Source organism: Schistocerca serialis, chromosome 2 (genome assembly GCF_023864345.2).
Source record: "Schistocerca serialis cubense isolate TAMUIC-IGC-003099 chromosome 2, iqSchSeri2.2, whole genome shotgun sequence".
Taxonomy (NCBI): domain Eukaryota; kingdom Metazoa; phylum Arthropoda; class Insecta; order Orthoptera; family Acrididae; genus Schistocerca; species Schistocerca serialis.
Genome location: NC_064639.1, coordinates 657533920 through 657678098, shown reverse-complemented (window position 1 = coordinate 657678098; position 144179 = coordinate 657533920). Strand labels below are relative to the sequence as shown.

General features: G+C 42.4%; 1 protein-coding gene across 1 annotated transcript; it reads right to left on the bottom strand.

The window, feature by feature from the left end:
* Positions 1-73603: 73603 nt before the first annotated feature.
* On the bottom strand, positions 73604-142021 carry LOC126456310 (neuropeptide CCHamide-1 receptor-like). The gene is made up of 5 exons (XM_050092061.1): positions 141695-142021; positions 117585-117863; positions 101190-101479; positions 93805-94041; positions 73604-74165 (listed from the first exon to the last, which is right to left on the bottom strand). Exons 1-5 carry the CDS (start codon positions 142019-142021, stop codon positions 73892-73894), a joined length of 1407 nt encoding a protein of 468 aa, XP_049948018.1. The 3' UTR covers positions 73604-73891.
* Positions 142022-144179: the final 2158 nt, after the last annotated feature.

Below are 144179 nucleotides of genomic sequence, written 5' to 3'. Positions count from 1 at the left end.
TGATTCCGGTAACGAAAAGAATAAATCATAATTATCTTATTACTCTGCAACGAGCCAGGAACTGTGGGTCCGTCACGCCGAATTACTCTAAAAGTTGGTCGGTGGAGTTTAGATTCATCTACTATATCCCACCTAAAAAGTCCATTTCTTACGCTAATGGTTGACATCCAGGATATATTGCAAGAAACACACAGAAAAGAAACTTTCATAAAACCATCTAGCAACAGCATCTACTATAAGTGCTAAGTCGAGCTGTATGTTTCTAAAAGCGAAAAGTCTGAATAATACTACTATTGTTTTAGTATCCTCACTTCTGACTGTCTTACTCCCTTTCTACTAGTTCTGCCCCCCTCCCCTCCCCGCCTGCCACCCGTAGATGTCACTGGCACATGACCTGCGCCCTATGAACCCATCTGCCGCTGCTATATTTTCGTCCCAACTTCCCTCTGCTTATGGAACTTCGAAATCTTCGTATTTAATGAATTTGTCTACGTTGTGTGGACCAATATATGATAAAATAGATTCAAAGCGGAGTTCAATTATAATAAGTTCCTCTGTCATACATTTAATCTTCTTTTCTGCTCTTAAAGTGCGCCACCACTTGTTTCTGCCTTTTCGACAAAGAAAAAAATATCTACACCATTTTGTACGTTCTTTCGCAGATTTGTACAGTTCTGTATGACATTAACCCTCAAATCCCTACGTACACGGTGGTTATTATCAAAGTTACGCTAGCTGAGTTAGTGTAGAAGGAAAACTATTTACCATGTCGATACCCAACATGTAGGAATGATGTCCAGACGGCGTGGTGCAGGGTCTGCGTTGTTAGTAGTGTCAATGTTAACTTAGTGTTTGGCACCAGTACTGGTACGAGGATGTAGGGTCGGAACAAAAGCATCAGAGTGCATTACATTTGCAAACAGTGAAAATGGGTCTGCATAAGGTGAGCAGGACTCTACTCGTAAAACTGTCTAACAAAACAGGAGCAATACTGCTGCTGCTCTTCGTGTGTATCAGTACATAAAAAAAATTACGGAGATGTACCCTGAACGCATGAGAGTTGAATAACATGATTCGGGAGCTCGAGTTAACAGGCGATGTGGGAATTGCTGCTGCAAGCGGCCGACGGCTAATTGCGCTACAAATTGTTGAAGAAATTGCTGTTGCGATGACAGAGAATGCTGGACGCAACGTGCAATCCAAAAGTACTGCACGAGGTGCGTCACGATAGCTGAAAATTCCACGGTGCACCATGCGAAAAACGCTGCGAACAGTGGCGAAATTGTGTCTCTGTAGCGGATCCTGGCTTTCGTGTATGCAAATAGTAGTCACATTGGGCAACGTTTGTAGCCTGAAAAGTACGCGCGGCTCGCAATTAAGAAGTGTTACCCTCTCTTGTGGAAATTAAAACGTGTTCCTTTCAATGGCTTATTCCTTGTTTCTCTCTTACAAATGTTTTTAAAAGTTTCATTGTCCTACTATCACTAGTTTTTAGTGGGAGCCATTTCAAGTAGTGAAACTTTATTTATAATCCCCCTGTGTTTAGATGCATTTCCTTATTCGTAAAGAAAACATCAACTCTGCGTTGTCGCGCGACCCTCGCTCCCCGGCTTTGTGAGACCTACGGATGCGGTGTGACGAACGGCGTCTCACTTTTAATAGTCGCCGTTAGGTTCCGTTAACTCCGAGCGCTGAATTGCGTCTCGATCTGTAGATGGAATAAGGCTTTGTTGAAGACACACGTGCTTATTGTTACATAACTGCGCTGCGGCTGAGAAAGGAAACATGTAAAGCCGCTGTTTACTTCTGTTGATACTACTCAATTACGACCTAGAAGAAACAAAAATACCCAACGTATAGGATTTCCCAAGAGGAATGGTCAATATTCAGATATATGACAGGAACACTCGTTTGAAAAGAAAACTTCATGTGGACAAATCATCTCTTCTCGAAAGGTTTCCGAGATAAAACACATTTAATATACATTTGTTGATGGGGTAGTGGCTTGCAGGTATGTATCTTACCCGTCCAGCCACTCTGACATTTTATTGTAGTACAACCCACATTATTGTTCCAAAGCTCATTGCTCGGGAAGTCTTTCTGCCGTTAAAGTAATCAGTTGAAGGTGGAGTTGACCATGGTTTATTGTGAGTGAAGTTGTGCAACAGATTGAGATTGTATCAGACAAAAGCATCAGATACTTGTGTTGGTATACGCGTACGGTAAAATGCCACACATCTACTCTAGTTAAGAATATGCACATATTATATATGTTTACTTCTTCTCCTGCCGTATAAAAGTCCCGTCGGCCCTCTCCGTTACGTCAGACCTGATTGTAGAGTCATTAACAGACTTTTCAGCATACTGATACATACTAAAACTCATGTTGCATTGTTTACGAACTGTTATGTAAAATGTACGTGTTTATAACTGACAATTTATTGAATAATACAGAAACTAAATAACAATGTACATGAAATTTGTTCTGCCTCAGAAACCATGTGGAATAGAAGATGTACCCGTATAAAGATTCTTGCTTCAAATGATAGTTCCTATCATATTGGTGAATAATGACCATTCCTCCTGGAACACACAGCGAGTTGTTGGCCTGCGGGATCATCGGTAACAGTAGAATAAAGGCGCCAGTGGAAGGTACCTGAGGACAAGAAAATTTTGGGCTCAACAGCAGTCATACATCTGCACATTTCGGCGAACTATTCTTTACTTGAGATTACACAGGAATGATTTTGGCAAAGAATATATTTGGCAACTGTAAGATAGAAGGCGACAACACAAAAGAAGCAAATGTTGCTAACAAGTGAATGGTCAGTCGAGGACTCTTAGATGCAGAATCATATGTAAGGAAATGCTGAAGTAAATTTTGCAAGTATACTAATGACTGATCCCCGTTATGCGTGGAACACCTTGTTACTTGATCCAAAGTAAGGCAGTTTGCTGTCTACTATGAAAGGTGTGTATGATTGTGTTTGTGTGCAGGCAATATCCTCCAACCAAAGACATTGCTGACAAATGCAGAACCCAGCCCGGCCATCACCTTTATCCTTGACAGTCAGAAGTGCTGCCGACCCATACGTCCAGAACACCGCTTTCTCATTGCCCACACTGTGGAGGAGGAGGAGGAGATTAGTGTTTAACGTCCCGTCGACAACGAGGACATTAGAGACGGAGCTCAAGCTCGGGTGAGGGAAGGATGGGGAAGGAAATCGGCCGTGCCCTTTCAAAGGAACCATCCTGGCATTTGCCTGAAGCGATTTAGGGAAATCACGGAAAACCTAAATTAGGATGGCCGGAGACGGGATTGAACCGTCGTCCTCCCGAATGCGAGTCCAGTGTGCTAACCACTGCGCCACCTCGCTCAGTGCCCACACTGTGCTCCACCGCACATCACTCGTGAAGTTTACCTGCTTCTCCGAATCATATTTGAAAACGACCAAATTATCAGCCGATAGTTTCCAAATGCTTTGCCGGTACGATCACCTGATCCCACTCACTGTGGTTTCTGGCTGTAGGGCTACCTCAAAGACAGGGTTTTCTATGGGAACATTCACACATGAGCTGATCTGTAGCGCAGCATATCAAAAAGGTAGCCAGAATACCTACGGACATTCTTAGTTGTGCTGTGCAGAATGAAATCCTGCGCTTTCAGACCCTTCTGGACACTGATGGGCGCCATATGAGCCCCTTTTGTAGTAGTAATGGTACCGGTATGTAATGGTATGATGTGCCATAGCAGCACATTAAAAGTGTTTCAGTTCAATTGACTCTGCTTTATGTCTCTTCCCCATGTCTTTGACGTTAATGCTACCAAGTCTGGTCCTAGCACGGTAATTAATTTCCGTGTTTTAACATGTTAAATAGGGAAATTTTAACCATACCACACGACGTAGGAACAATGTGAAGAGTTTGATATAGCTTTATTTCTTCCGGTAAAATCACAAGGTGTTTAACGCCATGAACAAAGTACCTGTTTCGCAGACCACACAATATGGAATTTCATGTGAACAAACACTACCTGTTCTTGGAGTTTAACTAAGTGTGGAAGGCTGCAGGATCGGTGTATGGTATCTGAACGCGGCTTAATAAAACGTAGCAATGAAAGCATGGATTGTGTATGTTGAACCTTGAATCTTTTTATCGCTACAGTAGAGCGTACATGAATTCAAAATCGTTCTTTTACTGTTTGTAGAGATTTTGTGATAGACAAGCAGCAATCAACCACAATAGAGTCGGCAGGCGCATTGCCTCTGCTGTTTCGGCAGATATTTGCAATTTCGTTTCTGCACTGTGTAGCTGGAGTAGGCCTAAACAAACACTGCTCATGAAGTCTTTCATGCGGCGCACAGTGTCTCCTGCCCTGCAGAATGGGCACATAAAATTCCGCTTCAGAAATAACTTTGTTTGCAAAGGGAGACAAACCGACGCTTTTCGTCGACACTGGGCGACGTATGAAAAACGTGATGAGCAGTATTTGGTCTGGGTTGATTCCAGCTACACATCGTAAAATGCAAATTGCTGATATCTGCCAAAACACCACAGAAAATGCGCCCGACGACTCTGAGGAGAGACTACGCACATAAATAATTTTTATTGTTCTAAATTAATTGCTTTTTGGTTTTTTTTAAGTTTAGGCTGTAGGACATATTAATTTCAGTTATTGCATTCGTATGTGTGTGAAATGTAGGTGGTAACTGACGAGAAAGTTTTCCTTTTTTTTTTCAATATACTTTTTAACATTTGATGCCTTTGTAATCTTTACCTCGCTTCTCAAAAGGGGGGCCGTAAATTCTACGTAAGTAATTTCATTTATGTAGCCGGGCTGTGGCTGACAATGATTTCACAATGTACTTTCTGCTAAGAGTGCTAGTGCTGCAATCTGTACAGGGGAACTTCTGCTAAGTTTAGAAAGTAGGAGATGAGATACCGGTAGAAGTAAAGCTGAGAGCTGGCCATGCGTTGTGACTAGACGGCTAACAAGGGAATATTCCCAAGTGTAAATAAGCAATCCTGGTGAGACATTATAGGTATGTACAGGGAGCGCAATAATGAAATACGTATTTTTCCATATTTTCTCAGTTTTACTTTTGAGGAATACAACACACCACTAAAGGTAATTTGGCATATGACGTTTAGAGACAATTTTTCCGAAACTGCGATATAAAAAAAAGTTATTCATATAAAAATTCTCCAAAAATATGAATTACAGTTTTGTAATAATTTGAAATTTTATAAAATATTCCACCAACATTAATTAATTTTGAAAAATGAAAGCTGGCCGGGGTGGCTGAGCGGTTCTAGGCGCTACAGTCTGGAACTGCGCGACCGCTACGGACGCAGGTTCGAATCCTGACATGGGCATGGATGTGTATGATGTCCTTAGGTTAGTTAGGTTTAAGTAGTTCTAAGTTCTAGGGGACTGATGACCTCAGATTTTAAGTCCCGTAGTGCTCACAGCCATTTGAACCATTTTTGAAAAATGAAAACTTTTCTGACAACATACATTAAAGAGCCTTTCGCGCCACATATATCCGTGCATAATAAAGCTGATTTCTGAAATAACGTTTTCTGAAAATGAGCTCTACGCAATGTGCTGTTGAAGTATTTTTAATATACCTAATTAAAATATCTACACGATGATTATTATTTATTTATTTATTTATTTATGCATTTATTTTACCTGGCAAGATTAGGGCCTTCAGGCCCTCTCTTACACCTAACCAGGCATACTCAGATTCAACAAATTTCAGTGTCTACAGAAAATTAGGACATATAACATGTTATACAGTATTAATGTTAAAGAAAAAAATAGAGATTATAAAAGTAGTACAATGATAATTATAACAATCAAAAAATAATTATAACAATCAAGACTAATAAAAATAATAATAATAATGATAATAATAATAATAATAATAATAATGACTATGTATATGAAAGTAAACATATTTTTCTTTTATGAGTGTCAGTCCTATTGCTAGTTGGGAATTTTCTCGTTATATTCTTGCAGCTTGTGAGTTATTCTCATCAAGCAGAGACATAAGACTATGGAATGGGGTGAAAGAGATATAGAAGAGGTAGATAGGTTAGAGGAAGAGAAATAGAATGGTAAAATTCGAAGCTATGATGGAGAGGAGAAAGAAAAAGATGAGGGGGGGCACAACAATGGTGGCTATACCGTCCCTAATATGTAAGTCTTAAGTTCCCTCTTGAATGTTGAGTGGTTTTGGATAAGACGCAGATCACAGGGGAGCGCGTTCCATAGTCGTATGGCTGAGATGGAGAATGACACGGAGAAAGATTTTGTGTTATGTAAAGGTACAGCCAAGATGCTAGACGTATCCGATCTGGTATTGCGGTTGTGGAATGATGATAGGTGTTTAATGTGAGAAGATAAGTATTGGGGGCACCAGTGGCTAAGAAATCGATGAAGTAAGCACATCGTGTGGAGATCGCGTGCCTTATGTGGGCGTATCCAACCTAGCTGGGAGTATGAAGGACTGATATGATCATACAACCGTATGTTGCATACGTATCTAACACAAGCATTCATCACTAGTTCGAGGCATCTCGAATTTTCATTATTTGTGCCATGTTGAACTACATCACAGTAGTAAAGATTAGGCAAGACTAGTGTTTGGACTAATTTTTGTTTAACATGGGTTGGAAATATTTTTCTAAATTTTTGAATTGCATGTAGGGAGGAGAGCGATTTCCGGCAAGCTGTGACTGTTTGTTCTTCCCAGTTTAGGTGTTCATCCAAGATTATTCCAAGGTCTTTTACTGTTTTTTGGTATGGTAGTTGGGTACCATTGAGGAGTATTTGAGGGACTGTTTCGCGAAAGTATCGACTGATTAACTTTGGATGAGATATAAGTATGACCTGGGATTTCTTGGGGTTTAGTTTCAGACCTAGGTTCTGTGCCCATCGAGAAACAGAGCAAATATCTGCGTTCATACTCGCTACTGCGTCAGCAATGTTCTTGGGGCTTGCACTTATGTACAGTTGGATGTCGTCGGCATATAGATGGTAGTTGCAGGAGTGAATCACTGAAGAAATATCATTAATGTACAGTGAGAAGAGTAATGGACCAAGGACGGAGCCTTGGGGAACTCCAGAGCGCACGTTTTTCCATGATGACTTTTCCGACCCACAAATGACTTGTTGACTTCTGTTTTTGAGGTAGCTGTCGAACCAGTGTATTGCGCTGTTTGAGAAATTCAGCTGCTTCATTTTAATTAGTAATATATCAAAGTCAACAGTATCAAAAGCCTTGCTAAAGTCAAGCAGTGTTAGGATGGTAGCTTCACGTCTGTCCATAGCATGTTTAATGTCATCAGTTACTTTGATTAATGCAGTTGCTGTACTATGGTGCTTTCGAAAGCCTGACTGATATTTGTCGTGGATGTTATGAGTTTTGAGGTAATCCGTCAGCTGTTCATGGACGATGTGTTCTAGGGCTTTAGATATTGCAGGAAGTATGCTGATCGGCCTGTAGTCACCTGGCGACTTAGGGTTGTCAGTCTTGGGTATAGGTTGAATTAAGCTTTGCTTCCACTCAGTTGGATATGTGCTACTGACAAGAGACAGGTTGAAGATGTCTGTGATAACTGGAGTAATAGTGTTTACGACGTTCTTAATCATGCCAATGCTCACTCCATCATTTCCTACTGCCTCGGAAGAGATTCTCATAATTGCCTTGTGTACTGTGCCGGTAGTGACATGTTTTAGGAAAAACTTGTCTCTCGAGAGATTGATATCTTGGGGCTGGTAATTTGTCGCTGCGTGGCAGTTTACGGCTGTTGAGAAGAAATTGTTTAATTCCTCTGCAGACGCTTGATAAACAGCGTCAGATCTTCGCTTCCCTATACCGAAACTGCGCAGCTTTTTCCACAGTGCAGCAGGTTTTGATATGCCGCATACGACAGAGCGGGCATGTCTGATTTTGGCATTCCTCACGCTTTGCTTGGTTCTATTACGGAGTTTCCTATAAGCTTCGTACGCCTCGGGAGTTGGGTTACGCTTGAAGGCCCTATGTGCAGCATCACGTTCATTCATTAACTGGCGTAATGCAGTGGTGAGCCACGGAGCGGGAGCTCTCTTTACCTTGACAGTGCGTTGAGGAGCATGTTTATCATACAGTGCAATAATTTTGCGACATAGTTCCCGAATTTTTCCGTCTAAAGTCGGTTCATTGCTTATATCATGCCAAGGGATGTCTGAGCAATCCTTTTGAAGAGCGTCATGGTTAACATTTTTTAGGTTTCTGTAGGTTACCAGGTGAGATTTTTCTTTGGTAGTATGTACTGAGTAATTTAAGAAAATCACGTCATGAGCAGAGAGTCCTGGAGCGGATGTCTGATTGGCGCGAATTATTTTATCTGGTCGCTTTGTTGCTATTATATCTATGAGTGTATGGCTGTGTGGCGTGTGATGAGTTGGGTCCAGCGGTGTTAAACTCATATCATTGGAGTGGAACAGTCTCCTAAGTTTTTCTGCAGAGGGAGATTTTAACTGTAAGTCGATGTTTGTGTCGCCCATAATGATTATGTGTTCATACAGTGTCACGAGCGAGGACAGGGCAGACTGAAAGGAGGACATAGCACCGACGTTTGGAGGTTTATAGATTACTCCAATTAGCAGTTTCTGATTTGATGTATTTATTTCGAAAAACAAGAACTCTGCTTCTCCTTCGCCCTTTGCATCCGATGTGCATAGTATAGTAGGTCTCAGATCAGAGCGAATATAGGCACCCACACCACCCCCGCGTCGTGTTTCACGATCTGCCCTTAGGAGAGATTAACCAGTGATTCGGATAGCGTCGGAAGAAATGTTTGGTTTCAACCAAGTTTCAGAGACGAGGATAATATGGAACAGCGATTCTAATTATTAATTTTACTTAGTTTTGTGTTTTGTCTTAAACTGTTATTTTATGTCTTACATTCATGTTTTTCTTTTCTTTTCTAGTTTACCATTTCATGCACATGTAATTTGTTGATTAAAAATTATAAGTAACTCATTCTTATTATTCAAATCCATCAGTACAGAAATGCTTATAAAATAATGTTCTTTTGTACACTATGCACATACAATGAGCGAAATTCCTTCATATAATACACATGATGGACAACACATAAAACAAAATTCTGCAGGATTCTCAAATTGCGACGGGTGATCCTCTGTACATGCTAATTTGTGCAAGGCATATTTCAGCACATTGGTAAAACTTGGTGAAGTGAACTGGTTATGTACTTCGGCCTGTAGCTTGAATATAATGTTCCTCAAGTGCAGATTGACGTAATCATGAAATAATAATTCGTCACAAGTAGATCAGAATATCTTCGCACAGACTTCTTTTAGCACCGTAAACTATATGAGTACAACGGCTGTGACCGTGCCATCGAGCGTTTTGTTATCACCAGATGAAGAAGTTTCTTGCCCTCAGGTATCGGTACGGCGCTCAAAACGGTTTTTTCAGACCGACCACCCCCATTTTTAGAGTTTTAAAAGAAACTGAAGGAGTGTTTAGACCGAGAATTCGAGATTCTCTTTTTGAAGCCACCAGTGTTTCTTGTTACACCATCGAAATCTGGCAGACTTACGCCTGACAGTGTCAAATCATATGTAAAAGAAGTTTTCTTTCCTAGTGAGAGAGAAGAATCTGTGTTATCAGGAGGCACTTTGGTGAGAGTGGGGGGAGGGGGGGGGGTGGAGCCCCAGTTTGAAAGAACCATTTTGAGTATCGTACCTGAGGAAGAAAGAACATGTTCATCTGGTGACCGTAGACAACAGTTTGAAAGATTAATGTTAAACTTCTGAAGTCGTGTTTGTATTTGTTAAAACTCGTATCTGTATGTGTCTGGTTGGTATTTGAAAAATGTATAAAATTTATTTTGATATCGAAATAGGAAAATTTCAGCGCAGGGCAACAGAGCTGCGTGAAGCTTAAGCTTTGAACGTAACTGTGTGAAGCTCAGGCTGTTCGATGCGAAATCAAAACTAGCCAGTACGTTAAGCGATTCGCCTGCGAGAAAGCAATTCGTTTTCAATGATATTTATATACGGTATTTGATAGCAAAACAAATTACTGTGATCAAAAAGTTGGCCCTGAATATTATTAATCTTTATTTTAGTCTTGTAAACAATCACTGTATCGTAACTGTTTTTGTAATCACAGAACAAATGAACATAAAATTTAACACGTATGTCTTTCTGATAAAACTTCAAAATGGTTCAAATGGCTCTGAGCACTATGGGACTTAACTTCTTTGGTCATCAGTCCCCTAGAACTTAGAACTACTTAAACCTAACTAACCTACGACATCACACACATCCATGCCCGAGGCAGGATTCGAACCTACGACCGTAGCGGTCGCGCGGTTCCAGACTGTAGCGCCTAGAACCACTCGGCCACTTCGGCCGGCGATAAAACTTCAGGAAAACTCACAACATATCACTTTACTGTTATGAAACCTCTGAAATGATATGGTATTACTTTCACAAGTACACTCTGACAATCACTGTACCTTGCAGTGGGCATGAATTTTGAAGATAATGAAACTGATTGGCTTACCTGTGCGAGCGGAAAGCTCGTCTGTTCTGCAACCTGTTACTATTAAGATAATGATGAGACTGTTAAAAATCAAATTTCATTTACCGTATTTACGATGTGCAATGCAAGACGGTATCTTATCTTAGCCAGGATCGTTGTTCGGATTGCTTGTATGAAGTGTTTACTATGAAATGCCACGGGAACGAAAACCGGAATAACTTCATGGTCGTTATTTAATGCCTGTGAATATTCAGTTTGCAAATTCTAGGTCTCTCGCTACTTTAAGCGACGGTTTTATTGTGGAGCTCAACATGTGTGTTATAATTTCATGAATATTCCGCTAAGCGAACGACTAGATTGTGTGAAGGGTGGAAAGCATATTATATAGTTTTTGAGATTAAAAAAATCATAAAAGACCTCGCCCAAAGTAACTTATTGTTATTCATGTTTTCGCAGAAAACTGTCTCTTGCATGTTAAACACTTAGCATGTGATGAACTGTGCTGTATTTGGCTGCTTCAAACCATGTCTCTTTGGATCGTTACAGACATATTTTGTACATGAAATTCTTCTGGTGGCACACGATATTCATTGAGAGTATTCAATTGTGCGTAGGAAGAATGTCCTGCCAGTGTGTTGCGTTGAGCCTGCTACTTATAGTACGGCTAAGGTATGAAGTTTTGCCACGCCGTCGATCGACCCATGCGTGTCATCATTGATGCACCTGCAACGATACAAAATTATCTATTACTTTTGCCTTACAAGTCTTTGTTTTTGTGATATGTGTAGGAAATTTTACAATATATTATTTCTAATTAGGCTACTGTCAATTAATCTTCCTGTCGTTTTTCATCGGGTAACCTCATCCTGATTTTCCCGTTTGCAACGCCGGCGTACACAAGAGGTTCAGGTAATACTCATAGAAGACAAAATACCTAGGAAGGGGTATCTACTAATGTCGGAGGTGGATGGCTGATCACCTAATGTCTCAAGAACCTAATGTAAGTGATAGAAGCTCGTTGAAACCACGAGTACGAAGCAAGGCGTGGGACGTCCACGCCTCATTACAGAACGCGGTGATTAGAGGCTTGTCCGCTCTGTAGAGCATAACCGATGGCTGTCTGTGCCAGAACTGAGGACACCGTTCAATGCTCAGTCTTGCAAGTGGGACTGTGCAGCAGACGATTTCCTACGCGCTCTCTTGGTGGCTGACAAGATTGTCGATCACGATTCTATCGAAATGGGACCATCGAGACGGGACTATGGGATAATAGAAAATTTTCACTCAATCGGATGAATCTTGTTTCTGTCCATCAATTCGATTGCAGCCTTTGTCTACCAGAGATTGTATCATTAGCAGAGCGCTAGTGAGTGACTTGGCTGCAGAGAGAGAGAGAGGGACAGAGAGAGAGAGAAACTTGAGATGCCGCTGAGTGACGAACTTTGATGGCGGACGAGGCGTACAGAGAATAAATTTCATTTGAGAAGCTGGCTGCTGTGATTTCTGAGATGTCTTCACAGCGATAAGACACTTTTGGAAAAAAAAAGTTATAAGCACTGAGTTTAATTTGCTGGTAGCGGTAACCGATTAATTATTGTAGAGCAAATATTACACTGTGTTTAACACTGTCTGTGTTTCGGTAGCCAGGGAGAATGATCAGTTATGTATTCAGAATCTTTATTATTACTCATCACCCTCCAGTTAAAAGTGTTTCATTATAAAGGGAAAGAATAAATTTTGCATAATTTAAGTATTATTTGTATGAATTAGTTTTTATGGCTTACGACAATGTTCAGAAAAAATCATATTTCACGTTATGCGAGTCACGTCTGTGATATTTGATATGGTTTCAAAGTATTCTATTTTAATTTGCAAATATTTCACTGAAGTTTATCCTCACAGTTTAGATGCAACAGGACTGAAATTTCACGCCTCGTACTATTGCTTCGTGGACAGCTTGCTGTTTTTTAGAAAGATAAAATTCTCATTTGTGAGCCTAGAGCACAGTGATTTATTTGAGGGGTCTGCAGGTCAGTAATGCGTATTCCTGCAGTATGCAGACAGAGGAGAGCTGAGTTAGGCGTTGTACGTAAGAAGCAATTGTAGCTCCTAAACGAACTTTTTTCATTTGAAAAATTTTCGCATAATTCAATAGATGCGTTTTCTAGCAGAGCACAGTTTTAACACTGAACAGTTAGCCACTATCTGTGATTCTTTGCTGAGGAAACCATTCTGCGTTTATTGATATTCTTTGCATTTAATTTCATTTACAAACTCTCAGATTTAGTTTAGATTAATTACAATCACACACATCAAAAATACTGTACGTAATTAATGTTCATGTTCAAAAGCAGGGCAGGTAAGCCTCCTAAGATCAGAATACAAAGGAGACTCTCTAGTCGAAATTTAAAAGAACTGGTCCTCGCACTGGTAGCAAGTGGTATTGTCAAATACGGTTTTCAGTTACCCAGTTAAGCGTAAAAGTTTGACATTAACCAAGTCACGTATAAGGCCAGTTTTGTGTTATTGGCGAAAATCACTTGGACTTTCATGGGACCTGTGGTAGTTTAGAAGGCACTATTGCAGCTGTGTACTATATGATTATTTTTTCGAACCGCCTGCGTGCTTAGTATCTTACCAAACTGCGCTGGGTTCTTTCAATTATGGTAAGTGTATGTGTTATAAAACCAGTATCGTGATTTGAGCAGCTTAATGGTGAAACAACTTTGACGTTTTAGGTGACAAATTTGCCTAATCTGAACCTGCTGCACCACACTTTCGCGGGCCACAAACCTCCGGCACTCTATTAAGGGATATTACGTGACCTGTACGTATACAACTTGTGCCAGATACTTCAAGTAATCTACCAACCACTTTCCGAATCCATGTGACACACAGTCGCAGATCTGTTGCATCCCAAAGGTGCACCAACAAGCAGTTAACCTGCTGGTCACAATGTTTTGGCTCATCAGTGTACAGGGTGGTCGGAAATTCCCGTTAAAAACTTCTACGACTTGGAGAGGGGTGTGAGTACGTGATATTTTGAACAGCATCACATGTCCGAAAACGTACCGTTTTCGTGCTACAGCCATTTGAGAACATGTTTTCTAGGTAGTTTTCCAACAGAATGGTCAGAGTGATGGGTGCTTTCGTCAGATAGGCTAATGTCATTGGCATCCTATCCTTGGTCAGGTGAATACAGGGTTATAAATACAAAATCAAATAGGGGTACTGCAGGAGTAAGTCTAATAGTGAATAAAAAAATGGGAGTGTGGGTAAGCTACTACAAACAGCATAGTGAACGCATTATTGTGGCCAAGATAGACACGAAGACCACGCCTACTACAGTAGTACAAGCTCTGCAGATGATGAAGAAATTGATTAAATGTATGATGAGATAAAAGAAATTATTCAGGTAGTGAAGGGAGACGAAAATTTAATAGTCATGGGTGACTGGAATTCGAGAGTAGGAAAAGGGAGAGAAGGAAACATAGTAGGTCAATATGGATTGGGGGAGAGAAATGAAAGGGGAAGCCCCCTGGTAGAATTTTGTGCAGAGCATAACTTAATCATAGCTAACACTTGGTTCAAGAATCATGAAAGAAGGTTTTATACGTGGAAGAACCCTGGAGATACTAAAAGGTATCAGATAGATTATATTTTGGTAAGACAGAGATTTCGGAACTAGGTTTTAAATTGTAAGACATTTCCAGGGGCAGATGTGGACTTTGACCACAATCTATTGGTTATGAACTGTACATTAAAACTGAAGAAACTACGAAAAGGTGGGAATTTAAGGAGATGGGGCCTGGATAAACTGAAAGAACTAGAGGTTGTACAGAGTTTCAGGGAGAGCATAAGGGAACAATTGACAGGAATGGGGGAAAGAAATACAGTAGAAGAGGAATGGGTAGCTTTGAGGGATGAAATAGAGAAGCCAGCGGAGAATCAAATGGGTAAAAAGACGAGGGTTGGTAGAAAACCTTGGGTAACAAAAAAAATATTGAATTTAATTGATGAAAGGAGAAATTATAAAAATGCAGAAAATGAAGCAGGCAAAAAGGAATACAAACGTCTCCAAAATGAGATCGACAGGGAGTGCAAAATGGCTAAGCAGGCATGGCTAGAGGACAAATATAAGGATGTAGAGGCTTATTTCACTAGGGGTAAGATAGATATTGCCTACAGGAAAATTAAAGAGACCTTTGGAGAAAGGAGAACCACTTACATGAATATCAAGAGCTTTGATAGATACCCAGTTCTAAGCAAAGAAGGGAAAGCAGAAAGGTGGAAATAGCATATAGAGGGTCTATACAAGGGCGATGTACTTGAGAACAATATTATGGAAATGGAAGGGGAGGTAGATGATGATGAAATGGGAGATATGACACTGCATGAAGAGTTTGACAGAGCACTGAAAGACCTGAGTCGAAACAAGGCCCTCGGAGTAGACAACATTCCATTAGAACTGCAGACAGCCTTGGGAGAGCCAGTCCTGACAAAACTCTACCATCTGGTGAGAAAGATGTATGAGTCAGAAGAAATACCCTCAGACTTCAAGAAGAATATAATAATTCCAATCCTAAAGAAAGCAGGTGTTGACAGATGTGAAAATTACCCAAAGAAAAGTTCGGAGCAGATATTAAAATCCATGGAGAAGAAATAAAAACTTTGAGGTTCGCCGATGACATTGTAATTCTGTCAGAGACAGCAAAGGATTTGGAAGAGCAGTTGAAGGGAATGGATAGTGTCTTGAAAAGAGGTTATAAGATGAACATCAACAAAAGCAAAACGAGGATAATGGAATGTAGTCGAATTAAGTCAGGTGATGCGGAGGGAATTAGATTAGGAAATGAGACACTTAAAGTAGTAAAGGAGTTTAGGATTTTTGCTATTTGGAGAGCAAAATAACTGATGATGGTCGAAGTAGAGAGGATATAAAATGTAGACTCGCAATGGCAAGGAAAGCGTTTCTGAAGAAGAGAAATTTGTTAACATCGATTATAGATTTAAGTGTCAGGAAGGCGTTTCTGAAAGTATTTGTATGGAGTGTAGCCATGTATGGAAGTGAAACGTGGACGATAAATAGTTTAGACAAGAAGAGAATAGAAGCTTTCGAAATGTGGTGCTACAGAAGAATGCTGAAGATTAGATGGGTAGATCACATAACTAATGAGGAGGTATTGAATAGAATTGGGGAGAAGAGGAGCTTGTGGAACAAGTTGACTAGAAGAAGGGATCGGTTGGTAGGACATGTTCTGAGACATCAATGGATCACCAATTTAGTATTGGAGGGCAGCGTGGAGGGTAAAAATCGTAGAGGAAGACCAAGAGATGAATACACTAAGCAGATTCAGAAGGATGGAGGCTGCAGTCGGTACTGGTAGATGAAGAAGATTGCACAGGATAGAGTAGCATGGAGAGCTGCATCAAACTAGTCTCAGGACTGAAGACCACAACAACATCCTACCTCACTGACCTGGCTGAGCCTCATTCACGCGTCTGTCAATGTTGGAGCAACATGGTTGAGTACACGTTTGCAGAAAACACCGACATGATCTTCCTGAATGGCGAAGGTCACGGAAATGGAACAGCCGCTCGTCGCCTTTATTAAAATAGTTCTCCACAACTTCAGACTACATCGTGCACCCTTTTCGCCATAAATCATGTAGCGGTTTCGAGAAAGGGTATTTTCACCAGCAGCAGGCCTGACTCTGGCGCTCCAGGGAGGCTCCACAGGGTCGAACTGGAAGAGGTGTTAGTGCATCACGATGATGGGACCCCGTCAACAAGTACACGAACAGTCTCATTGTCTATTAATGAGTGGAACTGTAAAACAAGTGATTTACTGGATCACGCCCAGTCAACTACTTGTAAAAATAGTCGTATTAGCAACACGTTTTCAAATGGTTGTAGCACGGAAACGGTACGTTTCTCAATATGGGTTCCCATTCAAAGTATTATGCACTCCCTCCCCACTACAAGTCCTAGAAGTTCGTAACGGCAATTTCCCAACACACTGTATATCCATAAGTTCTGTTACAATTTTACTTCGTAAACAACAATTCTCAAACAGTGTTTCCTTCTCATACACCACTATTACTAGAAAAGATTGGTGGGTGTGTATCCCTTACTAAGGGGCGGGCAAACATTGCACGTAGCTCACGAGCACACAGCGCTGCACGTGTGCTCTTCGCGTGCAATCGTCGAATGGGACAGTGGTGACAGCCGGCAGGTTGGGGGATATAGTACCTGGCTAAGCTGTGGACGTTGAAGCGAAGCGACCACTACGTAGTGAACGTTGTAGTTCAAGAACCGGAAAATGCAGAGTGAATCAAGGAAACGGAGAAGTGGAGATTTGCTATCTTTTAAAAAGGAATGGGAGAATCATTTTTTCTTTGTGAAAAAACGTGAAAATTCGGAATGTATAATATGTGATAGTATTCTCCCTGGTCACCGGAAGTTTAATATTGAACGCCATTATAATAAATTTCAATATGTTCCCGTACTAAGTGCAATAAAAGAGGAATTTCTCAAACGATTTGGGGACATATCATACTTATCCCAAGGTTTTGAATAGTTCTCGAGACAATTTGCTGTTTCTGTAGATGATATTCATCCAAGTGTGCAAATGGAATTAACAGATATACACTGTAGATTCTACAGCGTAATTCTCGTATGAGAGACAAGTTACTTGTGGCAAGACGTGTAATAGATTTTTATCAGAACTCTCCACAGCAAGAGTTTCCTCGTCTCCATCGTGAAGCCGCGAAGATAATATGTTTGGTTCAACGTACGTTTGTGAGAGATTTTTTTCTGTTATGAAAGTTAATAAATCTCAGTTAAGAGCAAACATCAGTAATGACAATTTACTTAACTGTTTGTCTGTATGTAGAAATTTTGTTCCAGACACTAAACGTACTGTAAAGTCCACCAGTGATAATTAAATAAAACGTATCGTAGTTAATAGGTACTCTTTCAAGCACTCCTGATTTCTTTCAAGCACTCCTGCTAACCTTATTCCTTCATTCAATAAAGCAGGCCAGCAAACAAAACGCATTACAGAGGAAGCAGCGGAGAGACGGTATGGTGGGGAGGGGAGAGAAGCGGGTGGCCAGCTTGCCCCTGTGTGCACGCAGAACACCTGTTTATTGCACACATGCAAGTGCACCGTACACTTGCAGTATCCTGCCCGCCCCTCCTCACAAATTTATTTATGAGTTGTATATGCTGGTTCTCTTAGTAGACGAAGACATCTTTTATTACTTTCACACTGAGTAATACTGAGAGAGGAAGGAGGCGGTGGAAATTAGAACAATTATGTAGAGTAAAACTGTTGCATAACTTTACATACTGAGTGAACTTATGCGACATGATTATCTGATTCTGCGTTACTTAAGAAATAAAGAACTAAAACAGTCGTTCGCAGACGGTGGTGCGCGTACCATTGGTGGCACGCAAGGACATTTCACTTGAAAACAGATGGGTGCTACCTTAGAAGACTTATATATTCTAATATGTGCGTGCATTGTTTAGTAGAATTTTTCAAAGATACCCAAAAACGATTCTGGAACAATCGACAGTGGCTACGAAACGTCCTACCAGTAACAGTAAAAGAAAATGTGTAGGTTTGGACGTGAAAAATACAGAGAAGCCACTGGACGAACGCCCTGTATGCGTCACAGTTCATGCAGTACCGTGTTTGACGAAGTTAAATGTAGAACCGATTAATGCGACATTTCGTGTGGTATGGCAGCATGTCTCAGAGACCTCATTTGAGTGCTTACGGTCAGGGACAAGCAATTGGACGGCTAGAATCCGGTAAAAGTGTCACGATTGTGATCACAGTACAGAGTTTGAACAAGAGTGTCATGTTGCGATTAAAAAAAGGCCGCTGAATGTATAAACGCTATGCGAATGTGTGCCGGTAGTCTTGGATGGAGCCGACCGGTGTGGCCGAGCGGTTCTAGGCGCTTCAGTCTGGAGTCGCGCAAACGCTGCGATCGCAAGTTCAAATCCTGCCTCGTGCTTGGATGTGTGTGATGTCCTTAGGTTAGTTAGGTTTAAGTAGTTCTAAGTTCTAGGGGACTGATGACCTCAGATTTTAAGTCCCATAGTGCTCAGAGCCATTTGAACCATCTTGGATGGACCACCATACCGCAAGTGGTGAAAAGGAACAGACATCTCACTCCAAGGCAGATCGCTGCAGATCTTACAACCACTGCCGGTACTCAGACCCATTTCGTGGCGACTAAATTAGGCTGGTTTGTATGCTAGGAAACATGTTAAATGCATCCCACTCCAACCACACGGTCGCCGAGAAAGAGTTCGTTGGTGTTTGGAGAGCGTTGTTTGAGATCAACAACAGTGGCTCAGAGTGATGTTCTCCGACGAATCCGATTCACAGTGTCAAGTGATTCTGCCCATCATTCAGTGTGGAGAGAAAAGGGGAACACGTTACCCACGTCAGAATGTTCATGAACGACGTCGGTATAGCCTGGGAGTTATGGTATGGGCAGGCATTATGGACAATGACCGAACACGGCTGAGTATCTTGGCCCGAGGTACTGTGACAGCACGGTGGTACAGCAGGGAGACTATTCTGCAACATGCCCATCTGCTTTGCGGTTCGGTAGGTCTCGACTTTCTATTTATGGACGACCATGCATCCACACACAGCACCACTGAGGTGTCGAGCACACTTGAAAGTTAAGATATTGAATTATGAAATGGCCTGCATACTTCCCCAAGTTAAACCCTATACTCATGCCTGGGATTCTTTCGGGAGACGTTTCTCACACAAAAGCCCATACCCGACTATTGCAAGAACTGAAAACTGCCTTGAGAGAACAGTGGGCCAATTTCCCACAGTGACTCCTCAACAGTTTGGTAGCCAGCAGGAATTAGAAGTTCAAAATGTGCATTAGAGTCTAATGTCAATCTTTTTTGAGAGTATGACCTGTGTCAAACAGGAACATTATTTATGACTGTTATTCAGCTTTCCCTAGTGTTGTAATCTGTGCCATATTTCATTATAAATATACCTTTCCACCTTTGTTACATATGTACAGTCTGTCAAATCGTTCACAGTGACTGTCAATCAGCGTATATGCCTGTATTCAGGAAGCTATGGATTAAGTTGGTGAATTACCGTGGTGGGATCAAAATTAATTGGCATGGGACACACATACATACAAGTTGCGTTACGCACATTACATAGCAGTGATTACGGAGACGAAGGGTCTTCAGCGCAATGGACAGGATTGTCTGTAATCTGAATGGTAAGAGAATAAACAAGCGAAAGACCAAAATAATAGCATGCAGTGATGATGAAGAGTATAAACTTTTAAGAATAAAAGCTGCATGAGAGGACATAGGAACGAAAAAGAAATTTATGTATTTGGAAGCAGATCCACAAGAGATGGTAGAAGCCGGAAAGAAATTGAGCTGAATACAGCAGGACAATATTACATTTAATCTGAGAAATAACTTACTCACCAGCAAGAATATCACTCTGGAAGTGATGAAACTGACCATGAAAGCATTTCTTTAGATTGTGGCACTATACAGGTGTGAAACTTGGGCAATAGGAAAACTAGGCGGAAGACGGCTGCAAGTCGTAGAGATTTAGTGCTACAGAAGAATCAGCTGGGGAAACAGAATTGCCAATGAAGAGCTGCTGAGTAGAGTACAGGAAACCGGGTGTCTGTGAAGAAACTTTCAAAAAAAAAAAAAAGAGAAAAACGCCTAGGAACCAAATTCAGCCAAAAAACATCATTGGCGCAAACGCAGAAGGAGCTATTCAGTAGGGGCGACCCAGGATGCCATACTTGCAGCAGATCAAGAATAACGTGGGGTGCATTACAGACATTGGAGTGAGGAGGAAGACAGACAGAAGAGAGAAGAGGGAAATGGCGTACTGATACAAACCAACCTCAGTGTTGAACACTAAAGAGAGATATGCTACACGCTGCATCCATGACAGTTGTTGCTGTGGTCTTCAGTCCGAAGACTGGTTTGATGCAGCTCTCCATGCCACTCTGTCCTGTACGAACCTCTTCAGCTCCGAATGACTATGGCAACCTACATCTTTCTGAATCTGCTTACGCCTCTTTGTCCCTCTCCACGATTTTTACCTCCCACACTTCCCTCCAGTACTAAACTGGCGATCCCCTGATTTCTCAGAATGTGTCTTCTCAACCGATCCCTTCTTTTGGTATAGTTCTGAAAGAAATTCTTTGTATCTCCAATTCTTTTCAGTACTTCCTCGTTAGCTACGTGATCGACCCACCTAATCTTCAGCATTGTTCTGTAGCACCACATTCCGAAAGCTTCTACTCTCTTTTTATCTAAACTGTTTACCGTCCATGTTTCACTTCCATACATGGATACACTCCAAACGAATAAATTCAGAAAAGACTTCCTAACAATTAAGTCTATATTTGATGTTAACAAATTTCCCTACTTCAGAAATGCTTCTCTTTCCATTGCCTGTCTACTTTTATATCCTCTCTACTTCGACCATCATCAGTTATTTTGCTCCCCAAATAGCAAAATTCATTTACTACTTTAACTGTCTCATTTCCTAATCTAATTCCCTAATCTAATTCCTCCTGTAAAGACTTCGTACCAGTATTTTGCTACCATGACTTATTAAGCTAGTTGTCCGGTAATTTTCACACCTGTCAGAAACTACTTTCATTGGCATTGGAACTGCTGCATTCTCAAAGTCAAAGAGTATTGTATTTTGCCTGTCTCATTCATCTTGCGCACCAGATGGATCAGTCATGGTTGGCTGTCCCAAGGCTATCAGTAGTTCTGACGAGATATCGTCTACCCTTGGGGCCCTAGATCTTTCAGAGCTCTGTCAGATTCTTCACGCAGTATCATACCACGCATCGCATCGTCATCGACGCTCGCTTCCCTTTCTATAATACTGCTTTCAATTTCATCTGCCGTCCATAGGCACTCTAAATATTCCTTCCTCCTTTCAGCTTTCCTTTCTTCGCTCAGGACTCGTTTATCATCTGAGCTCTTGGTATTCATACAGCTGCTTCAATTTTTCCCAAAGCCCTCTTCAATTTTCCTGTAGGCTGTATCTGCCTTTCTCTTAGTGAGATGTGCTTCTAAATCCTTGCATTAGTCCTCTAGAAATTCCTGCTTAGCATTTCTGCTCTTCCTGTCAGTCTCATTTTTTAAACGTTTGTTTTCGGTTCCGCCTGCTTCATTCGTCGCATTTTTAAATTTCCTCTTCTGATCAATTAAATTCAGTATCTGTTGTGTTAGCCAAGTATTTCTTCTAGGCTTTGTCTTTTCAGCTATTTCATCCTCTGCTATTCGGCTTTTGAAGCTACCCATTCGTCTGCTACTGTATTCCTTTCCCCTGCTCTAGTCAACCGTTGCTTAACGCTCCCGCTGAAATTGTCAGCAACGTCTGGTACTTTCAACTTATCCATCTCCTTAATTTCCTACCTTTTTCGAGATTCTTCAGCCTTAAGCACAAACAGATGGAAAGATAATTGTGGATCGAGCGTTGATACTGAGACCTTCGTTATATTCATCTACGAATAAGCTTCCCATTTGGTGCCATGGCAACTACTCGCCGAAATACTCAGTTTCGTGACAGTAAATTGCTGCTCTGTGGCCTTACACATCACTTTCGCAATAAAAGAAACAGAGTGAGTAACAGAAAAGTGTACACGTGTATTAAAGTTAGATGTAGAGACAAAATGTGGTTTCGCCGGCCGGAGTGGCCGAGCGGTTCTACGCGCTACAGTCTGGAACCGCGCGACCGCTACGGTCGCAGGTTCTAATCCTGCCTTGGGCATTGTGTGTGATGTCCTTAGGTTAGTTAGGTTTAAGCAGTTCTAGGTTCTATGGGACTGATGACCTGAGAACTTAAGTCCCATAGTGCTTAGAGCCATTTGAACCATTTTGAAAAACGTGGTTACACCATATTGTACGCCAGCAACGTTGCACTCGTGGTCTAAGCGTTGGGCACTAGCCCCTTGCTTAAGAGGTAGAGTCTTTGATTAATAATCCAAAAACGTCGTCGGTCCTAGGTTGGAATGCCGCCGCCGTCGAAATTTAATTGACTCCTCCCACACCACCGTCTGCAGAGGCCGCCATGCAACGTAGTCGACAGAAAGAGCGTAGACAGCCTGACAATGCGGTGACGTGTAAGAAATCTAAGAAAAGAGGATACGATGACAGGGCTTCCTGTCCCCGGATGTTGATTCGTGGACCTTGAGTCTCAACTGTCTACGTACTCCTGCTCGAGTACTTTCCGTACAACCCTGAATAGCTGTTATCAATGACCCAAGCCTACACATACCTTTTCTTACATTTTGATCACGTGGAATCAGAGGTAGGGTCTTTCATTGGTAGTCAAAACGTCCTCGGTCCTGGGTTCAAAACCCCACACTGCTTGAATTTTGAGTAATAATCAGCATAGGCACCCGAAGACTTCCGGCATTAGAAGTCACTCTCATTCTGCCCACAGCCTTGTCAAATAGGGCGGAGGAGAAGGACAAATGGTTCAAATGGCTCTGAGCACTATGGGACTTAACATCTGAGGTCATCAGTCCCCTAGAACTTAGAACTACTTAAACCTAACTAACCTAAGGACATCACACACATTCATGCCCGAGGCAGGATTCGAACCTGCGACCGTAGTGGTCGCGCGGTACAAGACTGAAGCGCCTAGAACCGCTCGGCCACAACGGCCGGCAGTAGCGGACAGAGCTTCAGGGCACCCTCTTGTCCTAAGAGTGGGAAACTGCCCCTAAAGGCGCAAGAATCAGCAATGATCAACGGCAAGAGGACGCAGAAGGCAATGGAAACCACTTCATTAAGGCACGTAACATGTATTCACAGAACACGTGGCCTGTAATTGAAAAGAAAAGTATCATAATGAGATCTCCATTGGCAAAACATTTCAGAATAGTCCCCTATTCGGATGCAGAAGTCGCAAGATAAAGACGAAGATGTATGGAAAGTATGTGAGGATACTGAAAGGATAATTCAATATGTAAAGGGAATGAACATCTAGTATTCATGGGGGAGGAATGCACTTGTATGGGAAAGAATAGAAGAAAAGATTACAGGAGGATATGGGCTTAGGACAAGGAATGAGGAGAAAGATTAACTGAGTTCTGTGATAAATTTCAACTAGTAATAGCGAATACTCTGTTCAATAATCACAAGACGAGGAGGTATACTGGGAAAGGCCAGGTGATACGGGAATATTTCAGTTAGATTACATCATGGTTAGGCAGAGATTACGAAATCAAATACTATTTTGTAAGGCATATCCAAGAGCAGACGTTTACTCAGGTCACATTAGTTAGGTAGAATCAATACGCGAAGAACTGGGATACGGAATTACTAAGGAATGACGAGATTTGCTTGAAGTTCTCTAAGGCTATAGACACAGCAATAAGGAATAGCTCATTTGGCAGTACAGTTGAAGAGGAATGGACATCTCGGGGAATGGACATCTCTAAAAAGCACCATGACAGAAGTTGGAAAGAAAAACGTAGGTACAGGGAAGCTAACTGCAGAGAAGCAATGGGGAACCGAAGAAATAATTCACTTGATTGATTAAAGAAGGAAGTACGAAAATGTTCCGGGAACCTCAGGAATAAAGATATACAAGTCGGTGAGGAATGAAATAAACAGGAAGTGCAGGGAAACTGAGACGAAATGGCTGCATGAAAAATGCGATGAAATCGAAAATGAAACGGTTGTAGAAAGGACAGCCTCTGCATACAGGGAAGTCAAAGAAATCTTCGGCGACATTAAAAGCAAGGGTGGTAATATTAAGAGCGCTACGGTAATTCCACAGTTGAATGCGGAGGAGGGAGTGGATAGTTGGAAAGAAAACATCTAAAGCCTCTATGAGGAGGAAGATTTCTCTGATGTGATAGAAGAAGAAAAAGGAGTCGATTTAGAAGAGACAGGGGATCCAGTATTAGAATCAGAATTTATAGAGCATTGGAGGACTTAAGATCAAATTAGGCTGAAGTGATAGATAACATTCCATCACAATTTCTAAAATCATTGGGGTGGGGGGAAGTTGCAAGAAACCGACTATTCACGTTGGTGTATAAAATGTATGAGTCTGGTGACATACCATCTGACTTTTGGAAAAATATCATCCACACAACTGCCAAGAGTGCAAGGGCTAATAAGTTCGAAAATTATTGCACAGTCAGCTTAACAGCTCTTGCATCCAATTTGTTGACAAGAATAATATATAGAAGAATGGAAAAGATAATTGAGGAGATGACGATCAGCTTGGCTTCAGAAAAGTAAAGGCACGTGGAAAGCAATTGTGACGTTGCGGTTGATAATGGGAGCCAGATTAATGGAAAATTAAGACACGTTCACAGAATTTGTCGACCTGGAAAAGCGTTTGACTATGTAAAATGGTGCAAGATGTTCGAAATTCAGAGAAAAATAGGGGCAAGCTGTAGAGAGAGAGACGGGTAATATACAATACGTGGAATAGCCAAGAGGGAATGATAAGAGTGGACGATCAAGAACGAAGTGCCCGGACTATAAAGGGTGTACGACAGGGATGTAGCCTTTCGCCCCTACTGTTCAATATGTACATGGAAACAGCAAAGATGGAAATAAAAGTTAGGTTCAGTAGTGGAGTCAAAATTCGGCGTGAAAGGGTGTCAATGGTTCTATTCACTGAAGACATTGCTATCCTGAACGAAAGTGAAGAAGAATTACGTGATCTGCTGAATGGAATGAACAATCTAATGAGTAGAGAATATGGACTGAGAGTAAACCGAAGAACGACGAAAGTAATGAGTAGCAGCAGAAAGGAAAAAACTGAGAAACTAGTAGATTAAGTTAGAGGATTCTGCTACCTAGACAGTAAATTAACGAATGATGGACGGAGCAAGGAGGACATCAAATGGGGACTAGTACTGGCTAAATGGCATTCCTGGCCAAGAGAAGTCTACTAGTATCAATCACAGGCCTTAATTTGAGGAAAGAAATTCTGAGAATGTGCGTTTGGAGCACAACTTTCTATCGTCGTGAAACAAGTACTTTTGGAAAACCGGAACAGAAGAGAATCGAAGCATTTGAGACGTGGTGCTACAGACGAATGTTGAAAATTAGGTGAACTGATAAAGTAAGGAATGAGAAGGTTCTGCGCAGAATCGGAGAGGAAAGGAATACGTGGAAAACACTGATAAGGAGAAGGGACAGGATGAGACGACATCTGTTAAGACATGAGGGAATGACTTCTGTGGCACTAGAGGGAGTTGTAGAGGTCGCGAACTGTAGAGGAAGACAGAAATTGGAATACATTCAGCAAATAACTGAGGACGTATGCTGCAAGTGTTACTCTGAGATGTAGAGGTTGGCACAGGAAAGGAAGTCGTGGCGGCCGCATCAAACTAGTCTGAAGACTGATGACCCCCCCCCCCCCCACCCAAAAAAAGAAAAGAAGAAAAGAATCATTGATTATGACATGCAATGTGCTGAAACACACTGTTTGACAAAAAAGTGAATCACAGATGGGGACATGATCGGATGTCGTACACACAGATAGGCGTGTTGAAATAATCATATACCATTGTCAGTGGCCTGCCACTGTGACCGAGCGGTTCAAGGCGCTTCAATCCGGAACCGCACTGCGCAGGTTCGAATCCTGCTTCGGGCATGGATGTGTGTGATGTAGCAAATAATCACGCTTCTTTACTACTCCAGATGGCAACTGTTGACGAGTAAGCGGATCTGATTGTTCCACTCTTTTGTAGAGGTACAGCAGGGTTATTCCTGGCATCATGGTGTGAGGAGCCATCAGTTATGACAATGAGTCACGGCTAGTAGTGACTCAGGGAAATCTGATGGTCCAACAGTACGTCAGAAAGTCGTGCGCCCTCATGTGTTTGCTCTTATAAGACGTTATCGTGGTGCCAATTTCCAACTCGACAGTGCTTGTCCACACAAGTCAGTTGTGTGTCTGAGCTGTATGCGTGATGCTGAGGTGCTCCCACGCCAGCAACGTCGGCAGATGAGCACCAGTATCCAGGGCACTCCAATCAAATCAGTTCGTGCATCCATCAGAGAGCAGGCCATTCTCGTGAATGATCTCATACTGCCAAATTGTAAAGTTGAAACCATTTTGTAGTCAATGAAATAACGTCACATAACGTCTCAATTCGTGAACTTTCATATCATTTACTCCTCCCCTTCTGAGTGCGTCCACGTGATAGTATTTTTCTTCTTTTGCTAGCGCCTTTGTCCGCTTCTTTGCACAGGGTCGGCACGGTTACATCGGATTTGGCATAGTTAATTTTAAGGAGTGGCCGGCCGTCTTTCCTGAAATGATCAACCAGTATTGCTTAGATTTTGGGATGATGTGAGTTTGTACCCTAGATGCCGCTCGGATTGCGATACTGCACACAAGTCGGTCTCGAGATTCTCGATAGCCGTAGCCGTCTTCAGGTACATTGGTTTTGCACTTGGATACAACTGGAGGTCATCATCGTACATGTGGTATTTGCAGTGGGACAATATTGATTACACATCTAATTACGTAGGCTTCCGCGGCCAGAGTCAGTCGACATAAAAATTTCTGGGTATGGTACGGCGTCATAGTGTATAAAACTACTGCTGCTGGAGATAAACCAACGTTTCGGCCACGGTTGCAGCGGCCTTCTCGTGGGTGACCAAGAAAACTTTTATTTCGACTCATTGCACTTCATTTAAGTACAATGAAAAGAGTATAGGACCTAATATGGGACCCTGGGGCACATCTGATACTACCTGCCTTCACTGTGATTTTACGGTGCCGGGCATGACGCATTGCAGGCGAGACGTCGGGTATGATCGAAAGCAATGCACCGCACGTGGTGAGAAATTTAGGTTGCTAAGTTTGGCAAGTAAAATGTCGAAGTAGACAGTGTCCGACAGTGTCAAAGGCTTCGCCGAAGTCTTAAACGAACATGATAGTTTCCTCTTGTGCTTCCATGCCACCTTCAGATCATCTGTTATATTTATGAAAGCAGGTGATGTGCGCGATGTTTACGGAACATTTTATTATTTAATTTCCGAAAGTTTTTACAGTGAGGCACTAATAGAAATTTGGATACGATAGTGGCATTAAAGGTACAACATTTGGAATAATAATGGTCTCTAGCAATAACTCTGTCGTGTAAAGGCAATGACAGACAATGAAAGCAGTTTTAAAGAAAGGTATATTATTTTAGTTTTTAAACACATTCTGTTCCACAAATGACCCAGCTGCTATAATGAAATGTGTATCCAAATTAAGGGAGAAGCGTACCTTGTAATGGCCAAATGCAACCACTTTTTAATTAAAACAACGTATCGTATTTCACAAAAAAGAGCAAAAAATTATAATCTATGAAACATGTATATAATGAAATTGACCTAAACGAAACTTCGACATTCATGCAAAATTTATGATGCAAAAATTAATTTCTGCTTCTGGTGCAAGGTAAACGTGTGTAAACATTTTCCGATTTTCGATTGTGTCCACTTGATTCGGTGTGAAACACACATTCCTTACATTTATTCCCAAAATTATTCATCCATTTAACTACTCAAGTCATTAATAGATTATACATCGCCAGTTTCGCTGTACTTGCAAACTTTCACTGTTCTTATTAACATTCAAGTGATCCTTACTGTACATTTAATTACTGACTTGGTAAATAATGTTGGTAGTAGCACGAATTCTGGATGAAACAGATTCGATATGAAAGATGGTAAAACTACAAAATTAAGTTTGTACCAATGTTGACCTAAGAAGAGAATTTTATTTTAACACACTTATAGACACATAAATAAATGTCGTGTGACTAGGGCCTCCTGTCGGTTAGAGTGTTCAGACTGTTCACCGGGTGCAAGCCCAGCCCCTGGGCCAAGATATATCTCCGACCCAGCCAGGAATGGAACCCGGGCCCTTAGGATTGACATTCTGTCGCGTTGACCACTTTTTTTGTGGTCGTTGTGTTTGGTCGTTGCCGACGTCATATGATATCCGTTGAAGTTCGTTTGTTGATCCTTCCATTCAGTTTTTTATTACAGAAGACAACCAGCTCTCTGACCGAACACGCTGAGCTACTGTGCCGGCTGATGAAGTGACAATATAGGCTCTAATGCTTGCTTTTGATGATTGCTTTCAATGTGGCTGGCGGTTGGAAATGGCGGTTTTTTTCAGGAATAGAGGAAGTAGTTGATCAACTACCTACACACAGAATCAGGAACTCTGTGTTACCGAAATTAATAGAGAAAGGTGCTTGTTCCGGATGAGTGGCGAATTCACCACACTTTGTCGAAACGTTATAACGTGATTCTCCGTGAGTGGAATGTGCAGTTTAAATTGGTATGCACTATCGTATCAAATATGTCCCGACATCTATGAGTGGACGTTAATATGGGATGTGTTCACTCTCCGCCTTCATGACGATTTGATTTCTGTTGCAGAACTTTCAATGAGCTCTCTGGCTGTCTATGGATGTACGGAATCAGAGAAGTTAATGATGTTGAAAGCTGAGGTCTGGAACGAAGGATTCCCAAGAAGTTCAGGTTAGAACTGAGCGCAGATCAGTCTGGTTCAGGTTCACAAACCGTTGCCTCACAGATGCTGCTTGATGACAGGGTGCAGTGACCTGCCGATACAAACAGACATCGCCTCAAAACTGTTCCTCTACTGAATGCAGTGCACAATGCCGTAACACGTGTTCATACCCACCTAACCACGGAAACCATTCCCCTAACGTAATACCATCTCCTTCGTACGCCGTTGTCACTACACAATGACTTATAGCGTTCGCCAACCATTCGCCAAAATCTAATCCCTTCGATCGTATTGACAGAAGGTACAGCATGATTCGTCACCCTGAATCACTCTTTTCCAGACATCCTCTGGCCAGCAGCGTCACTGTTTCTACCATCCCTAGGGTCACTCACCATTAACATCAGAAATATGAGTCTCAGGAAGAGCTGCTCCACCATTGTATAGTATTCTTTTTAAGTCGGCTGATCCATTTAACCCAGGTGGCACTATTACAAGTCTTAAAAGATTGTCCTCAGTTTCAACCCATGTGTTTAAGTAGCGCCTACTTTCGTGCGATCTAAGAGCAACCGTATGCAAGTTCTCATAATCCCAGATGTACCTGTACACGTCTGGTGTAAAAAGCAGCTCATCTGAAAATAAAAAACTTGTTTGGAAGTCAACATCAATTACCCTTTGGTGTACGAACCACTGCAAAAACTGCGTACGATGTGATTAATCAGCTGCTCCTAATCATTACAACCTTTGTAGATAGTGAGCGTATAGGATGTACCCATGCAATAATCTTCTAAAGGACACATGACCCGTTCCCATAATATGAGCTATATAGCGCACTTGTTGCTTGAAGATTCGCTGTATCTACGGATCATTTCGAGCTTTAAATACACTGTTCTCAATTCGTCCCTATTACCACCAACATGCTGAGGATGCAAATTACCTGTTTCTCCTAAATGTCCGTGAATTGCAGCAAAGGTGAAAACAGCCGCTCTTCAATTCCCTCTCGCCTCAAGGTAACATATAATCATGTTAGTGAGCTCATCAAATCCATACACTACGTTTCACTGAGTACTAACAAGGAAATAAATGAAACTTCCTGGCAGATTAAAACTGCATACCGCACTGAGACTCGAATTCGGGTCCTTTGTCTTTCGCGGGCAAGTGCTCTACCATCTTTTTTATTAGTTTTTATTAGTTTTTTATTTTTATTTTTTGCTTTTTTTATTTTATTTCTTTTTCTTTTTTTCCCACAAAATAGAACTTAAAATTGTACAGTCTAGGTGAGATTTGAACTCACGACCCTTCTTTTTACTTCTTTTATTTTTTTAGAAATTTTTCAGGCCGAGACTCGAACTCGGGACCATTGCCTTCCGCGGGCAAGTGCTCTACTAATTTTTTTATTTTTAATTTTTTTATTTTTTAAGCCCCTTAGGAAAATGGAACTAAAAAAAGAAACTAAGTGCCACCGCCACTTTTCATCCTATAACAAAAAAATCTGGTCCACTTAAGGCGTTGGTTCCTGACTAAACCTACCCCAGAGAGCTGCCTACATACCAGGGGAAATATGGGAATTCAAGTTTAGGACTATCCTTACAGAGAAAACAAAATCTTACTTTTTCTAAATTTTATTTTTATTTTTTTATTTTTTTGTGTAATTGATTAAAGGCTTTCTGCGTCCCGCTGGTAATATGTTGAGTCACGTCTTCTCGAAATTGATGAGTTCCGATCAGTTGTTCAGAAATGTTCATTGGTTCAAACAGGAAGCCTTCTTCTCTCTAGGCTTAACACATTCCTGCTGCGAGGCGGGTCGTGGAAAGCACTCCCAAGGAGTTCGAGAAAAATTGTCTGTATTATGGGTGACGGGCGACATAATGACGGTCATTGAGGTATGTCCAAAAATCGAGTACAGAGTCTACAGTTTGTCCAAATAGGTAGTGAATGGCATGTCCGCGAATCCAATTCACAGCATTGGTCTTTGTAGCCATCTGAGCTACCCACGCACGACTCACGACCCGTCCTCACAGCTTTACTTCCGCCAGCAACTCGTGTCCTACCTTCCTAAACTTGAGTGTCAGTCCGACACACAGATTTAATCTGCCAGGGAGTTTCATATCAGCGCACACTCCACTGCAGAGTGAAAATCTCATTCTGGAAACATGGAAATATTACAAACTTCCAGCATACTGGAGTAGCTTGTGTCAGCAACTTCTGTTAACAATACAGTGAAAAACCAGTCCTAATTGTAAATATTTTACGATTGATTCGATGACTTGTTTCGGGCTAAGACCCATTTTCAAATCAACAAAACAAAATCAAAAACGGCCATTCCGAAGATTTCAAAAACGTGTAATATATATCCATAGTGCATACAGATATTAATTCAGGACTATTAAGATAGAGCATTCCAACACAAGCTGAGCGACAGAGCTGGCACGACTCCACAGATTAACGATGTCACGAGGAGCTGCGCAGCAGGTCGCTAGATGGCGATGTGAATAATGGCTGGTTCAAATGGCTCTGAGCACTATGGGACTCAACTGCTGTGGTCATCAGTCCCCTAGAACTTAGAACTACTTAAACCTAACTAACCTAAGGACATCACACACACCCATGCCCGAAGCAGGATTCGAACCTGCAACCGTAGCAGCAGCGCGGCTCCGGACTGGAGCGCCTAGAACCGCACAGCCACCGCGGCCGGCTTGTGAATAATGACCATGCGCATAACTCATAATTGACGGCCCAAAACGCTTTTTTTGTTTTTCTTGTGAGTCAACAGTCTTCTGATTGGTATAACGATGCCCGCCATGAATTCCTCCCCCGTGATAATCTCTACATCTCAGAGTAACATCGGCCGGCTGTGGTGGCCGAGCGGTTCTAGACGCTTCAGTCCGGAACCGCGCGACTGCTACGGTCGCAGGTTCGAATCCTGCCTCGGGTATGGATGTGTGTGATGTCCTTAGGTTAGTTAGGTTTAAGTAGTTCTAAGTTCTAGGGGATTGATGACCTCTGATGTTAAGTCCCATAGTGCTCAGAGCCATTTGCACCATCAGAGAAACATCAGCAACCTACGTTCTCCATAATATTCTGAATGTATTCAAATTTCTGTCTTCCTCTACGGTCTATAGCATCTACAGCTCCCTCTAGAACAAAGGAAGGTATTCTCTTAATGTCTTAAGAGTTGTTCTATCACCCTGTCCCTTCTCCTTGTCAGTGTTTTCCGTATGTTCTTTTCGTTGCCGATTCTGCGGAGAACCTGCTCATTCCTTACCTTGTCAGTCCAAGAATTTTCAACACTCGTCTCTAAAATCACACCTCAAATGCTTCGATACTCTTTTGTTCCTGTTTCCCCACAATCCATGTTTCACTACCATGCTATACTTTGCTCCATACGTACATTCTCAGATTGTTTCAAATTAAGGCCTAAGTTTGTTACTAGTAGACTGGTCTTGGCCAGGAATATCATTTTTGCGGATGCTAGTCTGCTCCTTAAATCCTCCTTGCTCCCTCCGTCAAGAGCTATTTCGCTACCTAGTTAGCAGATTTCCTTAACTTCATCTACTTCGTGATCACCACTGCAGATGTTAAATTTTTCGATGCTCTCGTTTGTGCTATAACTCACTACTTTCCTGTTTCTTCGATTTACTCTCAATCCATTCTGTACTCATTAGGCTGTTCATTCCATCCAACTGATCCTGTAAGTGCTGACAACCTTGTAGGTAGAGCAACCACAGCTATGAGTATCCCGCCTAGGTATTAATAACCGCTTCAGCTATATTTAGTGCTTTATTACTGGATCACTACCGTCTTCGTAGCACTAAAAGCCAAATCTTTAGGTGAACAAATGACTGAAACATTAGAGCGGAAAAGCTCGGACCTTTTTACCCAGCATATGTTATCCGTCAGAACAAAACACAGCCTAAAGTCGTAGAATAAAATAGCCGGATCCCAATATAGTGGATGGGAGCGCTTCTTCGATCTGTACGGAATCGCGAAAAGGGACCGCGGCCGCTTGAGTTCAAAAATGGTTCAAGTGGCTCTGAGCACTATGCGACTTAACTGCTGAGGTCATCAGTCGCCTAGAACTTAGAACTAATTAAACCTATGGACATCACACACATCCATGCCCGAGGCAGGATTCGAACCTGCGACCGTAGTGGTCGCTCGGCTCCAGACTGTAGCGTCTAGAACCGCACGGCCACGCCGCTTGAGTCACTCCGTATGAACGTGTCTTGATTAATCTTCAGTCTTGCTTCCAATACCGACTGCAACATCAGAACTGTCACTCTTGTATCTTTACCTTTCCAAATTCCAAAGTGATCGTCATCTAATAGATGCTCATTTTTCTTTTCCATTCTTCTTTATACTTATCTCGTCAGCACATGCATTAGCTTTTAACCAGATTGTGCGATAATTCTCGCACGTGTAGACCTTGATATCTTTGGAATTCTGTGGATGACGTCTTTCCGAAAGTCTGATAGTATGTCGCCATTCTGATACACTCTACACACCAACGTGAATTGTTGTCTTGTTGCCACTTCCCTCAAAGATTTTAGAAATTTTGATGGAATGATATCCATCCCTTCTGCCGTATTTGATTTTGAGGTCTCAAAAGCTTTCTTAAATATCGATTCCAGTACTGAATACCCTATCTATTTCCTATCAACTCCTATTTATTCTTCTATAACGTCATCAGAGAAGTCCTCCCGCTCCACAGAGGCTTCCAATGTACTCTTTCCATCTATTCGCTCTCTCGTACACATTTAACAGTTGAATTCTAATTGCGCTCCTGCTGGTACCGCCCATGCTTTTAATTTCACCGAAACTTGTCTTGACTTTCCTATATGCTTTACATTTTTCATGAAGCTATTTGTCTTAGCTTCCCTGCACTTCCTATTTATTTCGTTTCTCAGCGACTTGTATTTCTGTATTCCTGAATTTCCCTGAACGTTTTTGTATTTCCTTCTTTCATCGATCATCTGAAGTATTTCATCTGCTACCCATGATTTCTTCACAGTTACCTTCTTTGTACCAGTTTTTTTTTTCCTTTCCAACTTCTGTGAATGCCGTTTTCCTCGTCAACTGTAATGTCTACTGAGCTATTCCTTATTGCTATATCTATAGCCTTAGAGAACTTCAAGCTCCATCTCGTCATTCCTTAGCACTTTTGTATCCCACTTCTTTGCGTGTTGATTCTTTCTGACTAATCTCTCAAACTTTAGTCTATCTTCATCACTACTACGTTGTGATCACAGTCTATATCTGGTCCTGGATACAGCTTACAATCGAGTACCTGATTTATAAATCTCTCTCTGACCTAACTGAAATCTTCCCGTGCCAACAGACCTTTTCCAAATATACATCTTCTCGCCTTGAACAGAGCACTCAGTATTACTAGCTACAATTTATTACAGAACTCAATTAATCTTGCCCCTCTCTCGTTCCTTGTCCCAAACCCACATTCTCCTGCAATCTTTTCTTCTACTACTTCACTACAGTTGCATTCCACTCCCCCATGACTATTAGATTATATTCTCCCTTTTCGTACTGTATTACAATTTCAATATCGTCATAACTTTTTGTATCTCTTCATCCATAGCTTGCGACGTTGGCATGTATACTTCAACTATCGTAGCCGATGTTGGTTTGCTGTCGATTCTGATAAGAAAAATCCAATAACTGAACTGTTCACAGTAACACACTCTGTGCCCTGCCTTCGTGTTCATAACGAATATACTTGTTGTTGTTGTGGTCCTCAGTCCTAAGATTAGTTTGATGCAGCTCTCCATGCTACCCTATCCTGTGCAAGCTTCTACATCTCCCAGTACTTATTGCAAGCTACATCCTTCTGAATCTGCTTAGTGTATTCATCTCTTGGTCGCCCTCTACGATTTTTACCCTCCACGCTGCCCTCCAATCCTAAATTTGTGATCCCTTGATGTCTCAGAACATGTCGTACCATCCGGTCCCTTCTTCTTGTCAAGTTATGCTAGAAACTCCTCTTCTCCCCAATTCTATTCAATACAATCTCATTAGTTATGTGATCTACCCATCTAATCTTCAGCATTCTTCTGTAGCACCACATTTCGAAAGCTTCTATTCTCTTCTTGCCCAAACTATTTATCGTCCATGTTTCACTTCCATACATGGCTACACTCCATTCAAATACTTTCACAAACGACTTCCTGACACTTAAATCTATACTCGATGTTAACAAATTTCTCTTCTTCAGAAACTCTTTCTTTACCATTGCCAGTCTACATTTTATATCTTCTCTACTTCATCCATCATCAGTTATTTTGCTCTTCAAATAGCAAAACCACTTTACTACTTTAAGTGTCTCATTTCCTAATCTAATTCCCTCAGCATCACCCGACTTAATTCGACTACATTCCAATATCCTCGTTTTGCTTTTGTTTATGTTCAGCTTATGTCCTTCTTTCAAGACACGGCCCATTCCGTTCAACTGCTCTTCCAAATCCTTTGCTGCCTCTGACAGAATTACAATGTCATCGGCGAACCTCAAAGTTTTCTATTCCTTCTCCATGGATTTTAATACCTACTCCGAATTTTTCTTTTTTTTCCTTTACTGCTTCCTCAACATACAGCTTGAATAACATCGGGGAGAGGGTACAATCCTCTCTTACTCACTTAACAACCACAGCTTCCCTTTGATGCACCTCAACTCTTATAACTGCCATATGGTTTCTGTACAGATTGTACGTAGCCTTTTGCTCCCTATATTTTACGCCTGCCACCTTCAGAATTTGAATGAGAGTATTCCAGTCAACATTGTCAAAAGCTTTCTCTAAGTCTACAAATGCTAGAAACGTAGGTTTGCCTTTCCTTAATCTATTTACTAAGATAAGTCATAGGGTCAGTATTGCCTCACGTGTTCCAACATTTCTGCGGAATCCTAACTGATCTTCGCCGAGGACGGCTTCTACCAGTTTTTCCATTCGTCTGTAAAGAATTCGCGTTAGTATTTTGCAGCTGTGACTTATTAAACTGATAGTTGGGTAATTTTCACATCTGTTAACACCTGCTTTCTTTGGGATTGGAATTATTATATTCTTCTTGAAGCCTGAGGGTATTTCGCCTGTCTCATACATCTTGCTCACCAGATGGTAGAGTTTTGTTAGGACTGGCTCTCCCAAGGCTGTCAGTAGTTCTAATGGAATGTTGTATTCTCTGGGGGCCTTGTTTCGACTCAGGTCTTTCAGTGCTCTGTCAAACTCTTAATGCAGTATCATATCTTCCATTTCATCTTCATCTACCTCCTCTTCCACTTCCATAATATTGTCCTCAAGTACATCGCCCTTGTATAGACCCTCTATATACTCCTTCCACCTTCCTGCTTTCCCTTCTTTGCTTAGAACTGGGTTTCCATCTGAGCTCTTGATATTCATGCAAGTGGGCCTCTTTAATTTTCCTGTAGGCAGTATCTATTTTACCCCTAATGAGATAAGTCTCTACTTCCTTACATTTGTCCTCTAGCCATTCCTGCTTAGCCATTTTGCACTTCCTGTCGATCTCATTTTTGAGACGTTTGTATTCCTTTTTGCCTGCTTCATTTACTGCATTTTTATATTTTCTCCTTTCATCAATTAAATTCAATATTCCTTCTGTTACCCAAGGATTTCTACTAGCCCTCGTCTTTTTACCTACTTGATCCTCTGCTGCCTTCACTACTTCATCCCTCAGAGCTACCGATTCTTCTTCTACTGTACTTCTTTCCCCCATTCCTGTCAATTGTTCCCCTATGCTCTCCCTGACACTCTGTACAACCTCTGGTTTAGTCAGTTTATCCAGGTCTCACCTTTTTCCAGTTTCTTCAGTTTTAATCTACAGTTCATATTCAATAGATTGTGGTCTGAGTCGATATCTGCCACTGGAAATGTCTTACAATTTAGAACCTGGTTCCTAAATCTCTGTCTTACCATTATATAATCTATCTGATACCTTCTAGTATCACCTGGATTCTTCCATGTATACAACCTTCATTTATGATCCTTGAACCAAGTGTTAGCTATGATTAAGTTATGGTCTGTGCAAAATTCTACCAGACGATTTCCTGTTTCATTTCTTACCCCCAATCCATATTCACCTACTATGTTTCCTTCCCTCTCTTTTCCTACTCTCGAATTCCAGTCACCCATGACTATTAAATTTTCGTATCCGTTCACTACCTGAATAATTCCTATATCTCATCATACATTTCTTCAGTTTCTTCATCATTTGCAGAGCTAGTTGGCATATAAACTTGTACTACTGTAGTAGGCGTGGACTTCGTGTCTATCTTGGCCACAATAATGCGTTCACTATGCTGTTTGTAGTAGCTTACCAACATTCTTATTTTCCTGTTCATTATTAAACCTTCTCCTGCATTACCCCTATTTCAGTTTGTATTTATAACCCTGTATTCACTTGCCACCGAACTTCACTAATTCCCGCTATATCTAACTTTAACCTATCCTTTTCCATTTTTAAATTTTCTAACCTACCTGTCCGATTAAGGGATCCGACATTACACGCTCCGATCCGTATAACGCCAGTTTTCGTTCTCCTGATAATGATGTCCTCTTCAGTAGTCGCCGCCCGGAGATCCGAATGGAGGACCGTTTTACCTCAGCAATATTTTACCGAAGAGGACGCCATCATCATTTAACCACACAGTAAAGCTGCCCTGGGGAAAAATTACGGCTGTAGTTTCCCCTTGCCTTCAGCCGTTCGCAATACCAACACAGCAAGGCCGTTTTGATTTATGTTACAAGGCCAGTTCAGTCAATCATCCGGACTGTTGCCCCTGCAACTACTGAAAAGGCTGCTGCCCCTCTTCAGGAACCACACGTTTGTCTGGCCTCTCAACATATACCCCTCCGTTGTGGTTGGACCTGAGGTACGGCCATCTGTATCGCTGAGGAACGCAATCCTCCCCACCAACGGCAAGGTCCATGGTTCATGGGGGGAGGGCCCTATACTTATCTGACCAATAATCCTTGTCTTCTTTCCGTTTCACTTCACTGAGTCCTGTATGTAGATTGAGCCTTTGCATGTCGCTTTTCTGATTTTCTAGCTTCCCTATCATTTTCAAGCTTGTTACATTCCATGCCCCTGCCTCATAGAACGTTATCCTTTCGTTGATTATTCAATCTTTTTCTCACAGTCACCTGCCTCTTTGCAGTCCCCTCCCGGAGATCCGATTGCGGGACTATTCCAGAATCTTTTGCCAATGGAGAGATCATCATGACACTTTTGCAGTGACATGCCGCATGTCCTGTGGATACACATTATGTGTCTTTAAGGCCATAATTTCCATTGCCTTCTGCATCCTCATACCGTCACAAATTGCTGATTCCCGCCCCAAGGACAAGAGAGTGCCCCGAACGTCTTTCCGCTCCTCCGCCATTTTCACAAGGCCGTTCGCAGGACGAATGTGATTGTTAATCTGCAAGTTTTTTTGTAGTGCATTTTGCTTATTCTTTATTTGTAAACAATAAATTAGCGAATTTAATCAGGAAATACACAGCTGCAATGTCAATAGTAATTTTGTTGAAACAAACAATAATACTACAGCGGCATACACCGATGAATCAAGGCATTCTGTTCATTGCCTACAACGAGATTTTATGTCGCCTTATGGTCTCGAGAACACCTGGTGGGGCAGCAGAAAAACACTCCAATACGAAAAGGAAAAAAGAAAATAGAAGCACGACGAAGTAAATACTCAACTGGAACGGAAATCTGTTGATATGATGTACGTGAACAGAAAAGCAAATGGTCACAATTTAAGATAATTGGGTGATTTAATCAAGAGTAAGAACTCCAGAAATTCAGCGTTACTCCATTTCTAGCCCTTACGCAAACAGTTATTCGGCTTGGCATTGAGTGATGGAGTTGTTGGGAGCCCTTCTGGGTGATATCGTGCCAAATCTAGCCAACTGTCGCGTTAGATCGCCAAAATCGGGAGATTATTGGAGGGCCCTGCCCACAATGCTCCACAAGTTGTCAGTTGGGAAGGGATCCGGCGACCTTCCTGGCCAAGAAATGGTTTAGTGTACAAGACGACATCTCGCCGTGTATGGGAAGGCATTATCTCGCTGGAGCATAAGCCATGGAAGGCAACAAAACGGAATGCAGAATGTCGTCGACGGTTATCATTTGTGGTTGTCGCGGCGCTATCCGGGACGTTTCCAGATACGTCTTAAGGCCTGTGCTCTTGACTGGAGTAGAACTGTCTTCAGTGACGAGTCCTCTAGATCTGTACCCCAACAGGGAAACAAATGAAGACATATACAGAAATATTGCACGCAAGCACACTTAAGCAACTAGCGTCACCAGACATGAAGATAACCGATATGATATGCCATTGATAGACAAAATACTAACAAAGTGCGATTGTGAAAGTAGCACTAACTGTCCCCATGTTTCTTGACCAGAGAAAGAGAGAGGGAGGAAAGGGGAGAGATAGAGAAAGTGAAAGAGAGAGAGAGAGAGAGAGAGAGAGAGAGCAGGATTCCAATAAGAATATAGCAAAACCAGATACGGAAGATTGTGCTTAAATTCTGCTTGGTTCTGCTCTCTCTCTGCTCAAAAACTACAGACCATAATCTGCTTACCCGTTGTTAATTAATATTTCACTAACGAAAATGTCTGACTTAAGAATGCCCCAATGAACACCAATTTTTTTTTTTTTTTTTTTCAGCGCTCACGCATGTCTTCTAGAGCTCATAATCCAAGAACCAGCAGGGATAGGTTGACTAATTCGGTTCTAGTAATATTATTATTGGAATAGAATTTATTTCAGTGATCCTATTAATTCGTGTACAGCGTCGTCTTGATTTATTACACACTGCTAAGCGATATCCTGGAGTTTTCCAGTCAAGGGTATTGTCCATTTTCCATTCGAATAGTCAGCGAACGGTAAAGAATTGTGCAATTGCGAGTAGGACAAGCGCACTGAGTGTCCCATACGAACTAGATTATGTATACAGACATCTAAAATCTCGAAGATGTTTTCCTGTTGTCAATACCGATGCTTGCAAGATGTTGGTCCCCGGAATTCCAAGACCGTACCAACATCTCTACAGTAGTTCTTCATAGCCTGCCGGACGTACAAACAGAAGCGAGCAGTTGACTTCAGATTATATACGGCAAGATATATATGGCAAGATTATATATGGACGATAAATAGTTTGGACAAGAAGAAAATAGAAGCTTTCAATATGTGGTGCTATGTGGTGCCACAGAAGAATACTGAAGATTAGATGGGTAGATCACATAACTAATGAGGAGGTACTGAATAGAATTGGGGAGGAGTTTGTGGCACAACTTGACAAGAAGAAGGGATCGGTTGGTAGTACATATTCTGAGGCATCAAGGGATCACCAATTTAGCATTGGACGGCAGCGTGGAGCGTAAAAACCGTAGAGGGAGACCAAGATATGAATACACTAAGCAGATTCAGAAATATATAGGTTGCAGTAAGTACTGGGAGATGAAGAAGCTTGCACAGGATAGAGTAGCATGGAGAGCATCATCAAACCAGTCTCAGGACTGAAGACCACAATAACAACAACATGGCAAAAAGATATTTTCATGTGATATAATTTGAGTTTAATACTTTTCGGATTTTTCCCTTTACCTGTGCTCTGAAACCTTGCTTCTAGCAAATATTTTATGAATGTAGGTCAACGAGCAATACCCTACGGGTTTCGATGTCTGTGTTTCCGAGATTAAATATTTGTGACATAAATTCCGTATCTTTTGATTGCACTGAGTAATGGCCTTAAGTTTTTCACTGCCAAGGGACTGTAGTCCTTAGGACGTGACATAAATTTCAGTTTGATACTTCTACCCGTTCCTGAGAGAAAGGATTCTCAACAGACAAACCGTCAGACTGACAAACGGACAACAAAGCGTTTCTATTCGGTTTTAGTTTTAGCGCATTTAGCCAGGAAACCCTAAAGACATCGGAAGGAGCGGCGCCACGTGTGAATTGTTGTGAAACAATTTTTTATCAGTATTCTGGATAAGTATTCTTCACATACACTTTCTTGATTCCTTTAGAAGAATTGACGATGTGAACCACGTAAACTCAGACGCACATATTCTGATGGTCGACAAGTTATGCAGAGGGAAGAAAGTACTTCTCTCTCATAATAAATTGCCATTGTATACTCAGCCTGACAAACGAAATGAGACAAGGAGAGGAGCAGACGGAAACGAAATGAAAATTTACTGGTTGATGGCATGCGTGATGATTTTTCAATGCTTATTGTATCGAGTCAAATTTACAATTAACAATGGGGTGTTGTCACATCCAACTGCCGCTCATATATGGATACTGCACGATTCTACCAGCCAAACAGACACCCAAATAAGTCCCCTTCCGAACTCTATCAGGAGCTGATAGCGGGGTCTTATACGTGTACACAGCGTCCCCGCAATCTCCGTTATTGTCCTACTCTGACACTGTTCCAGTGTTCGCGTCCGTTATTTACCATACGAAGCCTGTTGATAAACCAAACAGAACAAAACTAGTGCACTTTGGCAGCCATTCTTCCTGTCACAGAGAACTGTAATCATCCGACCATGTCTTCTGGCTGGTCCACTTTTTTTCTGAGGTAGAGTATATGGGACTAATGCTTTGTGTTTCGTGCCAGTTATGTACTATGATATGTAATAAACAGTTACAAAGTGATAATGAACAAATTGACGTTTCATATAAAAATTCATGGCGTCATCACTATGACGCGTACAGAGATGGCAAACATTACTGTAGTATAAATACCACTTCTACTGCAGTGTAGCATTCTTTTGGGGCAATGGTTGATACCCGCCATAAAAAAATATATTTATGGCACTAATTCGTCCAGCTTGTAGCAAGTGTAGACTAGAATCCCAAGGAAGGAAAAAAAGGGAGTAACATAAAAGAGTAATTCCACTCTACAACGTAACGTCCTCTGGCGATACAGAGTGCCGAGTTCCCACTCATATATGTTGTGGAGGGTAAACCATCCTTGTATGTCACAGACTGGAAAACCATTTATTATATTTTTCAGCCTCGGGTCACACACTGTGTTCCTCGTAGGTGGTATGTCTAGTCGAAATAAGTAGATGATTTCCGTTAGACATTCAGACTAGAGTAAATCTCCTCTAAACAGGACACACAGAATACCTGATAGTCTCTCAGAACTACCGACGTCGCTATTTTCGAACCATTGCTCTAATACTTCCGCTAGATTTTGTTCAATTTCATTTCATCATTCTTTCGCTTTAAATCATAGAGACGCATATTTACCAGAATTGTGCAATGGGCAAGAATGCCACTGGGATATGTGTGACGTTATGATAAATGATCTCCGTGTAGAGTCTGTGTATAAAAATATATAGAAATCACTTTTATCTGTTGGTTACTTATGGTAAATAGCATTAACATGGTGGATCTTATTAGACAGTTATTTTTTTAATAATTTTTTGTACTGCCTCCCGATTTGATCCCCTACCATGTGAAAAGGTGTATTTCTGATTTAGGCTCTGTAGAACACACGTCATGGGTGCCCCAGGGCCTTCAGAACTCGGAAATTCAGAAAGATGTATGAAAGTATTACATCTTCATCACAAATTCATTCATTACCAATGCACAAAGTTTGTTTACCTGTCCCATTACCTGACTTGTCCTCATTTCACAGATCGCACTCACAGGGTGACGCGACGATACAATGACTCAAAGACATATGGAGAGAGCGCAGTGCAAGCTGAATTATTCCCTCTGACGATGCGGCTCGGATACCCCCAGTATATTCTTTTTTCTTCCCTTTTTTAGATAGGAGCTGTAACAAGTAGAGAGGCTTCATCTTCATCTTCACATTCAGTTCGTACGCGGGACAAACTTCATTTACTCATGTATTACTCCCATTACATACGTGTAAGAAAACTGTCGTCTCGAATTTAAATTTCTTTTAATAAATCATATGCGTGTAAATTTACTGTGCTGTGTGGTGAGAGATGATTTATTGGGAAATAGCTGGAAAGCCGATACAGGGACTGAGAAACTGCATGGCAAAAGTAGAAGCCTTGTATTAGAAGTGGGAAAAATTACAAAATAAGGCAAAGGATCGTTAATGTTCATAAGTGATAAGAGATTTAGTTAAAAAAATTGTTGAAATTTGTGATGTGTCACGATATGGTGTTTGACATACCATTACTATTGAAGAATATGTTTTGATCAATTAATATTTGAAAGAGCGACCAGAGATTGTGTATGAAATTCATACCTGTTTATCTGAGAAAGAGAGAAAAGTATGTGAGCAAGTAGATGTAGCTAAGGAGGACGCCAGAGCAAAGTGAAAGTAAAATTCAGCAATGCGGTATGCCATTTATTTGCCAGTTTCTAACATACAGTTTTCTTACATAAACCACACAACACAATTGAAGGATCACTTTTCCGAAACCCTTTCATAGTGCACCATTGCGATGCACGTGAAATTTGGCTCGAAGTTGCCTTACAACCTTTCTCTGTAACGGTGCCAACGCGTGTTACTGAACTACATTTATCATCGACAATGGGAAGTTTGTGAAACATTACTACCTAACGCCATGACTATTTTATTTTACTTTTTTGTTTTTGTGACGGTGAGGTTTCAGAGACACTGTTATCAGTCGATGTTCCCGGAGCTTCGTCGAAATCAAATAACTCTGATTCAACACTGCTTGAACTTAACGTCAACATTTCGGAAACTTGGACTGAGTAAAAATTACAAGAAAGATGTGAATAATAGGAAGTTGAAATATATAAATATGAGTAAAATTATCTGAAATAATATAAGAAGTGGAATTTTGTTTTACTTTATTTTCAAAGGTATATTCACTGCGCAACAAAATTAAAGTATTATTTTTATCGGGACCTAGTAACTGTCCCCCACTGCGACGCATAAATTTGAAATTTGTCTATAAGATTGTTGAGATATTCCTCTGTAATGAAGCAAAAGCGTGGTGCATTGTGACGCCACCCTGAGGCTGAGAGACGCTTCAAATAATAAGATGTCAACACATGCGAAAAAAAAGGCCACAGCTCAGAATTTATTCTGAGATGTAAGATGTGTTAATGATATCATATAGGCACCAGATTCCACCACTACTCTCCTCGACGACAACGTGGAAACGTCTCAGGGGTGGCATAAAGAGCATCTTGAAACCACCCCTTCCTTTGAGGATTTGACTCCCACACATTTCGCCGTCCAAAACGATAGTTTACAGTGTGGCGAGCAACAGGAGGATATTCTTGACGACGTCCGACTATGCTGCCACCTTCTGGGTGGACATCGTGGAGCTGGAGCCACACTGAACGTGATCTGACCAATTTGCAGTGTCGTGCAGCCACCCTTTTTGCTTTGGTTTGCAGGAAGAACCACTAGAGACCGTTGACAACTAGTCGACGAAATCTGAGCTTGATCTGAAGCAGCAAAGTGTGTTTATAATTATTCATCCCTTTCGTTTTCCACCCACCTCATGAGGGGAGGGGGAAGAGGTTGCAACATCGACAGGCGCGTAAATAAAACGACAAGAGTCCCTCTAAGACATCCCAGTTCGGAAATACCCTCTATGCCATCCATACACTGTTGTTGGCCACGTTAAAGATTTGTGTGTCAGAGATTTCAACACCAATTCAGTTTCGTTGCTGCTGCAGCGCCTGAGAGTAAGGCAACCACACCTAAGGAGTGTCGATGGGGCTGCCTCCGGTTCGCATAGCCAGTAACTTTGGTAGCAGTCGTTACATATCTGAGTTAATGGTGGTGGTTGTGCCCTACCCTGGAGGCCTCTTTCAACAAAATAACATAGCAGTACATGTTACCTGTGCTTTCCTGGCCTATCACGATGCGCAGGATGTTCGAAGTTCGGCCTGTCCAGCAATTTCTCCAGAGTTCTCACACACTAACTCATCTACTCATGGGTTGCCGACAGATTGGAACGCTGCCACCCACCATCGTTGATGGCCTTTGTCACTGAGTATCCTCACCCGTTATTTAATTTCGTCTCGATGCCCAGAAGGGTTACAGCCGCCGTTGTTACCATACATGGCACCCCCAAGTGTTAAATATCTCAGCCTGTACACTCCCACATTTAACCAAGTGTTCTTCATACTAAATTCCATTAAGTCCAATGTACATATTTTCCTTAATTGCTATTCTTCGTGGAATGCAACTTTAATGATCCGTAGTGTAGATGACATTGCTAGCGCTTTTGCATGCAGCTCGGTCAAGTGCCCCATCTACTCGACGTACAGCAACACTGTGTGAAGTTCCAGTGTAAAGCTGCTCCTACACTGGTAATTATTCGGTGACTGCGTTGGCAACATCGTAGTAGCAGGAGGACGTCTTGAGGCTCCTGGCCTGTCCGTCTCTGGCCAGCTGTAACTTGGTCTGCCCGTTATGAGGTAGCTCTCACGCGCCGTGCACCAGAGCCCATTGATCCCCCTTAATGGCTCCCCATCAATTAGTTCACTAATTACCTGTCCGTAGCAGTAAGAAGACGCCCACCGCCCAGGAGGGCGCGGCTAAAATCACCAAACTCAGAGCGGTGACGCAGACGATCGCCTTCTGTTGCTTCAGATGGACACCAGTTGCTGGTCGCCGGATGTAAACAGCCAGGACGAACGTTTTGCAAGGAAATCCGCTAAGGTAAGTGTGACTTCTAGCGTAGCCTGTATTGTCTGTTTTCATGTAGCCTGGAAAAACTCTCAGAGAATCACAGGTAGAAGTTTCTTAATGAGTGTGACAGAGAATGACAATCTCGCAGCAATGTAGAGGAAAATTGCTACGAGCAATTAACGCCACTAACACCAACTAGGCCTTGACGTCACATACTCAAGTGTACACAGAAAATTATGGCGTTCAAGAGTAGCCATTAGCGTTTTGCAGAGCATAAACGTAGCACCATCTATGCTTTGTGGCTGTGGAGAAGTGAAAGACGAAGGCCTTTTATCCTTTGGAAACAGCAGCATGTGAGACACGACGTTAAAGGTGCTAAGGAATATCGTGAGCATGAAGTATCAGTTATTAACATCCAAACATACTCATCAACATCCAACCGCAAACACACAGACGACGTACAGTGGCAGCGTGTGTAACAGGCTCTCACAAATCTGTTTGTCCTATATGATAATCTTGTCCGCAAATATTTATCAGAAACTTTGAGGTTAATGCCGTCCGGCCCTAACTTGCGTATCGACTCCACGAATTTTCAATATGTCCATCATTCTCTTTCCTTTGTGCTGTTTCTTTTTGTAACATATTTTAATTACATTTCATTACCTAAATATAGATGCGCCCCGCCAAGAATTTCTCTCCTGTCCCAAACTCTTCATTTCAGAGTAGCACTTGCAACCTACATCCTCAACTAATTACTAGATTTATCCCGATCTCTGGCTTCCTCTTCAGTTTCTGCCGTCTGCAGTTCCCTCTAGTACCATGGAATTCATTCCCTGATACTTTAACAGATGTCCTATCATCCTGTCCCTTCTCCTTGTCAGTGTTTCCCACATATTATTTTCCTCTCCGATTCTGCTTAGAACCTCCTGATTTCTTGTCTTATCAGTCCACCTAATTTTTCAACATTCATCTGTAGCACTACATTTCAAATGCTTGGATTTTCTTCTCTTCCGGTTTTTCCGCAATCCATGTTTAACTACCAAACAATACTGTGCTCCAAACGTACATTAGCAGTAATTTCTTCCTCGTATTAAGATCTGTATTTGATATTACAAGACTTCTCTTGGCCAGGAATGAACTTTATGGCAGTGCTAGTCTGTTTCTGAAGTCCTCCTTGCTCCGTCCGTCCCTGTTTATTTTGCTGTCTAGGTAGCAGAATTCATTAATTTACTTCATGACCATCAATCTTGATGTTAAATTTCTCGCTGTTCTCGTTTCTGCTACATCTCATTGCTTTCGTCTTTATTCGAATTACTCTTAGTTCATATTCTGTACCCATTAGACTCTTCATTCTAAGCAGCACATCATTTAGTTCTTCTTCACTTTCACTCAGGATAGCAGTGTCATCAGCGAATTGTATCGTTGATATACTTTAACTTTGAATTTTAATTCCATTACACAAGCTTTCTTTTACATCCATCATTACTTCTTCGATGTAATGATTGAGCTGTAGGAGCGAAAGACTACGTCCTTGTCTTAGATCCTTTTTAATCAGAGCCCTTCGTTCTTGGTCGTCCACTCTTATCATGCCCCATTGGCTCTTGTATATAGTGTATACGACACGTCTCTCCCTATAGATTACCCCCATTTCCTCAGAATTTCGAACCTCTTCCACGATTTTACATTGACGAACCCTTTTTTGAGGTCGACAGATCCTAGAAACGTATCTTGATGTTTCTTTAGTCTTGCTTCCATTATCAACCACAATGTCAGAATTGTCTCTCTCGTACCTTTTCCTCTCCTAAAGTCAAACTGATCGGCATCCAACACCTCCTCAGTTTTCTTTTCCATTGCTTGTATACTATTCGTGTCAGCTATTGGGATGCATAAGCAGATAAACTGATTGTGCGATAATTGTCGCACTTATCAGCCCTTAAAGTCTTCGCAATTGTGTGTATGATATTTCGCCGAAAGTCAGATAGTATGTCACCAGATTTATATGTTCTACACACCAACGTGAATAGTCGTTTTGAAGCGACTTCCCCCAATGATTTGAGCAATTGTGATTGAATGTTATCAGTCCCTTCTGCCTTACTTGATCATAAGTCCTCCAAAGATCTCTTAAATTCAGGTTCTAATACTCTAAATCAATTCCGGTTTCTTTTTCTATCACATTACAGAAATCTTCCCCCTCACCAAGCCTTCAGCTCCCTCCTCTGCATTTAACAGTGGAATTCCTGTTGCACTCTTAATGTTAAAATCCTTGCTTTAATTTTGCCGAAAGTTGCTTTGACTTTCCTAAATGCTGAGTCAGTCCATCTGACAATCATTTCTTTTTAGATTTCTTCACATTTTTCATGCACCCATTTCATTTTAGCTTCCTGGACTTCCTATTTATTTCATTCCTCAGCTGCTTGTATTTCTGTATTCCTGAATTTCCCTGAACATTTTTATACTTGATTCACTCAACTGAAATTTTTGTTCTTTCACCCATGGTTTCTTCACAGGTACCTTCTTCGTACCTATGTTTTTCGTTCCAACCTCTGTGACTGCCCTTTTTAGAGATGTCCTTTCTTCTTCAACTGAGCAGTCTATCGAGCTATTCTTTATTGTTATAGCCTTAGAAAACTTCGGCCTATCTTGTCATTCCTTAGTACTTCTGTATCACATTTCTATGGGTACTGATACATTCTCACTAATGTCTTAAACTTCATCACTACTACATTGTGATCTGAGTCTTACAGTACAGTATCTGATTTCGAAATGTCTGTCTGACCACGATGTAATCTAACTGAAATCTTCCCGTATCGCCAGGCTTTTTTCAAATATACCTTCTCCTCTTGTGATTCTTGAACAGAGTGTTCCCTGTTACTAACTGAAATTTATTGCAGAACTCAGTGTTTTCTCAAGCCCATATTCTCCTGTAATCTTTTCTTCTACTTATTCCCCTACAATGGCATTCCAATCATGTACGACGATTATATTTTCATCTCCCTTTACGTACTGTATTACCCTTTAAACATCCTTATATACTTTCTCTATCTCTTCATCCTTACCTAGCAACGTCAGCACGTATACCTGAATTATCGTCGTCTGTGTTGGTTTGCTGTCGATTCTGATACGATCAACCCTATCACTGAACTGTTCACAGTAACACACTCCCTGCCCTACCTTCCTGTCCATAACGAATTCTACTCCCGTTATACCATTTTCTGCTACTGTTGACATTACCCTGTATCTGATCAGAAATCCATGTATTCTTTCCATTTTACTTCCTACTGTGTTTAGATTGGGCCCATGCGTTTCTGTTTTCCGATCTTCTAGCTTCCCTATTACATTCAAGCTTCTGACTTTCCACACCCCAACTCGTAGAACGTTATCCTTTCGTTGGGTATTTAATCTTTCTGTCGTGGTCGCGTGCCCGTTCGGATCTCTGGGAGATCCGAACGGGGGACTGTTCCTCAATATTTGGCAATGGTAAGGTCATCATTAAAATAGCCGTTCTGGACGAGCGGTTCTAGGCCTTCAGTCCGGAACCGAGCTCCTGCTACGGTCACAGGCTCGAATCCGTCCTCGGGCATGGATGTGTGTGATGTCCTTAGGTTAGTTAGGTTTAAGTAGTTCTAAGTCTAGGAGAAAAAATGGTTCAAATGGCTCTGAGCACTAAGGGACTTAACATCTGAGGTCAGCAATCCCCTAGAACTAAGAACTACTTAAACTAACTAAGCTAAGCACATCACACACATCCACGCCCGAGGCAGGACTCGAATCCGCGACCGTAGAGGTCGCGCAGTTCAAGACTGAAGCGCTTAGAACCGCTCGGCCACAACGGCCGGCTAAGTCTAGGAGACTGATGACCTTAGATGTTAAGCCCCATAGTGCTTAGAACCATTTGAAGTTCATCATGACACTTTTTCCATTACAGGCCACATTTTCTGTAGCTACACCTAGTGTGTCTTTAGTGCAGTGGTTTCTGTTGCCTTCGGCATCCTCATGCCGCTGATCATCGCTGATTCTTCCGCCTTTAGGGACATTTTTGCACCCCAAGGAAAAGAGAGTCCCCTGAACCTTTGTCCGTTCCACGCCGTCTTTTACAAGGCCCTTGGCAGAATTAGGCTGACTTCTTATGTCGGAAGTCTTTGGACGCCAGTGCTGATTATTAATCGAAAATTAAGCTGTAGCTGATTTTGAAACCGGCACCGAGTACGTTTTGTTTACTAATCGAAGACGCTACACCGAGACCACACACGTGCATTCCTCTAATCATACAAAATGTCAACAGATGTCATTAGGATCGTGTTCTGCAGGAAAGACGGTATTCCGATCAACGTACAACCACGCCAACAATGATGTCAGGGCGCCTAGCAATCGGGGTTGTGATTGCAGCGTAGTTCCACATCCACAGTCGTTTCGTACACAGTCACAGGCGGTGCAGTATGGCAAGAGAAGACGGCCACAGAATCTTTGGTGTGGAGGGGCACAGGAAGAATGGAAGCAGGCGAGTCGCAAGCTGATTTGTCCCGATAGCATAATGTGAATCGTTCTGTTGTTCCTCGGATGATGCAACAGTTTATAGAAACTGAAACTGTATCCTGGAGACCAGAATAGGGTCGACCACGTGTGACATCTGAAAGAGTGGATAGTAATTAGGCTGTAAGGGCACGATGGTACCACAGTAGTATTACACTCCAATTGGCATCTGACATCGCTGCATCCCCTGGAAGTGTTGTATCGAGGCAACCGGTGTACAGGAGGCTTCACCAGAGTCGCTTTTGTTGTTGGAGACCTCCTTTCTGCTTACCCCTAGCGTGTCTTCACAGAAGGGAACTTCTAGATTGCAGCCGTCAATATGCCACCTGGACACTCCAACAGTGGGCCAATGATCTTTTCACAGGTGAGTCCCAATTGATCTGGAAAGTGATTCTCTACGGATTCGCATCTGTAGGCATGGGGGGGGGGGGGGGGGCAGGGGGGGGGCATGCGGAACACGATTTTGGGACCCAAAAATTGTAGAAAGAGACCGACATCGAGGACGATCCTAATGGTATGGGCAGGGATAATGTTGATCACCCGAACGCCTGTTCATGAAACTGTACGGGTGAATCAGCAAAGTTTAATTGCAGTCAGGTACCGTGAGGAGATCTCGGGGTCTCATACGCAGTTGTTGCGAGGAGCTGTAGGCCCAGACTTGGTATTGATGGACGGCAATGCTCGACCTCATTGAGCACGGGTGGTTGAAGTTTTCTCTTTTTTGGAAACGGAAGATATTGTACATATAGAGTGGCTTGCTCGATTTCCCGATTTACATCCCACAGAGCAAGTCTGGGATGCACTAGGGAGACGGGATGCATCACGTCAGAATCCACCAACCACTTTCCAAACCATTTTAGCAGTTCTACACGAAGAATGCGCCTGTTAGCTCAACATGAGATTGATGACGTGATTCACAGCATGTCCCATTGTTGTCAGGCCTGTAGTGGTGCCAGAGTGGTCACACCCCATAATGAACACATTAATCAGTTTGTCAGAATGTGTGTGCAAATGTGTAAAGTTGGGAAAAAATGAAGAACATATTTGTACGATGTTATGCATTTTGCAGTTGATTACGGTCTGTATTCTTTACATTGTTTTTACTTCACTATAAAACATGTTTATACTGTTTAGTGAAGAAAGAAACGAACCTTCCAGAATTTCCGTTTGTTGCTTTCTTTTGGACGTCAGTGTACTTTCCTCTTGTATGTCCTTGCTCCGACACTAGGTAAGTAAAGGATGTCTCCGAGCGAGGTGGCGCAGCCTTTAGCGCAATGGACTCGCATTCGGGAGGACGATGGTTCAGACCCGCGTCCGGTCATCCAGATTTAGGTTTGCCGTAATTTGCCTAAATCGCTCCAGGCAAAAGCCAGTACGGCTCCTTTAAAATGGCATGGCCAATTTCCTTCCCCACCCTTGACACAATCAAACGTTGTGTTGCGACATTCTGTATATTCTGGACAACTTCATTATTTACGCCTTTTGTACCTCACACAAGTCTTGCAGTGCTTATGAGCCTGACGGCGTGCCTGTCTGTGGAGGCGTATCTGGAGACAAACTTAAATTTCGTTAAAGTAGTTACTAACGGACATCTTATGCTCTTAACCAAAATCCGTGTAAATCCAAAGCATCCTCACCCACTGTAGCGCTCGTTTCCGTGGCTGTTGCCACAGCGTTTTGAGGAGTGAAATTTTGTTCCTGTAGAAGTAGTCACTGTAGCCGTAAGCTGGCCTTTAGAAGTGTGGCACTTTGTTCCTTAATGAAATGTAAAATTTAGTTACTTGAAAAGGCTTCCCCGTGGTAGATATTTATCATTGGGCTCTAAGATGATTGTGCATTTGCCAAGTGTAGTTATTTGTTTGATCAATTGTTTTCTTTAATTATCACCTTGCACTCTTCTATTTTGTGAGTTATGGTTCAAATGGCTCTACGCACTATGGGACATAACATCTGAGATCATCGGTCCCCTAGAACTTAGAACTAGTTAAAACTAACTAACCTAAGGACCATCTGGTGAGCAAGATGTATGAAACAGGCGAAATACCCTCAGACTTCAAGAAGAATATAATAATTCCAATCGCAAAGAAAGCAGGTGTTGACAGATGTGAAAATTACCGAACTATCAGTTTAATAAGTCACAGCTGCAAAATACTAACACGAATTCTTTACAGACGAATGGAAAAACTAGTAGAAGCCAACCTCGGGGAAGATCAGTTTGGATTCCGTAGAAACACTGGAGCACGTGAGGCAATACTGACCTTACGACTTATCTTAGAAGAAAGATTAAGGAAAGGTAAACCTACGTTTCTAGCATTTGTACACTTAGAGAAAGCTTTTGACAATGTTGACTGGAACACTCTCTTTCAAATTCTAAAGGTGGCAGGGGTAAAATACAGGGAGCGAAAGGCTATTTACAATTTGTACAGAAACCAGATGGCAGTTATAAGAGTTGAGGGACATGAAAGGGAAGCAGTGGTTGGGAAGGGAGTAAGACAGGGTTGTAGCCTCTCCCCGATGTTGTTCAATCTGTATATTGAGCAAGCAGTAAAGGAAATAAAAGAAAAATTCGGAGTAGGTATTAAAATTCATGGAGAAGAAATAAAAACTTTGAGGTTCGCCGACGACATTGTAATTCTGTCAGAGACAGCAAAGGACTTGGAAGAGCAGTTGAATGGAATGGACAGTGTCTTGAAAGGAGGATATAAGATGAACATCAACAAAAGCAAAACAAGGATAATGGAATGTAGTCTAATTAAGTCGGGTGATGCTGAGGGGATTAGATTAGGAAATGAGACACTTAAAGTAGTAAAGGAGTTTTGCTATTTAGGGAGTAAAATAACTGATGATGGTCGAAGTAGAGGGGATATAAAATGTAGACTGGCAATGGTAAAGAAAGAGTTTCTGAAGAAGAGAAATTTGTTAACATCGAGTATAGATTTAAGTGTCAGGAAGTCGTTTCTGAAAGTATTCGTATGGAGTGTAGCCATGTATGGAAGTGAAGCATGGACGATAAATATTTTGGACAAGAAGAGAATAGAAGCTTTCGAAATGTGGTGCTACAGAAGAATGCTGAAGATTAGATGGGTAGTTCACATAACTAATAAGGAAGTATTGAATAGGATTGGGGAGAAGAGGAGTTTGTGGCACAACTTGACCAGAAGAAGGGATCGGTTGGTAGGACATGTTCTGAGGCATCAAGGGATCACCAATTTAGTATTGGAGGGCAGCGTGGAGGGTAAAAATCGTAGAGGGAGACCAAGAGATGAATACACTAAGCAGATTCAGAAGAATGTAGGTTGCAGTAGGTACTGGGAGATGAAAAAGCTTGCACAGGATAGAGTAGCATGGAGAGCTGCATCAAACCAGTCTCAGGACTGAAGACCACAACAACAACAACAACAACCTAAGGACATCACACACATCCATGCCCGAGGCAGGATTCGAACCTGTGACCGTAGCAGCGGCGCGGTTCCAGACTGGAGCGCCTAGAACCGCTCTGTCACAGCGGCCGGCTTATGAGCTATATTCTTGGATGTGGTGATCCGTCGGTTTAATTTCCTATTCACTATCCATCGTTGCTCCCACTATTAATTTGTGTATTTATTGATAAGAAAGAGCTTAAGTGTTTTAATAATAAAATACTGTTTAAGTATATAGAGTTTTGTTAAAGAGAACTTAACTACTCCTCAACAAGATTCGTACCGCCCCATAAATAATACTCTACTTTTTGTTTCGTGCCTTATACTACACTATGTTTCTTTACGTTAAGAACCAGTTATCTCTGTTTGTACCAAGCTAATATCATAGTTTCTTGTACGTTTATTTTATTAGAATCATTGAAGTCCTCATGTGCAAGCAGAATTTTTGTGCTGCCGTATACCTTTTCCAGTTTTCATTTACATTTTTTCTATGTCATGATGATGACAGTCAACTGGTGTTTATAAAAAGTCACGAAACTGTTCGATTGCCTCTACCCATGAAACGTGTAATATTGCGTGTGAAGAGTGGTAATGGGGTTTCAAATGACAAATGTTGGCAGTATACAAGCATGTTGTCTCGACGGCCATTTTTTTCCAAAATGTTCCAGGGATACACCTGTCCTCAGATAATTTCGTCTGCATGTACGTGAGAGTTTCAATATTTCACAAATGACATACTGTCATGCTATCGGTCCTGCTTTGTATTAAGTTGTTAACATTTAATTTCTCATCAGAGTGCCCATTGAGCTTTTCAGCCACGTCAGGCAAGGAAAAAGGCAATGAGTCACGCAGTCGTTTATGATTGCTCAAGTGAAACACGATAAAATCTCGTTTCTGATTTCCAGCAGGAAATTCTTCTGATGTATCCCGAAAATAACTGACATATTCGCAAAAACAGTTACTGACGTTGTGACTATGTGATAAGTGGTTGAAATAGAAAAGGCTAACGATCTCCTCTTATCTCGTCTCGGCCTTACTTTCGATCTTAGCAGAAACTGTGTATAAGATTCACTATAGCCAGTGATTCTGTGTGATCCCAACTCAGCATCCCGTAGATTAATCTCAGTGGCTTCTGACTGTTCGTCTTTCCTCTTGCAGCTGTAATATATTTAAACTGTGAAACTATGCTGCTGTTGGTGTGGTTATAAATTAAGAGACAGTGACGAGAGATGCGAGACTCCTGGACCCTGGAAACCCCGATGTCACTGCGTCTTCCAATGCGCAACATCTCACTGTATCGTCCTGACTGATGGGTGGGTCTTGTACAATGGTGGGGTCGCGTATCTCCGGACAGCAGGTGAATATGGGAACGGCACTCTTGATTGTTTCCTGACGCCATAGCAACAGGCATGAGAAGCTGCTCGTTGTTGAAACTCCTGAGCTCAGACAAGAACACAACGTGGTAATGAGGTTGTCAGGGAAACAGCATCACGTCAGGAGAAAGAGGCAGTGATCAGTCGGTATGTTTCCCGGGAGGTATCGTCCGAGACATTCACTGGGTGCAATTACCTGGAAGCAGCAGGTAACGCTGGCACGAAATACGGTAGCCTCTTGAGTTCTGACCCATCCTCAGTCCCTTTAGACGGCTGGTAAGTTGAAGGCAGCTTGTAAGCCACGTACTTTATTTCTGTAACATTCTCAGTACGTGAAAACACGTTCAGAAAATATGTCCAGAAGGTATGCCCCTCTCTATGTAAGGTTTTGACACAAAAAATAATTTATAGTGTGTATGTGGTGTCCGTTCTTTTGGACAGGTTTGAAAGAACAGATACCATTGTGAACCTCAGCCATTATCAATCGAGGCACAAAGGAATTGTGACATGCAGCTGCTAGTGGGAATTGATATATATCGAAGGGGGAAGTTGAAAATTGGTTCCGTACTGGGATTCGAACCTGGGTCTCCTGCCTACTAGGCAGATGCTATGACCACTTTTTTATCTTTGCCTTTTGAAGGCAAGTGCTCTGCCGACTTCTTTTTTGTCCTTTCCTTATAGTATAATTAGTGTTAAATTAGAGAAAAAAGAAACGAGTAGCACTCGATCCAGCGATAAACTGATTTTTTCCTTATGATCTCTACCCCCAGTTGGCACCTACCAAAAAATATAAACGAAGTATCCCTCTTCAGGCGTTGCCACTTACGATCCTCAGAAATTCTCCCAAGGCGATAGGTTTGCTAGTCTATAATTTGTTTTATGTTAGCCGACTTTTTTTTTACAACTGTCACAGTCTTCGCATTTTCATATTTTAGAAACAAACAAACAAAAATTAAACTCTAAGAGACGTTACACAGAGAGTATGATCTTGCTTTATTTAGCATGATTACCAAATGGCTACAGTAGCAGATCACATGAAAAATAAAAGAAGACTAAGAGAAAAAGGAAGGTAAAGAAATTACGACGCACCACATTCCACATTGCCGCGCCGTCAGAACAACGTCGGTGCCGTCGTTGACCGGGGACGTGAGGTCGTCCTGTCTTGGTTGGCACGTTTCGTCGAGATTCCAGCACCTGCACGGGCTCGTGAAATTACCCTGTAAATAGTTCGCGAAAATGACCCGCTAGTGTCTATGTCGGTGCAGGGTGTGGTGTGTTACTTGGAGACGTGTCCAGAAGTTGGCGTGTCGACGATGTCGTCCCGGAAGTGGTAGCTGGTAGCAATGCCACTGATTCACGTGATGGCGTGTGACTTGGCAAGTACGTCGCGTCTTACTGACACTTTTAATCACTGACATCTGGTCTTTGTCTAATACCGTTTATGGTCACTTTTTTCCTTTTATTCAGATTTGCACCTGATGATGTAACTTTATTTGCGAAACCGGTTGTGCCTGTAATAAAGGATTTACAAGAGCTGCAGCGGTTTCCATTCAACATGGAAAACAAGGGTAATTTAATGTAGTCGAATTAAATCAGTCGATGCTGAGGGATTGTATTACGAAACTAGACACTGAAGGTAGTAGACTATTTATTATTTGGGCAACAAAGTAACTGAATATGACTGAAGTAGAAAGGATGTAAAATGTAGACTGACAATGGCAAGAAAAGCATTTATGAAGAAAAGAAATTTGTTAACATCGATTATAGATTTAAGTGTTAGGAAATCTTTTTGAAGGTATTCGTCCGGAGTATAGAGTTTTATCAAAGAGAAACGCAGACAGTAATCATTAGGAAGTCTGATGTGAATTTTAAAATTTTCCCGGCAAATTGACTGTTCAAACAAATTACGGGCTTGCAGCCAGTCGTAGTTCAATACTTTGCACGATATTTCAACTGGGCACCTGCCAGTCATCTTCAGGTGAGCCGTCGCAGACTGGCGAAAACGTCCTCCGTTCCGCAATATATAGCGTGCTGTAACTATTCTGCGCATGCGTCGAACACTTGATAGATGAACCACACTGCTCACACGGCTCACTTGAAGATGACTGGCAGGTGCCCACTTGAAATATCGTGCGAAGTATTGAACGACGACCGACTGCAAGCCCGAAATTTGTTTGAACATTAGGAAGTCTTTTTGAAGATATTTGTCTGGAGTACAGAGTTTTATCAAAGAGAAACGCAATCAGCTCAGACAGTAAGAAAATTCACGCTTTTTAAATCAGGTGCTACAGAATGCTTGAGATAGGATGTGTAGGTTATGTAACCAATGACGAGGTACGGAACATAACTGGGGACAAAACAAAATTTGTAACACAATTTTAACAAAAGAAGGGATCGGCTGATAGGACACGTTCTGAGACATCAGTGGATCACAAATTTAGTACCGTGTGGAAGCGAGGGTGGAGAAGGGGGGGGGGGCGAAGGGGGAGGGGAAACTGTAGATCCAATCAGTCGCCGACCGAAATCCACAACACAACAACAACAAGCTAGAAGTTCTAAGAGTAAAACAGGTATGTGCAAATGGTTTCAGTAATTGTTAGGGATTATGATAATTATTAGTTCTTGACATATGGCCACAGTAAAGAAATAAAATCCATTCGACACAAGGAAAATTGGTACAAACCTTGAAAAATGTCGTGGCAAAAGAGAAAATAAAACCTAGTAGACATATGACGTAGCGCCACGTTATTTTATGGAAGCAATCTTGATCGTTAAAAAGTGGCACAAATGTGAACTACCATTATTATTATACAAAAAATATTTAGCATAACTCGTAGCAGATGCTAATAGAAACGACAGTATTTCGCTGGGTAAATAACGAAGTCGGGTTCAGAAGGAAATAAGTAAGATAATTAGTAATTTGCACAGTTTCAGTGGAAGGAAGTGGGGAATAATCCACACTTACAAAACAAGCCGATAATGTCATGTAGTTGTGACGAATAGATGTAAGGTGAAATAAATTGGTAGTAAAATTAGCTTATCATCATTTGGAAAGTTAGATGTAATAATCAAAAATAATTTTTACAATTTGTGTACTGCAAATTGAGGCTTTTGACAATAAGAGCAACTACTGCAATACGCAATCCTGTCTTGAGAAAATTCCAGAGAAACGTTTGTCGAGTGATTAGGAGGTATAGGAGAATAATTAGTTGGAGAACAGAAAGGAAATAAAATGTCAATGCCAAACTGTTATGTAAATATAGACGCGGCATGTAGTTTTACGAGCCAGAGTCAAATGGACAAAGGAAATTCGTTGTACCAAATTGCAAGCATAAAGCAGACAATCATTATTTGTAGGAAATCCATGAAAAGCAGTTGGTCAAAAATAGCTGGTGAAGATAAGGAGTTAAAAACATCCAACAAGGGACTTGCTAGAGTCTCGAATTCTTAGATTCAAAGAACTTTTAATTGCAGAAGTTTATCTTGCTATTATTTTTCGTGCTAAATGCTGTAGATGTGTCAGTAGAGGCAGAGTAGGCAGTAACGAAACCCCATCATTTGGTGACAGTCACGCGAGTCAGTTGTTTCGACCACGGAAGTTCTATAGGAAAATTACTTTCTGCTCCGATCGGAAATTGAATCGAGGTGCCTCAAAGAGACTAAAAATTTGTATCGATCCCCAGTGCAGGATATAGTTTTAACCGATTATTGCAGATGTGACAAAGTAATTAGAATTATTTGATAGTTGATTCGGGACTCCGCCGTTTATTTGGTCCTAAACCTATTTTGTATGCGGTCCACCATCCGAAACCATATCACAATGAGAAAATTAGTTATTGTCTTGTTTTCCCCTAACTGTAGTCACTTCAAGGTCGCCCGTATTTTTTTATTTAGCTCGACGATTGTAGCCACATTTTGTGACTCACAGCGTCCACTCCGGATGTACTTAGAGCCCAGGCTACACAATGCTGCTCGTCAAGTGCTCATTCTCTGCCATATTGTCTCGTTAGACAGAATGAGGGAGCGAGTGACAAATAAAAAATAAATTGTCACAGGCAGTTGCTTTCATTTATTAAAGACAAAGCCAGCGCTGCATTTGCTGTGGACTTGTCCCCTTAACGATCTCATGGCACTGAAGCCGCCCATTCCAACAGCGATGTGCACTTGTTTGCACATAAAAGGGACGCTCCAGCGCCATTACTCTGAGATGTGAGCACTCTGAAGTTGACGTTTACAAAGTTGAGCGTGAGAGCGACAAATTTATTGAAGCAGGCTATGACAGCGCAGTGCACTACATGCCACAAGCTATTTGTTGTACAGGAGAGCTGACCTGAAGCAACGCCAGCAGCTATAACGTGGACGAGTTGAAACAAGGGCACCGACGTTATCCCTAGTGCTGTGCTTTCCACCCACAATTTTTCCTTTAAAATTACGAATAACTTTGGAGAACACTCTGAAGAACTAATCATACAATGATAGTTGAGTCTTCCTAACCGTACCGTTCACAGTGTTATGAATGTGAGGGTAAAATTGTAGAGTAAAATTCTAACAAATATAAATGAGAATTTACGTTAGACACGTGTTAAATAAACAGTGCAACGAAGGTTCGTTCAAAATTTGGAATAAACTATTAATAAATTTACTATAACACTTGATGAAGACGATGTTTCTGCTGTGTTTTATGCCGTAAAAGTTATGTGACAAATAATATTCCGACGTATGAACGTTTATCAACGTAGACTCAGTACTTTACTCTGACGGAAGTTCACAGAATATTTGTAAGTCTTAAAACGAATGAGGGATAGTAAAGATTTAATGTCAATAGAAACGGGACAGAAGCTCTATTACGTCAGGGATAAAATGTGGTCGACTGTGTCTTCTAGTAAAGAATCGTCACGTTACCCACATTAATCGCTACTGTGAACCACAGAACTCCTAAATGTGAGTGGCCTGAGGAATATTTTGAACTCCATTCTTTCAGAATGCGACTTCAGTGATTTAACTACTGTGAAACTTTGCTTGAATTTATTAGTAGTGCGAATCTGGAACAGTACCTCAGTGCGCCGGCCGGGGTGGCCGAGCGGTTCTAGGCGCTTCAGTCAGGAACCGCGCGACCGCTACGGCCGCAGGTTCGAATCCTGACTCGGGCATGGATGTGTGTGATGTCCTTAGGTTAGTTAGGTTTAAGTAGTTTTAAGTTCTAGGGGACTGATGACCTTTGTAGTTAAGTCCCATAGTGCTCAGAGCCATTTGAACCATATGAAGTACCTCAGTGGTATTTTGAATGTTCAGTTTTTCTACTAGCGACGATGGAATTGTAGCAATGTATCGCTTGGGTTAAAAATGACTCAAATGGCTCTGAGCACTATGGGACTTAACATCTGAGATCATCAGTCCCCTATAACTTAGAACTACTTAAACCTAACTAACCTAAGGACATCACACACATATCCATGCTCGAGGCAGGATTCGAACCTGCGACCGTAGCGGTCGAGCGGTTCCACACTGAAGCGCCTAGATCCTCTCGGTCACATCGGCTGGCTATCGCTTAGGAGTTTAAGGTTCATATGGAAGCAAAGTATTAAAAATCACTCAGAGGAGCACACTTGCCGCGTTTTATCGCTGCTGGTGGTATAGAAGTTTTTCGAGACGGTCGTGTGGTTACCCGCTGCTGACGTCCACTGTCTGACCAAAGAATCCGGACATCTAGTAGTCGACAGTAATACGACGTGCGTGTGTCTACTACTCACCTTTATGGCAGCTTGAATTCTGCTGGGAACACCTCCAATGAACTGTCCGAGTGTGTATAGAGGAACGGCACCCCATTCTTGCTTAAGAGCTGGAACCAGAGAAGGTAATGATGTGGGACATTGGGGTCTGGATCGAAGTCGACGTTCTGACTTATGGCAGACGTTCAGGTCGAGACTCTCGGCAGGTCAATCCATATAATTATCCACAAACCATCGTTTCATAGATGCTGATGTATGGCAGGTTACATTGTCATTCCGATACCAGCAGTCAACGCTTCCTAATTACTCCCATACTGTACAACGTACCAAATGCTGTGAAGTCTTTTCACATCCTCCCGCATTTAGCGTTTACTTCAGCAAATTAAGGGGACAATTTCCTAATTGCGGAAAACAGCCCGATAACGTAACACTACCCACTCCGTACTTCATTGTTGGCACAATACGTGTTACTGGTAACGTTTTACAGGCATTCGCCAAACCCAAACTCTTCTATTGCATTGCTGCAGTACACAGCGTGATTCATCATTCCCAGCCAATTGTTTCCAATCATCCAGTGTCTCTCTTTACATCCCCTCAAGCGTCGCGTAGCACTGATTACAGAAATATGTAGCTTAAGAGGAGCTGCACGACCATTCTGCCCGATTGTTTTTAACTTCCTACGCACAGTCATTGAGCTAACTGGAGTAGTATCAGCATTTGTAACACTTTGGAGCTGACAATTACTTCCGCTGATTCCACGCGACTTTTGACAATAACTCTTGGTCTCTGTCAGTTTGTTCATGGTCTTGCTTTAACTGTGGCTTTTCCTTCGCGTTTCCATTTAACAGTCACATCACCAGCTGTTGACATGGACAGAAACAGAAGAACTGAAATGACCCTGTGTTCCACCCTTAGGGATGTTTATTGAAGTGAAGACCTTTTCGACATTTTCTCAGTTTTACCTCTCTCCTTCAACGTAGAAAATGATATTTTTTTTATTCGAATTGATGCATTTTCGTCCATAGATAAGGTGAAGACCATGACGTCCAGTATCGCTCTCTGATTGTATAACTGATTTTGGTTTCGGCAAGTGACGATGGATCTTCCTTGACACATGGTGAATAACAGTTGTGAATAAATTATGCAGTAGGAGAAGGTATCACCTTCGTGGGAATTGGTAGCGAATTTTGGGCACATAGATTGTAACGATACTGATTTTGTGCAGAGAATAGGCGCCGGAGTTCACACTCCAGAATGTTGCAGTGGTGTCTCTCTGGAGCCTGACGAACAGTTTGGGGCTATTTTGACATTTTCTACAAATTTCCACTACAACCTTGAGTGCAGGACAACGCGGAAACCATTGCTGCGCCGAAGTATAGGCATCGTTTCCCGTCAACGGTCTGTTTGAGAATTCTGTACCCCGAATTCCAGGAAGGGGCAAGTACCCACTCGTGGCACCATCCCTGACCCCCCCTTGCGGACACCTATACATGCAATGGAGATTTGGAGCCGTATACCATCCAAAACTCAAGTGCTCACGGCAGCACATGAAGCTGCATTTCTTGAGTCGAACAATACGTTGAAACTGTGTAGCAGCTGACTGGAGGTGTGTACTATGAATCGAGTTCCAATTATGTCTCTTTTGTAATGGTACAAGATTTCGAATACATAGACGTCCCAGATAGACGTTTAACACGTAGTTTTTGTAGGGATCAGTCCAGGCCGAAAGAGGTAATGTGCTGTTTTGATCCTGTTTTCGAACCATGAGTAGGTCCCACGTAATCAAGATATTCTGAACATGAATTAGAAAGCTTATTTCGACATTCTAGTTCACTAAGTGTCACCCTGTCGTCGCTATCTCCATGATGTGTAGATTGTTAATGGGATAACAAGATTCACGATCTGAAGAAGCAGCACATCACTTGCGTTAAAAAAAATAACGCAACTAGAGTGCTTTTCTTACAAAGCACTTGCTGCAGATAATGAACAAAAACTTGCGAGTAAATGACAAGGTTGTTCTCTGCTGTGGGCTGAGGCGTGTGAGGCGGAATGCTGATCTAATCGGCACTCGACGGTACCAACAGAACTGCAACGTTTAGCTTCACCACGCAAATTTGGCACTACAACTGCCAGGTTGCTTGCGTTGGAAGAAACGAAAAAAAAAAAAAAACACGCAAGTGTTCCGAACAAATCTGATATGTGACGAAAGCAAACGAGGGACACCTTTCATTGCGCCACTTACATGCAGTTACCATTGTCAACAAAGTGATTACCGCCAAGTGTGAACGTGCATCCATTTTCTTTCAATTCTTGCTCTAAGAGGGATAGACAAATGGTTCTGAGCACTATGGGACTTAACTGCTGTGGTCATCAGTCCCCTAGAACTTAGAACTACTTAAACCTAACTAACCTAAGGACATCACACACATCCATGCCCGAGGCAGGATTCGAACCTGCGACCGTAGCGGTCGCACGGTTCCAGACTGTAGCGCCTAGAACCGCTCGGCCACCACGGCCGGCAGGGATAGACAGGCTGCTAGCTTGTTGATGTACAGAACATCTAATAATAAATCAATACTTAAATATACAGAACTAAAGCAGGCATTACATTTACAGTGTGCATCCGATATTTTTATAGGCCTCTACATCGATATTTTTTCTTCGATATATCATAATCGGTTCATTTTGTCGATATGTCGTGGGCCGATAATGACGTTTCTTTAAATATCGATATATTGGATTCCCGATATTTTAAAAAATTTCAGCACTCCTAGCTCCTATGAAATAGTTCTCTGAACTACAGCATAGTACACTGAACGACAGACGAGAGTCGTACCGATATGATACAGTACAGAATTTTTACCGTCTCACTAAACGAAAGATTTGTGTTTGTTCCATGTGTATGATATTACTAGGCATTTCAACGCTCACGTATGTGACAGCTGTATACATTTTGATGGTATGAGCTAATATTAGCTGTACTTAATTCACTTGTTTATGTTGAACAATTTTTTATATTGTGGCAGGTATGTCCGTGCGGTACATGTAGAGCGCTTACTGTACACGGCAACCGCCTTGCCGTAGTGGATACACCGGTTCCAATCAGATCACCAAAGTTAAGCACTGTCGGGCGTGGCTGGCACTCGGCTGGGTGACCGTCCAGGCCGCCATGCGCTGTTGCCATTTTTCGGGGTGCACTCAGCGTCGTGAGGCCAACTGAGGAGCTACTCAACCGAATAGTAGCGGCTACGGTCAAAGAAAACCATCATAACGACCGGGAGTGCGATGTGCTGACCACACGCCCCTCCTATCCGCATCCTCAGTGAGGATGACATGGCGGTCGGATGGTCCCGATGGGCCACTTGTGGCCTGAAGACGGAGAGCTTTTTTTTTTTACTGTACACGGTGAGCACTTACTGTAGTAGGTGTGAGTCATAAACAGCCATGAGCGTCGACACCGAAAGAGTTTTCGTATGGATTAGCAATGGATAAACCTCAACATGTAGGAACATTAGGAATAGGTACTTCATGTAAAGCATAGTAAATGATTCGCAGCTAAAACAAATTTTCAAATCACATGTACTAGAAACGAACATCTGAAGGGTGATTAGTAGCGTTACTAAAAATTTTTGAGGGAGATCACACACAGTTACTTTTTTAACCCGTAATTTATGAATCGTGCTGTCGGTGAGGTTCACTGCTTATTGTTCACAAGGCACTCTAGGCAATCCGCAGTTAGGTATTCTGCTTTCAGCTCTTTAATGAGCTTTACCATTCCATGTAGCTTACGTGTTAGGTCCTCAATAAGTATGCCTTAGTTGGGGGGAAGAGAGATGGATGAGGTGATGGAGAAGTGAAAGGACACTGCAACAGTCGTGCACTCCTGAAAGAAAGTATATTGCTGAGACATGGCTTAGCAGGAGAGGTTCGCAGGAGAGCGTCTGTTAAGTTTGGAAGGTAGGAGACGAGATACTGGCGGAAGCAAAGCTGTGAGGACGAGGCGTGGGTCGTGCTTGGGTAGCTCAGTTGGTAGAGCAGTTGCCCGCGAAAGGCAAAGGTCCCGAGTTTGAGTCTCGGTCTGGCATACAGTTGTAATTTGCCAGAAATTTCTAATCAAATCTGTTTTACTGCGTAGTCAGATGTGGTCGTTCCAAACAAAAGGAAAGGAGGCCTCGTGGAAGCATGTTGAAACTTTTCTTAAAGACATGGAATATTTCGAGGATTAGATTATTTGTGGCCGTTTATGCTAGGCCAAATTCAGTATCCTATTTTTTTTTTTTTTTTTGCCTTTACATTCCCCTCCTACTGTACCGTTATTTAAGATAAGCGTTTTAGCGTTTGTAAAAAAGAAGAAAACATTATTGGGACGCTTTTTATAATTGAAATGTGTGCTTCTTGCTTTTCCATTTTTCCATCGAAGCCAGGGGCCGTGCTGTGTGGTAGCGTTACGGCGAATGGGTCCTCAGTTGTTATATCGGCGAAATCGCCTGTCTAAAGATTCTTATTCGAATGTTCATTTTTTGTAAATGGTTTATGATTAAAAGTAAAATAACTGTATTACCAGTATTGTGTAAATTAATTCTTGTCTAAAGATTAATTATTGTCTAAGGATTACTATTCAAAATTTCCTTTTTTTTTAAATGGTTTACAAAGAAGATTTAAGTACAGTAGTTTTATTAATGATTTGTAAATTATTCTTGAAAATAAATATTTATTGAACTTTGTTATTAATCGTAAATGGTGTTACAATTTCTTTTTACTCCTCCGACTCAACAGCTAACTACGCTGACGTACAATTACACTAATGCACAATTACATTATAGATATTTAAGTGATAGTGTATACACCCCGATCCGTTATGATGACGGTGGCAACGCATTGTGTTATGTAGGGAAAATTTCCTGATGTGCGAGAGTTCAACTATCGCCCACAAGCAAATTCGTTAGAGATACTCTAAGTCATGGACACTCACTTGAAGGCATCCTACATGAGAGTAATACAATTGACGTCAAGTGACTTGACGTGTGCGTGAGGTGTTCCTCAGATCACCCCAACTGATCGATTTGTGCAGCTTATTGATGGATGTACAGATAACCTGTGTGGCGAGCACATGGAGTCATATCAGTGACAAACACTGGAAGGTATATCACAAGCATTACTTGATCCCATGTAAACATGAGTCACATTACAATACTTCCACCACCTACCTGAATAGTTCCCCATTGGCAAGCAGGATTTGTCTCTTCATATACATCTCGATATATTCGTAACCTCCTACGGCGTGTAGCAAACCTCATCGGTACAGGACACATACTCCAGTATTTCGTGCGTCTAGCAGAGTAGATTGACTGTCGTGTTGTTGCTGCACCTGTCATTGTACGGACACGGTACTGTCTGTTATGTCATTGGTACCGAGTCCAGTCCGCAGCTCGTGGTCTTGCGGCAGCGTTCTCGCTTCCCGCGCCCGGGTTCCAGGTTCGATTCCCGGCGGGGTCAGGAATTTTCTCTGCCTCGTGATGACTTGGTGTTGTGTGATGTCCTTAGGTTAGTTAGGTTTAAGTAGTTGTAAGTTCTAGGGGACTGATGACCATAGATGTTAAGTCCCATAGTGCTCAGAGCCATTTGAACCATTTTTTTGCCCAGTCCAGCGCTATATAAGTTAGTGTTTTGGTTGCATGATCTCTGCGCCCGTTTGAAACTTCCGACAGCCGGATCCAGAGCTGGGCTTAGCTGCATACTGCCGTCTTTATTGTGGGGGTTTTCATACACTCTTATCTCGATCGCTTTTTTCTTAACGCTCTTCCAGAAACCATTTGTGCCCTTCGTAATATGTGTTTCGTCAGATATGTGTCTGTTTTCTACTGCACGTTCAGCTACCTCTGATTCCTCAGGAAATCTCAGTCGGAAACACCTGTCGTGTTCTGAACGGGTATGTTCAGTAGTGTGATTTGTTTATCAAACATAAAACTATCCACACCCACTTAGTATTTGTACACTCCTGGAAATTGAAATAAGAACACCGTGAATTCATTGTCCCAGGAAGGGGAAACTTTATTGACACATTCCTGGGGTCAGATACATCACATGATCACACTGACAGAACCACAGGCACATAGACACAGGCAACAGAGCATGCACAATATCGGCACTAGTGCAGTGTATATCCACCTTTCCCAGCAATGCAGGCTGCTATTCTCCCATGGAGACGATCGTAGAGATGCTGGATGTAGTCCTGTGGAACGGCTTGCCATGCCATTTCCACCTGGCGCCTCAGTTGGACCAGCGTTCGTGCTGGACGTGCAGACCGCGTGAGACGACGCTTCATCCAGTCCCAAACATGCTCAATGGGGGACAGATCCGGAGATCTCGCTGGCCAGGGTAGTTGACTTACACCTTCTAGAGCACGTTGGGTGGCACGGGATACATGCGGACGTGCATTGTCCTGTTGGAACAGCAAGTTCCCTTGCCGGTCTAGGAATGGTAGAACGATGGGTTCGATGACGGTTTGGATGTACCGTGCACTATTCAGTGTCCCCTCGACGATCACCAGTGGTGTACGGCCAGTGTAGGAGATCGCTCCCCACACCATGATGCCGGGTGTTGGCCCTGTGTGCCTCGGTCGTATGCAGTCCTGATTGTGGCGCTCACCTGCACGGCGCCAAACACGCATACGACCATCATTGGCACCAAGGCAGAAGCGACTCTCATTGCTGAAGACGACACGTCTCCATTCGTCCCTCCATTCACGCCTGTCGCGACACCACTGGAGGCGGGCTGCACGATGTTGGGGCGTGAGCGGAAGACGGCCTAACGGTGTGCGGGACCGTAGCCCAGCTTCATGGAGACGGTTGCGAATGGTCCTCGCCGATACCCCAGGAGCAACAGTGTCCCTAATTTGCTGGGAAGTGGCGGTGTGGTCCGCTACGGCACTGCGTAGGATCCTACGGTCTTGGCGTGCATCCGTGCGTCGCTGCGGTCCGGTCCCAGGTCGACGGGCACGTGCACCTTCCGCCGACCACTGGCGACAACATCGATGTACTGTGGAGACCTCACGCCCCACGTGTTGAGCAATTCGGCGGTACGTCCACCCGGCCTCCCGCATGCCCACTATACGCCCTCGCTCAAAGTCCGTCAACTGCACATACGGTTCACGTCCACGCTGTCGCGGCATGCTACCAGTGTTAAAGACTGCGATGGAGCTACGTATGCCACGGCAAACTGGCTGACACTGACGGCGGCGGTGCACAAATGCTGCGCAGCTAACGCCATTCGACGGCCAACACCGCGGTTCCTGGTGTGTCCGCTGTGCCGTGCGTGTGATCATTGCTTGTACAGCCCTCTCGCAGTCTCCGGAGCAAGTATGGTGGGTCTGACACACCGGTGTCAATGTGTTCTTTTTTCCATTTCCAGGAGTGTATATTCCTGGCGTTCTGAGGTCTGCATCATCCTTCACCGGTCTCATGAGTTATCAAACTATTGGTGTAAGCCTCAAGACTGAATAGATGTTAAGCCTTTTCAGGATATGACTCATCTTTCCGGTTATTGAGCCAGAAAATGGCAAAAGTCTAATCATATCTCACAGAAGGTGCTAATACAGTTGAGCAAATGTTTTGTTGAAATACTATGGCTCAGTTTTGGACCAATATGCAGCACCAAGTGAGAGACAAAATTCTAAATTAAACAGATCAGGAAACAACGAACACGAGAAAATTCTTCATGAGGTCACACCATTGTTTGCAACTCAGAATCAGAATGATTCGATGATACATATTTTCTGTTCTCTTTCGTGGATTGGAAACTGGACCTTGGACCCAAATATTAAGTTATGGCTTGTGAAATGTATTTGTGTCCTCATTTATTGCGTGAACCATGACCACTGAGAATAACAAGGGTCGAGGTCCTTCATCGAATGAAAAAGCGGACGGCTGCAAATTATAAAACGGAGGAGGACATAATTATTGCTACGTATTAGAGCGATATAAATATTATACATTGCAACTTAAGAAAAGAAACCAGGCAAACGATCCATTAGCAAATGGTGAATGTAATAGCAGAAAGACATTCGAATATCAGACAGTTATACAAAGGAAGAAGTTATCCATGCTTCAGTGTCAAGATCACAGGTTGTTACATGGTATGCCACCCGTCGCTAGGACGTGTTAATGACAAACTAGATTAGAAATTTTCACTGCATGAATTCAGTCAGAGATCTGCGTTGACGATGAAATTACTAACAGCAAGGTAGTTTGTCGACGCCATAAGGTATGTGGAGGCAATATAGGGGGTCCTGTGGAGAGAAGGCCTATGCTACTGCCAGTGGAGGTGAGGTGTGTGGGTTTGAGTTACAACCCGGAATCTAAATGTACTGCCCTAATTTGGAATGTGGCACTATGGGGATAGGGGCTAAGACAGGTGCAAAGGTGGAAGTCCTATACATTGTCTTTACTACAGAATAAGTAGTTTGTGGTAAGTGTCAGACAGTTGAAACCAAAACAATGCACGTGACTCAAGACGTGGTTCACGGTTTACTTAACTTACTCCATTTTGGTGGCTCACATGTTAGGTGTCATAAAAGTAACCATATCGTGTATTTGACGAAAAGCGGCTTTTTATCCATCAGCTGTATACATTTGAGCCGTGGTAAAAATTGCTGTTTTGAAGAGCACGCCGCAGCGTGTTGTGTGAAGCAGTCGCCCTCCGTTTCTGGCGGTGACGCCGCTGTGGCAATTGCAGCTTTGGTGTCTCCCTCCGGTGGGAAAGGGGAAAGGTTGCCTCTTCACGTGCATTTAAGGGGCGCTATGAGCTCGTCAGTTGGTCAGTCTGGGTGAGTCTGGAGTCAGTCTGGGGTCAGTCTCTCGTCCCCAGCTTGCTAGTCTGTCTCTCGTCCGAATCTGTGGCGCAGTGAGAGTACTCAACAATTGGTTGCCCGGTGGGGGGCTTAGTTCCTGCATCTGAGTCTGCGCGGCAAGGCCGCCACTCTGATCCAATTGCTCAGGCAACGGTTATTGGCCGTTGGATCGATCGGTTGGTCGGTCGCGCCCTGAGACACAAGATGACTTGTCCGCCTTGAGCGTCGACGCATGTGAGGTCACCACCTGAGTCCAGTGGGCCGCGCCGTATAGCGAGGCGTAGTAGCTTCGTGGCCGACACGAGAGCCACTGGAGTCAACCCACGACATCGGTCTGGCCGATGCGAGCTGCGACACTGTGAGACGGGAGATCGGCGCGCCTTCCTGCGTCCGTTGAAGCGCCTGGCAGCGGACGGTTCGGGAGAGCGATTTGGGGGTACTGTGCCAGGTCTTCTCGAGAAATCGCAGTTTATTAGAAGTTAAGTGATTGGTGATATGTTGTTTCATTTACTTGTTAAATTCTACTTGTTTTCTTGGTGAGATAATCAGCCGCTTTGTTTTGGGGTCGTCCCACCATTCTTCTCCGTTTGCCCACCCGCGGTAAGGTGGTTATTTATGAGTTGATTAGTTCGTTTTTCCCTTGTGGTGTAGGAGCGGGTTGTTCGGTAATCATCCTGTCAATCTGCCGTACGTTAATAGCTTCCTCTGTTACGTTTGTCGGATTCGCTGTGTTAACGAATTTGTTGCTTGAAGTGTAACGGTCTAATTCCTGAAATATGTTTTTATCTTGCCCATCATCTTGAGAGGCGATATATGTGTACCGTAGAGCATGTTTGGCCAACCTTGTATAATTTTATGTAAGATTGCATTTCATGGGCTTTTATTTAAATGGTCATTTTAGTATATAAAGTTGCCACTCTTCCACCGCAAGACTTTTCTTAGAAGTTAAAATCAAGTTGCAGCTTTGGTGGAAAGTTAATCTTTTAATTTTAGTGTTTTGTACCATTTCCATCCCTCCTACGGGGTGCATAGTTTGTGTGCTTGTGTGAATTGTTAAAACGTTTACTTAAGGTAATCTGGTGTGTTGGAGATTTGCACCTGTGTAGTCTTTCAGAGGTTGTTGAGAGCGGTCGTGACTACGGCCGTGTCAAAAGGGAGCTGCAAGGTTCTCAGCCCGAAAGCTCATACACTCGAAAATTTGTTTCCTACTGACTCTGAATACGTTGTAACTTGATATTTAGAGGGTGCTTTCTGCTTATAATTTTCAATCTGTTTATTAAAAAGAAGCTTTTATGAATAAAATTCCCATTTGTTAAAAGCAATTTCATTTTGATTTCATCAGTTACTCCTTGGCAACTACTTCCACGCTCACGTAGTGCGATTAAATGTGTTAATGTTCTTGATGAATCACTAATAAATAAAGTAAATTCTTAAGAAAAAGTTTGAAAATAAATTCACGGTTCAACATTCAACTTCATTTTTATTAGTTTCGTTTTTTCATCACTGGAAGAAAGGCAGTATGTGACATCTCGTGTATGTGACTTTAATAAAAATGTATGATTCAGTGTCGTTTTTGTGTAGTTGGTGATAATTATAACAGAGAGTGAAGCCCAGGGTAAATACATGCTGAGAGCTGGCAATATCGACGAAGAAGGGTGAAATATCGATTTAAATCTATTTTACCTCTGTGAAATCTTCTGAAATGCTGAGTGCATCGCAACGACACGAATAGCAGATTGCAGATGAGACATTATTCTGATTAGCCGCCAGTTTATACTTTTGAACAACGGAGTATCTCTCTTTGAGTTGCGAATAGACTTTTGTAGCTTCATATATTGATTTCAATTACTTCTCATTTTTAGGGCTGTGCGATAAGTAAATTTGAAGCTTCGTAACTATTAAGTTCAATAACAGGGTTTCTATGTACGTAAATTAATGTTCCGTTGTGATAACTATCTTACTATTTTTTTTAGACACAGAATATCAAGCTAACAACAAAATTTGTTGATTCACTTGTGGACATTGACACCATTCGTTACGGTATGGAGGTCAATCCATATGGTATCTGTCACCTGACTTCAGCATCGACTGTTACTAGAGCGATGAGCTATCGAGACCCCTGTTTATGGTTCTGCACCTAAAGTGAATGGATAAAATAAAAACTCACTGATTGAAGTAATGGAAAAAAATTTATTGATGCACCTCAGGGTAAACACACATGAACACAAATATTTAACACACATTGCATGAAGGTAGAAAACATCTGACAAAAGCTGTGGAGAGTAGCATTACATTACTTTCTTGACTATGTACATATGGAGACGAATCTCATATTTTTGCAGCACTGAGCTAATCGGAGGGCTGTAAATAGCTGTAATCCCAATTTTTTTTTTTTATACAGTGTGAGGAATATCTGCTTCGTTCCACACGGGACACGACGATGTTAGATAAAATCAGAACATCCTATTCTGGCACGCAAACATGACAAAGGTTCTGACAAAAATATTTACACAGCATGAAGTGATTCCCTAAGTGGACTCGCTGTCGATTGGTTCCTACTAACTAGTAAAATCCTATCACCATAACACAGATTTCCCGTTATTGTAGAAGTCATTATTTCAGATCGGTCCTGAAATCTTAATGAATCGCGGAATAGCAATTTCCTGCAGCCGAATACAAAGTTTATATCATCCTCTAAGTGACTCAGGTACCACGTAGAAATTCGGAAATACATTTTCAAGACTGTCTTATTGTTATTCAGATTTAAAGAATGGAAGGTACAAAAAACAGAACTCTAGCGCAGTTCCTTAATCTTCTTGTACCGTGTCATAAGACCGAAGTCTCGTCAGTATTAGAGCACATACAATTTAGGAGAATTGCTTTACACCGCACGGCAGCGGTTTCATAGCGTTGAAACTTAGTTTTATTTATTTATGTCTGTGAGTTAATTAGGTAAAATTTCTTCGTGAGTCTTCACATTCAGGTTAAATGGCAGCAGAAGTCCATTTGACAGCCTTCCTGTACTAAGTATATCAGATAAGTACAACTGTATTTTAATATAAAGGCCTAAACCGGGCGTTGACGGAATGCTGGATCAGTTCACGAAAGCTGTGTATCACAATCTTAAAACTATGACGTGTATCCTGTGGGCGTACCAATTATTTAGAAGCGTATGGCGAGAATGTCTGGGACTGCATTACGCTGTATGACGTCTCTGGCATAGGTGTTGCTGGTCCACTATGACTTCTATCTCCGTAAAATTATTAATTAATCACTTTACACACAGGTGTCCTTAGTAAAAATACATTTTCCGTGGTAAATTTGTAACTTATCGTTTTAAGTCTTTTTTTCCAACACTCAACCCTGTGAGCCACTTTGTACAGTCACTGTGATGTGAGGTAGCACCTTATTAACCCTGTTAGCCGACGTAGTATGTTTGATAACACCTGTTCTCATTTGCAAACTATTTTAACAAATACCATGTTCTTTAACGGCACTACTACAGTAAGATCCACAAAACAGCGTCTAGGTGACGTGAAACATGGTCAGGACACACAAAAGAACGGCACGTGATCAAAGCACTAGTGCTGTGATGTCATTACATTACAGTCACAAATGTAGTACGTGTGTGTACAAGAATGGTGTATCTCGTCTTGCGCATAGGAATGATACTGACTCAATAAGGTAACTTTTGCATGGTTCATTTATACTGGTTCTTCATCCAATAATAGTGACACCAAACAAAATGTAACAATTCTTCCACAATTTATTATGTCTAGCGATGCACCAAGTGAACATCGACGTACCTGCCAGACAGTGACGGCTAGCACAAGGGCGTAATTCCCTTGGAAATACCGGAAGAGAAATTATGCGTCGTGTAGAGGACACGGATGCTAAACAGCCTCACATCAGGAGGAGGCAGAGTCAGTGCGACTATTGTCAAAAACACGTGTGCTGTAGTTAATTCAGGTTCACTGGCTGAAACGGATTTGGTCCACACCGAATAGTCAGCCTTTCGGGACGCCAAACACCAGCTGTAGACGCACAAGGGCCCTTGAGAGGACTGTTGTCGCTCCCCCAAAAGACGACGGCACAGATAAAACTGACGCAGTTCCGTGTCACTTTGGCAGCTGAAAGTGACGTCCACCTCTCACTGATCTTCCTAGGGTCTTCAGTTACTGTCTCACACAGCTGTCCGCAGCGGTCCCTACGTCTTGCAGCCGTCGCCCGCACCACCGCCAGCACCGACACCGCCGTTCATGAAGGTGGTGACGGTGATGTCATCGGTGTGGTGGGGCTGGGCACCCACGACCTGGCCGCTGAGCTGCCGCAGGCTGCCGAAGTTGGCGAGGGACGTGGTCGTGTCCCAGGTGGACTTGCAGTAGTAGCGCTCCTTGCGGGACGATCCTAGTGAGGTCGTGAAGGTACCGCCGTGCTGCAGGCGGCTGCGGCCAGACGCGCTCGTTGTCGTGGTTGTGCCCCTGACGACAGATGGACGAATAGCTTAGTACCCTGGCATGCTATGGTATCCAGTGGTCGTGCCACAGATGTAGAGCACACACCTTATGTACACACATCAAAAAAAGTTTTGCATCACACCGGTTCCCAGAACTCCTAAAGATATACGTTGACTGTGGATACTGTATCACACAGTCCCCTTCACTGTTCAGAGATATCACTAAACCCGTCCAATGAGCAACGCCTCTTAGACGGAGGGTGTCCAACAGCCAATCAGTTCCAGTCATTCCACCACGAATGAGGTACACGGCTCGTGTTGTCTGTAGTTCAACTATGCCTAGACGGTCAATACCGCGTTTCGATCGCGTCCGCATTGTTACTTTGCACCAAGAAGGACTCTCAACAAGGGAAATGTCCAGGCGTCTCGGAGCGAACCAAAGCGATGTTGTTCGGACATGGAGGAGATACAGAGAGACAGGAACTGTCGATGACATGCCTCACTCAGGCGTCCAAGTGGTACTACTGCAATGGAACACCGCTACCTACGGATTACGGCTCGGAGGAACTCCGGCACCAACACCGCCGTGTTGAATAATGCTTTCCGTGAAGCCACATGTCGTCGTGTTACGACTCAAACTGTGTACAATAGGCTGCACGATGCCCAACTTTACTCCCTTCTTTGCAACCACGACACTATGCAGCGCGGTACAGAAGAGCCCAACAGCATGCTGAATGGCATCACGTTCTCTTCACCGATGAGTGTCGCATATGCCTTCAACCAGATATCCTCGGAGACGTGTTTGAAGGCAACCTGGTCACGTTGAACGCCTTAGACACACTGTCAGCGAGTGCGGCAAGATGGAGGTTTCCTGGTGTTTTGGGATGGCATTATGTGGGGCCGACGTACGTCGCTGGAGGTCATGGAAGGGGCCGTAACGGTTATACGATACGTAAATGCTATCCTCCGACAGATAGTGCAACCATATTGGCAACATGTTGACGGGGCATTCGTTTTCATGGACGAAATTTCGCGCCCCCGTCGTGCACATTTTGTGAATGACTTCCTTCAGGATAACGACATCTCTCGACTAGAGTGGTTAGCATGTTATCCTGACATGACACCTATCGAACATATCTGGGATAGATTGAAAAGGGCTGTTTATGGGGACGACGTGACCCACCAACCACTCTGAGGAATACGCATTGAGGAGTTGGACAATTTGGACCAAAAGTGCCTTGATGAACTTGTGGATAGTATGCCACGACGAATACAGGCATGCATCAATGCAAGAGGACGTTCTACTGGGTACTAGAGGTACCGGTGTGTACAGCAAGCTAGACCACCACCTTTGAAAGTCTCGCTGTGTGGTTTCATAAGCAATAAAAAGGGCGGAATGATATTTATGTTGATTTCTATTCCAATTTTCTGTACAGGTTCCGGAACTGTCGGAACCGAGGTGATGCAAAACATTTTTTTATGTGTTTAGTTTGTGACACTTGCAATTGCGCTTTGAGGTAACCACTGTAATCTGCTCATCGGGTGAGGGGTCATTAGAAGTTAAGTGTGCTTTATAGCTACCTTAACGTCTTGCATTATTCACCAGATGAAGGCAAGTCAAATTTCCTCAGGGGAACTTCCGGGTGGCTCATCACCACACATACGAAAAGAAAACTGTTGGCTTATGCCCAGAGGAGCAGGTTCAGCTGCCTAATTTGTAAGACTTTTTCTAGCATTTGTGCACACTGCTATTTTTCCTTCGTAAAGTGTACGACTTGTGTTAAGTGACTGTATATATATATATATATATATATATATATATATATATATATATATATATATATCTGTGTGTGTGTGTGTGTGTGTGTGTGTGTGTGTAGTGTGGTGTCATGTTTGTGTTGTATCACAATGAGAGAAGCGAGAAGGTGAAACTCAGTGCTGCCATAAAGCCTACTTTTCTCGAATAGCAGCAAGGGGGCCGGCGGACTTAAAAGTCCCGATCTGACAGATGGATCACCACCAACAGTCACATGTGCTCACTCCAAGAGACATTGGGAAAGCTGCCGATAGCGTGTGCCGTACCAGGACAACACCAGCCGCGCACGAACAGTCCGTGCACGTCCTTGCGTAACACCACTGATGTGACGTGGATCAATATATTCTACGAGGCATAACCGTTTGTGTTCACACAAAAAATACGATAGACTAAGGGTGTTTCCCACTTAACAGCAATGAATGCCACGAATCATCTAATAAACGATTACATCCTTGGTGATTTTTGTTCTATCTATCTATCTACATCTATACTCCGCGAGCCACCTTACGGTGTGTGGCGGAGGGTACTTATTGTACCACTATCTGATCCCCCCTTCCCTGTTCCATTCACGAATTGTGCGTGGGAAGAACGACTGCTTGTAAGTCTCCGTATTTGCTCTAATTTCTCGGATCTTTTCGTTGTGATCATTACGCGAGATATATGTGGGCGGTAGTAATATGTTTCCCATCTCTTCCCGGAATGTGCTCTCTCGTAATTTCGATAATAAACCTCTCCGTATTGCGTAACGCCTTTCTTGAAGTGTCCGCCACTGGAGCTTGTTCAGCATCTCCGTAACGCTCTCGCGCTGACTAAATGTCCCCATGACGAATCGCGCTGCTTTTCGCTGAATCATGTCTATCTCTTCTATTAATCCAACCTGGTAAGGGTCCCATACTGATGAGCAATACTCAAGAATCGGACGAACAAGCGTTTTGTAAGCTACTTCTTTCGTCGATGAGTCACATTTTCTTAGAATTCTTCCTATGAATCTCAACCTGGCGCCTGCTTTTCCCACTATTTGTTTTATGTGATCATTCCACTTCAGATCGCTCCGGATAGTAACTCCTAAGTATTTTACGGTCGTTACCGCTTCCAATGATTTACCACCTATGGCATAATCGTACTGGAATGGATTTCTGCCCCTATGTATGCGCATTATATTACATTTATCCACGTTTAGGGAAAGCTGCCAGCTGTCGCACCATGCATTAATCCTCTGCAGGTCCTCCTGGAGTACGTACGAGTCTTCTGATGTTGCTACTTTCTTGTAGACAACCGTGTCATCTGCAAATAGCTTCACGGAGCTACCGATGTTGTCAACTAAGACATTTATGTATATTGTAAACAATAAAGGTCCTATCACGCTTCCCTGCGGTACTCCCGAAATTACCTCTACATCTGCAGATTTTGAACCGTTAAGAATGACATGTTGTGTTCTTTCTTCTAGGAAATCCTGAATCCAATCACAAACCTGGTCCGATATTCCGTAAGCTCGTATTTTTTTCACTAAACGTAAGTGCGGAACCGTATCAAATGTCTTCCTGAAGTCCAGGAATACGGCATCAATCTGCTCGCCAGTGTCTACGGCACTGTGAATTTCTTGGGCAAATAGGGCGAGCTGAGTTTCACATGATCTCTGTTTGCGGAATCCATGTTGGTTATGATGAAGGAGATTTGTATTATCTAAGAACGTCATAATACGAGAACACAAAACATGTTCCATTATTCTACAACAGATTGACGTAAGCGAAATAGGCCTATAATTATTCGCATCTGATTTATGACCCTTCTTGAAAATGGGAACGACCTGCGCTTTCTTCCAGTCGCTAGGTACTTTACGTTCTTCCTGCGATCTACGATAAATTGCTGATAGAAAGGGGGCAAGTTCTTTAGCATAATCACTGTAGAATCTTAAGGGTATCTCGTCTGGTCCGGATGCTTTTCCGCTACTAAGTGATAGCAGTTGTTTTTCAATTCCGATATCGTTTATTTCAATATTTTCCATTTTGGCGTCCGTGCGACGGCTGAAGTCAGGGACCGTGTTACGATTTTCCGCAGTGAAACAGTTTCGGAACACTGAATTCAGTATTTCTGCCTTTCTTCGGTCGTCCTCTGTTTCGGTGCCATCGTGGTCAACGAGTGACTGAATAGGGGATTTAGATCCGCTTACCGATTTTACATATGACCAAAACTTTTTAGGGTTCTTGTTTAGATTGTTTGCCAATGTTTTATGTTCGAATTCGTTGAATGCTTCTCTCATTGCTCTCTTTACGCTCTTTTTCGCTTCGTTCAGCTTTTCCTTATCAGCTATGATTCGACTACTCTTATACCTATGATGAAGCTTTCTTTGTTTCCGTAGTACCTTTCGTACATGATTGTTATACCACGGTGGATCTTTCCCCTCGCTTTGGACCTTAGTCGGTACGAACTTATCTAAGGCGTACTGGACGATGTTTCTGAATTTTTTCCATTTTTGTTCCACATCCTCTTCCTCAGAAATGAACGTTTGATGGTGGTCACTCAGATATTCTGCGATTTGTGCCCTATCACTCTTGTTAAGCAAATATATTTTCCTTCCTTTCTTGGCATTTCTTATTACACTTGTAGTCATTGATGCAACCACTGACTTATGATCACTGATACCCTCTTCTACATTCACGGAGTCGAAAAGTTCCGGTCTATTTGTTGCTATGAGGTCTAAAACGTTAGCTTCACGAGTTGGTTCTCTATCTGCTCGAAGTAATTCTCGGACAAGGCAGTCAGGATAATGTCACAAGAGTCTCTGTCCCTGGCTCCAGTTCTGATTGTGTGACTATCCCATTCTATACCTGGTAGATTGAAGTCTCCCCCTATTACAATAGTATGATCACGAAACTTCTTCACGACGTTCTGCAGATTCTCTCTGAGGCGCTCAACTACTACGGTTGCTGATGCAGGTGGTCTATAGAAGCATCCGACTATCATATCTGACCCACCTTTGATACTTAACTTAACCCAGATTATTTCACATTCGCATTCGCTAATAACTTCACTGGATATTATTGAATTCTTTACTGCTATAAATACTCCTCCACCATTGGCATATTAGGCCGTGTTTTAAGGTATGTTTAAGAAAAAATGGTTTAAATGGCTCTGAGCACTATGGAACTTAACATCTTAGGTCATCAGTCCTTTAGAACTTAGAACTACTTAAACCTAACTAACCTAAGGACATCACACACATCCATGCCCGAGGCAGGATTTGAACCTGACACCGTAGCGGTCTCTAGGTTCCAGACAGTAGCGCCTAGAATTGCTCGGCCACCCCTAACGGCAAGGCATGTTTCTGTGCTGAAACTTTCGCCTCCTGAAGCTGAAAACATAATCAGTAGCTATTACATTGCAGTTACTATTTTCAAACTTAAATAAGCTCAGAAAGCGGAATCCGCACATATTAGAAAACCGGATGTACGTGTATGTGTGCATATGTATGTATCTTGCACATCTCCTCGCAAGCCACTGGACCGATTTCATCGAAACTTGATTCACATATCACTTACTGTCTGGAAAAAACCAGTCGCAAATCAAATATGAAAAAGCAGGCGGTGAAAAAGCAGTGTACCCCAAGACGTGCGAATGAACAGTTAGTGACTTGCAATAAACTTTACACATACGAGACTTCTTACTGCTGGTAACCGCCGCAAAATGATAAAAGGAGAAAAGTTTATCGCTTATTTCGTTTTCACTGTTTATGCAGTAAATTTGCAGCATAAAACATGACGTTTTAATTCATTACTGCTTTAGTATTAACTGTCACAACACATTTTGTACACAATATTAGCATACACCACTGACTGTACTAGCGAAATTTTAGTACTTCACAACACATAGTTTAGAATATTTGATGTCATAAACACTAGCTGGTAACCGCCGCAAAATGATAAAAGGAGAAAAGTTTATCGCTTATTTCGTTTTCACTGTTTATGCAGTAAATTTGCAGCACAAAACATGACGTTTTAATTCATTACTGCTAGTGTCTCTCTGCTAGCAGAGGGGAAGCAGAACAGCTTGAGTCATTAAAGAGTGCGGAAGTGTCTGTTGGGCGCTCCTGCAGGCGTGGTGTGCAGCTTTGATCGCGCCAGTTTGGGTGCTACTTTGCTACTTTGTTAAACATAAAACATGACGTTTTAATTCATTACTGCTTTAGTATTAACTGTCACAACACATTTTGTACACAATATTAACATACACCACTGACTGTACTAGCGAAATTTTAGTACTTCACAACACATAGTTTAGAATATTTGATGTCATAAACACTAGCTGGTAACCGCCGCAAAATGATAAAAGGAGAAAAGTTTTTCGCTTATTTCGTTTTCACTGTTTATGCAGTAAATTTGCAGCATAAAACATGACGTTTAAATTCATTACTGCTAGTGTCTCTCTGCTAGCAGAGGGGAAGCAGAACAGCTTGAGTCATTAAAGAGTGCGGAAGTGTCTGTTGGGCGCTCCTGCAGGCGTGGTGTGCAGCTTTGATCGCGCCAGTTTGGGTGCTACTTTGCTACTTTGTTAACCCGCGAGTATTGAGAGAACGGTAGGAGTGAACAGGCGGAGTAAGCCGCATTTCTAACTACTGCCAGTCCAACATTTATCCGTGGCTCTGGAGACGGCTTGTGGTTCTCAATAAGCAGCAGCAACAGCGGCAGCTCAGAATTGTCGTCGGCAACTTTTTTCGTTGTCCGCACAGCTATAACAACGTAAGACTGTTAACTAACAAGGTGTGATTAAGATTGTACAGGTATTACTTCTGCTAACTTTCTTGAATAATGACCTGCAATAGTTGAAACTTGTAGGGCACCTGTGTCGTCATTTTCCTCATACATTATTACCAAGAAGAGTCTCTTTCCTTTCCATGCAATCACCAGTGTCGTAAAATTATGAAAATTGATCAACTATTTAGTGGCAGTTTCGTTTGTTTGCTAATGACGAGCTTCATTCTAAATTTTACTGCCTTAGTAACTGTTCATTCTGGTGTTGCATGGCAGAGGCTTAAAGAATTTGCAATTTTAAGTATTAACTTCACTCACTTAAAGTAACGTAAAATGTCACGGGCAAAACTAAAAACTAAAGATACAGCACAAGTCAAGAAAGCGCAATTTCATTTATTCAGTATTTAGCTTCGCGAGTGACTTCTGCCAGCTTGTTAAGTGACGTATTTACTTAAATACAATTCAATCTTTCAATAATTAATAGTAAATTACTACTGTTTTCCAAATTTTGCACTAAGTTACGCTGAGGATTCTAAAAATAACTTTTTTTTACTTAAAAAGGTGTCACAATCAGTCATTTATATAACCAGCAACTTCATTTAACTTTGCTTTCAAAACTTAGTATTTCAAATTAGGTAACTGCGAACTCAAGTGGTTCAAATTCAAGTGGCTCTGAACACTATGGGACTTAACGTCTGAGGTCATCAGTCCCCTAGAACTTAGAACTACTTAAACCTAACTAACCTAAGGACATCACACACATCCACGCCCGAGGCAGGATTCGAACCTGCGACCGTCGCGAACTGCGAACTCAGTGCTATCTGATCCATTTATTTTATTGTGACCTATTGTATTGTGGAAAAGCACGACAACCTTCTGTTGTCACACCAGTAATTATTTGCTTCATTTCCTTTGCCATTACCTTTCTTAGGATTCTGGATATTCATTGCCCTAGTGGGGTGGTGACCGTTTAATTATCCGTTTTCTTTACTAATTAGTATTTTTGTATTTAATATTACGTGGTACCCTGTTTCCTCAGTGTGGTTCGTGAGTGTTGCACTAAATTCCACCCATTTCAAAATTACACTGAACCACAAAAGAAACTGTTCTAAGCATGCGTATTCAAGTACAGAGATGTTTTAACAGATAGAATACTACGCTGCACGTATGTAAGATAACAAGCGTCTGGTGCAGTTGTTAGATCAGTTACTGCTGCTACAATGGCGGGTTATCGAGATTTAAGTGAGTTTGAACGTAGTCAGCGTACGAGCGATGGTACACAGCATCTTCGGGATAGCGATGAAGTGGGGATTTTCCCGTACGACCATTTCACGAGTGAACCGTGAATATAAGGAACCCGGTAATACATCAAATCTCGGACATCGCTGCTGCCGGAATAAGATCCTGCAAGAACGGGACCAACGACGACTGACAGCAATGCAACCATTCCGCAAGTTGCAGCAGGTTTCAATGGTGGGCCATCAACAAGTAGCGTGCGAACCATTCAACGAAACATCATCGTTATGGGCTTTCGGAGCCGAAGACCCACTCGTGTATCCTTGATGACTGCACGAAACAAAGCTCTACGCCTAGCCTGGGTCCTTCAACACCAATACTGTACTGTTGAACACCGGAAACATGTTGCCTCCCTTGCAACGTGCTGTTCAGAAGAGATCTTCACCCCCTCGACTTTTACGGGTTTATGAACAGCCCTGCAGGATTCATGGTGTCGATTCTCTCCAGCACTGCTTCAGACATTAGTCGAGTCCATGCCACGTTGTGTTGCGGGGGCGTTACACGATATTAAGCAGGTGTACGAGATTCCTTGGCTCTTCAGTGTCTCTAAGCATGATCATTGCCTGCACAACGTCACAAGTTTCTCCATGTACACCATAGTCAGCTGAAGTCACTCACTGATGATACAGACCCGCAGGGCTACCAAATTGCAGATATTTTGTTTGCTACGTATCAAGAGCGGGCTTAACATTCATGGTATCTTTACGCTACCCCTGGGACCGTCAACACCGACATTGGACTGTTGATGAATGGAAACATGTTGCGTGCTCGGACGAGTCTCGTTTCAGATTGTATCGAGTGGATGGACGCTTACGGGTATGGAGACCTTATGAATGCATGGACGTTGCATGTCAGTAGGACTGTTCAAGCTAGTGGAGGCTCTATAATGACGAGGAGCGTGTGCAGTTAGAGTGATCTGGAACCCCTGATACCTGTAGATACGACTCTGACAGGTGACACGAACGTAAACATCCCGTCTGATCAGTTGCATCCATTCATGTCCATTCTGCATTCCGACGGACTTGGGCAATTCCAGCAGGACAATGCGATACTCCACGCGTCCCGAATTACTACAGAATGGCTCCAGGAACACTCTTCTGAGTTTAAATTCGTCCTCTGGCCACCTAACTCCCAGACGTGAATATTATTGAGCGTATCTCGGATGCTTTGGAACGTGCTATTCAGAAGAGATCTCCGACCCGTCTTACTCTTACGGATTCAGGGACAGCTCTGTGGGATTCCTGGTGTCCGTTTCCTCCAGAAATACTTGGTCATTAGTCGAGTCCATACCACGTCACGTTGCGGCACTTTTGCGTGCTCACGGAGGCCCTTCACAATATTAGGCTGGTGTACCAGTTCCTTAGGTTCTTTAGTGTAATATATAATATATTATTTTAATATAGTTGTCAAAAATTCTCTGTATTCAAAATACTGGTTTTGAGCTGCTGCAGCACCCATCATTCAGTCTTGATAGGGATACAAGTGATTTTTACCTTTCTGATGCCATGAAAGTATACCTGCGTTTTTGCCCTATTGTGAGGTAGTGGAGGGGGAGCAACACTGGATGTGCACAATGCCCCAAGACATTTACTAGAACGGAATAGGAACGGTTGCAAGTAGGGGGACCATATGCGTAGCGATTAAGGGAAACTATGTAGAGATATGTCGTGAAAGACCCTCGGCAGAATTTGGCAGGAAATGGCAGGGGCCCGTAGCAAGCGTAAGAATACAGGCGGTCTGTAAAGCGTGTTCGCAAGGCATTAGTTGCAGCAGAGTGCCCGCAAAAGTCAGAAATACGATTTAGAAACTCGGTCCCGTACACAATTCTTATTTGCCCAAAAATGGCTCTGAGCCCTATGGGACTTGACTTCTGAGGTCATCAGTCCCCTAGAACTTAGAACTAGTTAACCCAAACTAACCTAAGGACATCACACACATCCCTGTCCGAGGCAGGAGACGTACCTGCGACCGTAGCAGTCGCGCGGTTCCAGACTGAAGCACCTAGGACCGATCGGCCACCGCGGCCGGCTTCTCATTTGTCACATTCGCTTAACCAATACAGTTTCTAGAAAACAGTATCTTTCAAAGTTCCTTAATTTTCTTTTTTTTGCATTTTCATTATGACGTTACTGACAAGTCACGATCTTAGTAGCAACCTGTAACATTAATTCTACATCAGCTGCTCCGTACTTTTAATAAGGTCCCTAAACAATTGAGCCGCTTACGACAGTAGGTTGCCTTGGCATTTCTATAACATTAGCACTGCGATTTTCCAGCACACTTCCAACAAGTCTGTCCTCCGACCACGACCCAAGTACTTCTTTCATATGTTCGGTCTGTTTCATATTGCTCGAACCTGTTTCGGCCAGAGTACTACAATATTTATAAATGATAATTACTATTGTCACCATTTTCTAAGACTGTAATACTGACTACGTAAGATGATTTCATTTTAAAAAAATAACTTGTTGCACAATGAGGTGCAAGTTATATCTTGTGAAGCTAATGTCGGAACATCTTCACCCTCACATAGTCCACCCACTACGCATACACTTGGTACTTCGTACCATGCATCTGTGACAGTAAAACTGAGATGTACGTTCTTAAATATCTCTTGAAAATGCCTTTTCCGAGTTGTAGGTAGGTCCCACAATTTACCGGGAATTACTTCATTACTCACTTCGTAGTAAATAATCAAATGATTGACAACATAACATGACGGTCAGTACTTAATGACTACTACACTGCTGTGGTTACTACATACTATTATTATTATTATTATTATTACTGGTACACCTCCCCAGGTGGCACCACCTTAACAAAGCACTGTCCGTGGGTGTGGAGAGGTTTGCTTGCTCCGATGATTCTGGGGTCAATGTCAGCGGTAGTTTAGCTGCTGATATGGTCACCCTTGCTGAACAGGCCCTGGCTGAGGAGCCAGACGAAGAGGGTCCTGCAACGACCTGTCATTCCTTTACCTTCCCTGTCCTTTCCTTAAACGCAAGAGCGGATGGTTGAATTGAGTAACTCAGAATCTCTTGCTATCCTTAGTTATTCCATTCCCATCTCCTTCATCAGAGGATAGGAAAAACTCTGACGCGTGATGAAGTCGATCTCCCTTGGGGAAGGAAGCACTGGTGACAAATCAAATTCTGGTCCTCCGAACTGAGGGTTGTGCGATGGACCAGTCCCCCGCCCCCCCCCCTCCATCCATAGAAAACGACAGCCAACTAAAGAACCTAATAATATGCCTCGGCTTTCGGATAGTTTTAAAGGAATTCCACAATTCCACAATGGTAGTGAAAATGGACCTTGCACAGGGCATCCAAACAACAAGAAGATCTAATGGATATAAGACATAAAATGTAGCATTACTGTCGCAATCAAAATAAAGGTACTGTTTGTGAATATCTGCTAGAGTTCATGCGTTATTTTAGTAAAAAGGGTGAGCGTATGAGTATCTATCATTCTAAACTCACAGTCGTCAAACTATGTAACTTCGTGAAAAGCAGTTCATGAAACGTTCATAAAGGTCAGTCTAAGAACTAAATCCATCAATATAGTGATAGTGGGACTGTATGAAACTATTGAAGTAAAAGAAGATTTACAATAGGTGCTGATAGAGACTACAGAAGCCGTACCAGGTGGCCAAGAAGTGATACTGGAACAAGATTTCAATAGCAGAATAGGGAAAGAGAGGAATAGCAAGGCTATTGGAACGTATGGGGAGGATGTTAAGAATAAGACTGGTGGATTTATTGGAGCAGTATGAATTATGAATAGAAAACACATTCTTTGCTCACAAAGATATACATAAATTTATATGGTATAACTATAAAAGATCGTTGAAATCAGTTACTATCTAATCTTGAGTCAAAATGCCAATCTAAAAAATTCTAGATGTCAGAATTAAAAGAGGGGTGGATTGTGGGAGTGACCATCGTTTGGTGGAATGTAAAATTTATATTCTCTATACTTTCCGAAGTAGTGGCGAAGAGAAGAGGAGGCCACATGTTGACCTGCCTGAGAGCATAAGGTATAACTTGCACAGCTTAAAAGTACATATACCACTAGCGATTGGAGTATTAACTGCGGAGCCCAGAGAGAACATTATAAGAGGAATATGAGTATATAAAGCACATAAATGAAGCAGCGAAAGAAGCCCTTTGAGAATATGAGGAGATGATGATATCAGTTTGGTGCAATGCAGAAATTGCAGATATGATTCTAAGGACAAAAAAAATAAGCTTATTTGACGTTCCTGAATATAAATGGCAGTCATAGTACATATACGGCACTAAATTGAGAAGTATTAAAAGGAATGAATAGGGCCTGGTAAGAAAGATGTGAATATATGGAGACGGTGACTGGTGGGGCTCGCAGTGCTGAAGCATGGAGAACAATCACGTCAATGGGAATGTTAACTAGTGATCAGTATCTTATGGATTTATTCAATAGGACGAGTAAGTCGTTCAGACGTAAAAGTTCTTCGGCAAGCTGTTAGGGCTCTAAGATGAAACAGGCTCCAGGATACGGATCAAAATATCCAGCGCTGGCGAAGCTTGGACCATCGAAATTGTTGGAGATGCTAAGGTGGCTGTGTGAAAGAGTACTAAATGGAAACTGGAAAACCTGTTATATATACCAGTGCATAAGAAAGAGTTACGTAATTACAGAAATAATTGTAGTGGACTGGCACTGATCCCTTTCGTTGGTAGACTAGTCGAAGGCACTGAAAGATACGGTACATAAAGAAACAACTAAAAAGCAGCAAGAGGAGGAAGCTGGATTCCAGACAGGAAAATCAGTAATGGACAACGTCTTCACAATGGAACTAATATTTAAAAAACTCACAAACCCGGACTAGAGACGCGTGTTGCATTGACTGACCTCCAGAATGCGTATGCACCCACCAAGAAACTGCCGGAAAAGTTGAAATTGTTAAAGTTTGATCAAAGCTTGCTAAAGTCCGTTATGAAATTATGTGAAACTTACACAGCGAGAGTAAGGGTTTGGAACAGTTGGGCAGAAGAATCCGGAGTGAATAAAGGTCTGCAGCAGGGATGAGGGCTGTCACCGACCTTCTTTAGGCTGTATCTAGGAGCAGTCGCACAGTCTTGGCATAGAAAATATCAGGTTATGGTAGTGACAGTAGAGGGCAGCAAAATATTTAGTCTGTATTTTGCAGATGATCAGATTGTATTAACAGAAGCTGAACATGATCTGAGCTGTGTGATACGGAAGATTGAAGAGGAGTACAGTAAGGATAGCCTAAAAATGAACATGAAAGGAATGAGTACTTGGCTGTTTGAACGGAAAACGTAAATAATTTGGAGATAGATGGAGAAGTAATGGTAGGTATGGAAAACGCAAAGTATCTTGGGATATTATTGAATAAACAGGGCACAAGTAATGATGAAATCAGTAGTAGGATTAATAAAGGATGAGCTGTGACAAGGGCAATAAATTCTGTTCTATTGAACAAAAGGATAAGAACAACGAAAAATGGAATATATAAGACTATGGTACAGAGGGTAGTTTTGTATGGAGCAGAAGCATGGGACGTTAACAAAAGAATAAGAATAAACTGCTTGCCTCTGGGATGGATTACTTAAGACTAAGCTCAAGCTGTACAGGGGTGGATAAAATAAAAAATGGTGTAACCCGATAAAGGATGAAAATGGATAGGGATATCTGTGACGACATCCAACAAGAATAGCTGATATCGTTTGGCAATGCGAATGGGGTGAATTAAAACAGAATACCAAATTGGATACTACGATAAATACCATCCTAGCGAAGAAAAGGGGGCGCCCACTATGCAACTGCCAAAATGATGTAGAGGAGGCAAGGGAAGACAGGAGTATGAACGTCTAGGAAAGCCTAGACAGAAGAAGGTGGTGACTGGTGGCGGAGAAGCGGCTCCAGCGGTGCATAATCCGCAAAAAAAATTTTACTGCCACAATGCATTTGCAACCTGAAATTTCCGTCAGTCCAGAAATAAAGAATCAAGCAATCAAGTGATTCACAAGAGGGGTGAGTGCACATCATTCCACTTGGATGATTTTAAGCTGAGGTGTTGGGTGTGGGTGAACTAAGCGTCGCTAAGGAGAGTAGCGGCGCAGAAGACACATGTTTTGTAACAAATGTCTACCCTCATAATTGGTAGCTAGCTTTCTTTTGCGAGAAGGAGTTGTAGGTAGCACTCGTTAAGCACTCAGAATTGCTTCATTTTTCCGTAGTTAGAAATCAATTGTCTCATTGACTCATCATTTCATGGTTTAATAAAAGACCTACAAAAACTTAATATTTGTATGTCGCCGGCCGAAGTGGCCGTGCGGCTAAAGGCGCTGCAGTCTGGAACCGCAAGACCGCTACGGTCGCAGGTTCGAATCCTGCCTCGGGCATGGATGTTTGTGATGTCCTTAGGTTAGTTAGGTTTAACTAGTTCTAAGTTTTAGGGGACTAATGACCTCAGCAGTTGAGTCCCATAGTGCTCAGAGCCATTTGAACCATTTGTATGTCATCATTTTAAAAATAAAAACGTTCAACGAAAATCCGTTCTCATTCTAAAGTTTAGTTTAGTTACGTGCTAACGTTTATGGCAGGGCGCGGGGAGTGCACTAACTAATATCTAAATCTCATTGTACTTAGTGCTAATGGTCTTGGAAAAGCTGGTAACCAATGATCCAGATATTTAAACAACCTGGGAATAATATTCTGTTAAATGGGAATACTGGTAAAATATGCGTAAGTGTAACTACGCTAACGGGAAATGAAAGTGGTACACCAAAACACCTTGACCGAATGCTATGAAACCGATTCTCCAGTATTTAGATGCCTGCAAGATATGTGCTTGTGCCAAGTTACTGCTCAGTACAGAAGCTATCCATTTGTCTAGGTGTACGTTCATGGCGACTATACAGTGTGCCAGATGTTATTAGAACTCTTCACATGGAGTGTTGTTATAGCACAGATTGGTAAGGGGCAGAGATTAGAAAAAATCTTGAAACTCATTCACATAAATAAAGATAAACTTAAGTCATTCGTAAGACAGAGATAGAAGCAGGCCAGTATGTCATAAGCGGGTCAGGTTTTCTACACATTACAGCACTGTCAGTCGGGTGAGGATATGCTTTCAGAAGAAGGAGATTGTGACAGGAAACCAAAGAAAGCTAGAGAAACATATTCATTAGCTCGTAAGACATATTGCAAGAAACTCTACCTCTTTCAGAAGAGCACATAGCAAGAAACAGATACAAGAGTTAACAGTTTGTTAAGTTAATGTACCAGAATAAGGAGGAAACATGCGGTAATCACAAACTGAACCTCACTTTATAGCCTCACACCGACTTTCTACTGATTACAGTATTGTAATCATGGACTGAAGTGGTATTACTGATAATGCCATTGATCCCAATTATCAACTCACGACAGGGGCCAGCTCTCCATCTCCTGTCATGAGTTGATAATTGGGATCAATGGCATTATCAGTAATACCACTTCAGTCCATGATTACAATACTGTAATGAACTTACGTCTTTCATGCTCTGTGAACCAGCCGAAGACGCTCTCCACGTGATGGCCTTTACCTAAGGAACTTCCTGCTTCTCACTGCCTACCATCTACTGATAGAAAAATTGACTGTCTTCTGACATCACATTGCAGGTTACTGCTAGCACTGAACTTCAACGTGAAAACCACAAACACAACCTCTGGGTGTCCTCATTCGCGTTCAATACACAGATGCCTTCAGGTGCTAAATCCTACTTGGGGTTCACAAGAAATCAACTGACCACATGATTACCGACACCACATATGTTACATATGTGTCATTAAGGGTCATCGTAGAATTCAGAGTGAGACTGAAGACTCTCAAGCAGCCAGCCTGAGTACATTTTGCGTTGGGTTAATGGCCATGCCTACTCGCCAGCAATTTGCCCTGGCACGGGATCGCTAAACCTCACCAGCGCGTGCAGTCTTGTAGCTGACTGGGCAGATACCAGCTAGAATTCAACATCCAGCTGAATGTGCAACATCCAAAGCTGGAGAAGAAGAACGACGATTTGTAAACATTGGCAATGAATGATTGAAATATAATCTTATACTAACTGTAGTTGACACTTCACGGTTTCCCAAAAGCTATCCTGACTTCACACAGAGGTGTCTCCATTGAGCCCTTTGTAGTATACAATACTACCCGCTCAGAGGACGTGCGTGGGTTAGTCGTTATCTTTTGGAGTCTCTTAAAGGTCGAAACATGGGCATGAGGGACATAGGAGCATCATAAAGGCAGATCGCACAGAAACTAACTGTGGGGCAATGAGTGCAGAATGAGTCGTGTCGTGAGGGACTACGGACGACAGTGTGGCAAAGAAAGTAGGCAAAGACACTTCTGTAAAGACTACATCATGAAGATAATTCGACTGGCTCTCACGAACAGACAGCAACAGCTGAACCCCAGGTATAAATTACAGGAAGAATGTAACCACGAACCATCGAGGTTTACTGAAAGCTGAGTTGAGATCTCGACTTGGTATGCTTTGTTTAGCGTCATCAAAATACTATATACAATGAAGACTTGCATGACGAAAACGATATTTAAGTTTGACACTGAGCGGCATTCTATTATGTTCGGTATTGAGTTTCGCTTCAGTTTGTGGATTTCACACCGACGCCATCGTCTCACTAGAAAACCTGGTGAAAGGTCACAGGAATCAGCATTTGTCAAGATGTATACTTCCCAAACTTTTGGAATCGTATTGCTAACACATTCTGTGGTTTATGTAGCTTTCATCATGTTGTAGCAAGGAAAATTGCACTGATAATGCTGTAACTCCAGCGGAAGATGTCTGGCTAGAAAGAATAAAAATTGGGTTTGCTCAAGAGAGATTTGTAGGGAAATGCAGACACAAGAGTTAACTTCAACCTCAAGATGAGTAAAGAACAGGATTCCGTAGTTGTTGAACGCTCGCTAGTACACTCCTGTAAATTGAAATAAGAACACCGTGAATTCATTGTCCCAGGAAGGGGAAACTTTATTGACACATTCCTGGGGTCAGATACATCACATGATCACACTGACAGAACCACAGGCACATAGACACAGGCAACAGAGCATGCACAATGTCGGCACTAGTACAGTGTATATCCACCTTTCGCAGCAATGCAGGCTGCTATTCTCCCATGGAGACGATCGTAGAGATGCTGGATGTAGTCCTGTGGAACGGCTTGCCATGCCATTTCCACCTGGCGCCTCAGTTGGACCAGCGTTCGTGCTGGACGTGCAGACCGCGTGAGACGACGCTTCATCCAGTCCCAAACATGCTCAATGGGGGACAGATCCGGAGATCTTGCTGGCCAGGGTAGTTGACTTACACCTTCTAGAGCACGTTGGGTGGCACGGGATATATGCGGACGTGCATTGTCCTGTTGGAACAGCAAGTTCCCTTGCCGGTCTAGGAATGGTAGAACGATGGGTTCAATGACGGTTTGGATGTACCGTGCACTATTCAATGTCCCCTCGACGATCACCAGTGGTGTACGGCCAGTGTAGGAGATCGCTCCCCACACCATGATGCCGGTTGTTGGCCCTGTGTGCCCCGGTCGTATGCAGTCCTGATTGTGGCGCTCACCTGCACGGCGCCAAACACGCATACGACCATCATTGGCACCAAGGCAGAAGCGACTCTCATCGCTGAAGACGACACGTCTCCATTCGTCCCTCCATTCACGCCTATCGCGACACCACTGGAGGCGGGCTGCACGATGTTGGGGCGTGAGCGGAAGACGGCCTAACGGTGTGTGGGACCGTAGCCCAGCTTCATGGAGACGGTTGCGAATGGTCCTCGCCGATACCCCAGGAGCAACAGTGTCCCTAATTTGCTGGGAAGTGGCGGTGCGGTCCCCTACGGCACTGCATAGGATCCTACGGTCTTGGCGTGCATCCGTGCGTCGCTGCGGTCCGGTCCCAGGTCGACGGGAACGTGCACCTTCCGCCGACCACTGGCGACAACATCGATGTACTGTGGAGACCTCACGCCCCACGTGTTGAGCAATTCGGTGGTACGTCCACCCGGCCTCCCGCATGCCCACTATACGCCCTCGCTCAAAGTCCGTCAACTGCACATACGGTTCACGTCCACGCTGTCGCGGCATGCTACCAGTGTTAAAGACTGCGATGGAGCTCCGTATGCCACGGCAAACTGGCTGACACTGACGGCGGCGGTGCACAAATGCTGCGCAGCTAACGCCATTCGACGGCCAACACCGCGGTTCCTGGTGTGTCCGCTGTGCCGTGCGTGTGATCATTGCTTGTACAGCCCTCTCGCAGTGTCCGGAGCAAGTATGGTGGGTCTGACACACCGGTGTCAATGTGTTCTTTTTTTCCATTTCCAGGAGTGTATGTTGTAAGAATGGTAAAACCTATTCTACATTACATCTACAGTACTTTATTGATCTGTGTACTAATGTGGATATTATTGCAGGATAAAAGAAACTGTAATTCACACGACAAACGCATTGATGAATATGGAGATTCTTTCTGACCTGTCCAGCACCTTAATTTGTCACTCACTGAGCAGGTCTCAAATGGGATGGGAGGAGGTGTAAGAGGGGCGTTCAGTAAGTAATGCAGCACTTTTTTTTCTCTTCTAGTTTCGGTCGAAAAAATGCAGAATTTTTCAGGGACGTCGTGGAATATTCCCGCTTGAACTTCTGCAGTTTCATGAAGTTTCGAAACATGGCGGCGCTATACGTATCCTTCAAAATGCCGTCTGTAGCGCAGGTGCGTTCCGATCAGCAAGCTGTCTTTGAGTTTCTTTTGGCAGTCAGCCAGTGCATACCAGATTTTCACAGACGCTTGTAGAATGTCTAGGGAAACCTGACATTCAACAAAAGCAGTGTGATTCGTTGGACGAGGCGTCTCTCATAATCGCAACAAGCTCCGCTAAGCTGTCCTACCCCCCGCGTACAGGCCGGCTGCACATGGCTGTGACACTAATTTGATCACAATCAAACACCTCGCTGCCCAACTGGACCCGAGAGGTACGCACAAAACTTCATTGGATTGTTCTTCTTCATCCGCCCTACAGCCTGTTTCTCGCACCTTCCGATTTCCGTCTGTTTTGTCCAATGAAGCAATACATCGACAATGGTACTGTGTGGGCGTACAATCTCTCCCAGTAAGGTGGCGTAAGGCCACCGCATTGAACGGATATTGTGTTGAAAAATACGTTTTGTAGCAAAAATAATGGGAAATAATATGGTGTATTGGAATCCTAGATAAAACCTAACTGCTTTCAGGAAAGAAAGAGATGTGTTCCATTACTTATCAACGCGCCTCGTACTTTTGCTCCAGCCTGCAATCTTCATCACATGACACAGAATTTGGACGTGGAAAGGTGTGGAATTCCTTAAGATGACATGTCACTACGAATATAAGAGTGTATATGTGTCCAGGAGGGTCACGCCTAATAGAGTCGTTGATGATTGACATCATATCCGAAAGTAATGAACGTTAAATAATTTAATGCCCATTGCGTGATAAACATCGGCAGTGTTTCATGGCGTAACACTTTTCGTTTCCCTCGGTGGAATCTCTTGCTAATTTGAAAACATTACTTGGAATGCCTTAGAAGCATCTTTCCTTTAATAATGATACCGGGATCGGAGCACGTTGTGCCTAAGGAAGATTAATCGAAGACGAAAGCATGCTTCCTATCTCAAGCTTGTTTGGTGTGTCCTCGATTATACTAAATATACACGCAACAGAATAGCCAGACGAGGGACCACGAAGACCGTACCTGCGGTGGTAGTAGCCGGAGAGCCCGATGCTCCTGCTGGCGCTTCCCCCACTTGCCGGGGCGCGGCGCCACCGGCACATGAGGTAGCGGCGGAAGTGCTTCCGGAAGGCTCCCGACACGCAGTACAGAGCCACCGGGTTCACGCACGAGTTGGCGAACGACAAGCAGAAGCCCAGGATGCGCAGCGTGTGCCACCAGTCGTTGTACTTTTTGTCCGCGTCCTCCGTCATGTAGAACCTGGAAAGATAGAGCAACTAATGAGTTTCTTCCATAAGGTACCAGTTCCCTTGTAAATTCATGATGTCGGTAGGACTGATGAATGATTTACGGCAACACAATAGTGAATGGTTGCTGTAAATATGTCCTCACTAACTCACACGTATGTTTTTACAAACAATATTCAACGACTGATTTTCCACAATTTTTAAAAACATGCTAAAATCGTGACAACGCGAAAATGTTCGCTGCTTACTTTACATAGTCAACTACTAGTTCTATTCACAAGTTTGAAAAAGAAAGTTTCCGTCCTGAAGCTAAGAACATTTAGCGTAAATCTCTTGTGTATGAATCATCCTTAAATTTTGAAGAACATACCGCTATGTAATATATAAGAAACTATCAGCCTCGATTGCGGTAATGAAACCAACCTTTACCTATTCTTCAGCCCAAGCAATTGAGCCTTATTCAGAAGATAAACCTGATTCTAAAATATGTCTACGAGGGCATGGTCTAGAAATAAAACTGAAACAGCCTGAACAGGGGTAGTCAATTTTAAAGGCTGTTTTAGTTTTATTTCTAGACCATGCCCTCGTAGACATATTATAGAATCAGGTATATCTTCTGAAGAAGGCTGAATTACTTGGGCAGAAACCAAGGTAAAGGTTGGCTTCATTACCGCAATCGAGGCTGATAGTTTCTTACGTATTAGATTATCACGATTGCTGACTGGGCTGATGTTGAAAGTACTAAAATACCGCTATGTAAATGATAAAGCGTTAAAATATCTGTACACTAAGGTAACAAAATTCATGGGGCATCTACTAATATCGTGTCGGACTTCCTTTAGCCCGGAATGGCCGGCCGGAGTGGTCGTGTGGTTCTAGGCGCTACAGTCTGGAGCTAAGGTCGCAGGTTCGAATCCTGCCTCGGACAAGGATGTGTGTGATGTCCTTAGGTTACTTAGGTTTAATTAGTTCTAAGTTCTAGGCGACTGATGACCTCAGAAGTTAAGTCGCATAGTGCTCAGAGCCATTTGAACCATTTAGCCCGGAATAATGCAGAAACTCTACGTTGCATAGTTTCAGCAAGTCCCCCGTAGAAATATGACACGGTGCTTCTAAAGCTGTCTGTAACTGCGAAAGTGTTACCGGTGCAGGATTCTGTGCACGAAGTGACCTCTCGGTGAAATAAAGTTCTACGATATACATGTCAGGCGATTTGGGTGACCAACTTATTCGCTCGAACCATCCAGAATGTTCTTCGAACCACTCGCGATTAATTGTGGCCCGGTGACATGGCGTATTTTCATCCATGCTCTCCAAGTCAACGATCCGATCAGTTGCACCAGCGGACCCAGTTCATTGCATTATGGAGCTACCACCAGCTTGCACAGTGCCATGTTGACAATTTGGTTCTATGGTTTCTTCGGGTCTGAACCACATTCGATGCATACTATCAGCTCTTACCAACTGAAATTGGGACTCATCTCACCAGGCCACGAGTTTTCAGTCATCTAGGATCGAAGCGATGTGTTGACGATCTAGGAGAGGCGCTGCAGTAAAGTTACTTGCGTCGGTAGTTTGCTGCCATATCCCATTCACGTCAAAATTCACCACGCTGCCCTAACGGACATGTTCGGCGTACGGCCCACATTGATTTCAGCAGTTATTTCACGCAATATTCTCGGCACACTCTTGACACTGTTTATATCGGAACATTGAATTCCATAACGATTTCCAATATGGAATGTTCCGTGCGTCTAGCTCCAACTATTGTACCATTCACTGTTGAAAGTCTGTTAACTCCCGTCATGCGGCCACAATCACGTCGGAAATATTTTCAAATAAATCACCTGAGTACAAATGACAGCTCCGCCTATGCACTGTGCCCTTTTATTACTTGTATATGCGATACTACCGCCATCTGTACATATACATATTGCTATCTTACGGATTTTGTCACCTGAGTGTGTATCACATGCACATGAAAAAAGAGCTATCAAGATCCACCACAGGAACATAGAACACCCTCATGGGAAACGGCATTTGCCTGATGTCAGACAGGTGCAGTGGGTGTCGTAGCTAGCGCCACAGAACAATATTTAAACATCAGGTTCGAAATGATGGAAAGGCGCGAGATTTTGTTAAGTGCTTACAACAGATGTAAATCCATGCCAGAACGAAATGTAACTGTTGGTGCTACGCTATGTTTGGCACAACTGCGAACAACCGCGAAGAAAGATTAAACAGAGCATTAGAAATGCAAATGGTGATGTTGCACCATGTTTCGGAAGTCCGTCAACATCGACTACGTTGTGATAGACGTCACAATAATTGAATTATATTGAAAGAGCAGTACCAGATTAGCAAGGAAATCTGAACGCCATAACAAAAAGTTCATGGTAGCCAAAGCACCTGAAGACCTTTGTTGACAACGTTTTATCGTCAGATGATATCGATGTTGAGATAAGGTGCCTGGCCTGCTCTAACGATCAAGGAAAGCTCTCTATAAGCTGTCAGTCGTGGAAACTGGTAATCTGTGGTAAGGTCTTATGGGAACCACAAGGTCCATACGCCCTAATCGAACTTACGGTATGGACAACACAAACACCCAAGCCCGAGGGAGGACTCGAACCTTCGACGCCCAAGACTGCGCGGCTACCCCGTGCGGCGTCAGTCGTGGTAAAGACGTCTAACAGTGACATTTATTGTTCACTAGTCTACATGTCTTCAAGGGTTGGATGGGTTGTACTATTTTAACATGTGATTTTCTTAGCAATGTACACATTCTGTGTATTTTATTTCTTTGTCTAGTTCTTTTTAGTTATGAAGAATCTGATGGCACATTCGGTATGTCAAATGTATATTCTGATTGAACTACTTCTCCTCAGTACATTATCCCAATTAATTAGACTGCACGATATATGATACTGATATTATTTGCAATTTATATATCGAGGTGCCTGGTAATGAGTAGTGGCTGTCGAAACTGCTAGCATTAATAATAGATTTTATGTGACAAGACGTTGGTCGATTTTTTAATAGTTTATTGAGTATGCTGGGTGTCATAGATACGAAAGTATACGATCCAGTCGCTTTAATGTGGCCATCGGCTATGTTCGGCGTCAACGTGCAATAACCACGCGCAGCTAGCGGGCGGCAACGCTATAAGTAGAGGGTATATGAAGACTGTAGAGCAGATGAAGAAAACAATGTAATCGATGTCGTAATGCGGAAATTTATCTACCGTCCGAAATGGCATGATCATTGGCTTTCGGGCCAATAGTGCAAGCATTTCCGAAAAAGCGAAGTTTGTAAACTGTTCGCGCGCCATTGTGGTTAATGAATACTATGCACGGTAAAATGACGCTGTCCAGAACCGGCGCCGAGGCAGCTATGATGCGCCACAGCCCATGACAAGCGTTAGCGAGGGCTGCGAAGATTTCTACGGGTGAACGGGCGTGGACGTGTTGAACAATAGACTGCTCAGATGAGTGAAGAGGCTACCTATACAATGTGATCAAAAGTATCCGGACACCCCCAAAAATATACGCTTTTCATATTGGGTACATTGTGCTGCCACCTACTGCCAGGTACTCCATATCAGCGACCTCAGTAGCTATTAGACATCGTGAGAGAAGAGAATGGGGCGCTTCGCGGAACTCGCGGACTTCGAACGTGTCACTTTTGTCATTCCACACTCCTAAACATCCCTAGGTCCACTGTTTCCGATGTGATAGTGAAGTGGAAACGTGAAGGGACACGTACAGCACAAAAGCGTACTGGTCGACCTCGTCTGTTGACTTACAGAGACCGCCGATAGTTGAAAAGGGTCGTAATGTGTAATAGGCAAACATCTATCCAGACGATCACACAGGAATTCCAAGCTGCATCAGGATCCACTGCAAGTACTGTGACAGTTACGGAGGGGGTCAGAAAACTTTGATTTCATGGTCGAGCGGCTGCTCATTAAGCCACACATCACGACGGTAAATGACAAACGACGCCTCGCTTAGAGTAGGTCTAAGGATCGTTAACACTGTACGATTGAACAGTGGAAAAACATTGTGCAGAGTGACGAATCACGGTACACAATGTGGCGATCAGATGGCAGGGTGTGCGTTTGGCGAATGCTCGGTGAACGTAATCTGCCAGCGTTTGTAGTGCCAATAGTAAAATTCGGAGGCGGTGGTGTTATGGTATGGTCGCGTTTTTCATGGAGCGGGCTTGCACCCCTTGCTGTTTTGCGTGGCACTATCACTCACAGGCCTACATTGATGTTTTAAGCACCTTCTTGCTTCCCACTGTTGAAAAGCAGTTCGGGGATGTCGATTGCGTCTTTCAACACGCTCCAGCACCTGTTCATAATGCACGGCGTGGGGCGGAGTATACACGACAATTACATCTTTGCAACGGACTGGCCTGCAGAGAGTACTGACCTGAATCCGACAGTACACCTTTGGGATGTTTTGGAACGCCGATTTCGTGCCAGGCCGCACCGACTCACATCGATACCTCTCCTCAGTGCAGCATTCCGTGAAGAATGGGCTGCCGTCCAACATCTGACTGAACGTATGCCTCCCAGAGTGAAAGCTGTAATGAAGACGAATGGTGGGCCAACACTATATTGAATTCCAGCATTATCAACGGAGAGTGCCACGAACTTGTAAGTCATTTTCAGCCAGCTGTCCAGATGCTTTTGATCACATAGTGTCTCGTCAACGACCGTTCATCAAACGTTGCTGTGTATGGGCCTCCGTAGCAGGCACCCGGTACATGCACTCATGCTGCCTGCTTTTCGTCACCGACGAAGGCTGGAATTTGCACGCCAATACCCTGTGCACTGCCGACCAAGAATGAGAGTGTCCGCACATTCCAACATTGCAGGAGTCAGACAACTTGCGGGAGATCTGACAGGTTGGCACAACCTTGTTGCGATGATGAGAGACGCCTCGCCCAACGAACCACCTACTTTTGTTGACTGCCAGGTCCCTGTGGACAATCTATAAGCGCCTATGAACATCTGTGGTCCTCCGGTTTTCAGCCAAAAGAAACTCAATGGCAACTCTCTGTTTGGAACGCACCTCCGTTACAGACGGCATTTTGAGGGCTACGTATAGCGCCGCCAACTACCGGAATTTCATGAAACTAATGAAACTATAGCGGCGGCAGCCTTTCGTGATAAATATAACGGTCTCACATGATAGTGATAATAGTAATGTTCTTTTAAGCCTACTTTGGTGTCACTGACTGAAACACAGTCGAACCCTTTTCTTTTTACCGCTCATAAAATGGCGTCTCTCTCTTTCTCTCTCTTCTCTCGTCGCCCTGTCTGTCTCTGTCCCCCCCCCCCCCCCCCCCCCCACACACACACACAAAGACACACAAACACACTGCAGTTAAAATTACGTCTTAAGAACCGCATCGGATATGAAAAGTAGGAAGACAGAACGCGGATGCAGCCCGCGAGACGACATCGCTCGTCCGAATAGTGGCGATGTAACGTATTAAAAGCTACACTACTGGCCATTAAAATTGCTACTCCAAGAAGAAATGCAGATGATAAACGGGTATTCAATGGACAAATATAATAGAACTGACATGTGATTACATTTTCGCGCAATTTGGGCGCATAGATCCTGAGAAATCAGTACCCAGAACAACCACCTCTGGCCGTAATAACGGCCTTGATACGCCTGAGCATTGAGTCAAACAGAGCGTGGATGGAGTGTACAGGTACAGCTGCCCATGCAGCTTCAACAGGATACCACAGTTCATCAAGAGTAGTGACTGGCGCATTGTGACGAGTCAGTTGCTCGGCCACCATTGACCAGATGTTTTCAATTGGTGAGAGGTCTGGAGAACATTTTCTGTATCCAGAAAGGCCCGTACAGGACCTGCAACATGCGGTCGTGCATTATCCTGCGGGAATGAAGGGTTTCGCAGGGATCGAATGAAGGGTACAACCACGGGTCATAACACATCTGAAATGTAACGTCCACTGTTCAAAGTGCAGCATATGCGAACAAGAGGTGAGCGAGACGCGTAACCGATGGCACCCCATACCATCACACCGGATGATACGCGAGTATGGCGATGACGAATACACGCTTCCAATGTGCGTTCACCGCGATGACGCCAAACACGTATGCGACCATCATGATGCTGTAAACAGAACCTCGATTCATCCGAAAAAGTGACGTTTTTCCATTCGTGCACCCTGATTCGTCGTTGAGTAGACCATCGCAGGCGCTCCTGTCAATGAAGCGTCAAGGGTAACCACAGCCATGGTCTCCGAGCTGATAGTGCATGTTGCTACATACGTCGTCGAACTGTTCGTGCAGATGGTTGTTGTCTTGCAAACGTCCCCATCTGTTGACTCAGGGATCGAGACGTGGCTGCACGATCCGTTACAGCCATGCGGATAAGATGCCTGTCATCTCGACTGCTAGTGATACGAGGCCGTTGGGATCCAGCAAGGCGTTCCGTATTACCCTCCTGAACCCACCGATTCCATATTCTGCTAACAGTCATTGGATCTCGAGCAACGCGAGCAGCAATATCGCGATACGATAAACCGCAATCGCGATTGGCTACAATCCGACCTTTATCAATGTCAGAAATGTGACGGTACGCATTTCTCCTCCTTATTCGAGGCATCACAACAACGTTTCACAAGGGAACGCCGGTCAACTCCTGTTTTTATATGAGAAATCGGTTGGAAACTTTCCTCATGTCAGCACGTTGTAGGTGTCGCCACCGGCGCCAACCTTGTGTGAATGCTCTGAAAAGCTAATCATATGCATATCACAGCATCTTCTTCCTGTCGGTTAAATTTCGCGCCTGTAGCACGTCATCTTCGTAGTGTAGCAATTTTAATGGCCAGTAGTCTAAAATGGCTCCGAGCACTATGGGACTCAACATCTGAGGTCATCAGTCCCCTATAACTTAGAACTACTTAAACCTAACTAACCTAAGGACACACATCCATGCCCGAAGCAGGATTTGAACCTGCGACCGTAGCGGTCAGGCTGTTCCAGACTGTAGCGCCTAGAACCGCTCGGCCAACCCGACCGGCGCCAATAGTGTAAATTAGAAGCTGTGTTGCCACCGGAGCTGAGTGGCCCACGGCATAGTCCACCTTCCAACGAAGCCGACGGTACTGACCATATCATGAAGACGTGCAGCGGGAAGAAGCAGACGGCGAAGACGGCGACGAAGGCGAGCACGACCTTGGCGACCTTGCGCCGGGCCCGCACCTGGCGCGCCTGGCTGCAGTGCTGCGGCATGTCGCGCGTCGAGCGCAGCAGGTGGCGCGCCATCAGCGCGTAAAAGACGGCGATCACCGCCAGCGGCAGCACGTAGTAAACCACCATCTTGGCCAGCACCACGACGCGCGCGTACGCCAGGTCAGGGAACGGGTAGCAGATCTCGATGCTCACCTTCGGGTTCACCACCTGCACATAAACGCAAGCGTCGTACGTTGTTACCGGTACATTTTCTGTAGCGAGATTGCGACGTTCTTCCGCTATAGCCAAACTTCACGATCCACTAAAACCATTACTCCAATTTATACCTTGGAAAATGAGCAATATATAATGCATAGTGGACAATGTACGAACTACACTGAAACGGTCCCACATGAATCACCCTTCATTAACACATGAATCACATTATATAATGTCTTGAGGATAAGAATTGTAGGGTCTTACATATATGGGCTGAATATTTTGGACAATAGTTCCTGATGGTAAGTGTCTCATCTTGTTACACTGTCATCAAATGGATGATCAGGGAATTGTCAGATGTCATCTCTACTACCACTGATGCTGTCCGTAGTGCCTATTTTAGCAGACATGATTCAATGCTAACACAAATATGGTCAAAGGAAAAACATGTATTGGTCATCAGTGAGCCGTGCCTGATTAGGGTGGATTGACCACCACAAACAGGAACGACTAACATCTTGGAGAGCCTGTGCCATAATGTGAGAATCGCATAACCTGGCACATCCTACTGGTTACCTCTCTAATAACACAGGACTGGCAAAAACAGACTATCCGTCGTTCTTAAAATACAGGCTGCGGCAGCGTTCATAGTAGGATATTAAAAACACACCATCTGGCAGTAACTGTAATTTATTTATTACCTCTTATGTCAATCAATGAAGGTATGCCATTTACTAATGTGTAATTCATTGTCCATTGCGTGGATTACTTTTTGAATATTACTCCTGTTAAATGATGCCCCATCAGTGAACGCTGTCGAAAGATGCTGCAAGACTTCGTTCTTCTCCAATTAGGTATGGTCGATGTGGATGTGGAACAATTACGGTTTCAACAAGACGGAGCAACCTCGCATACAGCTAGAATTTGCATGGATTTCTTGCAACAGACATTCCCTGGTAGAATAATTTCGCGTTTTGCTGACATTTCCTGGACGCCTCGCTCACCTGACCTTTCATGTGCAGACTGTTTCCTTTCGGGCTACCTGAAGCAAGAAGTGTTCCGAAAACACTGTGCCACCATTCCTGAGTTGAAGGATCGCATCACAACGGCCGTCGGCAATGTCCCAGGGAATACGTTGGGCTGAGCTATGGAAAGCTTCCAACGCCGCCTACATGAATGTGTTGTGTAGAGGGGGCATCATTTGACAGGAGACATATTCAAAAGTAATCCCCGCAATGGAAAATGATTTACACAATTGTAAATGGCATACCTTTTAGTATTAATTGACATAAGAGGTAATAAAGAAATTACAGTTACTGCCTGATGGTGTGTTTTTAATATCCTACTATGAATGCTGCCGCACCCTGTCTAGTGATCTATTCAGTATTGAATTAACAGACGCCAAAAGCGTGCAGGCACTGTGGAATGTGGCTTACGATACCATGATAGTCTTGTATGCAGCTGCACTGTACAGGGTGGTCAGAAACAGCCTGAAAATCTTGTAAGGCTGTTACAAGGTAGGTTGTCCTGAGTGTGAGAAATAATTGTTAAACCGTGCAGCTCCCTGCGTGCGCGAATTAAATCAACCTGCCAGAGACAGTCTCCCCAAACGGCTTCTCCGTTTGGTTTCCTTGAACAGAGCGAACATAGCTTTTGCTCACCTAGCTTATCTTCATCACTTCGATAAACGGCACACTTAAACAGGTAATGAGCATACGAATAAGTGGTAACTCAGGGATCCACAGAAGTCTGTGCATTACCGTATTTTATCGATCTTATGTCTGTGCGTTGCTGTATGTTAGCACGTGCAAGCTTTCCAACTCCACGCACAACGACCTGATTGGCTGAAGTGAATGCTAATGAAATTGGAAGCGGTGCAACGTATCGAACTTTTTTCTGAACAGTTATTTCTCAACACGACCTACCCTGCAACACCCTTACAAGCATTGTAAACTGCTTCTGATCATCCTGTATGTTCTTGTTCCACGTCCCAGTTCCCATAAGAAAGAGCGCCTAATCTGCTAAAACGTGCATATCGCATCCACAATGTCATTTTATGCTCAACATAATGTAGAAGTACGACGTTCGAAACGAAGAGATGGAAGGAAATTGCACCGGCAGACCATCTGTGTCCAATGCAGAGGCTTCATCAGAGAAAAGAGTACTCGAACCAAGTAAATCAAATCGCCACAGTGCACTATCTCTCAGTCGTTTTGCAGTAGTATTGTATCCATATTCATGTTTTGCCTCCGTTACTAAATGTCATGTGATGGTTACTCTCATTTTTTGATTAAGTCTTCTCGTAGTTTCATTACGGTGATGCAATTGCAACTAGTATGAAAATGTTGATATGTCTGAATTTAAATAAAAATACCCCAGTTAATGAACAACAGAATTCCTTCATAGTTGTATTCCCCTTCCTTGGGTCATAAGCCTGACGAGGCCCACCACTATTCAGTCACTTATACCAACCGCCTGATTCCAGAGTAGCACTATACGAACTTCATCTCAGAGTGGCACTTACACCAAATAGTCTCACTTGCTTGATGAACATACATCAATATCTTTCTTTCCCTATAGTTTACGCCCTCAAGTGCTGTCTCTAAATCCCTGATATACTAACGCATGTCCAAGAATTCTGGTCCTTTTATTTAATGTTACACACATATTTCTTTGTTCAGCGATCTGTGAATATCCTCCTCATTCCTGAACTTACTCGTCCGCTTAAGTTTTTGCATACTACCATCTCTCAAAGACTTCCATTCACTTTTCTAGTTTTGCGATAGTAAGTGATTCACATCCAAACAGTGTCGTGCTCGAGACAAACAATCTCAGAAATTTATTCCTCAAATTAAGACTATATTTCGTACTCGTATATTTCTTCTATGGTGGAATCTCCTGTTTTCCTTAGCTGGCCCCTTTACATCCGTCTTCATTCATCCGTCACGCCTCTTTTGCTTTCAAGAGAGAACAATTCCTAAGTTCGACTATTATGACATCGCATACACTGCGACCGTCTTTTACAAAGGCCTCATTTGAAACTGAACAGGATGTCCATAACAGAAAGCTGCAGTGCTGATATCGGCATCTGCTACAATATCCAATCAAATTAACGTGACCTCCTGTCAAAAGCCTGAATAACCAAAGTTTCCAGCGCGAACCACTGCGAGACCTTGAAACACGTATGTAACATAGCAGCGATGGCGAGTCATTGTAGCATCTGTGACCAGAGAGTATGCGCTTGACCGCGCGAGTGTTGCGAGCGGTTCTCAGTCTGTCGGTCAGTCGTTGCGAGTCTGTAGCTCTGTCTAGTTGAGGGCAGTACTCTGTCAGTAGTCGTCGCGTGCAGTACGCTAGTAGTCGTCATGCAGAGCGGTCGGTCAGTGGTAGCAGCCCAGTGGGGTTGCGTGATGTGGTCTGGCGACAACACTGGTCAAGATGCTGAATGAGGTATACTGTTAATTAAGATGATCATCAGATAATGTAAAGTTTAATTATTGTAACTAATTTTCAACAAGTGCCCCCAATAATAACTTTGATTTCAAAAGCAATTTTACATAAAATTTTCATTTTTATTGAAGTAACTATTTCGTTCCACTTCCCCTAAACAAAAGTTTCAGTTTTCAATTAGATTACAAAAGAAAAAAAAAAGGAATATTATTATTTGCAATGCAGTTCCTCCAAGCGGTGCGCAACAACAAGAGCAGAAATTTGACTAGGTGTTGCAATGAGGTAAGAATTTTAATTTTGATTTTTTGCACAGGGCCAAAGACCGATATTTCGGTTTAATTGAATCATTATTATCACTGAGATTTTCTTATCACTGAATGGACCTTTAATTTTTTTATGAAGAACTTATACCTTAGTCAGATTGCGATTCTCACTTTAATTGTCATTAAATTTAATTGCTAGGGAGGTTACGTTTGGCTCCTATTCATTTATTATTTCTGTCTTCAAAATTTCAGTGAACAGGTTACACTTAGCGCAATGTCCATTGGCATTCTTAAATAATATTGTCATTTATTTTTAAATTTTTGTGGGGAGGTTACACTTGGCGACACCCAGTCCAGGATCGTATTTCGTTGAGAGTCTTTTGAGCAACAGTCAGATATCTGCTCTTATTTGCTTAGATATAATTAGGATTTGGCGCTACGCTTTTAATAATATTGTGACTTTCTCTCTACAGGTCAACGGCAATTCGTTGCTCTGTTGTATTTGTGTGTTGTTTTTGCATTTGTGCTTATTGTTTTGTGAATATTTGTGACTGTTGTAAGAATGCCGCGAAAGACTATGAATAGTGTATCGCGAGGTATTGTGAATGAATTTACCGACTTAAACAACGTGACTGATAATAATTTTGACACGCAGAGTAATGATGACAATCCTGCGTTCACTAACAATCAGTGCATTCCAACCACTAATGATGACTTTTGTCTTAATGATGAACAAACGAACTCGGTTATGTCCTCTGTTGATTTCACGACAATTGATGACGCAGAACGCTCTATTGTAATGAGCGCTGCCGAGCTTAACACACCCGATTTGGAAAACCCAAGTAACGCACAGACAAATTTGTCTAATTAAAAAGAACAGGATATACTCAAAGTACGACGGATCTATTTAATTCCGAAATAATGTCTGACAGTGTACATCCGACTGACAAACCTTTTTGTAAATCTCAGAATAACCAAATGGTTACAGTAAGCGAGAGAGTTCCAGATCCACCACTAAACAGCACAGAGAGTATAAACGCTAACTTTGGCTTTGAACAAATTTTGTTAAGATTGCTACAACAACAGAGTGAAGATTTCAAACAACAATTTAGTGAACAGAATGAAAATTTCAGACAACTTAGGGAACAGAACAAACAAGATAATGAAAATCTCAAACAACACTTAAATGAAAAATTAGACGACAATTCCAGACAGCTTAGTGAAGAAATTAGAGCCGTTGCCGCGCAATGTCATGACACTAAGGAGCAGTTGCGCGTGGAAATTGAGGCTTGTTCACGAAAAAATAGCGAAGAAATTAAGTCTGTTGCGCAAGAATTAAGGGAAATGCAAATAGCAGCAACAGAAACACTCAGAGACGAAATTAGCGGAGTCGCTAAACAATGCTCTGAAAAAGCTGCACAATTACGGGACGAGTTTAAAGCAATGACGGTAGAACTTTCGCGCACTATGGACGCAAAGATAGACGCGAAATTCGAACAGCAGAACACTCAGATTAACGAGCGCTTTAATCAGCACATACAGAACAGTGATACGCGTTTCCGCAGATTTATTCAGGATCAAAACAAAGTGAAACGACAAGTAATGGAAACAATCAGAGCACAGAGACAAGAAGACAAACGTAAAATGTTCGCGAAAGCGAAGACGTATGCAGACAATAATATTACTACAGTGTCCGACAAAATTAATGCCATAGAACAGTTGAACGCGGAATTACGGGATGAAATTTCTGATCTTAAATCAAAAACAGATACACACACAGTAAATATTCAAACAGTGACAGACAGATTCGAACAATTAGATCTAACACAGGATTGCGATGTCATCAAAGCTGATGTTAAAAAACTGAGCGAAACTACGCGTAAGTTGCAAAAACAGATTAATGCGTCCGATTCTAAAACCGATGATCAGGCAAAAATACTGACTGAAAAATATGATGAATTAGCCAGTCGTATTGATGCTATTGAAAGTAGTAATGATAATAAATCAGACGATACTGCACCGATTTCATTTAACCAAACACCTGAATTTCAAAATTTACAGCAGACAATTAATGAGATCGATTCATCTAACAACACGTTACGGAGGAAGTTGTCAAGTTTACAACAAGAAGTAACAGAAATGAAAAACACTTCGGTTAATAACATACAGCAGACGCCACGTTGCGAGCATTTGTCAGAGTCACGCAGCGTGTATAATGTGAACAATTTACAGAAGCTACGCAACTTGAAATCCGAAATGACACAGACGAACAGATTCACACACAAACCTGAACGTGTTATCAAACTGAGTGACGAGAACGTAGATTTCGAGCAATTTGCATTTGTAAGAAAATGTAAGGAATTTAATAATGACAGCGTACAGGTACACGATTTGCACTGTATACGACAATTTATCTTTGTACATTCACCGCTATTACCTGTAATGCAGAAGCTAGCTTTGAACCAGATGCGACAATTTATTTTTGTATTTACAACAGCATTGCCTGTAATGAAGAAATTTGAATTAGCACGGATACAACAATTTGCCTTTGAAATTTTACCGCTATTGCCTGTAACACAAAAGCTAAAATTTATTTGCAGTGCGTAAAAGACCTCAGGGGATTCATTACGCTTTAATGAATATGTGCCGTAGCGAGCATAGGGCCCCGAGCTGTAGTAGTGCTATTTCATCTTTAGTTTTCTGCACTGCTGCCTTTTCTTCTACTATCCTTTATATCTATCAAAACTGCTCTTTAACTATTGCTCTATCTAGAATTAAGAAATATTGTACTGAAAACCCGATATGACAAATCTTTTACCGAATGTGACAATTTTCAGCAGGCACTCCCGTAATGACAACTACCGCCGTAACTTTTTTAACAGATAAAATCGTAATCATCAGTATGTACAAAATTTTCGGCAGTCGAAACCACATTTTTGTAACAATAGATGTTTTTCACCACAATAGCATGAAAGTCAACCGCTTAGCATACCTAACCAACAATGCACAAGATCAACCAGGCTTTAATGTTCCGCCGCGTGCACGTATAGTCCCTGATACAACAAATAGTAACGTACGTCAGCAAAGAAATAACTACGTACAGACAACACTCTATTTCAACTCGTATCGCAATACACCGTATAAGAATGACTATCACGACAGACGTAAAAATAATGAGCACAATTCTCGGCGTACATTTAATAACAGTCGATCTTATGAGCAGCAACAACATCAGCAACAACAAATAATCATGAATGAAACAGACAATAGGTGTCATCCATAGCGTAACACGTCAGTAAGAAATAACAAAGCAGTTCATATAGTGGATATGCCACAATATTCTCCCGTAAATAACAGCACGTACGATAGAATTTGACCAGACACAGTACAGATTGCATATTCCAATAACGTAAGCAATAATTTAGGCACGCAGAATCTTGTTCACGAAAATGTTATTAATTTTGACGCCATCCGACACACGTTTGCATTAAAGACAGAATCACGACGTACGTAGACGACATTCTTATTGCAAAAGCTAACTGGTCTGAACACAATCTGATTCTTGAACAACTGTTACAAACTTTTCGTGCACATGGACTTACAGTTAATCTTAGTAAATCGCACTTTGGCAAAACTTCTATAAAATTTCTTGGACACGTGATTTCAGCAGAAGGCATTGCACCTGATCCGGAAAAACTTCAGGCTCTACGTGACATTAGTATTCCTACGACAAAGAAACAACTACGCAGTTTTTTGGGCTTAATTAACTTTTTTCGTAAATTTATTCATTATTCCGCTTTAGACACACCTAGACTATGCCAATTAACAGGTAAAAACACTATTTGGTCTTGGGATAAGCAAGCACATTCTGAATTCATGAACCTGAAGCATGCTTTGTTGAATGCTCCACTTTTATCGCACCCCGATCTTACTAGAAATTTTTCCATTGCCACCGACAGTTCTAACACCGCTTTAGGCGTACATATTTTCCAGGAAATTGAAGAAGATGGTTCAACAGTTATTAAAAACATCGCATTTGCAAGCCGCATTCTGTCACCTGCTGAACGAAATTATTCCGTTACAGAATTGGAAACATTATGTGTTGTATGGGCTTTTACGAGATTTAGGCACTTTCTTTATGGCAGACATACCACCGTCTACACAGACCACAGAGCAATACAATTTTTGCTTTCAGCTAAATTTACTCACGACCGATTAAGCAGATGGAAACTTTATTTACAGGAATTTAATTTTACAATAGTTCACATTCCCGGCACACAAAATGTTATAGCAGACGCACTATCGCGTTCTCTCGGCAACAATCAGCAAGACGTTGCTACCAACTTCTGCAAAACAAATTTCAGTGTCATGTACATTCAGCAAGTTGCATTTGAAAACTTTATTTCATCGTCATTACAGGACATAGCGCAAGAGCAAAATAAGGACAATGTGTGGAAAGAAATTAAACACGTTTGGCAAGATAGGAAAAATGTTACGATTAGAAGCCATTACATTGTACGCAATGACATTCTGTTTCGCCGCTCTCATCCTGACAGCAACAATTGGTTATTATGCATTCCTGACGAACTGGTTAACAAATTAATTTGGTACACTCATTTAAGTTACGCACATTACGGAGCACGAAAATGTTTTCTTATACTGAGACAGAACTCTTATTTTACTAACATGGAGAAACGTATACGACGAGTTTTAGCGTCTTGTAAAATTTGCCAGAAAGCTAAATCAGACACCACTTCACATATTCCTCCATTATATCCCATTATACCTGTTAAATTAAGACACATGGCCGCAGTAGATATTTTTGGTCCGATTCCGAGAACTAACAGAGGTTTTTGCTACATCTTTGTCGCTGTTGAACTCACTTCGAAATTTGTTACTTTCACTCCATTACGTAAAGCTACTGCTAAAACTGTTTCGAAAGCATTTGTAAAACATTTTCTGTTTCATGTAGGGCATGTGATGAAAGTAATTTCTGACAATGGATCTCAATTTCGTAGTAGCGTATGGACACGCATGTTACGAGCTAGAAACATTTCTCCGATTTATATATCCAAGTACCACGCTTCTTCGAACCCCTGTGAAAGATTAATGAAAGAAATTGGTAAGCTGTGCCGAATATACTGCCACAAAGGACATATTGATTGGGATACACACATACTCTCATTCCATGATGTAATTAATTCCATTCCAAATGAATCCACTATGGTATCTCCGTCTATTATACTGAAAAACGTTGAACCACCAAACAAAATTAAAGAATTAGTAAACTTCCCTAAATGTCGTCGACTAAGACACCACGAAATAATTTACATTGCGCTGAACAACATCAAACGTGCCGCAGAGCGCCGGAGAAGACAGCAAAAACAGGTTTGTACACGCCGCGACTTTCACGTTGGACAGAAAATATTAGTACGTACACATTATTTATCCAGTAAATTAAAAGGTAAGTGCAGTAAATTTGAACTTCTATACGCAGGTCCATATCGGATTCGCTGCATCCCTCACCCCAATGTTGTACACGTCGAAACTTTGAGAACTAGAAAATCGAAAGGCAACCACCATATCTCAAACATTAAACCGTTTATTGAATGAAGACACTTTATGATTCAACACACTATGATGTCTTTTATTAATGCAATTATTTCACTTGACTAATTACTGAAGATTATCGCATTTTTTCTTGGCAAGTGCCCGGCAAGGTAAGGTTAGCAGGTCGCTTTTCTTGTCGTTACACATCAGACCGTGCACATTTTCCACTTTTTTTGTGTATATGATTGTACTCCAGTTTTGTTTGTATGCACTGTGAAATAGTTAAGATATAACACACCTGTTGACTTTGACATTTTTTGCCTTATGACATCTCAACATCGTGACTGTTTTACATTTTTTGCTGCTGCATTGTGATATTATCTGTACATTTTGCATCTGAACACTGTCAATGTCTTTGACATATTACGTTTTCTGTCATGTTATGCTGTATGGTTAATCATGTTACCATAAACCAGTCATTATTTAGTGGGTATATGATTTAAATGCAGGACATTAATCTTTGTTCATCAATTTCAGTAAGAAATGGTGCGTGTAAGAAATAAATTCAACAGAAATGGGAATTTCACCTACGGAATAAACGAAAGAAGATGCAATAACTTTATGAGGAAGAGTAAATGGATCAGGATTAACAAGCATTAACAAGAATATACTATACTCATCATAGAATAGCAGCCTTAGCTAATTTTTTCTTTCAGAATACAAGGTGATTGATGCAGGCTGTCAGACTGAACTACACATCTTAGTTTTAGTGATGAAATATGCTAGAGATAAGGAATAGTTGTATAATGAGTAATGAAGTGATTTTTTGCAGATGATAATGAATACTGATGAATAATGATGAAGGATATGGTATTATGAATAATGAAGTTTTTCTTTACAGGTGATGATAATAATGAAGTTATGATAATATGGATAATGAAGTGATTGATAATGAAGTTTTTTCTTTACAGATGAGGATAATGTTGGAGTTTTATATTTATGCTATGTAGTTATTTAAGTATTTGTTGCAGTTTGTTTTGACAGCAGGTGTTATATTGCATAGTAGGATGACGGAAAGTTTTGGAAAGGACAGCTTTGGAACACATTTTATACACATTTCACTACTTGTTAATTCGAAGTTCCCTACTTTTCAGCATAGTGTACGTTTCTTCTTTCAGGTCAATAATCCATTTTGTATTTTTTCCAGGAGATGCTTGTCATGATACTTACTAAAACTGTTACTTATTATACCTGTTCTAGTACTTGCATTTTTATTTTTTTTTTTTTACCCATTTGTGTCTATCATTTATAAATATAATCACATATACTGCCTTGTTACATAACCATGCTACAGCTGACTCATGACGAATGACGTTACCTATCCTCATTTGCAGCAATAGGTCAAAAGCAAAAAGTGTTATGCCTCAGCAATTAATTATCGATCCCAACGCAATGCATTGCTAAAAAAAATGTATTAACAGTCCCAAATAGTGATACCAGTTTGAGAAAATTCTGAATAATACTGATTAGCTCTGAATAGTATGTCACTTGAGTAATGACTTCTTAATGAGACAACAAAAATACACATATATATAAAATAATGCTTAGTAACTGGCTAGTAATTGCCACTGTTATTGTAATGAGACTACTTATAATGCCCATGATTATTAATGCTATGACTATAATTAACTGATTTTTAATAATGACTTCGTAATGATCTGAATAATAATGAATGAGGAACAATGCTTTATACTATTCGATACCTGATGGCCACTGAGTGCCAATAATTAGTGTCACTTAATGAATTGTTATTAATTATGCCATTAATTAGCTCTTGTTTTCAATGTTCATACTTTGTAATTGGAAATGAATGTGACTGTTTAATAATGCTTTGTAATTAGAAGAGGGCTAATGATTCTTACTAGATTGGAATGACACATAATTAATTAACTATGCTATTGTTTCATAATGCTTTGTAATTAGGAAAAAGCTAATGATTATTACTATTGAAATGACAAACGATTAATTAACTATGCCATACTTTGTAACTGGAAAAGAATGCGCTTGTTTCATGATGCTTTGTAATTAGGAGAAGGTTAATGATTAATACTATATTGAAATGACAAATGATTAATTAACTATGCCATACTTTGTAACTGGAAAAGAATGCGCTTGTTTCATGATGCTTTGTAATTAGGAGAAGGTTAATGATTAATACTATATTGGAATGACAAATGATTAATTAACTATGCTATACTTTGTAACTGGAAAAGAATGCGATTATTTAATAATGCTTTGTAACTAGGAAAAGAAAATTACTGATTCTATGTAAAACAATTAATGAACATTTTTCTGTAATACTACATACATGGTACAGAAATGTTCAATAACTGGGCTATGAATGCCGCAAACTACTACTGTAATTGACAATATTATTTGACTTAATGTCCTTCACTTTATGAGCTAACTACCCTGAATTACTGCAATGTCCATTTGTCCTGTTTATCCTAGTGATCATGGAGCACTATCTTTGGTTTTGCACTAATTCTACGTTGATGTGCTGTGTAAGAGCGTGGTGTTGACACGAAATGCTGTCCACCACCGTGAGCGATGAAGACGTTATTATGGTCCCACTGTTTGGTGTACCTAATGTACTGCCAAAATGAAAACATGAAACATTAATACGACAGTTCAGTGTCTTGGCTACGCTGATAAATTCTGAGGGGAAAAGAACTTCAAGTTGTGTCACTTGGTGTTGTACTTCTGTGGAAAGATATGGACTTTCAAAACAGCTGTGTGCAATCTAAAGTGCTACAACCATGATGCAATCCTTCCCTTTCCTATCCTAATTCTTGTCACATAGTGAAAATCATTTTTGCTAACATTATTTATGTTCAGGGCTATACATTTTTTTCAATTCGCTAAACTCCAGTGCGAGTACACCTTTCTCATTTTTCAATATGATGATTTTTTTTTGCTATTATGTTTATTTATTGCCAAAATGCTAAAGACATTTTTTTTATTTGTTCTGAAGTACAGTATATGTGCACTTTTGTCTTTTATATTGTATATCCATTTTATTTTCTGAACTACAGTGCATGTGCACTTCTGTTAGGTGTTAATATGTTTTCTACTGAACTTCAGTGCCTGTACACTTTTCTCATTTTTCAATATGATTTCTACTATTCTGTATATTCAATACTTTAATGCGAATGCACTTATGTCATTTGTTACTAATTGTACATACATTTCATCAATTACTGATATGTTCTCAACTGCAGTGCATGTGCACTCATGTCACTTGTCAACATAATATTTTTTGCTAGTCTGTTTATTTGTTCTGAATATGCTAAAGAATTTTTTTTTCAGTGCTTGTGCACTTTGTTATCTGTCAAATAATTTGTATATACATTTTTCTGATTTGCTACTATGTTTTGTACTCACATTTGTCTTTGTCTGATATATTTTGTACTTAGTGCGTGGGCACATAAAATTTTCATTTAATTGAAGTAACTATTTCGTTCCACTTCCCCTAAACAAAAGTTTCAGTTTTCAATTAGATTACAAAAGAAAAAAAAATGGGAATATTATTATTTGCGATGCAGTTCCTCCAAGCGGTGCGCAACAACAAGAGCAGAAATTTGACTAGGTGTTGCAATGAGGTAAGAATTTAATTTTTGATTTTTGCACAGGGCCAAAGACCGATATTTCGGTTTAATTGAATCATTATTATCACTGAGATTTTCTTATCACAGAATGGACCTTAATTTTTTTATGAAGAACTTATACCTTAGTCAGATTGCGATTCTCACTTTTATTGTCATTAAATTTAATTCTAGGGAGGTTACGTTTGGCTCCTATTCATTTATTATTTCTGTCTTTAAAATTTCCAATGCCTCGCCATCGCTGATATGTTACATACGTGTTTCAACCTGCAGGAAGAGAGCCAATGGGGTTTTAAAGGTACTGGCAGGGATTTGGTGTCATGACGACTCCAGTGCAGTGGGCAGTTGCACTAGGTTTCTCTGCTGAGGATCCACGTGGTCACACAAAGTTTCCATTGGGTTTAAATCCAGGGTGTTTGGTGGCCAGGAAAATACAGGAAACTCATCCTGGTGCTCTTAGAATCACGAAAGTGCATTGCAAACTGTGTGGCACGGTTCATTGCCCTGCTGGTAGATGCCATCGTGCCGAGGAAGAACAAACTACAAGTAGTGGTGCACATGGTCCTTAAGGATAGATGCATAGCTGTGTTGATCCATCATGTCTTCCAGAATGAGGACCTCATCCAGGGAATGGCACGAAAACATTCCCACACCATAACGCTCCCTCCTGCGGCCTGGACCCTTACAGGGTGTATGCTTTCAGACGGTTCACGCACTATACTGCAAATGGTCACTTGTCCAATAGATCATAAACGGTGATTCATCTGAAAAGCCCACCTCTCGTCACTCACTGAGCGTCCAGTTGCGGCATTGGTGTACATATTCCAGGCTTCATCACCGATGAACAGCAGTTAGGTATGGTGTACGAACCAGGCGCCTGCTGCTGTGGCCCATAAGCAGCACCATTCGTTGAACGGTCCTTGACGAGACACTTTTGATAGCCTTTTGGTTGATTTGGGCGGTCAGTTGCTCAAATGTTGCACTTCTATTCGCCAGTACACATCTTCGCCGTCGTTCACACCTGTCATGTGTGGACCGTGAGGCACCACCATTGCCTCGGAGCCGGTTTTGGATAGTGCCATTCTTCCGTGCTCGGTATGCTCTAACCATGGCAGCTTGCCATCAGCTTGTCAGCTTAGCCGTTTCAGTAATGCTTCAACCATTGGCCCGAAAGCCAATGATCATGCCCTTTTGGACTACTGATATGTCTCACAGTTTCCACATTCCGACAAGGAATGTATTTCTTTTTACATCCGCCCCACTCGCTTCGTGTATCCTCCAATGCTAGTGCTACCACATGACGTCAGTGAGTGGTTACTGGACGTTGACGTCGAACATAATTTGTGGTAACATTAATGCGACTGAACTGTGTATTTGCCAGCCACCACAAGACGAAGTCGACCAGTTGCCTCGAGGATTTATTGAAGAATTTACAGAACGTAATTCGGCAGTCGACCCGAGAGCTACGATGATTGATGATTCTTACGTTAGTACCGGCCCCTCTTGGTTGTTGGACAAATTATTCAGAAACGGCGACTGTTGACGCTGATACAGCCATATACGAAGCCATTCTGCCGAAGGTATGGTAACAATAATGTTTTCAACCCCGTGCTGTAGCTGTTGCGTTTTTTGTTTTTTTTATTTTTTTACTTTTTTCCTATAGTTTCGGTCTGCTATGGACCAAGAAGATTTTTATGTCTTCCCCGATTGGGTTTTCCTCTTTTGCCAGTAGATTTTCATTTTGTCTGACTGTGCTTCTTTTGTCTGTTTTGACCATTTGCAGGCAGGACGTGGAACGTCTCTCAAAACTTCTCGATCCTGAAAGTCATCAAATGAAATTTCAGCTTCTTGTAAATCCTTTTTAACTTGGCTTGCCCATTTTGAATACGATTTTGTTTTTGAAATTGATGAATGTATGCGATGAGTAAGTCTTTGCCAATTCATTCTTTCCAGATGACCAAATAACATCATTCTCCGTTCCCTCATGCTGGTAACAATGTCTTCTCTATGTTCGTATAATTCACTGTTGTGTCTCCGGCGGAAATCTCCGTTTTCTTTGATAGGGCTAAGGATTTTCCTCAAAATTTTCCGGTCTTTTATTTCAAGTTTTCGTAGTGGTCCTTTCTTCGTCATGTTTAAACATTCTGATGCATACAAAGCTGACAGTCTAATTACAGTGTTATAATGACAAAGTTTTAGGTTTAAAGACAGACTTTTGCTTTTGTATAAGTCTTTGCACAGATGAAAAGCACCTTCTAGTTTAGAGGACCTACTTTGTATAGTTGCATTTTCTGAACCGTCAGGTGTAATTATTTCTCCAAGATATTTAAATTTCTTCGACTGCTTGATTTTCTCTTGTTGTATTTTAATATGAGAAGGAGCGTGTCTGATGTTTGTGATGAATTCAGTTTTTTTAAATTCCATTTTTAGGCCAATCTTAGCGGCAATTGATTTTAGGCTGGACACTTGAACCTTAGCTTCTTTAATATTATTTGCAATGAGTGCCAGATCATCAGCAAAAGCAAAAATTTCCACTGAGGCCATTTCTTTTGTGTCCGGTTTGAGTCCCATAACCTGGCGGTACGGTTGTTTTCCACTCTCTGACTATCTTTTCCAGGACACAGCTGAAAAGCAATGGAGAGGGCAGGTCACCTTGTCTCGCCCCTGTACAGATTTCAAATGTTTCTGATAGTTCGCCTCTGAACTTGACGTTTGACACTGTGTTATTTAAAGTGGCCCTTATCATATTGTTTTCCTATCTAGACCAAATTTTGCAAGGGTGCTCTTTATTGTTTCTCGATCAATTGAGTCATACGCTTTTCGAAAGTCGACAAAGGTCACAACAAAAGTTTCTGATCTTGATTTGGCGTATGATAGATTTCATGTTATGGATCTGCTCTGCACAGGATGTTGATGTGCTGAAACCAGCTTGATATTCGCCCAATTGTGGCGTTGTGTAGGTATGAGTATGTCTGATCTATCAACCCTTTACCTGCTGGTGCCGAGCATAGTATGCTGCTGCACCATCTGACGGAAAATTGTGCGTCTATATGAATATCTGTCCATAATGATGTCTTAGATGTTTAGAGTTCATTGTTGCCAGTTTCTTTGTATCGTCGTGAGGAGCTGCTGTGCAGGAATTATTGCCAGGACCACCGCTCCCGCGCCGGCACCGCCGCGACTTACCATGTAGTTGATGTGCGTGTTGACGGCGGCGGGCGTGGCGCAGGCGACGGCGAGCAGCCAGATGACGGCGGTGACGAGCAGCGTGGAGCGCAGCCCCTCGGCCCCCGCGCCGCCAGTCCCCCGGCCGGCGGCGCCGCCCAGCCGGTGCAGCGGGTCCACGATGGCGAAGAAGCGGTCCGCGCTCAGCGCCGTCAGCGTGAACACCGACACGCCCACCGACACGTCCTTCGTGAATTCCTGCACCTTGCACACCACCGGCCCGTACGGCCACGACTCGAACTGCAACACAGTCGCACTGCGCCTTTAGCTGAGACCAGTGTAACACACCGACATTCAAATTTCAATCCACACAACACGAATTGCCAAGTGAATCTAAGAAGGTATGGTAAGCGGAAAGACAGATTAAAGGCAACGTGGATATATGAGGGGTATTAATTATGTTCTAATTTGAAAAACTGTGAACTCCGACGGAACAAGCCTCGGAGGGCCCATCAGCAGCGACTGACCGCCGTCCCCTCCTCAGCCAATAGGCGTCGCTGGATGCATTTATGGAGGGGCAAGTGGTCAGCACACCACTCTCCTGACCGTTACCAATTTTCGTGGCTTGAGCCGCTATTTCTCCGGCTAGTATCTCCTCACTGACCTCACAGGGCCTGAGTGCACCCTGCTTGCCAACAGCGCTCGGCACAACCGTACGGTCACCTATCCTAGTGCTATCCAAGCCCGACAACACTTAATTTCGATAATGCTGTAGCGGCACATCGAAAACTAAGTAGTAAATAATTGTTTGTGTGTAGTAGTTTATTTAGGAACTTTAGTACTCTTCAACCGGTGTACTTGGTGTTTTCTGGTGAAATAATTTCAGAAGAAATTTTTGCGAACTCCTTTCAGTTTCGTTACTGTGTCATTAGACGTTTGATTTTCTTTCTGTGTCAGTATTTTGTTATATTCTCATTCGTTGTTGATTAATACTGTCAATAATACTAGTTACTTCCCTTGTAGAGCAAGTTTGTGATTATTGTAGTCAGTTTTTAACATCTTCTCATTGTAGTAGCGGAACTTAGATAAACCTGTTTTCTTGTTTCAATAACTATAAAATTTTACCATAAGTGAGAAGTGTGGGTTTTCCCGTAGGTTTGTGAGTAGTGGATTGCGGTGTGAGACTTGTTCGAAGTATTTTCACTGGGGGGAATGCATTGGGAAAGCCAGTAGGCATTCTGGTGAGATCCTCTCCTGGAACTGCAGGTTATGTAGCAAGAGTAAGTTGATAGAGGAGCAGGAGCGTAAGATCTGTGCCCTTCAGGTGCAGTTGAAAGACGCACTGGAGGAGCTAGATAGGATGAGGAGGGAGAAGGGGGTTGGGGAATGGGAGCTGGCTGTTGGCAAGAGATCTGCTAGGGGAAGGAGATTTTCAGATAGTTTTACTATTGGTGTTTGCAATAGATATGACCAACTGTCAGAGTCTAGTGGAGAGGAATCTCTAGTAGCTGTAAATGTAGGAAGTATGCAGCAGACCTCAGCAGTTACGGTGGCTAGGACAGTTGCGAAGTCTAAGAGAAAGAAGAAGGTTCTGCTGTTAGGTAGTTCTCATGGTAGAGGTGTAGGCCAGCAGTTGCAGGAAGTGTTGTGGAGTCAGTACCAGGTCACCAGCATTGTGAAGCCTAATGCAGGATTGGCTCAGGTGACTGTTAACATAGGGGGGTTACGTAGAGATTTTACCAAAGAGGATCAGGTAGTGATTGTGGGTGGGGCTGGTAATAGTATTGACAGGGTTGGGGAGTATGACATAGATGGTGACCTAGAATGGATAGCCACTCAGACTGGCAACACGAATGTGCATTTCGTGGAACTGTTTCAGCGTCACGATCGGCCTCATCTTAATACAGCCATCAGGCGTAATAACATGAGACTTGGGAGTGCGCTGATGACAGAAGGCATGAGTCACATTTCAGTGATGTCGGTGGAGTCTATCAGCAAGATGAGTTTCACTAGACATGGCCTGCACCTCAACAGGTATGGAAAGGGGAGGATGGCAAAGTTTATAGGTGACAGCATAGGTGGGGCTGGTGGGATCACTCATGGGAAAATTCCGGTAGTTGTGGGGGTTAGAGCTGTACCTTTTTTAGACTGAAGCCAGCTGTCAGGTATTCCTGCATAGGGGAAGTCTCTCTAACAAGGAAACCACTTCCGATAAAGCTTAGGTATCCGATTAATGAGTGAATTAGTATATTTCATCAAAATATACAAGGTATTAAAGATAAAGTTAGTGAACTACTTACAGATGTTAACTCTAAAATTATTGGTATATCTGAACACTTCTTAAATAAGGAGATAATTCAGAGGCTTCTTTTACCAGGATACAGGTTGGCTGGCAGCTTTTCTAGGAGCTCTTTGCGGTGTGGGGGAGTAGCCATGTATGTGAAAAACGGTAACACATTTGATTCAATTGATGTTTCAAAGTATTGCACTGAAAAGGTGTTTGAATGTTGTGTAGGTGTGGTTAAATTTAGTGGAGCTAAACTTCTGACTGTTGTTATTTATAGATCCCCAAACTCCGATTTCACAACATTTTTGCTAAAGCTAGAGGAGGTTCTTGGTTCACTTTATAGGAAATACAAAAAGTTAGTTATATGTGGTGACTTCAATATTAATTGTATAAGTGATTGTGCAAGGAAAAGGATGCTGGTAGACCTCTTTAATTCATATAATCTTATGCAAATCGTATTCATTCCAACGAGAGTGCAAGGGAACAGTAGAACAACCATAGACTATATTTTTGTTCATTCCTCATTACTAGAAGGGCATTCTGTTAGCAAAAAGGTGAATGGCCTTTCAGATCATGATGCACAATTTTAACTCTAAAGGATTTTTGTGCTGATATACATGTTAAGTATAGTTATCAACTTCTTAGGAGAGCTGATCCAGTTGCTGTAGAGACCGTTGTAAAACTTATCAAGGAACAAGAGTGGCAAGATGTTTATAGTGCTGATACAGTAGACGATAAATATAATGCTTTCCTCAAGTCTTTTCTCGTGATCTTTGAAAGTTGGTTTCCGTTAGAACGTTCAAAACAGGGTACTAGCACAACAAACAGGCAGCCTGGGTGGCTGACTAAAGGGATAAGAATATCTTGTAGAACAAAGTGGCAATTATATCAAAACGTTAGAAACAATTTAAATGCAGCAGCCCATTACAAGCAGTATTGTAAGGTGCTTAAAAAAGTTATTAGGAAGGCAAAAAGTATGTGGTATGCAGATAGAATAATAAAGTCTCATGATAAAATTAAAACCATATGGTCAGTCGTAAAGGAAGTGGCTGGTCTGCAGAGACAGGTCGAAGATATAGAATCAATGCATAGTGGGAATGTCCGTGTTACTGATAAGTCGCATATATGTACAGTATTTAATAATCACTGTCTGAATAAAGCAGGTGAACTAAGTAGAAACCTAGTCCCAACAGGGAATCACATAGCGCTCGTAGAAAATAGTGTTCCGAGACTGTTACCTGAAATGCTCCTCCATGATACTGACAAGAGGGAGATTGAGTTAATAATTAAATCACTAAAGACCAAGAACTCTTATGGATATGACGGGGTATCTAACAGAATACTGAAGTATTGTTCTATGTACGTTGGCCCAGTACTTAGCCATATCTGTAACTTTTCCTTTAGGAGTGGTCGGTTTCCCGACCGATTAAAGTACTCGGTGGTGAAGCCACTTTATAAAAATGGAGACAGGGATAATGTTGACAATTATAGACCTATTTCTATGCCATCGGTGTTTGTTAAAGTTATCGAAAGGGTTGTATATACAAGGTTACTGGAGCATTAAAGTCACATAATTTGCTGTCAAATGTACAGTTTGGTTTTAGAAATGGCTTAACAACTGAAAATGCTATATTGTCTTTTCTCTGTGAGGTTTTGGACGGATTAAATAAAAGGTTGCGAACGTTAGGTGTTTTTTTTTTTGGTTTAACGAAGGCTTTTGACTGTGTTAACCACAAAATATTACTGCAGAAGTTGGACCATTATGGAGTAAGGGGAGTAGCTTACAACTGGTTCGCCTCTTACTTTAAGAACAGAAAGCAGAAGGTAATTCTCCGCAATATTGAGAGTGGTAGTGATGTTCAGTCCCAATGGGGCACTGTTAAGTGGGGCGTTCCCCAAGGGTCGGTGCTGGGGCCACTGCGGTTTCTTATTTATATAAATGATATGCCTTCTAGTATTACAAATGATTCAAAAATATTTCTGTTTGCTGATGACACCAGCATAGTAGTGAAGGATCTTGTGTGTAATATTGAAACAGTATCAAATAGTGTAGTTCATGAAATAAGTTCGTGGCTTGTGGAAAATAATTTGATACTAAATCACAGTAACTCAGTTTTTATAGTTTCTAACTCACAATTCAACAAGAACTGATATTTTGATCAAACAGAATGGGCATATTATAAGCGAGACGGAACAGTTCATGTTCCTAGGCGTTCGCATAGATAGTAAGCTGTTGTGGAAAGCCCATGTTCAGGATCTTATTCAGAAACTAAATGCAGCTTTTACCATTAGAACAGTATCTGAAATAAGCGACATTTCAACATGAAAAGTAGTCTACATCGCATATTTTCATGCTTATGTCATATGGTATTATTTTTTGGGGTAATTCTTCTGATTCAAAAAGGGTATTTTTGGCTCAAAAACGGGCTGTTCGAGCTATGTGTGGTGTATGTTCGAGAACCTCTTGTCGACCCCTATTCAATAGTCTGGGAATTTCGACATTGCCCTCACAGTATATATTTTCTTTAATGTCGTTTGTTGTTAGCAATATTAGTTTATTCCCAAGAGTTAGCAGCTTTCACTCAGTTAATACTAGGCAGAAATCATATCTGCACGTGGAATGCACTTCCTTGACTCTTGTGCAGAAAGGAGTGCAGTATTCTGCTGCATCCATTTTCAATAAGCTACCACAAGAACTCAAAAATCTTAGCAGTAGCCCAAACACTTTTAATTCCAAACTGAAGAGTTTCCTCATGGCTCACTCCTTCTATTCTGTCGAGGAGCTCCTGGAAGAGCTAAAAATTAAGCAAATTCCAGTGTTACATTGTTGATTTTCTTTGTTTAAACTTACGACTTGTCGCCTGAATATGTTTCTTATATTTCATTTTATCTGTTTCTACAATCGTGTTATAATTTCATGTATTGACTCGTTCCAAGACCATGGAGACTTCTTCTTAATGTGGTCCCACGGAACAATAAATAAATAAATAAATAAATTAGGATGCAAAGTTTCTTTGGATATGCATGCATGTCGAAAGGAGCAGGCACTGCCGCGACCACAGCCGTTACAAAACACGTCAAATGAATTCGCAGTTGGGAATAAGGACTACCATCAGCTGTAGAAAGGAATGACGACACTGAAAAATTTCTGCCGGACTGGGTCTCGAACCCGGATTTCCCGCTTATTATGAGCAGTCGCCTTACCAGTTGGATCTCGGTGCATGACTCACGGCCAGACCCATGGTTGATTCCGGCCGCTGTGGCCGAGCGGTTCTAGGCACTTCAGTACAGAACCACACTGATGCTACGGTAGCAGGTTCGAATCTTGTATCGGGCATGGATGTGTGTGATGTCCTTAGATTAGTTAGGTTTAAGTAGTTCTAAGTCTAGGGGACTGATGACCTCAGATGTTGAGTCCTATAGTGCTTAGAGCCATTTGAACCCATGGTTGATGACAAATGGGAGTTTGGATCTGGCCGTGAGTTGTGCACCGATATCCAAATGGTAAGGCGACCCCTCCCAATAAGCTGGATATCCGGGTTCGACACCCAGTCCGGCAGAAATTTTCATTGTCATCATTCCATTCTGCAGCCGATGCTCTTACTCGCAACTGCGAACTCATTTGATGTGAGACTTAGTTTCGGTGATCTGACAAGAACCGATGTTACCACAGCAGCAAGTTCCAAATATCAACTGAAAAAAAATTGTCACATAGTTATCTTCTATTTACTTGCAGCTACATATGTGCAGTCTGCTTGTATCGGGAATTACTAGCGGATAAGACACAAACTGCAAAGTTAAATAAAAATTTCGATAAGTGGAAAGAGGAATGATAACGTGTGAGTCAATAAATGCATGCGGATCTACGAAGGGCAGTCATACGCTATTAACGATGACCTCGAAGACATAAAACTATATGTTAATTTTTTGTTTACAGATGATTATTTGACTTCAAACTGCTCCGCATCACCGCGAAATACCTCTATATGAGCATCCACAAAATATCTCAGCCCATTGCTGACATGGAGTATCGTCTGCCATTTCGTTTTCGACAGAAGCAATGGAAATGTCGCAGCTGTGTCAGCTCAGTCCAGAAGGCTGTAGATGACGGTAAAGTAGTATTCTAAGGCGTTAACCGGACGTTCAGAGAAGTTATTACCAACTTGATCACGGCTTAATAGCCCGGAATATTTTTAATAAGTTTACAGTTTATAAAGACTGTACTATGTGAAACACTATATATGGGATGTTTTATGCAGTAGTTACATACAAACAGAAATATATGTGCAAGATAGGAAGATAAAGACCTTATAAAGACCATAAGAGGAAAATCGGATAAGTGATACGACTGCTTTGAGTGAATGTATCCTTGTTTTATTTGAAGCAATTATGGGCTGAATTATTTGAGGACGATACTGTTACCAAAAGAACAATTTTTTGAATGCAGAAATAACGTGCTGTTTGAATGGTAATATTAGACAAGAAGTTAGATTGCAGCTGGTAACGTTTAGCATTGATGCTCACAACGTTTCAAAACGAAATGTCACAATCTGATTGTGAGTATAACTAACATGTAGCCTTACATGTAGCGTAGCTTTTGTTGATAAATGGTAATATTAAACTGAGTGAATAGGGTGCAACCAATAGCAGAGTATGGGGCACGTTGGAACAAATGGTGCCTGTCGTCTGGGCTCCGAAATGTGTGTGAATTCCTAAGGGACCAAACTGCTGAGGTCATCGGTCCCTAGACTTACACACTACTTAAACTAACTTACGCTTAGAACAACACACACACACCCATGCCCGAGAGAGGACTCGAATCTCCGGCGGGAGGGGCCGCGCAACCCGTGACATGGCGCCTCAAACCGCGAGGCCACTACGTGCGGCGTCTGGGCTCCGAGGTCATATTTGGGTCATTCCAGTGATTGGCAGGGAAAGGTTGTGAAACCAGATTTGCATATGGAGTTTCAACGAAGCTCATGATTTTCAGCCTTGTACTCAGAACTGATTGTGTTCTTTTGGTTCTGAGTAGAGTGAATGGAGTGAAACAGAGACTTCTGTGAAAGACTATGCTGCGATTTCCTGGACTTGGGCTGAGAACTGTAGAATCTTCCTAAGTGTGTAAGGTGAGCACAAGATATCAGAGACTGCTACTCAGGTAGCTGACTGTGTGTGGCGTGCACACAAGGGTTTTGAGAAGAGGCAACTCTCCATCCAGTCCAGTTAACGATCGCTGTAGGAAACCCTGAAGTATCACTTTGTAAGATTGAAAGAAATCTCTCCCACAGGTGAGAATATTAAAATCCTAATGGTACACTGCCAAAGCATTCGCAACAAAGAGCCAGCGTTTGAAGCGCTCATGAAAAAGCAGTGAAGCTCACATAATACTAGGTACAGAAAGCTGGATGAGACCTGAAATTAATAGCAGTGAGATTTTTGGGGAAAATTTAAGTGTACATCGGAAAGATAGGTTTATGGCAATGCAGGTGGCGTACTGGTCGCATTAGACAAGAAACTCAGATCCACCGACATAAGAATTGAAGCTGCATGTGAGATAGTTTGGGCTAGATTCAGTAGCAGAGGTGGGCATAAAATCATAATTAGGTTTCTCTACCACCCACCAGAGTCATCTCCTGATGTAACCGAAAACTTTAGTGAATACCTCATTTCACTTATACGTAAGTTCCCCAATCATCCTGTAATCGTCGGTGATGACTTTAGTCATCCATCAATCAATTGGGAAAATTACAGTTTTGTTTGTGATAGGCGGATAAGACATCTTATGAAAAGTTACGAAATGCCTTCCTTGAAAACTACCTTTAACAGATAGTTAGGAACCGCACTCGTGGTGGAACTATATTGGATTAAATGGCAGTCAATATACCTGACCTCTTTGAGGATGTCCACATCGAAACTGGTGTCAGTGACCATGCCGCAGTTGTGGCAGAAATTATCGACAAAGTGCAAATAACACCTAATACATGCAGAAGGGTTCATTAAAATGGATAAAATTTCAGGAGTGACATATCTGAATGCCTCCCCATGAACCATGGACCTTGCCGTTGGTGGGGAGGCTTGCGTGCCTCAGCGATACAGATAGCCGTACCGTAGGTGCAACCACAACGGAGGGGTATCTGTTGAGAGGCCAGACAAACGTGTGGTTCCTGAAGAGGGGCAGCAGCCTTTTCAGTAGTTGCAAGGGCAACAGTCTGGATGATTGACTGATCTGGCCTTGTAACATTAACCAAAACGGCCTTGCTGTGCTGGTACTGCGAACGGCTGAAAGCAAGGGGAAACTACAGCCGTAATTTTTCCCGAGGGCATGCAGCTTTACTGTATGATTACATGTTGATGGCGTCCTCTTGGGTAAAATATTCCGGAGGTAAAATAGTCCCCCATTCGGATCTCCGGGCGGGGACTACTCAAGAGGATGTCGTTATCAGGAGAAAGAAAACTGGCGTTTTACGGATCGGAGCGTGGAATGTCAGATCCCTTAATCGGGCAGGTAGGTTAGAAAATTTAAAAAGGGAAATGGATAGGTTGAAGTTAGATATAGTGGGAATTAGTGAAGTTCGATGGCAGGAGGAACAAGACTTCTGGTCAGGTGACTACAGGGTTATAAACACAAAATCAAATAGGGGTAATGCAGGAGTAGGTTTAATAATGAATAGGAAAATAGGAATGCGGCTAAGCTACTACAAACAGCATAGTAAACGCATTATTGTGGCCAAGATAGATACGAAGCCCACACCTACTACAGTAGTACAAGTTTATATGCCAACTAGCTCTGCAGATGACGAAGAATTTGAAGAAATGTATGATGAAATAAAAGAAATTATTCAGATTGTGAAGGGAGACGAAAATTTAATAGTCAAGGGGGACTGGAATTCGAGTGTAGGAAAAGGGAGAGAAGGAAACATAGTAGGTGAATATGGATTGGGGGACAGAAATGAAAGAGGAAGCCGCCTGGTAGAATTTTGCACAGAGCACAACATAATCATAACTAACACTTGGTTTAAGAATCATGAAAGAAGGTTGTATACATGGAAGAACCCTGGAGATACTAAAAGGTATCAGATAGATTATATAATGGTAAGACAGAGATTTAGGAACCAGGTTTTAAATTGTAAGACATTTCCAGGGGCAGATGTGGACTCTGACCACAATCTGTTGGTTATGACCTGTAGATTAAAACTGAAGAAACTGCAAAAAGGTGGGAATTTAAGGAGATGGGACCTGGATAAACTAAAAGAACCAGAGGTTGTACAGAGATTCAGGGAGAGCATAAGGGAGCAATTCACAGGAATGGGGGAAATAAATACAGTAGAAGAAGAATGGGTAACTTTGAGGGATGAAGTAGTGAAGGCAGCAGTGGATCAAGTAGGTAAAAAGACGAGGGCTAGTAGAAATCCTTGGGCAAAACAGAAGAAATATTGAATTTAATTGATGAAAGGAGAAAATATAAAAATGCAGTAAGTGAAACAGGCAAAAAGGAATACAAATGTCTCAAAAATGAGATCGACAGGAAGTGCAAAATGGCTAAGCAGGGATGGCTAGAGGACAAATGTAAAGATGTAGAGGCCTATCTCACTAAGGGTAAGATAGATACCGCCTACAGGAAAATTAAAGAGACCTTTGGAGACAAGAGAACGACTTGTATGAATATCAAGAGCTCAGATGGAAATCCAGTTCTAAGCAAAGAAGGGAAAGCAGAAAGGTGGAAGGAGTATATAGAGGGTCTATACAAGGGCGATGTACTTGAGGACAATATTATGGAAATGGAAGAGGATGTAGATGAAGATGAAATGGGAGATATGATACTGCGTGAAGAGTTTGACAGAGCACTGAAAGACCTGAGTCGAAACAAGGCCCCCAGAGTAGACAATATTCCATTGGAACTACTGACGGCCGTGGGAGAGCCAGTCCTGACAAAACTCTACCATCTGGTGAGCAAGATGTATGAAACAGGCGAAATACCCACACACTTCAAGAAGAATATAATAATTCCAATCCCAAAGAAAGCAGGTGTTGACATATGTGAAAATTACTGAACTATCAGCTTAATAAGTCACAGCTGCAAAATACTAACACGAATTCTTTACAGACGAATGGAAAAACTAGTAGAAGCCAACCTCGGGGAAGATCAGTTTGGATTCCGTAGAAACACGGGAACACGTGAGGCAATACTGACCTTACGACTTATCTTAGAAGAAAGATTAAGGAAAGGTAAACCTACGTTTCTAGCATTTGTAGACTTAGAGAAAGCTTTTGACAATGTTGACTGGAATACTCTCTTTCAAATTCTAAAGGTGGCAGGGGTAAAATACAGGGAGCGAAAGGCTATTTACAATTTGTACAGAAACCAGATGGCAGTTATAAGAGTTGAGGGACATGAAAGGGAAGCAGTGGTTGGGAAGGGAGTAAGACAGGGTTGTAGCCTCTCCCCGATGTTGTTCAATCTGTATATTGAACAAGCAGTAAAGGAAACAAAAGAATAATTCGGAGTAGGTATTAAAATTCATGGAGTAGAAATAAAAACTTTGAGGTTCGCCGATGACATTGTAATTCTGTCAGAGACAGCAAAGGACTTGGAAGAGCAGTTGAATGGAATGGACAGTGTCTTGAAAGGAGGATATAAGATGAACATCAACAAAAGCAAAACAAGGATAATGGAATGTAGTCTAATTAAGTCAGGTGATGCTGAGGGAATTAGATTAGGAAATTAGGCACTTAAAGTAGTAAAGGAGTTCTGCTATTTGGGGAGCAAAATAACTGATGATGGTCGAAGTAGAGAGGATATAAAATGTAGGCTGGCAATGGCAAGGAAAGCGTTTCTGAAGAAGAGAAATTTGTTAACATCCAGTATTGATTTAAGTGTCAGGAAGTCATTTCTGAAAGTATTCGTATGGAGTGTAGCCATGTATGGAAGTGAAACATGGACGATAAATAGTTTGGACAAGAAGAGAATAGAAGCTTTCGAAATGTGGTGCTACAGAAGAATGCTGAAGATTAGATGGGTAGATCACATAACTAATGAGGAGGTATTGAATAGGATTGGGGAGAAGAGAAGTTTGTGGCACAACTTGACCAGAAGAAGGGATCGGTTGGTAGGACATGTTCTGAGGCATCAAGGGATCACCAATATAGTATTGGAGGGGAGCGTGGAGGGTAAAAATCGTAGAGGGAGACCAAGAGATGAATACACTAAGCAGATTCAGAAGGATGTAGGTTGCAGTAGGTACTGGGAGATGAAAAAGCTTGCACAGGATAGAGTGGCATGGAGAGCTGCATCAAACCAGTCTCAGGACTGAAGACCACAACAACAACAACATATCTGAATGAGGAACTGATACTCTCAGCACATGGCAGGAGTATGTAGAGGAACTATGGCTCAAGTTTAAAAGAATAGGTTGTCCATGCACTGAGTAGATATGTACCCAGTAGAACAGTTCACAAGGGGAAGGAACCTCCATGGTGTACAGTCACTGAAAAAAACTTCTAAAGAAACACAGCTTACAGCATAATAAACGTAAATGAGAGAGTAGGGCCATAGACAGACTTTTGGTGGATGAAATGCGTTTAGCTGTCAAGAGAGCAATGCGTGATGCTTTTAGTGAGTACCGTGGCAGAATATCGTCAAATGATATTTCACAAAAACCAAATAATTTCTGTTCGTATTTAAATGCTGTTGGTGGCGCCAAAGTTAGTGTCCAGCCCCTAACGAATGAGACAGGATCTGAAATTGAGGTTAGCAAAACAAAATCTGAATGGCTTAACTCCGTTTTCAAATGTTACTTTATAAAGGAAACCCCAGGAGAATTCTCGCAATTTAATCTTCGTATTACTGAGAAGATGAATGGTATAAGTATTAGTGTCTGAGGTGTTGAAAAACAGTTGAAATCGTTAAAATTGAACAAAGCTGTCTACAAGAAGTGTAGTACGAGTGGAAGTGATCCATAAAACTACCGTCCAATTTCCTTGACATCGATTTGTTGTAGAGTCTTAGAACATATTCTGAGCTCAAACATAATGAGGTATTTTGAACAGAGTGACCTCTTCAGTGCCAACCAGCATGGATTCCTAAAACATCGATGGTGTGAAAGCCAACACTCAGTTTTCTCACATCATCTGCTTTGTATCAAGGCAGTCAGGTAGACGCAGTATTTGTTGGTTTCCAAATAGCATTTGGCTCAGTACCACACCTACGCTTATTGTCCAAAGTACGATTGTATGGGGTATCAAGTGAAATCTGTAACATGACTGAGGAGTTTTTGGGAAGAATGACAGAGCATTTTATCTTGGATGGATAATCATCGTCAGATGTATTAGTAACTTCGGGTGAGGCCCAGAGAAGTGTGTTGGAACCCATGCGTTTCATTTTTATATTAATGGCCTTGCGGAGAATATTAATAGCAACCTCATACTTTTTGCAGATGATGCAGTTATCTATATTGGGGTACTGTCTGCAAGAGGCTGCACAGATATTCAATTAGATCTTGATATGATTTCAAAGTCATGCAAAGATTGACAAATTGCTTACACTTTCGGAAATGTAAAATTATGCACTTCATAAAACGAAAAAAACTAGTATCCTATGACTACAATATCAATGAGTCACATTTGGAATGGACCGACTTATACAAGCACATGCGTGTAACACTTTGTAGCGATATGAAATGGAATGATAACATAGGCCCTATCGTAGATGAAGAAGGTGGCAGTCTTCCGTATATTGGTAAAAATCTGAGGAAACGCAATCATTCTACAAAGGAGATCGCTTACACATCACTCGTGAGACCTATTCTAGAATATTGCTCAACTGCGTGGGACCCGTACCAAATAGGACTAGCAGGGGATACTGAAATATACAGAGAAGGGCAGTAAGAATGGTCATAGGTGTGTTTGATCCAACCGTGGGAGAACTGGTTGGAAATAGAAGAAAACTATCCCAAGAAAGTCAGTTAACAAAATTTCAAGAGCCGGCTTTAAATGATTACTCTAAGAATATACTACAACCCCCTATGTAAGATGGTGCGGGAAGAAACCCTACTAATTGGCACAGCGGGACATAGTCTCTGCCACGCACTTCACTGTAGTTTTGAGTGTGTAGATGAAGATGTAGATGTAGAAATGAAGACAGCAGTTACCCAATTAGGCTATTTCTGTTTAGACTTCTTCGTTCCACATCTATTTCAAGTTTTTAAGCCATTAACGATTGTTTAGCTGTATATATGTCTATAACACACACTATATTTTCGCCACGGAACAAAAACATAAATGTGTAAATGCAACGGAAAGACCGTTGCCTATAACACGTAGCCATACGTACAGAAGTGTCAGCAAATTCACATGTTGAGCTTTCGTTCGTTTTGGTTTACAGATTGTAGTGTTGTTGATGGTTTTGACAGGTAGTCGACGTACATTAAGCAGCACGTGCGGGAAGAGCAACTATCTCCAGATTCTGAATGTCCACGTGCAGAAAAAAAAAAAAAAAAACGTGATGGTACTCTTGGGGAGTTGGGTATACACAAACCTACATATACAAACATTTATGTGCCAGCGAAAGGCTACCATATTCAAGGAAAGCTGTTTTCTTGCATGACTTCACTGAGACAGCGACTATTTGAGACGAGGATATACTGCCGATGGAGCTGGGTTGTCAGTAAAAGACCTCTGCTGCCGACGGCTACAAAAGGGGAGGTCTTGAGAGGCCATTATGACACCGAGCCTTAGAAACAAGAGATCAGAGTCTCCGCCTCGCCAGATGCTGCTGCAGTCTCTGCAATAATCGGCCGATCTCTAAACAAGAAAGAAATCAAACCTGCGGTGCGACCACCAGCAAAAACAAGGAAACTCTCGGACAGAGTGAAAGAAAACGTAGGCCATCGGACGTTTGCAGTACGTCGAATTCACTGCGAGTGCGGTACTCGCCTATACAGGATGGTCAGAAATGGTCTGAAAAGCTAGTAAGGTTAATGTTGAGTAGATTGATCTGACAAATAATTGTTATAAATGAAATTTTGATGCGTTGCACCGTTTTAGAATTAATTAACATTGAAACTAGCCAATCATGCCGTTGCTCTCAAATTCAAGCGGGGCAGTAATACAATTTAGTGTTAGTTGTTCTCATAGCGTAGATGATAACGTACGAGACTGTTCAGCATTAGGCTCGGGTTCGATCCTTACCACCATCCCATATCCAATTTTTGTATCGCTCTCTTATTCGGTCTTAGGAAATCAAGCAAAGAACACGTTTGCCGACACTATTTCTGTCTGGGGCCTTGAACTTCGTGCACAACAACCTAATTGGCGATCTACAACGCTAATCAACTGAGAAACGGCACATTGTATCAAATTTTTTTCTAATCAGTTATATCTCAGCACAATATACTCTGCAACACCCTTAAAAGCTTTTCAAACTGTTTCTGATCGTCCTGTACATGCAATGTAAGACTAAGCGAGGACGGAGAATTAGCCTTGGCTGAAGAGCGCTTCACAGTAGCGCTTACTGTCGACTTGGAAAATACTTGTGTTATCTGGCTGGCCTGTGGCTGGTGGGACATTATTACTGAGGAAGCACTTGAGATACGACCTGGCATTCCCGAACAGCTAAGCGCGTCACAGCGCCGCTTCCGAGATACGAGGAGGTTACCCTTCCCCGAATCGATACTCCATCGCAGATTAGTAACGAGGGCTGTTGAGCTGTATAGCCTGCATAGCTGGTGTCCCACATTCAACTATGTGGACACTATGGTGGCTTTAGAAAGCTTCCTCACACTTGAAAATGAACTACTGTAGACCCAGACAGATGGGGCGCACAGATTCCGCTCCGGGGTGAGTGGTGCCGCCAGAATGGGAAGGAGGCAACCAACTACCAAGAACATTGGCTCAAGCCATATAGCTGTGCCTGACACTATAAATGCTGGATATGGCAAAAGAAGAAGGAAAAGAAGAAGAAGAAGAAGAATTGAGATGCAATTACATCGAATGTCCTTTATTGAGAAAAGCGATTTGCTCTCATTGTTGCTTGGCCACCTTTATTCGTAACAATGACACAGGAGTGACAACACTCTGCATTTTGCAAGACGGCAGAGGGCCAGCTGCTGATCACGTGTACACAGGACCAGGAGGTGACGTTCTATGTACCTCCAGCACTTATCCTGAAGGTGAACAGAGGGACCATGTCTTCTGTAACGTCAAGGACACTGTGTAAAAATGGTTCAAATGGCTCTGAACACTATGGGACTCAACTTCTGAGGTCATTAGTCCCCTAGAACGTCGAACTAGTTAAACCTAAATAACCTAAGGATATCACACACATTCATGCCCGAGGCAGGATTCGAACCTGCGACGGTAGCGGTCTCGCTAACTGTGTAAAAATATAAAGCAGAAAAACGAATAAAAGTGAGCATGCACTAGTAATTTTAGAGATCTGTGATCCGTGAGCCATGGACCCTGCCGTTTGTGGCGTTACTTGCGTGCCTCAGCCCCTTAGGGCCCCTTGGTCCAGAGACAGGTAGTGCTATTTTCATTGTTTTCTACAAGAAGTGCCTAGTAACCACAGTTTAGTGAATAAACAGCCGCCTTTAGTGAATTAGCAGTCTAGTTAAAGGTTGATTGACTCTCTTCAGTAAATTGATTCCTTAGGATGGATAGGATGTGTGACTGCTGTGTACGGACGCATAAGGAGCTGGCCACTGTTCGCGAACAGCTGAGCGTGTTGATGGCCGCGGTCAGCCGTCTTCAGGCTGCTGCCTCGGAGTGTAGCGGCAGTGGGGAGTCTGGTACGTCGCAAGGTACACTCCATGTGTTACATGCTTCACCCACTGTCCCTGCTGTCGAGACATCTTCGCGTGTACTGGGCGCGGTTGGGCCCCCCTCTCCCCAAGGGGAGTGGCGGGTTCAGCGGCGTTCGCGGCGCACGAGGCGGAGGGTCAATGTGGAGGCTGGCCGTGTGGCATCGCCCGCTCTGCCTGTGAGTGGACATGTGGCTGCTCCTTCAGAAAGGTCCGAGCAGGCACACGGGGGGAGGGGTTTATTAGTTATTGGGAGCTCCAACGTTAGGCGGGTGATGGAGCCCCTTAGGGCAATAGCGGGAAGGTCGGGGAAGAAGGCCAGGGTTCACTCTGTCCGCTTGCCGGGGGGTCTCATCCGAGATGTGGAGGAGGCCCTACCGGCGGCGATAGAGAGCACTGGGTGCACCCGACTGCAAATTTTTGCTCATGTCGGCACCAATGACTCCTGCCGTCTGGGTTCAGAGGTCATCCTCAGTTCGTACAGGCGGTTGGCGGAATTGGTGAAGGCAGAAAGCCTCGTTCGCGGGGTGAAATCAGAGCTAACTATTTGTAATATCGTTCCCAGAACCGATCGCGGTCCTCTGGTTTGGAGCCGAGTGGAAGGCTTAAACCAGAGGCTCAGACGATTCTGCGGAGATCTGGGGTGCAAATTTCTCGACCTCCGCTATCGGCTGGAGAAATGTAGGGTTCCCCTGAATAGGTCAGGCGTGCACTACACACCGGAGACGTCTACAAGGGTAGCAGAGTACGTGTGGAATGCACATGGTTTTTTTTTAGGTTAGATACTTCCCTCCCTAGGCCCGACAAGACGCCTCCTGAGATGAGACAAGGTAGGAGTAGGCAAAATGCAACAGGGAATAACAATATTAATGTGCTAATAGTAAACTGCAGGAGCGTCTACAGAAAGGTCCCAGAACTGCTCTCATTAATAAACGGTCACAACGCCCATATAGTACTAGGGACAGAAAGTTGGCTGAAACCAGACGTAAACAGTAATGAAATCCTAAACTCAGATTGGAATGTATACCGCAGAGACAGGCTGGACAGTGAAGGGGGAGGCGTGTTTATAGCGATAAGAAGTGCAAAAGTATCGAAGGAAATTGACGGAGATCCGAAATGTGAAATGATTTGGGTGAAGGTCACGGTTAAAGCAGGCTCAGACATGGTAATTGGATGTCTCTATAGGCCCCCTGGCTCAGCAGCTTTTGTGGCTGAGCACCTGAAGGATAATTTGGATAATATTTCGAGTAGATTTCCCCACCATGTTATAGTTCTGGGTGGAGATTTTAATATGCCGGATATAGACTGGGAGACTCAGACGTTCATAACGGGTGGCAGGGACAAAGAATCCAGTGAAATTTTTTTAAGTGCTTTATTTGAAAATTACCTTGAGCAGTTAAACAGAGAACCGACTCGTGGCGATAACATATTAGACCTTCTGGTGACAAACGGACCCGAACTATTTGAAAAAGTTAACGCAGAACAGGGAATCAGCGATCATAAAGCGGTTACGGCATCGATGATTTCAGCCGTAAATAGGAATATTAGAAAGGGTAGGAAGATTTTTCTGTTTAGAAAAAGTGACAAAAAGCAGATTTTAGAGTACCTGTTGGCTCAACACAAAAGATTTGTCTCAAGTACAGATAGTGTTGAGGATCAGTGGACAAAGTTCAAAACCGTCGTACATAATGCGTTAGATGAGTATGTGCCAAGCAAGATCGTAAGAGATGGAAAAGAGCCACCGTGGTACAAAAACCGAATTAGAAAACTGCTGCGGAAGCAAAGGGAACTTCACAGCAAACATAAACATAGCCAAAGCCTTGCAGACAAACAAAAATTACGAGAAGCGAAATGTAGTGTGAGGAGGGCTATGCGAGAGGCGTTCAATGAATTCGAAAGTAAAGTTCTATGTACTGACTTGGCAGAAAATCCTAAGAAATTTTGGTCTTATGTCAAAGCGGTAGGTGGATCAAAACAAAATGTCCAGACACTCTGTGACCAAAATGGTACTGAAACAGAGGATGACAGACTAAAGGCCGAAATACTAAATGTCGTTTTCCAAAGTTGTTTCACAGAGGAAGATTGCACTGTAGTTCCTTCTCTAAATTGTCGCACAGATGACAAAATGGTAGATATCGAAATAGACGACAGAGGGATAGAGAAACAATTAAAATCGCTCAAAAGAGGAAAGGCCTCTGGACCTGATGGGATATCAGTTCAATTTTACACAGAGTACGCGAAGGAACTTGCCCCCCTTCTTGCAGCGGTGTACCGTAGGTCTCTAGAAGAGCGTAGCGTTCCAAAGGATTGGAAAAGGGCACAGGTCATCCCCGTTTTCAAGAAGAGACGTCGAGCAGATGTGCAGAACTATAGACCTATATCTCTAACGTCGATCAGTTGTAGAATTTTGGAACACGTATTGTGTTCGAGTATAATGACTTTTCTGGAGACAAGAAATCTACTCTGTAGGAATCAGCATGGATTTCGAAAAAGACGGTCTTGTGAAACCCAGCTCGCGCTATTCGTCCACGAGACTCAGAGGGCCATAGACACGGGTTCACAGGTAGATGCCGTGTTTCTTGACTTCCGCAAGGCGTTCGATACAGTTCCCCACAGTCGTTTAATGAACAAAGTAAGAGCATATGGACTATCAGACCAATTGTGTAATTGGATTGAGGAGTTCCTAGATAACAGGACGCAGCATGTCATTCTCAATGGAGAGAAGTCTTCCGAAGTAAGAGTGATTTCAGGTGTGCCGCAGGGGAGTGTCATAGGACCGTTGCTATTCACAATATACATAAATGACCTTGTGGATGACATCGGAAGTTCACTGAGGCTTTTTGCGGATGATGCTGTGGTGTATCGAGAGGTTGTAACAATGGAAAATTGAACTGAAATGCAGGAGGATCTGCAGCGAATTGACGCATGGTGCAGGGAATGGCAATTGAATCTCAATGTAGACAAGTGTAATGTGCTGCGAATACACAGAAAGATAGATCCTTTATCATTTAGCTACAAAATAGCAGGTCAACAACTGGAAGCAGTTAATACCATAAATTATCCGGGAGTACGCATTAGGAGTGATTTAAAATGGAATGATCATATAATGTTGATCGTCGGTAAAGCAGATGCCAGACTGAGATTCATTGGAAGAATCCTAAGGAAATGCAATCCGAAAACAAAGGAAGTAGGTTACAGTACGCTTGTTCGCCCACTGCTTGAATACTGCTCAGCAGTGTGGGATCCGTTGATAGAAGATATAGAGAAGATCCAACGGAGAGCAGCGCGCTTCGTTACAGGATCATTTAGTAATCGCGAAAGCGTTACGGAGATGATAGATAAACTCCAGTGGAAGACTCTGCAGGAGAGACGCTCAGTAGCTCGGTACGGGCTTTTGTCAAAGTTTCGAGAACATACCTTCACCGAAGAGACAAGCAGTATTTTGCTCCCTCCTACGTATATCTCGCGAAGAGAACATGAGGATAAAATCAGAGAGATTAGAGCTCACACAGGGGCATACCGACAATCCTTCTTTCCACGAACAATACGAGACTGGAATAGAAGGGAGAACCGATAGAGGTACTCAAGGTACCCTCCGCCACACACCGTCAGATGGCTTGCGGAGTATGGATGTAGATGTAGATGTAAGATATTCGTACCATAGGTGCACCCTCAGCGGTGGCGTGTGCAATGAAAGGCCAGACAAAAATGTGGTAACTGGAGAGGGGCAGCAGTCTTCTCATTAGTTGCAAGGACAACAGTTTGGATGATTGACTGATCTGATCTTGTAGCAACAACAACGCGCCTGGAATAAAAGAAATTCCGTCAAAACTACCGATAGCCCTCGGAGAGCCACCCACGATAAAAGTATTTCATCTGTTGTGCAAGATGAATGAGACAGGTGAAATACACTCACACTGAAGAAGAATGTAATAATTCCAGTAACTAAGAAAGCAGCTACTAACATCTGTCAATATCACCGAACTATCAGTTTAATAATTCTCGGTTGGAAGATATTAAGACGAATTATTTACAGAATAATGGGAAAACTCGTAGAGGCCAATCTCGGGAAAGAAATGTTTGGATTTCGGAGGAGTGCAGGAACACGCGAAGCTATACTGATCCCTTGTTTTATCTTGGAAGACAGGGTCATGAAAGGCAAACCTATGTTTATAGCTTTTGTAGGTTCAGAGAAAGTTTTTCAAAAAGTCGACTGAAATACATTGTTTGGAACTCTGAAGGTACCAGGGGTCAAATTCAGGGAGCGGACGCTGTCAATAACATGTACGAAAGCCTGACAGCTGTTTAAGAGTCGAGGGACATGAAAGTAAAGCACTGGTCGAGAAGGCAATGAGAAAGCGTTGTACCCTAGCGCCTGTGTTATTCAGCCTGTACAATGAGAAAGCAGTGAAGGTAGCCAAAGAAAAATTGGCAGTAGGAATTAAAGTTCAGGATCAAGGAATGAAACCTTTGAGGTTTGTCTAATGCATTAACAAATTCAAAAGAAGGAAATGGAATGTAGTCGAATTAAATACCGTCATGCCGAAGGAATTATACTAGGAAGCAACACAGTAAAAACAGTAGATGAGTTTTGCTCTTTGGATGGCAAAACAACTGATGATGACCGAAGTAGAGAGGATATAACATGTACACTGGAAATGACAAGAAAAGCGTTTCAGAAGAAGTGGAATCTGTTAACATCGAATATAGACAAGTGTGGATGATAAAACAGTTCAGACAGTAAGAGAATAGAATCTTTCGGAATGTGGTGCTACAGAAGAATACTGAAGATTAAATGTGTAGATCACGTAAGTTATAAGCAGGTAATGAATAGAGTCACCGAGATAAGAAATTTGTGGCACAACTTGACTAAAAGAAGGGATCAGTTGATACGACACTTTCTGAGACAAAAAGGGCTCACCAGTTTATCATTGGAATGATGTGGGGGTGGGGGACAAAAATCGCAGAGGGAGACCAAGAGTTGGATACAGTAAGCTGGTTCACAAGGATGCGGGTTGCAGCAGTTATCCGGAGATAAGGAGTCCTGAACAGGATAGAGTAGCACGAAGAGCTTCATTAAACCATCTTCGTACTGAAAACGAAGAGAGCAACAACATACACATATAAACTGACGGAAAAAATCACAACACCAAAAAATAATTGATACAAAGTAATGACATTTGGAATATGTTTTTATAGGTAACATTATTAACATTGCAAGATCACAGGATAATGCAAGCGCGAGATAAGCCACTGAAAATGTGTAATGATGGTACATTAATAACCAGTGTCGGAACCAGGATGTTGAATTTAAGCATGTAAACGTGCATGCCTTGTCTTTTACGCGTACCGAATGTCAGTTTGTTGGATGGGGCTCCATGCCTGTTGCAATACAGGGACGCTTAATGCTGTTCGTGGATAACGTAGCTGTTGTCGTCTGATGACGTCCCATATGTGCTCGACTGCAAACGGATCTGCTGATCGAGCAGGCCAAGACAACACTTCGACAATCTGCTGAGCATGTTGGGTTAAATGAGCGGTATGTGGGCGACCGTTTTCCTGATGGGCACCACCTCTAGAATGGTGTTCACGACTAGGAGCTTAGCAAGTCCAGTCACCAAATTGACGGACAAATTTGCAGTCAGTGCGTGGGATAACCACGAGACTGCTCATGCTGTCACACGGATCCTCATCCCAGACCATAACTGCTGGTGTAGGTTTATTGTGTCCAGCACGCAGACAGGATGGTTGCATACACTCAACTTCATCACTGGCATCAAGGCAGAGCCAGATTTTATCAGAAAACGTAACAGACTTCCACCCTGCCCTGCAGTGTGCTCTCGTTTGACACCCGTGAATTCGCAAACGGCTGTGGTTTGGCGTCAGTGGAATAGACGCTAGAGGGTTTCTGTCTCGGAGCTGTCCTTGAAGTAACCGATTTGTAACATTTCGTTGTGTCACTGTCGGGCCAACTGCAGCTCAAAGTGTTGCTTCACCTGCAGTACGATGCGCCAAAGGCACATGCCGAACATGACGGTCTTCCCTATCGGCCGTGACAAGTGACCCTCCTTGCGGCAGTACGTTCTCGTGACCAAAACTGCCAACAATATTGTACAGTGGCTACAATCCTTTCAAGACTTTCTGCAGTATGACAGATAGAACGTCCAGCCTCTCGTAGCTCTATCACACGGCCTCGTTCAAACTCAGTGAAGTGTTGATAATGGTCTTTTTGTCGCCTTAAAGGCGTTGATGACTAACATCAACTCAGCACGTCCAATCTCAAAGTAACTCTCACGACCGTTACGGCGTGCATTTAAAGCAAATCCGGTTCGCATCTTTATAGTGGCGCTACTGGCGTGAAACTGGAACCGATATCATCTTTCACACGTAAAGAGGAGGACGGAAGGATGATTGGGCTTAACTTCCCGTCGACATCGACGTCATTAGTGCAGAACACAGGCTCGGATTGCATGAGAAATGCGCAGGGAAATGAGCCGTGCCTTTTCAGAGGAACCCTCCACACATTTTCTCCACTGACAATTAGAAATGCTACACCAAGAAGAAATGCAGACGATAAACGGGTATTCATTGGACAAATATATTATACTACAGCTGACATGTGATTACATTTTCACCCAATTTGGGTGGATAGATCCTGAGAAATCAGTACCCAGAACAACGACCTCTGGCCGTAATAACGGCCTTCATACGCCTAGGCATTGAGTCAAACAGAGCTTGAATGGCGTGTACAGGTACAGCTGCCCGTGCAGCTTCAACACGATTCCACACTTCACAAGAGTAGTGACTGGCGTATTGTGGCGAGCCAGTTGCTCGGCCACCATTCACCAGACGTTTTCAATTGGTGAGAGATCGGGAGAATGTGCGGGCCAGGGCAGCAGTCGAACATTTTTTTATCCAGAAAGGCGGTGTGCATTATCCTGCAGAAATGTAGGGTTTCGCAGGGATCAAATGAAGGGTAGAGCCACGGGTCGTAACACATGTGAAATGTTACGTCCACTGTTCAAAGTGCCGTCAATGAGAACAAGAGGTGATCGAGACGTGTAACCAATGGCACCCCATACCATCACGTCGGGTGATACGCCAGTATGGCGATAACGAATACACGCTTCCAATGTGCGTTCACCGCGATGTCGCCAAACACGGATGTGACCATCATGATGCTGTAGAAAGGTGCACCCAGGTTCGTCGTTGAGTACACCATCGCAGGCGCTCCTGTCTGTGATGCTGCGTCAGTGGTAATCGCAGCCATGGTATCGGAGCTGACAGTCCATGCTGCTGAAAACGTCGTCGAATTATTCGTGCAGATGGATGTTGTCTTGCAAACGTCCCCATCTGTTGACTCAGGGATCGAGACGCGGCTGCACGATCCGTTACAGCGAGAAAGCGGATAAGATGGCAGTTATATCGACTGCTAGTGATACGAGGCCCTCGGGATCCAGCACGGCGTTCCGTATTACCCTCCTGAACCGACCGATTCCATATTCTGCTAACAGTCATTGGATCTCGACCAAAGCGAGCAGCAATGTCGCGAATCAATAAACCGCAATCGCGATAGCCTACAATCCGACCTTTATCAAAGTCAGAAACGTGATGGTACGCATTTCTCCTCCTTACACGAGGCATCACAACATTTCATTAGGCAACGCCGGTCAACTGCTGTTTTTATATGAGAAATCGGTTGGAAACTTTCCTCATGTCGCACGTTGTAGGTGTCGCCACCGGTGGCAATCTCGTGTGAATGCTCTGAAAAGCTAATCATTTGCATATCACAGCATCTTCTTCTGCCGGTTAAATTTCGCGTCTGTAGTACGTCATGTTTGTGGTGTAGCAATTTTAATGGCCAGTAGTGTACTTGAAGCGATTTAGGGAAATCACGGAAAACCTAAATCTGAGTACGAAGAATACTGACTTGCTTATAGAGTTGGCTTCACAATTTTGTCTTCGCTGTAGTAGTGACTTTGTCGGGATGATTAGGATGAAATACTACGAAGACCGTGTACGGTGTTCAGCACGGGTGCAGTACTCACCGTGTAGACGGTCCCGGTGAACGGGACGCAGGTGATGATGACCAGGAGGTCGCCGAGTGCCAGCGACAGGATGTAGGTGTTGGGCGCGCTGCGCATGTTGCGGTGGCGCGCGAAGATGAGCACCAGGGTGCCGTTGCCCAGCACGCCGGCCACGAAGATGAGCGAGAAGATGATGGGCACCAGGTAGGTCTCGGGCCGCAGGTGGTACGGCAGATACGTCTCGTTGGGCATGGCGGTCGTGCTGGCCGCAGACAGCGTCACGTTGGCCCACGCCGCCCACGACCAGTTCCCGCCGTCCTCCACCTCAGCCTGCGCCTCTTGCGTCATTGTGTGCAGCTCACTCCCCTCTCTACCAGCTCCACTTCATTCCTATTCTTGCATCATGTGTTTCTAAGTTCACTAGCAGCGTGCAAAGTTTCCGTCTAACTGGTCACCAGAGGTCAGTATAGAGCACCACTATAGACGTAAAACTGAGAAATTAATAAGTTCACGTGCCAAAAGAGATTTCTGGCGCTCGTCTATTAATGCCACACTTCTTCAAAATTCTAGGACACTTCTTCTGTAAATGTTCATGTGCAAAAAACAAATGTCAAAAAGACTAGATTAGTGTCTTGGTGTGAAGATGTAGTAGCTCATAAAGACACAAAATGTTGTTTTGAAATTTAAGTACCAAAGGGCTCATCAAATTTCGTTGATACTTCGTGAAAGAGGAAAAGTAATTTTGCTCACTTAAGGCAGTTCCGAACATTATCTGCTCAGCTTCTTCAACTGAAGCCTCCATGAATAGCGGAGAGAACACCGTTTTATTAACTCCACGGTGGACAACTCAGCCATAGCTGCTGCGGCGCTGGTCGACTCAGGTTCTGCAACAGAAAAGGAAATTTGTTTAGCAGAATAGAAATTAACTGGAAAATAAATGTAAGGAATGCTTCAAAAGAAAGCTGCACTACTGAAAAAAGAAGATGTAGCCAAATAAATGTTTACAGTAATGTAAAAGTTTGTCAATTTCGGTCGCAAATATTCAAATAATTTCATTCGTAGGTTTTAATTTCTTCCTCTTAGAACAAATTTTGATCGCTTATCACATTTGTTTGTAAATTATCAATTATTTATTTACGTACAAAAACCGTGAGGCGTCTCAAAATGTAGAACAAATTGCTATAAATGTATACGATTTTTTGGAGCAAAAAGTTAAGTAAGATAATGTGTGTTGATACACTGGATAGTTTTCAACAAACGACAAAATTTCGATACCAGTTTCCCTTCCTTCACTTCTTATTTCTTCTCCAATCCTATCACCTCTCTTTTCTTTTATTCGCCGGCCGCTGTGGCCGAGCGGTTCTAGGTGCTTCAGTCACGAACCGCGCGACCGCTACGGTCGCAGGTTCGAATCCTGCCTCGGGGATGAATGTGTGTGATGTCCTTAGGTAAGCTAGGTATAAGTAGTTCTAAGTTCTAGGGGACTGATGACCTCAGATGTTAAGTCCCACGGTGCTCTGAGCAATTTGAACCATTTTTCTTTTATTCCTTTCCTTCTGCTTCTCTCTCGCTTCATTCAATTTCTTCCACTTTTGATCTTTTCTTTTATTCTGTTACCTTTTCTGTTTCCTTGTCCTTCGGTTGTTCTTTTTTTTGTTTTTAGTTTTCTGTTTGGTCTCCTATATTGTTATTTGTGTTGATTCTTTCTCATCGCAATCTTATTTTCCCACTCTCTAGATTCATTTGCATGTTCACATGTTCACATTCTATATTCTCAATATGTGTCAGAATTATTTTGCGATAATTAAGAAAAAAAATTACAGTCAGCCTCCTTTTGTCTGTGGAGTTTCATTATTATGATTTGATAAGAATTTGTATTTGTTTTCATTTTCGTAAAATATAGCTGATATCTGCGCTTTTGGCACCTTTTGAACTGCATTACTTATCAGCACACATTCCTCCAAAATGACTAGTTATATCTAACTAACTGTCTCTGATGAACAGCCATAGCTATCTCTCTTTAGAGTTTTAATGGACATTTTAATTACAGCTACTGCAGGTGAGTTGAGGTGGTTAGCTCGTGACTCTTGTAACATGTTTTAAAATTACCATTGCAGTAGCATGTGTTTCTGGATAAGATACTTATAGTAGTATCAACACGTAGGTCAGGTTTAAATAAATAGACTTCTTGCAACTGGGTGGCTATTTATCAAGTGAGGTACTCATAATTGCTGTTAGCAGACATACTCTAAATTTTGTGTCATCTACAGAAGGAGTCGTGGGGAATGAGTCACCTGCATACAGTAGCTAGCTGCTGCACACCTCTGTCCATCTAAAGGGAACCACGCACACGGCCAGTTTCCGCGTTGCTGTTACGAGGGAACGGCCACCCGAGCAATCGGTGGGAGGTGATTGCTTGCTCCACGGAGCGCGCCTATCTACTACATGCCGCACTGGCCGCTCAGATTAAAAGCCTCGCTTGGAGTCTCTTGGTCGCGCGCTACCG

Excerpts from the sequence above, each read along its gene's own strand:
- LOC126456310 (XM_050092061.1), bottom strand. The coding sequence starts at position 142,021 with ATGACGCAAGAGGCGCAGGCTGAGGTGGAGGACGGCGGGAACTGGTCG. Across the intron at positions 117,864-141,694 it reads TCACCGGGACCGTCTACACG|TTCGAGTCGTGGCCGTACGG; the intron begins GTGAGTACTGCA and ends ACTGTGTTGCAG. Across the intron at positions 94,042-101,189 it reads CTGCACGTCTTCATGATATG|GTTCTACATGACGGAGGACG; the intron begins GTCAGTACCGTC and ends CTATCTTTCCAG.